The sequence below is a fragment of the Rhinichthys klamathensis genome, unplaced genomic scaffold (assembly GCF_029890125.1).
Source record: "Rhinichthys klamathensis goyatoka isolate OS25496 unplaced genomic scaffold, OSU_Roscu_1.1 h1tg000157l_1, whole genome shotgun sequence".
Classification (NCBI taxonomy): Eukaryota; Metazoa; Chordata; class Actinopteri; order Cypriniformes; family Leuciscidae; genus Rhinichthys; species Rhinichthys klamathensis.
This window is the reverse complement of record NW_026606692.1, coordinates 452,813-596,991: the sequence shown is the minus strand read 5'-3', so window position 1 is coordinate 596,991 and position 144,179 is coordinate 452,813. Positions and strand designations below refer to the sequence as shown.

The window sequence follows — 144,179 nt, the reverse complement described above, 5'->3', positions numbered from 1 at the left end:
CTCATTTACAAATCTTGATTATATGTAAACAATATATTTCAAGTCTATTGCAAAATTTGCATATTTACAAACATTCAAGTATTTTGAGAGCGTAGAGAGATCGACTCGACTACATAATTTGCAGCGCTTCATGGGAGTGGGCGGAGCTAAAGAGGGTTTAGCTATTATCGACTCTGATTGGTGTCATTTTCTGAACAGCATCATGGGTAATGTAGTTTTTCATCAGGAATTCCGCTGTTAAACACGATTATTTTTAAAATAAGTTAAAATGATGCGGGCTGACAGATTCAAATACCATCGATAACAACCTCGTAGCTCACAGTACGTCTATCTTTAAAGGTTTATAAGTTCAAAATCTATTTCCTTAAGGAGAAAATGTATGACGTTATTACTTCTGGACCCCAACTGTTGCACTTTCTATCTTCCAGCAAGAGACATACTAATCTTAATCCATGTTTGCTCTTTTCCAAAGAACTCCACTTCCTATCAAATACAGCTGAACCAGTTCACCAATGTCTTTGAGTTCACTTAAAAATCATAGACAGGTGTGTTTGAGCAGAACTGGAGGAGGATTGCAAGAGCTCTCATCCAAGAGCTTCCCGACAGTGTGACTCTCAGCATGGAGAGCCTTTGAAAGCCTTGACTTCACAGCTTTCTTCATCTCACACACACCATCAGCTTCAGACGGCTTTCCCAAATTATGATCCTAGATCAGCTCTCCCCAAATACTAAATCTCAACGTGTGTACTTCATGAGGATTTGCTGTGTATATATACTCTTTCACAGCTTTGAAGACATGATTGAATTATCAGTTTGACATATTGAACTTTGCCTCGGATATTTCTCATTAAATTCCTCATAATGAGGTATTTCCCTCAGGAGAAACATGATCTGAGATGCAGGGAGCGTCTCCATTTGCTGTCATAGGTGCCATTTCTGATCTTTATTTTTATTTGTATGGCCCTGCAATGTGATAGTGAGTTTTGCCTTGCACAAACCATTCGCATTGTCTTCAGAAACGGTTCAAATCTGGGTAGTTGTTTACTTGCAGTTGCACATAAAAAGTAACACCTCGTTTGTGATGTTTGCATGAACAATGTTCTTTTCATAGTAGCAAGTTACAGGGCTTTAAAATACACCGATGGAAACTTTAAACTCCTCCAGCGTGTTTTGGAGGTAATGGCCATAATTAGCTTGACAACGTCCCAATAACTCTCAGCCTCTAATGAAGCATTATAAAGTGATTCATATCTTGCCTCCGCTATAGCAGAACCAGCGGGATATTTTGGCCCTCGTCACTGCAAATAATGTCTTTTAAAGAGAATTCACTAGGGCTGAAATGATGAATCATGGGAAGGTGTTTCCAGATGTGACTGCTTGTTTCTGAAAAACCACATCATTCTGAATCTAAAGCCACTTGTTTTGGAAACTTCTGAAGAGCTTTTTAGATCACTTGCGTTCAGCTAATAAAACATCTGTCAAGTTCTTCTAACTGTAGTTGTTGCTGTCATGTTTTTGAAAAACATATAGGCCTACCAAAATGTCAAGTGGTTTAACCATCAAGTAAAAAGTAATATAGCCTAATATATAATTTAAAAATCATTTGTATCTTGGAACATAAACTCTATTTGTCATATTTGTCATATTCATTCACTCAAGACAATGTTATTATGATTTTTTTTGTGTTTTTAAATAAGTATAAAACTAACCCTAAACCAAATAAGACATTATGAAATTCATATAAACTGCAAGCCTCAGAATACCACAGTCAGATACAGTAACAGAGTTATCTGACAAATAAAGTAATGCATTAGGCCTCCTTTTAAATTTACAACAAAATATCTGAGTTACTTTAAATAAGTAACGCATTCTACTTTGTTTTCCCATTTATTTACCTCTACTCTATACAGCCGTGAATTTGCATTTCATTTAGCCCGAGGCTTATTCATTTCACTTTTGGGGCCCTATCTTGCACCCGGCGCAAATGACTTTGTACACCGACGCATTTATCATTCGTATTTTGCACCCGTGCAAAGCGGGCTTTTCCCTCCACAGACGCACGTCGGCAAACTAGGGAATGAACGTGCGCTCCCTGGGCGGTTCAGCGCAAAAAAGCAGGCATGTTCCGGCGCAAACAATCCCTAGTGCTATTTTGCAGCTCCAGAAAACAATTGCGCCACTGACCAGAAAAACCCTAGTCTAAAGTCAGTGGCGCGCTGCGCGTACATTCAGATGCTATTTTAAGCGCGCATGCTTGGCCATAAGACAGAGTGTGAACAACGCGCATACACTGTAGACGATTCTCTCATCTACACAGATGCATTTTACTTTTTGCAAATGATACATTATTATAAGGACAAATATTAAAACACGAGGGAAATCATTGTTGTGTCCATGACGATGGGAAAAATAGGCATAAAGCTTACACATTTACCCAAATTATTATATGCATGTTTAACCGAAGCTAATTTGGGTGGGTTTGTCCCATCCCCAATGTCACTTCTCTTTCTTTTACGGCCCTGACGAGAACATCGATCTCCTCGGCTGTGACCCGATTCGTAAATGCGTTGTTATAATAGTATTGCGCCATGGAACAAGCGCACCTCGTTCATCATGCTCTTAAAGGGAATGTGATATGACGCTCTTATTGGTTTGTTTCCCGTTACGCCCAAACCACACCTATGAATAATGAAGCTACTTCAGACCAACCCCTTTTAGATTTGCGTCGAGCGCAAGAGTCATTTATCCCGCCGGGAAAATAGCAACAGCGCCGAGATCCGCCCACAAAGTTACTTGTGCTTCGCGCTTGACACTTGCGTTTTAGATCGTTAAAATAGGGCCCAATGTGTGAAATGGCCTTTACATTGAGTAGAAATATACAAGCCCAGCCCAGGTGAGAAAAAGTAACGCGAAAGTAAAGTAACACATTACTTTAATCATAAAAAGTAACTAATATAATGCAACAACAGCAAGCACGGCAGAGGCGCCGAATAGAGGGTATGCGCATGACGTCACCGTCGGCCGGAGTGAATGCGGTCACGCCCACAAGTGGCAAAAAGACTGAGCGGCAGCATTTGTTTTCAGCGTGAACGCCGTGAAAATCACACAAAACACATCTTAAACGGGAAAGAGCTTTGCAATTGACTGTACAACTAGATTTGACCAGAAATCTGAGGTACTGTATATTTTTACAGACTGCAAAAAGCTACAGAACAGACTATATTCTGCATAATTGGATGTTTTTAAATAAACACTGACAAAAAACTATACAAGTTTTAGGGCTGGACGATATGATGATATACAGTATAACATTAATGTAAGTGATCACTCGGATTTAGACCTATCTATATTGTATTTATATAAAACGTTTACAGGCAAATTTTCTTCATTTATTTCCCCGGCGTCGAAATCAGGCACATATAAATGTCAGGAAACACGATTCCTGGCTGCATGTCAATATCAATGGATCACTGGATCTTTGATAAGTTGTAAGGAACACTATATCGAGTCCAACTTTTAGTTTAAACTGATAATAGTTTGTTTTACTCGCGTTAACGCAGTTTCCCCTATTAACTCCAGTCACGCAGCAGCTCTTCTGCCACTCAGTCCCGCTGAGGGGGGCGTGTTCCGGCGGGGAAGTGACGTTAATGCATTCCCTCTATTCACTCACTCGTTTTCATTCACTCCTTCAAGTGAACTATATTAGTGGAGTAATAATAGCGAATGAGGGTATAGAGACCTTATGTAGCCCCGCCCCTTTCAGCGCTGCCCTCGTTGTCTTTAGTCTTCCGGTCTGTATTTTCACAGCGATCTTACCTATTTATGAATGAACAGCTCGTTTTAAAATCTTCCCGGTCTACTGACATTTGTTAAGACATCTCGTTTAAACATTACAATCCTCATGATAACTTTCGTTAACTTTACATTAAGTAAATCCACTTCAAAAGCTAATTACTCCAGAGATATACAGAGCGACCGCAAAAACGGAAGTTCAAAGACAATTTTCTAAAGATGGCGGCGCCCTTGTTTCTCTGGTGCATAAGGGGGCGATTTCAAACACAGATATGCATTTTCAAGTATGAATTCCTTTTAATTCAACTTGATTTGTATCGCATTTGTTAGTGCAGACAATTGAAAGTTGTTGCGGTGCAAAGTTCCTCATCAGTCTTTTATGAAAATAAGGCTGCGAGGGATGGGTCTCTATTTACATGATTTTTCACAACACGGAGCTTTACTCCGCGTTCATATTGCGGTCTCTGACTTGCATCGTTGTCAAGTGTGAGCAGTTTGATTATTCTGAAACTCATGAGACTCCATTTAATGTCATTGCTGTGTGTGTGTGGGAGAAAACACTGAGACATTAAAGAGGGCTTGAGAGAATGTAAAGCCTCTGCACACCACATACACAAAACCCACTTGAACATAAACGGAGATACCGTCGTGATGTTGTTATCGTCCTGTTGCCATGACACCCAGCACTGTGGCCTGAGGCGAATCCTGTCCTCCATAGACCTGTTCCTCACACACACTGATCCATCTCTCCATCACTGCAGGATCTCAGAGGAGGATGAAAGCTGTACAGTGGGTGGTGTGTGAAATCTCCTGTCAAACGTCTCACTCATTCCACCAGATAACAGCGCATTCACTCCAAACGCTGCGAATGCAACATTAAAGTCAAGAAATTCATCATTTTAACTATAATATGAGTGAAAAAAATATGTGAAGTATATGTATTTATAACACACAGAATTGCAATTGTTAATTAAAACATATCATTTTGGTCATTACAATATAAAATAATAATAATAGGCTACAATATAAAATAATTATTAAATATATATTACATAAAAGCATAAATTATATATTATTAAAAAATATATATAATAATTATTTTATATTATTATATTGTGATATATATATATATATATATATATAGCCTATATATCGTGGCTTGTATGTAATTTTTAATGTAATATATATAAAATATATATGACCTAATTATATTAATTATATTTTATTAAAAATGTATACATATAATTATTTTATATTGTATATTATATATATAATAAAATATAAAATAATAAGCTTATTATTATATGTATTAATTATATATATATATAATTTGTATTCGTTTGTCTATATAGACAATATAAAATATTATTTAAAAACATTATTGTATATACATATTTATATATCGTATATACATTTTTAATTATATATTATATAAACGAATTAATTAATTTATTAAACATGTTAATTTGGCAACTAACTGAAATAAAATAAGCTATAGTTGAAGAACTAAAATGACTAAAACTGACATAAAAATAAACTGAAGCTTAATAGAAATATTTAAAAAAGCACATAAAATAACTAAAACCCAAAACAAAATTTAAATGAAAACTGAAAATATTAAAATAAAAGTACTACAATAAAATAACAAAAATATTTGATTCTTAATTCTGATTGGTTGACAGACTCTTCAATGCGATTCATTAAAGAGTTAGTTCACCCAAAATGAATATTCTGTCAGTCATTACTCTCCCTCATGTTGTTTAACCCCGTAAGACTTTCGTTCATCTTCAGAACACAAATTAAGATATTTTTGATTAAATCTGAGAGCTGGATCACTCCTCCATAGGCTTCTTAAGGGATTGAAACTGGCCGGCCCAGAAAAGTTATTAAAGACATCGTTAAAATAGTCCAAGTGACTATTTTTGTTTGTTTTTTTGTGCACAAAAAGTATTCTCGTCGCTTGATAAACTTAAGGTTGACCCACTGTAGTCACTCGGACTATTTTAACAATGTCTTTCATAACTTTTCTGGGCCGGCCAGTTTCGATCCCTTAAGAAGCCTATGGATGAGTGAGACAGCTCTCAGATTTAATCAAAAATATCTTAATTTGTGTTCTGAAGATGAACGAAAGTCTTACGGGGTTGAACAACATGAGGGAGAGTAATGACCGATAGAGTTTTCATTTTGGGGTGAACTAACCCTTTAACTGTTAGATTGGGTTACTGAAGGTTCACTGACCACGTTCAAAGTCGTTCAGCTCCATCTTCTGGGAAAATCTCAGAGACATGCGATGTTTCTGAGATTTTCCCATTCAAGTAGATGGAGCTGAACGACTTTGAACGTGGTCAGTGAACTCAGGAATAACAATATATACTCATATATCGTGCATCTTTAGCTCAAATCACAGGCTTTCTCAGATAATGATGGCTCCAGACAAACTCAAACCTGCGTCCACTTCTGTGAATAAGATGTTTTTATTGTTGTGTTGAATGAAACCGTATTCACAATCCATTTACCATGTGGGAGAGGGTAAATGTTCACTTAAAAAAATATAAGATCAATGATGAAAGTTAAAAAGGCAAACCCTTAGTTCACATGGCAAGGCAGAGTCACCCATAACTGATCGTCCAGGGCCGTTGAGTGTGTGTGTGTGTGTGTGTGCATCTATTCCGCTTGTTTAGTCTCATCTGCTGTAATATTCACAAATAATGATGTTTTAGCCATGCATATGACCGCTAAATCAACCGCTAAGTTTGGCATCTTTTTTATAAACTACACACAACCATCTTGAATTGGTTTCAATCAATTTTTTTCTTTTCTTTTTTTTTTTTACACATTTTTACATTTCTGGATGATCTTACGGATCACAGACGTGATGGTCTGAATAAGAATTGCTCTGTAATACCAAAAAAAGACCAAACAACAATATAGATTAAGAAAACATTATCATCTTATACTATAATGATTAAATAAACAGAAATAAAATGAAAAAAAAAAACATATCCTCATAAATTTTAATAACAGATTTGGTAGCCTGTAACTCTCCTGAGAAAGGTATGATAAAATGATTTTTCTATTATTATTGTTATTATTCCTGTCATATTTGCTCAAAGCAGATGAATCGAGGAACTGATAATGAAGTTAGCCACTATAATTGTTTTCCTCCTTGTGTTTCTGTACAACATTCATGAGGTTGACTGCATTATGATTATTCCTTTTCCACAATATCATTAAATTAACAATCACATCTAGTACAGGGTTCCAGATTAATGGCTACTTTCCACAAATAGGGTTAAAAACAGACCTTGAAATCGTGTTCGTCCACCTCAGGAGGTCAAATATTACATATTTAATAACTAGAATACATTTAATTAAATGTAAAATACATTTTAAATGTAGAAAAAGTGACCTATTTTTAAATAATATCCCCCCGCATTTAACCGAATATCATTATCAATATGATTATTTTTAACTGCTGACTATGAAGGCCAAAATCACCATTTTAAAACGAGTCACTTGATTTGTAAGTTACATAACTGTTTATCTAACATATCAACTAGTTGTTTGTCTTTATTGCTTAAAAAAAGTACCAGGACCCTTTTCATGGAAAGTGCCGATTGCGTTTCACGAAATACTGTTCCTGCCTGATTCAAAGCTTTACAGTCTAATCTAAAGCAAGTCCCATGATTGTTTTACTACATTATTACAAAATACATAATTCAGAATTTGCAACATTCTATATCGAGGTGCTAATTGAAAAACCACAACATAATCAGCTGAATATTCCCAGCAGTTTCGTAAATCAAAATAGACACGAAGGTACAAAAGAAAAGTGCTTCTCAGGATCCTATTTGGCTTCCTCAAAGAAAATGTCCCTCAAACACTCAAACTGCAACGGGACACACGTCGACATCTCAATATCTCAAACCCAGACGTCTGATAGTCCCTCGGAGGAAACGTCCCCTTCGCCGACGACTGTGGGCCGTTTGGAAGAACACAACTAGCTCTTTCTGGCTCTTTATTAAAGTAATGGCAGTTTAAGACATCGGGTTCTCTATGTGCAAACGAAATGAGTCTCTTACGAACAGCGTCAAATTTTGAATGAACGTGTTGAAAACATGCGGAGAAAAGAAAGACTCAAGTTTGGTGCATTTGTAGTTTCTTGTCAATGAATTGATCGTAATTAAGGCGTTTACACACTGAAGAAAGCTGCGTTTGCAGGAAACATGGGTTCATACGCGGGAAAACTGCACAACTGAACCAACACAGTCTCATGAAATGCGTATCTATACCACGGAATTTATTTCTCGTGCCATTTATACGCCAAAAATGTATTTTTTTTTTTTTTTTTTTTTTTGCGTGCATATGCTACGCACTGAAAACCCCTTGGGTAGGATTATGAATAGTTTCAAAAACTAGTTTTGCCGTTTAAATGGCACGAGAAATAACACTTACACGAGATCGGGCTCACTGAACCCGCCTCACTTGAGATCCCGACGGATGCGGAAAAATGTGTTTTCTCAACTTTTATTTGCAGAATTGTCGCAAACAAGGTTTGCATTTTTCATCTAGGTCTTTGCAAAGAAGCATTACAATCAACGGATCTGATGAAGCATTGCCTAAAAGATACATTTCTCAATATTTGTTTGCGTTTTTCATCTACGTCATTGCAAAGCATCATTCCAATTCAAATCAATGGATTTGCAGCTAAAATTCTCGACATTTCTTTGCAAACCCTTGCGTGTTTTTTTTTTTTTTTTTTTTTTTTTTTTGTGCAATGCACCATTCCCATTGAAATCAATATAGGCTATCTGAGGCTTTGTCTAATAGTCCAATTTCTCAAAGTTTGTTTGCACAGCTTTCGCAAACCCTCATGTATTTCATCTACGCCTTCGCGAAGCATCATTCCAATTCAAATCAATGGATTTGCAGCATTTCCCAAAAGTTACAATTCTCGACTTTTGTTTGCACAGCTTTCGCAAACTCTTGGGTATTTGTTTTTTGTTTTTTTGCAATGCACCATTCCCATTGAAATCAAAAATCTGAATCTTTGCCTAAAAGTTAAATTTATCTAAACTTTAGTTCGAACACCCCAACAATAGCCTACTTTACGTTTTTTCATCTACGTCAATGCAATGCACCATTCCTGTTGAAATCGATGTATTTACAGCATTGCTTAAAGTTGCGTTTCTCAACTTTTGTTTGCACGCTGCAACATCACTTTAGCAAACTCTTGCGTCTTTGCATCGCACCGTTCCCATGTAAATCAACAGATCGGCAGCGTTCTCGAGTGTGTAGACGGCCTTGACGTGTGCATGAGAACGGATGCACCAGTTTTCGATGATCTCCATGTGGATCCTGATTGCGAGGGTTATTGTATATTGCAGGAGGAACAGCACGGGTCTTCTTTATCCGGCTGCGAGGCGTAGTCCATCTGCCTCACGATCTCCGAGAACAGTTCGTCCACCATGGTTTTGCTCTTGGCTGATGTCTCCATGAACGGACAGCCCCATTCCTCCGCCAGAGCCTGACCCTCGCTCGACGAAACCTCGCGCTCGTTGTCCAGGTCCACCTTGTTTCCCACGAGAATCACGGGCACTCGCTCATACCTGTGAATGCACATGACACGATAATGAGAGAACGATTCAACACCACATGGTGTGGCATTTCAGCACTAAGTGCAATAACAGTTTTCAAACAGGTTTCCCTGATAGCCCTACTGCACCTTTTGCTCTCGTCTGCCATTGGTCAGGCAAACGGATAGTCCCGCCCCCAAACTCATGTCATTGGTTGGAACAGTGTTGGAACTCATTCATTCTAATGACTGACTTATTGTAAACATTAAACTGGAATATGAATTTTTTCCCCACTATTTTTCCATCGATCAATGTTTACTTTAACTTTAACCAAACTTCTCCAAAATGGGGTCAAATAATCTTCAGACCAAGTGCGACAACTACTGGTCAAAAGTTATAGTTATAACATTGAATTACTCATAATAATTGAACTAGAAATACAATGACCAAACAAATCTTCCCAACCTGTGCATGCAATTAATGTAGGCCTACTTGTAAACATAATTAATGCTTGCAGCTAAATATATTTTTTTAAATAAATATTTACTCAGGGACTATGGTTGCTCTTAAACTGAGCTTTAAGCTAAAGCAGTTACAGTATATATATTGTGAATCGTCCCTAAACACATACATAACACTTTCCAACAATGTTTTTATAAAAAAAAAAAAAAAAAAAATTCAACCACAATAATCATCATTGGTAAAATGCACCAATATCGAATGAATAATTTGCTCCAGGTGAACCTGTTCAATGTGTTTTCTTTCCCAAGATTGATGTGAGTTAATACGAGAGCGCTTCACTCCAGTTATTGAGCCATCCGATACCTGAGGTCAAAATCATTAAAGATGATGCTAATGTATTTATCTTCTTTGCAATGGCACACTAGCCGTGTGTGAGTGTGTGTGTGTGTGTGTGTGTGTCGCTGATCCTGGACTGACGCTGTGAATCATCCCCTCCACAGACTCTGAGTCAGAGCTATTGATCTGTCAGACCCTGCAGCTGAAAAACGAGTGTCTTTAGAGAAGTGTGTGTCCAGGGGTGTGTTGGGCTCCTCAGACCAGCTGAGTCATGAAACACATTCCCAGTGTTTAACACAGAGAGCGGAGGAGTGTGTGCTTCAGATCAGCTCCAGATAAAGGAAGAGTGATGATGAGTGAAGATCTCAGAACATCACTGCTCTTTCTCATCGTTTAGGAATCAGGACTCTTACATGGATAGTTTGATCTTCGAACCAAGTATCAAAAAAATAAGTATATTTATCAAGTATTAAGTTTTAAGACAGAAGACGAAATATTGGCCGTACTGCCGCTCAAAAAGTTGGGCTCAGTATTAAAATGATCACATTAAAGACATTTATAATGTTGCAAAAGATTCTATTTCAAATAAACTTTCTATTCATCAAAGAATCCTGAAAAAAGTAAATGTATCACAGTTTCTATTAAAACATGAAGCAGCACAACTGTTTTCAACATTATAATAATCAGAAATGCAGCAAATCAGCATATTAGAATGATTTCTGAAGGATCATGATGCTGAAAATTCAGCTTTTATACAGGAATTAAAAAAATCAAATAGAAAGCAGTTAATCGAAATTGTAAAAATATTTCTAAATTTTTACTGTATTTCTTTTATCAAATAAACGCAGCCTTGGTGAGCAGAAGAGATTTCTTTCAAAAACATTTTAAAAACTACTGACCCCAAACTTTGAATGGTAGTGTATATATACAGTATATATGATTTGCTGTGCATTGATTGCACTATGTAAATACTCTGATTGCACTATGTTAATACTCTGATTGCACTATATGTTAATACTCTGATTGCACTATATGTTAATACTCTGATTGCACTATATGTTAATACTCTGATTGCACTATGTTAATACTCTGATTGCACTATGTTAATACTCTGATTGCATTGTTAATACTCTGATTGCACTATGTTAATACTTTGATTGCACTATGTTAATACTCTGATTGCACTATGTTAATACTCTGATTGCACTATGTTAATACTCTGATTGCACTATGTTAATACTTTGATTGCACTATGTTAATACTCTGATTGCACTATGTTAATACTTTGATTGCACTATGTTAATACTCTGATTGCACTATGTTAATACTTTGATTGCACTATGTTAATACTCTGATTGCACTATGTTAATACTCTGATTGCACTATGTTAATACTCTGATTGCACTATGTTAATACTCTGATTGCACTATGTAAATACTCTGATTGCACTATGTTAATACTCTGATTGCACTATGTTAATACTCTGATTGCACTATGTTAATACTCTGATTGCACTATGTTAATACTCTGATTGCACTGTTAATACTCTGATTGCATTGTTAATACTCTGATTGCACTATGTTAATACTTTGATTGCACTATGTTAATACTCTGATTGCACTATGTTAATACTCTGATTGCACTATGTTAATACTCTGATTGCACTATGTTAATACTCTGATTGCACTATGTTAATACTCTGATTGCACTATGTTAATACTCTGATTGCACTATGTTAACACTCTGATTGCACTATGTAAATACTCTGATTGCACTATGTTAATACTCTGATTGCACTATGTTAATACTCTGATTGCACTATGTTAATACTCTGATTGCACTATGTTAATACTCTGATTGCACTGTTAATACTCTGATTGCATTGTTAATACTCTGATTGCACTATGTTAATACTCTGATTGCACTATGTTAATACTCTGATTGCACTGTTAATACTCTGATTGCATTGTTAATACTCTGATTGCACTATGTTAATACTCTGATTGCACTATGTTAATACTCTGATTGCACTATGTTAATACTCTGATTGCACTATGTAAATACTCTGATTGCACTATGTTAATACTCTGATTGCACTATGTTAATACTCTGATTGCACTATGTTAATACTCTGATTGCACTATGTTAATACTCTGATTGCACTGTTAATACTCTGATTGCATTGTTAATACTCTGATTGCACTATGTTAATACTTTGATTGCACTATGTTAATACTCTGATTGCACTATGTTAATACTCTGATTGCACTATGTTAATACTCTGATTGCACTATGTTAATACTCTGATTGCACTATGTTAATACTCTGATTGCACTATGTTAATACTTTGATTTCACTATGTTAATACTCTGATTGCACTATGTTAATACTCTGATTGCACTATGTTAATACTCTGATTGCACTATGTTAATACTCTGATTGCACTATGTTAATACTCTGATTGCACTATGTTAATACTCTGATTGCACTATGTTAATACTTTGATTGCACTATGTTAATACTCTGATTGCACTATGTTAATACTTTGATTGCACTATGTTAATACTCTGATTGCACTACGTAAATACTTTGATTGCACTATGTAAATACTCTGATTGCACTATGTTAATACTCTGATTGCACTATGTTAATACTCTGATTGCACTATGTTAATACTTTGATTGCACTATGTAAATACTCTGATTGCACTATGTTAATACTTTGATTGCACTATGTAAATACTCTGATTGTAATCAAAGTATTAACTTTGACTATGTAAATACTCTGTTAATACTATGTTAATACTCTGATTGCACTATATGTTAATACTCTGATTGCACTATGTTAATACTCTGATTGCACTATATGTTAATACTCTGATTGCACTATGTAAATACTCTGATTGCACTATGTTAATACTCTGATTGCACTATGTTAATACTCTGATTGCACTATGTTAATACTTTGATTGCACTATGTTAATACTCTGATAGCACTATGTTTATACTTTGATTGCACTATGGTAATACTTTGATTGCACTATGGTAATACTTTGATTGCACTATGTTAATACTTTGATTGCACTATGTTAATACTTTGATTGCACTATGTTAATACTCTGATTGCACTATGTTAATACTCTGATTGCACTATGTTAATACTTTGATTGCACTATGTTAATACTCTGATTGCACTATGTTAATACTCTGATTGCACTATGTTAATACTCTGATTGCACTATGTTAATACTCTGATTGCACTATGTAAATACTCTGATTGCACTATGTTAATACTCTGATTGCACTATGTTAATACTTTGATTGCACTATGTTAATACTCTGATTGCACTATGTTAATACTTTGATTGCATTTGCACTATGTTAATACTTTGATTGCACTATGTTAATACTCTGATTGCACTATGTTAATATTTTGATTGCACTATGTTAATACTCTGATTGCACTATGTAAATACTCTGATTGCACTATGTTAAAACTCTGATTGCACTCTGATTGCACTATGTTAATACTCTGATTGCACTATGTTAATACTCTGATTGCACTATGTTAATACTTTGATTGCACTATGTTAATACTCTTTGATTGCACTATGTTAACACTGATTGCACTATGTTAATACTCTGATTGCACTATGTTAATACTCTGATTGCACTATGTTAATACTCTGATTGCACTATGTTAATACTTTGATTGCACTATGTTAATACTCTGATTGCACTATGTTAATACTCTGTTTGCACTATGTTAATACTTTGATTGCACTATGTTAATACTCTGATTGCACTATGTTAATACTCTGATTGCACTATGTTAATACTCTGATTGCACTATGTTAATACTCTGATTGCACTATGTAAATACTCTGATTGCACTATGTTAATACTCTGATTGCACTATGTTAATACTTTGATTGCACTATGTTAATACTCTGATTGCACTATGTTAATACTTTGATTGCATTTGCACTATGTTAATACTTTGATTGCACTATGTTAATACTCTGATTGCACTATGTTAATATTTTGATTGCACTATGTTAATACTCTGATTGCACTATGTAAATACTCTGATTGCACTATGTTAAAACTCTGATTGCACTCTGATTGCACTATGTTAATACTCTGATTGCACTATGTTAATACTCTGATTGCACTATGTTAATACTTTGATTGCACTATGTTAATACTCTTTGATTGCACTATGTTAACACTCTGATTGCACTATGTTAATACTCTGATTGCACTATGTTAATACTCTGATTGCACTATGTTAATACTCTGATTGCACTATGTTAATACTCTGATTGCACTATGTTAATACTCTGATTGCACTATGTTAATACTCTGATTGCACTATGTTAATACTCTGATTGCACTATGTTAATACTTTGATTGCACTATGTTAATACTCTGATTGCACTATGTTAATACTTTGATTGCACTATGTTAATACTTTGATTGCACTATGTTAATACTTTGATTGCACTATGTTAATACTTTGATTGCACTATGTTAATACTCTGATTGCACTATGTTAATACTTTGATTGCATTTGCACTATGTTAATACTTTGATTGCACTATGTTAATACTCTGATTGCACTATGTTAATATTTTGATTGCACTATGTTAATACTTTGATTGCACTATGTTAATACTCTGATTGCATTATGTTAAAACTCTGATTGCACTCTGATTGCACTATGTTAATACTCTGATTGCACTATGTTAATATTTTGATTGCACTATGTTAATACTTTGATTGCACTATGTTAATACTCTGATTGCATTATGTTAAAACTCTGATTGCACTCTGATTGCACTATGTTAATACTCTGATTGCACTATGTTAATACTCTGATTGCACTATGTTAATACTTTGATTGCACTATGTTAATACTCTGATTGCACTATGTTAATATTTTGATTGCACTATGTTAATACTCTGATTGCACTATGTAAATACTCTGATTGCATTATGTTAAAACTCTGATTGCACTCTGATTGCACTATGTTAATACTCTGATTGCACTATGTTAATACTCTGATTGCACTATGTTAATACTTTGATTGCACTATGTTAATACTCTTTGATTGCACTATGTTAATACTCTGATTGCACTATGTTAAAACTCTGATTGCACTCTGATTGCACTGTTAATACTCTGATTGCACTATGTTAATACTCTGATTGCACTATGTTAATACTTTGATTGCACTATGTTAATACTCTGATTGCACTATGTTAATATTTTGATTGCACTATGTTAATACTCTGATTGCACTATGTAAATACTCTGATTGCATTATGTTAAAACTCTGATTGCACTCTGATTGCACTATGTTAATACTCTGATTGCACTATGTTAATACTCTGATTGCACTATGTTAATACTCTGATTGCATTATGTTAAAACTCTGATTGCACTCTGATTGCACTATGTTAATACTCTGATTGCACTATGTTAATACTCTGATTGCACTATGTTAATACTTTGATTGCACTATGTTAATACTCTTTGATTGCACTATGTTAATACTCTGATTGCACTATGTTAATACTCTGATTGCACTATGTTAATACTCTGATTGCACTATGTTAATACTCTGATTGCACTATGTTAATACTCTGATTGCACTATGTTAATACTCTGATTGCACTATGTAAATACTCTGATTGCACTATGTTAATACTCTGATTGCACTATGTTAATACTCTGATTGCACTATGTTAATACTCTGATTGCACTATATGTTAATACTTTGATTGCACAATGTTAATACTTTGATTGCACTATGTAAATACTGCGATCCTGTTGATAGTAAATGTCTGCAGTGATGTTTAACCGGAGCAGGATGACACCGGGGCTTCAGGAGCTCGCTGGTGTTTGATTGACACCGCTCAGCATTATTTATGAAGCACCAGACAATCACGTCTCGTTCTGCACTGGCATTGAGCATCATTCACATCATGTTATTCCATCTAACGTTTCCCTAGCCTCAGCTAATGTTCCTCGACACACTATAGCGGGACTGTGCAGCGAGTGTGAATGCTGAGTGGGAGGTAAGAGGCGCAGATGAAATGTCATCTATTGGTGGCGAGCAGAAAAACACTATATATAGCCTGACTGACACGAGGGACGTCTGAAGTCTGAAGTCTGAGTTAGACGCATGTTTGAGCCGGTCTGGGAGAGTTTGTGTCATATTCATGAACATATGCTGCTTCAGCTCGTGTGTGTGATGAGCTCGCATGATGAGCACGATGTGGGAAACCCAGACTTTTAAGTTGAAAGCTTGTCAATGAACCAATTATGATGGAAATTAATTATGTTGAATGCTGTACATTCAGTTTGTACACATTTTAGGCACTGCTGATGAAGAATAGCAATGAAGCTGGCTGAGAAAAATACTGCAGATTCAGCCAGTTTATGAAGAGACATGTTTTAATTAAACAAATTTCCCATCAGTCTCAGCGGCAGCACGACTCACTAAAGGACAACATACAAATATAGAATTGATCACATAAGCGGTCTAGGAAAGATTCCTGCATTATTTTAATTATAATTATTACAGCTATTAAAAAACAAATCCAAAATAAAAGTTTTTTTTACATAATATATGTGGGTGCACTGTGTATAATTATTTTATATATATAAATACACACACATGCTTGTATATATTTAAGAAATATTTTGATGTATATACTGTATATAGATTTATATATAATTTATATTATATATAAATATAAATATTTTATATATAAATAATATTTTTTTCTTAAATATACATGCATGTGTGTGTATTTATATATATATACAAAATTATTATACACAGTGCACCCACATATATTATGTAAAAAAGCTTTTATTTTGGATGGGATTAATCGTGATTAATCATTTGACAGCCCTAATATATAAGAATTATTATTACAATTATTATACATACATAATATAATACATACATAATATTATAATTTTAATTATTTATTTGAAATGATTTTCAAATATATAATATTCCATTAAAAATACAAATTAAATTGTAATTATACAAATTAAATTTTTAACATGTATTTAAAATATTTAATTAAATTATTTAAGAATATTATATAAATAAGTTTGAAAATTATTTTATGATATATATATTAGTGCTGTCAAATCGATTAATCGCGATTAATCACATCTAACAAAAGTTTGTGTATATATACACTCACCTAAAGGATTATTAAGAAAACCATACTACTAAAGCCCCGTTCACACTACACGTGACTTTGTCGCTGCAAGTCGCCAGGCGCTGGCGATGAGGTCGCTAGTGGGCGTTCCCACTACTGGTTGACTAGTATGACATCTAAAAGACAGCGAATCAGCTTTCTTGTCATCCATCACTGCAGGCCCAGGGGCTGAGGAGAAGGATCACGTGCGCTCCACTCCTATTGGTTGTCGCTCGCGAAAATCGCTCTTCACTTGCATAAAGTTAAAAATTTCTCAACTTTGTCGCGTTGCTAGACACGCCCCATCTAGTCGCCAACGGTCGCTGTCGCGCGTGTCGGCGGAAGTCGCCCGCTCACCATTGAAATGAATGGTATCGTGTCGCTTGGTCGCGTGTAGTGTGAACGGGGCTTAATACTGTTTGACCCCCTTTCGCCTTCAGAACTGCCTTAATTATAGGTGGCATTGATTCAACAAGGTGCTGAAAGCATTCTTTAGAAATGTTGGCCCATATTGATAGGATAGCATCTTGCAGTTGATGGAGATTTGTGGGATGCACATCCAGGGCACGAAGCTCCCGTTCCACCACATCCCAAAGATGCTCTATTGGGTTGAGATCTGGTGACTGTGGGGGCCATTTTAGTACAGTGAACTCATTGTCATGTTCAAGAAACCAATTTGAAATGATTCGAGCTTTGTGACATGGTGCATTGTCCTGCTGGAAGTAGCCATCAGAGAATGGGTACATGGTGGCCATAAAGGGATGGACATGGTCAGAAACAATGCTCAGGTAGGCCGTGGCATTTAAACGATGCCCAATTGGCACTAAGAGGCCTAAAGTGTGCCAAGAAAACATCTCCCACACCATTACACCACCACCACCAGCCTGCACAGTGGTAACAAGGCATGATGGATCCATGTTCTCATTCTGTTTACGCCAAATTCTGACTCTACCATCTGAATGTCTCAACAGAAATCGAGACTCATCAGACCAGGCAACATTTTTCCAGTCTTCAACTGTCCAATTTTGGTGAGCTCTTGCAAATTGTAGCCTCTTTTTCCTATTTGTAGTGGAGATGAGTGGTACCCGGTGGGGTCTTCTGCTGTTGTAGCCCATCCGCCTCAAGGTTGTGCGTGTTGTTGCTTCACAAATGCTTTGCTGCATACCTCGGTTGTAACGAGTGGTTATTTCAGTCAAAGTTGCTCTTCTATCAGCTTGAATCAGTCGCCCATTCTCCTCTGACCTCTGGCATCAACAAGGCATTTTCGCCCACAGGACTGCCGCATACTGGATGTTTTTCCCTTTTCACACCATTCTTTGTAAACCCTAGAAATGGTTGTGCGTGAAAATCCCAGTAACTGAGCAGATTGTGAAATACTCAGACCGGCCCGTCTGGCACCAACAACCATGCCACGCTCAAAATTGCTTAAATCACCTTTCTTTCCCATTCTGACATTCAGTTTGGAGTTCAGGAGATTGTCTTGACCAGGACCACACCCCTAAATGCATTGAAGCAACTGCCACGTGATTGGTTGATTAGATAATTGCATTAATGAGAAATTGAACAGGTGTTCCTAATAATCCTTTAGGTGAGTGTATGTGTGTGTGTGACTATGTGTGTCTGTAAATACACACACACACACACACACACATTATATATATATACACACACACACACACACACATATATATAAACACAAACTTTTATGTTAGATGCGACTAATCGCAATTAATCGATTTGACAGGCCTAATAAATATAATATTTTAATTTTATGATTTATAAGTAAATAAATATATATTAGCACAAGCAAACTGTTGTTGTTGTTGTGATTTACCACAAACTAGTTCTCCTTCAGTTTCCTAATGCTGCTCGGCGACATTTTCCACAATGTCATGCCATGCATTATCATCTTAATGTCTAAGCGATTAAAATAATTTAATACAGTGACAAGATAACGAACACAGCAGCACTAGTTAAGTGAATGTAATTACCCTGAAGTTTAACGAAGCACGAGCCTTTCATGACCCAAACATCTATTAGAGGATCATTGAAGCATGAGCATCAACTCTTAAAGACTGACCGCAGAGATGATGATGAATCCATGAGCTGCGCATGCAGATGACAAGGTGCATTTACCAGTATAGTATCTGACAGCAGCTCAATAGCTAATTATGCTTTCATGCTACTGCGCGCATGCATTGCTTATTGCCTGAAACCACGCGTCACAGCACACGCATTAGCCTGAACCACACAGGAGTAATTTACAATCAAATAATGCAATGCATCAAATACATTTAATCATGCACTTTAATGATGGAAACGGTTAAAGTTTATTGGTGTTGTTTTAACATGATTCGCTACAGGAATTAAGCAAGTCAAGTAAAAAAAAATAAAAGTGCTCAATGCAATTTCTAGAGAGGAACTGTTTCGAGTGTGAAATGATTGTGATGAAGCACTGAGGGATTTAAAACACATGATTTCAGTGTCCGTCTGTCAGAAAGTGACGGCTGCATTGCTCCATCCAACGCATTGAAGTCCTCGCCGGCGCAGTTGCCCAGTAACGGTTCGACCCCCGGCGCTTAGAAACACAAAAACAGATGTGATGTCTCCAGAGACCCTGCTGGAAGCAATGCATGCTGGGATGCTTTTGGCCAGAAATGCTGGTCAGGCCACACGCTGATTCAGAGCGAAACAAAGGAACCTAGTTGTTAATGAAAACAAAAAGGGGAACGTTTTTTTTTCCCCCAAAGATCCAAAAATAAAAATGTCTGTCAGAAATTAAAGGCTGAATAAAGTCCAAACTGACTGAACGAGACACAATGTTCAGAAACTAAACTGCTAGAAGAGCATAGAACATAAAAAAGGATAATACAACATCAAATATTAAGAATAAAGTTATGAAAATCATTGTGTTCTGTTTCTGGTGTTTCACGTGTGTTTAGTTCCGTTTCCTGTGTTTCACGTGTTTAGTTCCGTTTCCTGTGTTTCACGTGTGTTTAGTTCCGTTTCCTGTTTCACGTGTGTTTAGTTCCGTTTCCTGTGTTTCACGTGTGTTTAGTTCCGTTTCCTGTGTTTCACGTGTGTTTAGTTCCGTTTCCTGTGTTTCACGTGTGTTTAGTTCCGTTTCCTGTGTTTCAAGTGTGTTTAGTTCCGTTTCCTGTGTTTCACGTGTGTTTAGTTCCGTTTCCTGTGTTTCACGTGCGTTTAGTTCCGTTTCCTGTGTTTCACGTGCGTTTAGTTCCGTTTCCTGTGTTTCCCGTGTGTTTAGTTCCGTTTCCTGTTTCACGTGTGTTTAGTTCCGTTTCCTGTGTTTCACGTGTGTTTAGTTCCGTTTCCTGTGTTTCACGTGTGTTTAGTTCCGTTTCCTGTGTTTCACGTGTGTTTAGTTCCGTTTCCTGTGTCACGTGTGTTTAGTTCCGTTTCCTGTTTCACGTGTGTTTAGTTCCGTTTCCTGTGTCACGTGTGTTTAGTTCCGTTTCCTGTGTTTCACGTGTGTTTAGTTCCGTTTCCTGTGTTTCACGTGTGTTTAGTTCTGTTTTACTGTGTTTCACGTGTGTTTAGTTCCGTTTCCTGTGTTTCACGTGTGTTTAGTTCCGTTTCCTGTGTTTCACGTGTGTTTAGTTCCGTTTCCTGTTTCACGTGTGTTTAGTTCCGTTTCCTGTGTCACGTGTGTTTAGTTCCGTTTCCTGTGTTTCACGTGTGTTTAGTTCCGTTTCCTGTTTCACGTGTGTTTAGTTCCGTTTCCTGTGTGTCACGTGCGTTTAGTTCTGTTTTACTGTGTTTCACGTGTGTTTAGTTCCGTTTCCTGTGTTTCACGTGTGTTTAGTTCCGTTTCCTGTGTGTCACGTGCGTTTAGTTCTGTTTTACTGTGTTTCACGTGTGTTTAGTTCCGTTTCCTGTGTTTCACGTGTGTTTAGTTCCGTTTCCTGTGTTTCACGTGCGTTTAGTTCCGTTTCCTGTGTTTCACGTGTGTTTAGTTCCGTTTCCTGTGTGTCACGTGCGTTTAGTTCCGTTTCCTGTGTTTCACGTGTGTTTAGTTCCGTTTCCTGTGTTTCACGTGTGTTTAGTTCCGTTTCCTGTTTCACGTGTGTTTAGTTCCGTTTCCTGTGTCACGTGTGTTTAGTTCCGTTTCCTGTGTTTCACGTGTGTTTAGTTCCGTTTCCTGTTTCACGTGTGTTTAGTTCCGTTTCCTGTGTGTCACGTGCGTTTAGTTCTGTTTTACTGTGTTTCACGTGTGTTTAGTTCCGTTTCCTGTGTTTCACGTGTGTTTAGTTCCGTTTCCTGTGTTTCACGTGCGTTTAGTTCCGTTTCCTGTGTTTCACGTGTGTTTAGTTCCGTTTCCTGTGTTTCACGTGTGTTTAGTTCCGTTTCCTGTGTTTCACGTGTGTTTAGTTCCGTTTCCTGTTTCACGTGTGTTTAGTTCCGTTTCCTGTGTTTCACGTGCGTTTAGTTCCGTTTCCTGTGTTTCACGTGCGTTTAGTTCCGTTTCCTGTGTTTCACGTGTGTTTAGTTCCGTTTCCTGTGTTTCACGTGCGTTTAGTTCCGTTTCCTGTGTTTCACGTGTGTTTAGTTCCGTTTCCTGTTTCACGTGTGTTTAGTTCCGTTTCCTGTGTTTCACGTGTGTTTAGTTCCGTTTCCTGTGTTTCACGTGTGTTTAGTTCCGTTTCCTGTGTTTCACGTGTGTTTAGTTCTGTTTTACTGTGTTTCACGTGTGTTTAGTTCCGTTTCCTGTGTTTCACGTGTGTTTAGTTCCGTTTCCTGTGTTTCACGTGTGTTTAGTTCCGTTTCCTGTGTTTCACGTGTGTTTAGTTCTGTTTTACTGTGTTTCACGTGTGTTTAGTTCCGTTTCCTGTGTTTCACGTGCGTTTAGTTCCGTTTCCTGTGTTTCAGTTAGATAGCTGTGGATTGTTTCTTTGATTGGTTTGTTTGGTCTATTTAAGCCTGTTCTTTGTCAGCTCAGTTCTGAGGGTTTTGAGTTTTGGTTAATAAAGATTTATACTGCTGCAAAAAGATCCGCTTCTTGTTTGAGCATGAAAAAGCTCTAGAGTTATACTCTAATCAGTGTCACTGTTTCTGAACTCCCTGAAACGCCTCTATTGTAGTCTTGAGTTTTATCCGAGAATGAACATGTCACAATATTCCTTATTTAAATAATAAATGCGCAGAATAAAGTTGCGGGGCCTGGTTGAGTTAGTTAGTAGTGTGTTGAAACTGGTGGTTATGGAAAGGGGCGGGACATTTCCCAAACATGCTCGAAGCACTTGACCAATCACAACACACTGCTCCAGCCGACCAATCAGAGCACAGTCTGCTTTTCAGAAGGAGGGGCTTCATAGAGACAGGAAGTAAACAGAGCGTTACTGACAGACTGGGAAGAGAGGAGCCGCAACAATGGAGAATATGAGGAAAATAATCAACATTCAAGCAGGAAAACCTGTTCTAGTGGAGCCTGAAAACACATCAAGACTTTGATAAAGGGTATAATAGGTCGTATTTAAATACTATAAAGTGCCTGAACTGATGTGAAAATACAAGCGCTACATCAAGTAAAAGGTCACAGTGCAAGTAAAAGGTAGAAAACAGCCAAACCAATTTTAAAGTCGTACAACATACATAATCACCCTCGGTGTAGAGAAATAGAGGAAATCTTCTCTTCAGAGTGAAACACAAATGAAGACAGATGAGTTCATGTTAATACGCCGCAGCTTTGCTCGCGGTCACAGCGGTGCAGTGGAGCGAACAGTGAATTGGAGCAGGTTAAAAAGCAATCATGGTCTTCAGCGGCCTTCCCGTTCCCTACACACTCTCTCCAGGACACGCTTTTCCATGTGTTTCAGAGCTAGGAGAATAGCAAAAACACTTCCACAAAACTGATTTCAGATGAGTGTGAAATGTCAATATCTATGGGCTCAAACAGCAGGTTTCCCTCGGGAACACAATCTCATCTTCCAAGAAGGAAGGTCTCGTGGGACAGTTACACCATCATCCAATCCAGGAACGCAACATTTACTTTACAAAGCTGGCATTAGACACGCTGTATATGTGTTGCATTAAAAAAGCCAGATATAAACAGAAGTTGTAATGACTACAGGAAATCATAAACCAATCCACAGGTAAAGTAAAGAACAGTAAATACATGCATAATGTTACAAAAGATTCAATTTCAAATAAATGCGGTTCATTTGAACTTTCTATTCATCAAATAATCTTGAATAATAAAATAAATATATCACAGTTTCCCCAAAATTATGAAGTTTTCAACATTGATAATAATCAGTAATGTTTCTTGATCATCAAATCATCATATTAGAATGATTTCTGAAGGATCATGTGACACTGAAGACTGCTGAAAATTCAGCTTTGATCACAGGATATAAATTACATTTTACTATATATTCACATAGAAAACAGTTATTTTAAATTGTAATAATATTTCACTATTTTTACTGTATTTTTTATTTTAAAAATGCAGTCTTGGTGAGCAGAATACGTCTTTAAAAGCACACATAATTAATATAATAAATGTTATTTAAGTTCTGTCTGCAGGGAGTCTGAATGTCATTAACACATTTCCTTCAAATTAATTCAATAATGCTTTTAGATACCCATTAGCACAACACGTTTTACAACATGTAAATGCTTTCACAGAATTGCGCACATTTAGTATGGCAGATTGTGTGAAACAGCGCACAGAGTGTGTGTGGGCCGTGTGTTTAAACACCTGCTGTAGCTAAATTGAATACATGGATGTGTTTTTTAATCTAAATTCATTGAAGAGTGTTTCACATTAGATAGAAAGCAGATGACCGACGGGTCCGCCCACATTTCCTCTTCCCAGGGTCTCGCTGCCAAAAGTGCAGCAAGTCTTTGGGTTTCTGCGCGCTAATGCAGTCGTGATGTTTCTTTGGCTTCCACCAGCACACAATCTCATTTATATAGTGGTGAGTGTGCAAATCTCACCAGCGTTACTGTAGTTATCATCAGCCGTCTCAGCATGTGTCTGCAGATTAACAACCTGTGCCAGAGCTTCAGATATCTTTCTGCAGGTTCTGGCATAAAACGGTGCCAATTCAATTCATAATGCGAGAGATAAAGCTGCAAAAAAATATAATGTGCTTAATGGCGGGAATCTCAACCCTCCTTCAGACCCGATTTATGTATTTATTTAATGCATTTTCACTTAAAGTGATTTCACACTTTTTGAGTTGCGCAAGTGTCATATCTCATATATCGCTCAGCACTAAAATCAGAATTTGTTCATTTATTTAACAATGCATTTCTATGTTTATTCAGCAAGTAAGATGCATAAATGCACAGTTGCTATAATTGCTAAATCCCAACATGCACAAAAAGAACTAAATATGGGCTATACTTCATCCTTTATAAACTATTCAGCACCAAATCAGTCCAAGCACAAGTTACAAAAGACTTTCAGGATGTTCTGCATCAAAGATGTCAAGTTGCTGCATGCAAATATGGCAAAATCGTGCATGCATGCATGCAAAAAAAAAACTCTTTATATATGATATTTTCAGGGAATTGTGCATTGATGTCATGACTTGATTACTGTGGTAAAGTGTCCGATTACTGACCGCTACTAAACCTCTCTCTATTGTTCATAATGACACCATAAGGCAATATTTAAAGGAGCTTTTAATATTCAAATGCAAGTTACTGTATGTGTCACGATCAACCACACACATCTGAATACACAGAAAATGCCAGAAGACAATATGGGAAAAGTGCATAAATAAGAGCTTTTTAAAAGCTTTTCTCCTTCAAGGTTCTGACAGGATAATTCAGGCCTTTCAGGTTTTGCAGCTTCAGTGATTAATCTTTTGTCTCTTTGTGCTTTACCTCACGCTCGGTTTATAATTGTTTATGTAGGTCCTGTTTATGAAAGCAGTGTGTTCAAACCTCAATGTGGAAAAAACCACAAACAATACAGCATCTGTTTCTAGGCCTTAGGTTAAACTACGGAAAGATTATAACAGACGCTGACTCCCATTGGACTTATTATTAACGGCACTGTCATATTATTCCACACACACACACACACACACACACACACACACACACACACAGTTTCCATCTTCTTAACTGAGAAAACCTTGGAAAGTTCACCTCGCTCAGAGAAGACAAACTACCAGCTTTTAGGGCTTTACAGACTTACAGGGTTTTTTAATACAGTGTGTAACATGATACAGATATTCACATTCATTGATTGAGATTTGATTGCCACATTCAAATAACACTTACAAACAAAGTACTGTGACAGTACCCTGGTAAAATGATAGTATAAGATGCTAATGCCATGGTACTTTTAATATTTACCACAGTACATGTCCAAAAACATGGTAATACCATCTTTGTTGTTTTTACCTTGCATTTACAAGAACTGTGGCAGTACCGTGGTAAAATAACAGTATCACATGCTAATAATATGCATGGTGCATGTCGAAAAACATGGTAATACCATTGTCTTCTTTAAGTTTACCTATTACTGCTTTCACATCACTGAAGTACACAGTAAAATGATGGCAATGCCATGTTTTTTTTAATATAGTCTGTATTTGATGGTATTGAATGATTATCATATTAATATTAGACATAAAAATGTGCTTATAAAAAAGTACTGTGGTAATACCATGGTAAAACGAAGGTATCACAAGCTACTTCAATATCTGCATTAATGCCATTATTTTCTATGTTTATTGCTATTCACCTTGAATTTCTAAAAAAAAAACTATTGTGGCAATGTCATGGTAAAATGATAGTATTACAAGCTAATACCATGGTACTTTAATGTGTACCATGGCAAAACATGGTACTACCAACTTAAATGTCTGTAACACTGACAAAAACACGGTGGAAGTACAGTAATTTTGCTGTCATGAGGTTCTCGTGTTTCAAAGAAATATGATATGCACATCATGGACTTCAACTAGTGTTAAAATCATATTAGGTGGTAATATCAAAGAATACCATGGTATTTCCATCATTGATTATTGCAATACAATGCAAAGAGGTTCTTTAATACAGTGTGTATACAATGGTAGGCTATTGAATGATTATCATATTAATATAAGTCATAAAAATGTGTATATAAAAAGTACTGTGGCAGTACCATGGTAAAATTAAACTACTTTAAGATCTGCATGGTGGATGCCATTATTTTCTGTAGGTTTATTTCTATTCACCTTGAATTTACAACAAAATGAAAAATATTGTGGCAGTGTCATGGTAAAATGATGTTATAATTATGGTACTAGATGGTCTATATCAATGATTATTGCAATACAATGCAGTGATTTTGTCTAAAGAAGGACATCTCTTACCTCTAAAATGACAAGCTAATACCATAATGTGTGAAACATGGCAAGAACAACTTACATGTCTGTAACAAATGGTCCCTCGAATAATACCATGCATGTCCATGATTGATTGCAATACAGTGCAGTGATGTAGTCTCTTACCTCTTGACCCGGATGATCTGGTCTCTCATGGGCTTGATGTCCTGGAAGCTCTGCTGGTTGACGAGGCTGTAGACCAGGATGAAGCCCTGGCCGTTCTTGATGTACAGGTCCCGCATGGACGCGAACTGCTCGGTACCGGCCGTGTCCAGGATCTCCAGCACCGACGGCGACGAGTCCACCTCGATCTCCTTACGGTAGAAGTCTTCGATGGTCGGGTCGTACTTCTCGATGAAGGTCCCGGTCACGAACTGGACCGTGAGCGCAGATTTGCCGACCCCTCCACTGCCGAGCACCACCACCTTATACTCGCGCATTGCGCACAGAACCGAACCGAGTGACGCGCGTAAACGAACCAGCTAACAGTGTCCGAGCCGATCAGAAGCGATGGGAAACTTGCATTGAATATTGCAGAAGTCGAGCAGACCAGGAGCCATGGCTGGCGGTGTTACACTCACCATAGAGACAAATAACAGAAGCGCGCAAAGAGCCACCGCGCGGGCTTCATGGCATCCGTAACCATGTAGAAGAGCCAGAACCCGACAGTTGCGTGAAGAACCAATAACCTCTGTGCGTGCATACAAACGCTGAACACATCACGCGTCCCCTCCCTGATGCATCCCAGAATAGAAGGCGCACACTATTCTGCATCTTACAGCATCTTCAACCGCCATATACTCTCGGGTGGAGACCTTCTGGAGCCAGAACACAGTCTCGGGGCGAGGATACGAGTTTTATAGCGGGATTGATGCTGTGAGCGTTCAATGGGCGCGGAGGAGTTCGATAAGCCACGCCCACTGTTCTTAATAAGGCAATGGTTGAGTGAGGTGGGCGGGACTTCCGCTTTTAACTTCGGCGCGGTTGGTTCTAGGATCAGTTGAGCGACCAATGAGAGGCGGCGCAGGGGGAGTGTCAATAAATGATGCTGTTCCTATGGCAACAGCGCGTCGCCTGCATCAGCACCTGAAATAGAAGCAACAGGGATGCGGCCATTGTGTGTGTGTGTGTGTGTGTGTGCACTGATGGAGGCCGCGAGTCTGTCTTGAGTCTATCTCAATACTTCATTCATTACATCTGCAGGATTACTGTAGCTCATCAACATGTTCCGCTAACGACAAATGTTCATTTTAAACACCATCTATTGTTTTGGCATTTCAAACTGACCAAATGTTTTGCTTGAATAGCATGCTATCTTTATTTTAAGATAGCCTATAAATATAATACAATGGCATTCATACATATTTCAGGAAGTCTTTATGTAATACAGGCCCGTACTACAGAGGAATATGGGTTGTGCAGTTCTTACCTCTTCATAAATGATGTCAGGAATACAGCTTTCATTAGACAGGCTTGAGTTACATCAGTATAAAGCATGGATATACATCCAAACAAGTTTTGTGCAAGTAATACATTTTCCAAATAAATCACATGAAATGAAACCGCTAAAGGCACACCTTCAGAAAAATGTGCTTTTCACTTCTCCAATAGTATGATTGCAGAAAAAAATGTTAATTGAACATTGATTTTGTATGAAAATGAATCATTAAAGTGGTATATTTGGTTTAAAAATCGTATAAATGTATGAGGTGGCGACAGAGACAGTGTAAAACCAGCACAGGGAAAATACATATTTATAACAATAATAATTTTTTTTAAAATAAAGTCTAAGTTAATTCTTGTTCAAAACAATCACTTTAGCAAAGTTTGTGCTATTTTCGGTTTATTTTGAAAAATAAAAAAATTCATTATTCTTCAATAAATATACTGTCATTAAAATATTTGATAAATTGAAACAAAATTATTTTAAAAAGTAAAGATTTTGAAAGCATTGAATGAGATCCCATAACCATTACAGTAGTAACTATTAAATAATAAAACATTTATTATTATATGATATGATTAATATATTTTTTAAATATGGTTTCATTATAAATATGATTATCTCTAAGGTGGACACACAACTTAATATATGATATTTACCATCAAACCATCTCATGTCAACAAATTATTATCATGTTAAATGTCTTTCGCCTTACATATTCTTCTGTTATTGAAAAACCGTTGCTTTAATTACCTTGAACAAAACTGAAAATCATTAACAATACCTTTGTCTCAAAATATATTCAATAATTTTAGCGATTCTCATTGTCTACTTAAATCTACAACATTTTTAAAAACATAAAAAATTTGATCAAATTAGCACAGAACTAACTTTTGCTTTCTGCGATGGAGCATAAACATCCTATGAATATGCAAATGAGCCCCGCCTCCACTCACTCACTCAGCTCAGAGATCCACTGGTTGATGATCACACGTTGATCTGATTGGTCACAAGGTCGTTTGTGACGTCAGAAACACCAGATTTCAAACCGTGTTTTTGAGACTGTCTTTGGTTCACTGCAGTTTTAAGCAGAAAATACTCCGCAATGCTGTCGACTTATGAATTTACACATGGTTTGTCTTAAAGCGTATTAAAAACACCACATAGACACATAAACAACATTAAAAGCTGGATTTTCACCACAGAAAATCCTTTTTAATAAAAGTGCTGAGCTGAGTTTCTGTGCCATCTAGTGGTTTAAAAGAGAATAAAGTCAAATGCGCCTTTAGCCCAGTCGTACTGTAATATTTACTCACCTAATGACTTTCCAATCCTGTGACTTTTATTCTTCAGTGCAACAGAGTTATTTTCCAAGCAATTCAAATCAATGTACTTCAAAAAGGACCATCAGAAAAGTCATACACATTACAAAACTACTAATCTTTCCAACAACTATTCGTTCCAAGAGTAACACAATTAATACAAGATCACTCAGTTTTAAATATCATATTTTAATTCCCTACCATGTTAAAGGGTGGTATCAGATGATAATACTATTATGATTACAATATTCATTTCCGTTACACACAATTTTATCAGTAAAAAGACAATTGGATGGAAACATTTATTTGGGAGATGGAAAATTTCAATTAGTTTGATGCATTTTCCCTTCGTTTTAAAACAAAACTGTGCAAAAAGACGATGGAAACTGAGTTAGCCATTTAAAAAAACCATGGCACTTGTTCAGGGTTTCTGCAGGTTTTATGAAGGTACTTTATAAAGACTTCTTTAAGACCAAGTAAAGAAAATGTAAGGGATAAATTGAAGAGAACACAATATGTTAATATGTTCTTTAAGGGAGAAACACTGAGTACAAGCAACACTTCAGAGTTTGAAAATATAACTTACAACAGATATCCATTATTTTTTCATTCATTTTACAAAAAAAAAAAAGAAAAAAAAAAGTAGCTTGAATCGCTTTGCTTCCAAACACTACATCTTTTACTGAACCTTCTGATCATAATGCAAAAAATAAATAAAAAAAATCATGATTTTCCTCGATTTTTGACTTGTTTTCCAGTGCAACTGCATAAAGAGTCTTACATCAAGATGCGGCAAAAGCACAAAATATATGAAGTTTTGTTTTCTGTGAAATTGATCAAAATGTTTATGTTTAAAATGAAAACAAATATCTGAAAAACTTAATTCAATGGGAAGTTTTTATAACTAACTGACAGATATTTGTTCTCGTTTTCTTCACAATGAGTTATTTTACACTTGCATCTCAAGTAAATGTATCTTGATTTAAACACGTTCACATTAGAAAAGAAAAAAAATGCAGAGAAATATATATATAAAAAAAATAAAAAATGAACGCCACATCTTTCTGCTGATGTAAGAGCCGCAGAAACCCTGTCAGCGCAGATTATCATGCAAATACAATAAAGCACACGTCCATCCATCCTTTTTCTCTTTCTTTATTCATTTTGTCTCAATAGATTTTACACTATTTTTCTGGAACCAAAAACATTTGACTATATGACATAAAATAGCACATAATATATATATGCACAAATAAAACATTTAAAATGGTTACATGAAAACTAATATCATCCAAAGAGGGCTTGGTTTACAATTTTCTTCTGGTATTATTATTATCTCTGTGAATGTGTCGATGGGCTACTGCATCATCACTGATGGAAGTCAAGCAGCACAGCGTAAAAATACCCACAATCCCACTGAAAGCAGGAGCGGGGCGTTGCAAAGCATCAACACCGTCAAAGCCATCGGCCTCTCGGTGACAACACTCCCAAATAATAATAATCATAATGATAAACTCTTACATGTCTTAGTTATAGGTATAGTATATTCATATATAGATGGAGGTGAGAAGTAAATTCAGTAGACCTGTTGACACCCTAGTACATATTAATAGCTCTGAAACACAAAAGCTTAAAATCAATGGACTAAAGGTAAGGCAAAGTGTTTGGATACGCTGTGTCTGCTCAGTATATCAACTGATCCCAAAGTGCTTCTTTTACCCATCAGTCAACAACTCATTTGGGGAGCGAGAAATCCCAAATCAACAACATCCGTTACTTTCATCACATGTGCAGATTTTTTTTTTCTCTATAGTGTAGATAGAAACATTCAATATATTTCATTTTTTTTTATCTTCTCAGATTAAATTGAAAATAACTTCTTAATTTGACATAAAATACCATGCAAGATGCTTACTGAATATTTTAGTTCTCCGGTTCAACTAAAAGCCATAAAACAACCATCATTGATTTGCGTCGCCATTCCATATTCATTGTGCATCGGTTTGAAATGAACATCCTAAAGTTACAGGAAATCAAAGTGCAATCGTCGGGTTGTAGAACAAACCAGGACAACTTTCATAAATAATATTTTTTTTTAAAACGATCTTTACAAGTACTTGAGATCCTTTTGTCAATTAAAAAAGGGGGTAAACGCTTCTTAAGTTACGTCACACTATTGTAACTGGTGAGTATTTACTACTATCTTAAACGTTACACTGTTAAATGCTACGGAGAAATCTCCCGGTAATATAATCTCGACATAAACAAGGAAATGTTCCGATATCTAACCTTTTGCAGTGCTCTAAAAGAAAGAAAAAAAAATGAAAGGAAAGAATCAACTTAACAATTACATCATTTACAAAAATACCAAAATTTAGTATCGCAACTTTAGGTTGCCACAGCAACAACTTAATATTATTATGAAATAACTATCATACTACTGAGAATGTTTTTTTTTTTACTTTTTTTTTTCTTCTTCTATTTTAGCTTTTTTTCTTTTTTTTTTGGTAAAACATTACCTATACAATAAACATTTTTTTTGTTGGTTTTTTTACATAACACAAGCAGTTCTACAGCCCGGCCTGCGCTTGCGCCGCGCGCCGCCCCCGAACGCGAGATCTAGAAGCGGCTCCTGATTGGCCGAGGCCGCCGTCGCTTTGAGGACGACCGCGCGAAGCCAAGCCTGGCTTAATAAATTACATTCATTTTTAAAATAGGTTACACCATTGTTTCGTGTTCTAGCATTTAACAAAACAGAATGACGATAAAATATATTTAAATCACTTTCCACTTCAAAAATTACATTAAAACTGTAACTTTTGGACAACAAAAAAAAGCCCTAATAGAAAAAAAAAAAAAGAAAGGGAAAAATGCTAAGACCAGTGCCATATTCCTGCGAAACCAAACGTCTCTGTGGATTGTCTGCTTTAACTGAGCACCATGAAAAGACATGATGTTTCTGATTGGATGGGTAACGCAGGCATGCACACGCTCACATCGATGCACACACGCTTCGCCCATCAGAAATCAGGCTGTGTGCACTTATCCCAGGGGAAAAAAAAACATGAAACGATGCTGTTTAGTAAGAAAACGACAGAACGGACAGTCCAAAACTGGTTAAGAACACAATCGTCCACCAAACTCGAACGTCACAGACATTTAGCTCGTCCTTTACATTTCCGACGTCAACAGAATCAACATTCTAGCTATTCAGTCTCGCACCATGTTGTGTACGGTAAATGAAACAGACCATGTGTATGAAATGCATTGACGTCTACGTGTTTCTCGTCTCTTTTGTCCAAATTGGTCATCTCGGGAGCTTTCGCTTGAGTGTTTTATAACCCCCGACCCCACATAAAGTCATCTTCTCAAGATGCTTGCTGTGTAAAATAGATTTCTTAGGCACTTCTAAACTGTTTATCAAATAAAACAGGATTATCGGCGAGAGACGTCGCGTCAGGGATGGTCTACTTCGACGCTTCAGACCCCCTCCTCCTCCTCCTCCTCCTCCTCCTCACGGTTCGCTGGGCACCGTGTGATCGGGACGACGAACAGGCAAACTGGAGAAGTCCGTCTCGTGTGTGAGTTTGTTTTACAGCAGCTCTCCAGTTTAATGTAAGCCCTTGGCACGGGATAGAAGCCGGAGTCGACTCCCTGATGGCCAGTGTTCCCACGGACACATCCAAATCATTCACCGTCCACTTAAAAACAAATAATAAAGGAAGGAGTAAAACACAGTCGTTTCGCAGAGACAGAAAGGTGGTTGCATGGCACCGTGGTTTGCCACATTCGCACTTCTCACACAGTAACCCTTTCTTTGGCCGGCGGGGATGGAAAAAAAAAACGAATCATTTCCGCTTGCGAAGACGGATCAGCTCAAGTCCAAGAAGGAGAAACCGGAGGGAGGCGCATTTTTTGACCAGTAGACAATCTTCTTTTTGTCCACCATGTGACATTCGGTGTATTAAAACAAGAAAAAAATCCAAAAAATAAATCAAGCAACCCCCCTTTCCCCTATCCGGAGGGTCATGGGGATGTTAAGACAAACTCTGCAGGAGACGTCCTCCCGTTCAAGACAATCAAGCACTTATTATTAAGCACTATTTCTGACAGTGCAAACCGAGTGTGTGTGTGTGTGTGTGTTTGCGCTTGTCGTCCGCTCAGGGTGAACATTGTGCATTTGTTTTTCATTTAAAACAACCGACCATGGGAGAAAAATACACATTATCTGACTGGTGACGATCATTCGGATGAATCTCACTTATGCCTCTATGAAACGTGCTGTACATTGACATATATATATATATATTTTCTTGTTTCGTTTTTTATATTTTTTGTTTTTGAAGTTAGTTAGAAACCGGTTGAGTCGCTTTTCTGAGCATAACAGGTATACGGTGTGTGTGTGTGTGTGTGTTGTGGCTTGCTAATGTGTTTACGCTTTATCATGCAGGTTGCTGTAGTTCTATCGGGGAGGGCAGGTCGTATTTACACGGGGATCTTTTTGGGTTTCTCAAAGCAGCTTCCTGACACCCCGTTCCTCTCCGGTGGTTTACTTCAAGATGATCTGTGGGAAAACAAACACAAAACAGCATCTGAGTATTAGTAAAGGCCCATTAAACATCATAATCCATCTTAAAGACTCAGACTCATAGGCTACATGACTGTTCAAAAGGAGCCCGTGTGGAGAGAGATGATGCCGATACGACATGAGCGAGGGATGTGCATGCTATTTATTGAGCGTATGCGTGTTAATGTAGTGTTTGTACTCAAAGATCCTCCCTAAAAAAGATTGTTTAGTCTTTTCAGGTGCAAAAGGCAGCAAATGCAAAGGACTTGGTCTTATTTGCATGCTTCTGTTGATACATATTTGTTAAATAATAATGTACACTTCCAATAAATGTTTTAATATTTTTGAAAGAAGTCTCTTCTGCTCAGTAAGGCTGCATTTATTTGATCAAAAATACAGTAAAAATTGTCACATATTATTCCAATTTAAAACAGCTGTTTTCTATGTGAATATATAATAAAGTGTAATTTATATCCTGTGATCAAAGCTGAATATTTCAGCATCATTACTCCAGTCTTCAGTGTCACATGACCCTTCAGACATCCCTCTAATATGATGATCTGATGCTTAAGCTTTTTGTAACATTATAAATGCCTTTTACTGTGGCTTTTGATCAATTTGATGCATCCTCGCTGAATAAAAGAATTAATTTCTTTCAAAAAACTTTTGCATCCATGTTATTTTTATGCAATTTCGTGTTAAAATGTCAACTTTGGCAGGCTAATCAATGCATACAAAAAATGATGTGTCGCATACTGCATAAATAGCAGAGTCGTATGCTAGTATGCGAGTCAGAACACAGCCGGGTCTCCATCTCAAACTGTGGATACGGTCTCAGTCATTTCATCCGGTTATATAACAGCGTTTATTAGAGGTGGGAATCGGCAAGGCCTCGGGTCACAGTACAATATTTTGATGTCTTTTTGTGTGTTTTTCTGCAGGTTTTTAATTCTTCTGCATGCATGCATGCACGTGGGAGTAAAGTAAACCAATAGAAATGCCTCAAACAACATCATATATAATCAAAAATATTTAATGACATAGCTGGTCAATTCACCCACAGGCACTTGGCAAAGTGTGTGGGTCGTATAGCTAATCTTTTGCCTGGATTCAAAACAACTTGAGATGTTTTATTAAAGTAGCCCAAGCCAACAGTAGAAGCGCAGTATGATCAAGCGTTCAGTCACCAAACGTGTAAAGTCCCCATGAAACACAGTCAGCGTTGTGAGGTAAAGGCAGTGTGACACCGCGGCATGATGGGAAAGCAAGGCCAGAGAGGGTTCACATGCAAGCTATGACACAATGACAATGTAGAGAACAGCGACTCTATGTCGGATCATGATATTGTATGTGATGTAAACCAGGTTTAGCTGCTATTAAAAAATAAATGTAATTTATTTCAGACTAAAGCATTTAAAGACCCCCTGAGCAATTTGACAAGCAGTTTTCTGTCCTAGTTTGTCATAAATTAAGTACCAATGTTAGACACACTGAAAAAAACATTATATGCTACTTGCTATTAATAAACAGAGGGAGCTAGGATATACATATATAAATATATATATAATTGTTATTGTAACTGTTTACAGTTATTGTAATATATAGACTTATTTATATGTAATTTATCAACAGTATATACTATTACATAATATTAATAATTATTATAAATAGATTACATAGTGTAAATATATGCAATTATATTTTATTTAGATATAATTATTTTTTTAGCTTGTAATTTTTTAGCAACAGTAAATATCACTATAGTAATGTAAATATACACTATAAAATAAAAACAAATACATTACATAATATAAATATAGAATTCTAGAGCTTTAAAGTGTAAATGTGCAAATCTGATTTTCAGTTATATCTGATTTTTACATTTAATTTTTTTTTAATACTTAAAAAACACCATTACATTAATAATGTAAATATACTTCATTGAAATAATACATACATTATAGAATGTAAACAAGCATATCTAAAGTTTTTTAAAATATATTTTTAATACCTATGTTTAAAACATAATTATATTAATAATGCAAATATACATTAAATACATTACATAAATAATATTAATATAGAAATCTAGAGCTTTAAATTTTAAACGTGCATATCCATTTAAAACAACAATATTTTAAATACTTAATAAAAATACTATAAAAAAATTACTTAATTTCTTTAAATTTGTAAATGTGTATATGTGAAGTTTTTTTTAAATATATGTTTAATAACTGTTTAAAATATAATTATATTAATAATGCAAATATACATTAAATACATTACATAAATAATATTAATATAGAAATGTCAATTTTAAACGTGCATATCCATTTAAAAAATACCAATATATACCAATTATATTAATAATGTAAATATACTTTATTAAAATAGTACATACACTATAGAAGGTAAATACTTGATTCTTTAAATTTGTAAATGTGTATATGTGAAGTTTTTTTTTACATATATTATGTATGTAAATATACATTATTAAAATAATACATACATTATATAATGTAAATGTTTGATTCTATAGACTTTTAAATGTGCATATCTGTTAAAATATGTGTTATATATTATTCTATATTGCTGTAAAATATATATTCTACAGCCAAGAATTAAAAACTCATGAAGCCTTTTTGATTTTTTTTAAGCTACATGGTAACAAACATTATTTTAATATCAAGTAATTGCTAAATGCACGCAAGGTTTCATAAACGTTGATATTAGATTAAAGCTTTACATTTAAATAAGCTTAAATCTCAGTGGCTCGTCTCTCTGTCCAGGAGGGGGCGCCGCCGCCCTACACACACAGCTCTCAGCGCCCCGTGAACTCTTCACAGCGCTCTTGGCACATCACAGGGACGTCCCATCAGTTCACATACCAAAAGTCCCACTCAACACAGAGTCTCCGGCTGTGTTCGAAATGGCATACTATCACACTTATATATTTTCTGTATGCATGAATACCCAGATGACCTATAGCATATTTGAACTCAAGAACACTGAAATCAGTATGGAAGCTGTGTTCGGATTGGCATACCGCCATACAAGTCCTACTATGTTGCAGTATGCAGTGTGTATACTGTGAATAGTATGCATGAAATTCCCGCATTACCTACTACATCTGCTGAAACCTGATGTACGCATCTGAGGACACTGCTTGGGATACTGACTCCCACAATGCAACGCGCTCCATGTGACGTTTCATCTGCGTGTAGAATTCAGCGTGAGTGAACTAGAGGCGGGGAATAATTATTAATGTAACACTTTTATAAGTACACATATACATGTTAGGGTAAAGTACAGTCTAGCTGTGTTTCCGAAAACACTTGTTAGTAGCACAGAAATCTCTACGGCATGTTTCCGATCAAGTCATTTTTATTTATACAGCGCTTTAAACAAGACAGATTTCAAAGCAGCTTTATAAGCAGGAATATAATGATTCAGTGATGCAAACAGAGATCAATGCTTCAACAGAGCTTGGAAAAGAAAATAGTGTCATTATAATGATAAATTCCCTCAACGATTACATTCTCGTAATGTCGACCAATCTAGAAACGTATCGGCTTTATCTAAAACTTCAAATTATAATGAATAATTATATATGAAATGGCCTATTCTCTTGACAAATAAAACCATATATTATTTCAAAATAGCTTTTAAATACCATCTGACTTCTACACTCACGTCATCTCTATTTTCCTCTCTTGTGTAGAACCGTAATTTAATCATTTTTAATAATCTGCAACTATAATAATACACGGCATACACATGTGGGACGCCTTGTATATTTTGCATACTTGGTAAAGCTTGTTAAATTGAGAATCTTTTTTGTCGTTTCAAACAGAGATCACGATTCTGAACAGACAACTAAACAAATGAACACGTAATTTACAAGAGGTTTAGACAAAAGTCTATTTCATCTGAATCAATTATTTTAAAAAATCAGGTTGAGTGAATGATTCAACGACTCACTCAGAAACACTTGTTTCACGACCGGATGAATCAGTGTTTTCTGAACGAATCTATTGAATGAATGATTCAATGACAAGCGATACAGTTGTTATTTGAAGTGTCATGTGACTTTCTAAATGTGATTTGCTCTATTTTGATCGCTTGATCTGAACTATAAACTATTATCCCAGAATAATATGATAATATGAGTATGTGTGGCACAGAAATACTGATCCTGTTTGGACGAAAAGAGTATTTGTGAAGCGGTTTTATATATGACAGATTTAATTGTTGCGGTGTGATTTTGTCAAAGGTTTAATACATGTTGTCATTTAGGAATAAGATCGCGTGTGTGTTTGAATCGAGATCTCAAACCTTTAACTATAAATCATGTAATACTAATATTCGGTAAATAAAGTTGATTCAGATTCAGATCTATTAACATATCATTTTTGCTGACAAAATATATATTTGTGTAATATGTAGGGCATAACCATAAATCTTTGATGTGTGACGTTTTGGAAAAGCTATAATGAGTTATTTTACTGTATGTCTAATTGAAGCATTCCTGTTACAGAAACCCTTAAAATTAGCAAACCTAATTTAGTCAATTTGATTCAAACATGATGATGTAGGTTACCACAGAAAGCTTTTTTTTTTTCAGTGTAGAGCAAATATAAAATCTAATCAACTGATTTTAAGTGAAAAACGTGATTTAATTTGACTTTACCACAACAAACAGAATTTTTATAGGTTTAATTCAAGACTGTAGGTGAGGATCGAAATGTAGGACATTTTCACATAAAAAAAAAAGAAGCATGTTCATTTATTTGTAAGGTAACAACCTTAATTAATGTTCAATGTTTGTCATGTGACAACTACTCTGAATGCATATTGCATACTATTTCACACACTCCTCAACAACGAGTAGGCGGTGTGCACTGTGTACTGGGCAGTAAGCAGTGAGTTAGTGTGCCATTCCCAACACAGCCTCAGTTCAGTAGATTATAACGTGACCCGCGTTCATCTGCCTCCAGCTAAAGTCGTCACCTCAAAGCTGCGTCTGTGCAGCAGTCAAGCGTTTGTTTATGCCTCTCTCGCTGCATAATTAAACTCATGTGTGAGATTAGCGCTCGCGGCGATGACTCAGCGGACGCTGCTGGTTCTGTCTGTCTGGCTCGGAGACTGACGCAAACAAACACCAGAGAAAAGGCCTCTGTGTTCCTCCTTCAGCTCTGAAAACCTGTATTAAAGCACGACTGAGAGCAAACATCACGAGTCATTGATAGAAGCATCTGCTAAAAGTATAACGTGAATATATTAATGTGGCGTTTTTGCACATTTCAAGCCAACGTAGAATTTAAGTTGACTATTTATTTTCTTAATTTATATGTCTGGCCTTATAGTGAACAAATCAGTGGTTTCACCATCAAATCAATTTCTTCTCACATTTTTGAAATTTCCAAGTAAGTCAAGATAATTAAATAATCTGAATCTGAAATATTTTGAAATAAAATTAATAATAGATCAAATAACAACATATAATAAAATGACTAATATAAAAATGTATACAATACAAATACATAATTACCAAATCATTAATGAAATTATTATTATTATTGTTTTTGTTATTAATATCTCTGTTTTCAATTTTCACATTTGTTTCTCAGTGGTTTTGACATTTAAAATAGTATTTAATGAATTAATAATATTATTAATAATAACAATTTGAAATAAATTAAAAATTAACATTGTTTTAAATTGATAACTATTACTACAAAGATATAAATATTTAATTGTTTTATAATACATTGTTTATAAATTTCCAATTCCAACCACAAACATTTACATATTTATTGTAATAATATTAAAGTTTAATAGTATTTATTACCACTATTATTTTTATTTTATAAATATCATCGTTATTATTCTTATATAAATGTAAAATTTTGAAAAATATTTTTTATTGTTATTATTAGGGCTGTCAAATGATTAATCGTGATTAATCACATCCAAAATAAAAGTTTTTTTAACATAATATATGTGGGTGCACTGTGTATAATTATTTTATATATATATAAATACACACACATGCTTGTATATATTTAAGAAATATTTTCATGTATATACTGTATATAGATTTATATATAATTTATATTATATATAAATATAAATATGTTATATATAAATAATATTTTTTTCTTAAATATACATGCACGTGTGTGTATTTATATATATACAAAATAATTATACACAGTGCACCCACATATATTATGTTAAAAAAACTTTTATTTTGGATGTGATTAATCGTGATTAATCATTTGACAGCCCTAGTTATTATTAATAATGAATTTAACAATAGTGCAAATTTCCAAACCACAGAAAAATGTGAAAATTTCACACAAACAGGGCACTCTTGCATTATCCAAATAAAAATGTTCAGTGTCAAGATGTGTTGCTTTACGCTGAATCCCAATCGGTTGTGAAAGATATTGTACAATTAAAACATTGTGTGAACTTCATCTTTTAAGCTCAATTAACCGTGATTGGAGACCGGCGAGACGTGAGCTGCAGTACTTCATTCTCCTGCCAGGTGGCGCTGAAGAGCCTCGAACCGTCTGGCAAGAGACCCTCAGGAAACAGGTTCAATTTCACGTGATGAGACTACAAACGTCCCAGTTCCTGAGAATATTCAAGCCCCGCGAAACAACAGGAAAAGCCACTCGGTGACAGGAAGGCTTCACTTAAGAACGACCGGAAGTGGGAAAGCCCTCAAAGTCTCCTTATGTGACCCCGAGTGAACAATACCAAAGAATGGGAGCGGTCCGGGGAACGCATGATGGGATCTGATAAGAGATCTCGAACGTTTATAACATTGTGGGTGCAGTCTGACCTCTGGGTTTGCCACAGAAAGCCCATTAAACGGTGTCGACGTGTGCGCAACAGGAGTTCATGAGGGCTATTGTCATTCGGACGCTGTAATTGCCGGTTCGTGAACGTCACACACATTCCCTCCTCCTACAGAACCATTTTTAGCGCCTCGTCGCAACGTCCGCCCTGGTTCTGCAAACCTCACCTTCTCCCTGCTTTCCCAAATCAACCCAGAGCGGGAGAATAAGTGGAAACATGACTGTGTGTGTGTGTTTAGCTCGACACCAGACGTGTTGTTTGTCATCAAGATGTGTGGATGAGGAAGGATATCTCGACATCAAAATAAAGCAAGGACATGCAGAACAAAACAAGAAAATAATGCAACACAACACAACTACTATTTGCCAATGTGCGAGCTCTGAATAAGCACCGATCCGTCCGAATAAATGCTTTTGATTTTGCCAATGGATTCGAGTGCAAAGTGCTTATTCAGAGCTCAGGGATTTATGAAAGAAAGCTTTTAAAAGGAGCAAACCTGATTGGCTGGTGCTGTTGTTGCGTAGGGGACACTTGTGGCAGGAGTTGTTGCTGCAGAGACAGTAGCAGGCGTAGCACTGTACATCATGGGTACTTTTTCAGGAAGGGAACCATGGAAGCAATGAACAGGTAGGTGGAGCATTATGGAAACCAATGCAACAGGTGTTTGGTTGGTTGGTAGGATTGTTTGTTTTTTTTGGTTTAGCAATGGTGTATATTACAGAGCAGCGAGCCATCGTTAGGTTAAACCAGCAGATGGCATGCAATCACGATGCAAAGCGAGAGAAGCATGGGAAAAAATAAAACAAAAACAAGAGGAAAAAGGCTGATTACAATCACCTCAAGGAAATGTATCACCATAATCAGTTGTACCCAGAGAAGTCTGGCATGGGTGGTTAGTTCGGCATGCGCTGTTAACCAGTCTCGCGCACATCGGGCGAGACTTTTGAGAAGTATCGATCCTACGAACTACAGGGAATGGCCGTTTGTATGGTCAATTATGATCAAGTGGGCTATTTCTCTAGGAAACTGATCAAATTTCCCAATCAATAGCACACAACACAAGACAATGCCTGTTATTAAGAGCCTGTTCGCTTGGATCTGGCTGTTTAAACGACTTTAACATGACAGTTTAAAACAATGATAATAATAATACAAATAATAGCCACTGTGTGAAATTAATTATAATTGTGAATATATAACATGTAAAATAATGCTACGAATTTAAAATAATAATAATTATTAGTAAAATTATAAAATCCACTGTATAATAATAATATATGCATATTTAAAATACATACAAATATAAAGAATGCAACAATAAAAATAATAATGTGACTGTAAAAAAAGTTTTTAAATAAATGTATAATATTCATAAATTTGATAAAAAATAAATCATTATAACAAATTTCTAATCCTAATAATGTCCCTGTAAAAAACGTAATTTTAAAAAAGACACAAGAAACTGAATAATATGAAATATATAGAATTCAGATAATAATAATAATAGCCACTGTGAAAAAAAGTGGAATTTGAAATAATTTCAAGTATATTGAATAAAACAGAAACAATTACTGTATTAAATAAAAATAAAATGATAATTAAAAAATACTGTAAATTGAAAAACCCCAAAGAGAGAAATGCGAATATTTCAAACACACACACACACACACACACAGAGCGCTCTTGCAGGTGAACAGAAGCAGAGTAACACAGATCCACTGTGATGTGGTAGCTTGTGTGACGTTACAGTCACGGGTCAATCGAGCTTCAAATCACCTGTAAGAGCGACTAGATCTCTACGTGAGGTGGGAAACAGACAGACAGACAGACAGACAGACAGAGAGAGGAGGAACCTACCAATGCTGCTAGCAGGAGCCATGCACAGAACTGACCCTGTGACCATGCAGTGAAGAGTGGAGAGAGGTTAATAGGGAAGAAAAACATATTAGACAGAGCCAGAGATTCAGTATTCAGCATGCCATACAAATCCAATTAAGCTTGTCATTATAGATCGCTCGCTCCACCGTGTCGTCATTCCGGTAAAAACCTCGGTGAATTCCAGGAAGATAAACTGGATCAATATTCGCAAGGGCCGCAATGAGAGGACAGGAGCTTAGCGTTGTGAAATTAGAGCGCAGTGTGGGAGAAGAGGAAGAGGGCAACAGGGCAGAGGAGGAAGATGGCTAAAATCAGCCACACACACACACACACACATCATGCGGTGAGGGAACAGCCACTCCTACGGTTAAAATAGACATACTGCTGTTACAAAAGGCCCAGCGCTGGAGAAGAGGGAGGAACGGGGGCACAGGAGGACAGCTAAAAGAAAACACAACCACCATGTGGGTGTGTGATGACAAAATACACCTACGAGGGATTAGACTGCAGGACTCGCTCCGAGACCCGACGCACAGAGAGTTTTTCCTGTGTTTATGATCATAAAAATACTGCGGTAGATACGCCTACAGGTAAAAAACGACAGTAGGTGGAATATAGTGCTATTGTTTACTGAGATTCATCGAAATATATCAGCCAGGACCATCTTTTCAGTTGATTACACAGAATAATATAATAATAATAATTAGCAGTAGAGCGTTGGTGCTTGCAACGCCACGGTCATGGGTTCGATTCCCAGGCAAAGCAAGAACTGATATGAACGCAAAATGCATGAATGTAAATAATATAGGTCATAAAATATTAATATAGATAATTAAAGTATATAAATTACTGGCATCTGAAATTTTGTTTGCAAATAATTAAAATGTTTGGTAAAATATAATAATTTAAATTGTTTTGTTTTAAAAGAATTATATATAATGTATAAACATTTAAATTAATTGTAATAATAATAAATAAAAAATCCAGACATGCTAATCTTGGATACATTTTGTGTAAAATATAATATTAAATATCAAAATGTTCCTGCAATTTTCACCAGGAGATATATTGGCCAGGCAATATTTAGCCATTTGAAGACTGTCGACACCTTTATTTAATAATTAGGTTTAATTTTATGTATTTTGTACATTTTTACATTTATATAAACGTGTGTGTGTGTGTATATATATAAATATATATATAAATAAATAAAACATTTATAATTTTTGTCATTTCAGCAATTTCACAATGATAACAATGATAGGCAATATATCACCATGTTTATTTAAATAAATTACAAATATCTATTGTTTTTAAATAGCAGTAAATATTGTACCAAAAATAAATATAAAATGTTTTTACAATTTTGTAGAGATAGAGCGATATATCGGCCAGGCAGATTAATATATTAAGCCACTAAAAGGCTATCGGCATCTGCAAATTCTACATTTGCATTAGATGATGCACAATTTTCAAAATATTTCAAAGAGTATTGTATGTTAACTTTGTGCATATCTTAATTGTAATCCAAATTTTTTTTTATGATACACGTATATATATATATATCGGCATTATGTGTTGTCCCATATTGCTGGGAGTCAGATATTTAATCTGACAGCGTACAGATGTGCAGATCAAAGCACTTTTTTCTAATTTAATCTATGGCCGGCAATGCTTTTTTAGATCAAAGAACCCCAAACTTCCATTAACTAGTGAAAATCAAATCAGGAGTGCTCCCGAAATAACGTATCTGGTTAAAAAAAAGAAGTTCCCTCGAAGTTCTGCATTAGTATTTCGTGCACTCGCTGCATGCAAAAGGGACAAACGCATGTTTAAAGGCCTCGGTTATTAAGACGTTACGCCGGAGAGAAAAAGGGTGTAACCTTTAGGGGTGATTAATATGAAGCAGTGTGTGTGTGTGTGTGTGTGTGTGCGTGGGTTTGTATGTGTGCAGGTGTGTTCTTACCTGTGGGAAAGAAAGCGGTGGGCTGCTGAAGCTGTGCGTTGGCCAAAGCCTGTTGGTAGTGCAAGACACTGGGGTTGAAGAGAGTACTGGCCCCGTTACTCTTTTCTAGTGCTGGTCTCTTTGGTAGGGGCTGCAGGACTCCATGGGGAAACGCCTGAGCGTGGCGACAAGACGGGAAAGAGAAGACATGCGTGAGTTAAACGGAGTTTGCACGCATCCACTTACACAAATATCAATGCACACTGTTGACTCGAAGCTGCATCGCTCCGTTTTAGAGGCACTTATGTTTACTAGGCTTCAATAATTAACACACACATTCATTCTTCAAAATTGACTGATGGTAATTTCTAAATACATGTACTTGGTGACTTTTTACTTGTTCTATCAAAACAAAGAAGCCAAATTAAAAAAGTCTGTGAGTTGCTACAGTACATTAAAAAGCTACATGCAAAGCAAAAGGTGAAAGGTCATAGTACCAGATCTACAGATGCCTCGAGGGGTCGCTTCATTGCTTTGGCAGTCGACTGAGTCTTTTAATAGCAGGCAGCGAGCACATGATGGCAGTGGGCCAATGGGATTCAAGCGTATTAACATACAGGTAACAGCAAGCAGAGGTGCATCATGGGGACAGCATTGCATTGTGGATAGGTGAGAAGGAAAAAAACAAAAACAAAAATAATCTGAATGCAGTATACCACATACAAAACAATAGGCATGCACATAAACGAAAAAACTCGTCTCAAAGAAACATATCGCTACGTTCTGAATTAGTACGAAAGCAAAAAGCATCTACAGTACCTGTGTTAAAAGCGTCAGAAATCAAGATTCTCACCATTTACCATTCAAAGTCAAATGGGATTGTAGATATTAGTGCTATGAAAGCTCTCGGAATCATCTTTAGCAGTAAATCAATAGAGAACAAACACTGCATAAAACACACTGACCGTATCCGGCACCCGATATCCGCTATCGAAGGGTTTTCTGTGTGCGTGGCGGATTAAAATCAAATGACGGCAGAATGTCAGCTAGGCATTTCCTTTCAGGGGCGAGCGCTGTCAACATCTCCTCGACGGCTTGGTTTGGTCAGATTAGTCAATACCGAGGCTGCATTAACTTTGCCTGACGGCGTGCCATCTATTGAACGCTTGCGTGATTGCTAATTAAGACTGGAATAGGGTACAAACAGCATCATGTTTCTGCCAATGGAAATCTGCGGTTGTCATCTGGCGATTTTAACATGCGCTATGACATTTACCACCACTTAGCAAAAGGGAAATAAAAGGACACTTGGTAAACAAGGCCAAGTCGTCTAGGAGAAATGCCTTTCTTGACATTCATTTGTGTCACAATATGTTGCAATTCCTAGCCAACTAAGGGATTAAAATGACTCTGTACTTATAAAGCGTAAAAGGTCAAAACAACTGATGCGAGTTGATCACAAAATGTGGAGCTCTGTTTATTCTTATATCCAATTTATGTTCCTTTACATTGCTGGTTATGGGTTATATTTCTTGTGGTGTCAAACGTGGCCCATATTTATATTAATATAAATTAGTATATGCAACTAACCCTAGTTCATAGATGATCTCCAATATTCCTCACTACTAAAATGCCATGCAATAGTACTGGTGAGAAGTAAAGATGTGGCTCAATGGAATGACGGCCAGCAAAATATTTAGTAAAGAAAACAGGATGCTTGAAATGAGATGACGCTGAGGGCCATGCATAAATGCTTCAAATCAGAATATCCACATAAAAGAGGAAAAAAGAATGTGGAAAAGAAAAAAATGCATCTGTTCTTCTTTATAGTATAGTCACAGATTACAGCAAATGCGTTGTACGAGGGAAATATGATGCACTTGAAGAGTCACTTAAAGAGGAACATTTTATTAACAGGAAAAACATCTCTCGAAGCTCTGCTCAAAAACCTAGTGTGCTGCATTGCTGTCTACATAGGCTGCGACCTTCTCAAGCATAAGTGACTCATTTGGAAAACTAAACTACATCTGCAGATAACACTTCTCAAGCAAAGTGCAACTAAAGTCTGACTTTTGCATGTTGCTAAACTAACACTCTAAGCATAAAAATACACAGCAGCAAATTGTCCGTATTTATGACTGAACGATTTTAGTGATACTTTCTGCATTGAAATCTAACTGTACACTGAGCTTGTCGCATGCATGCATTCTGGGATTAAATTCTCCCTGAAGGATACTTGCCGCATGCATTTCTTAGAAAGCAGAATAACAATGCACAAGCCTTAGCTTCATGTTTACGGTAGTCTAGTGCTGTCTAGGTGTTCAGATCAGTAGGTTTAGGAACAGAGCTTATACGTATGCTTTTAATAAACATCAGAATAAGATGCACTTTATTCGTGCATGCTGAAGGCATTCTTGTAACCAAGAGTTTCATGTTTTGCTCCCCTCCGCCAACATAGAGAGAACCATTTAAATAAATATGCCACCCACAGGGATTTATCATACAGAATTACATAACCTTCCACTGGAGAAAAACAAAACAAAGAGAAAATAAAAGACAAGAAAATGAAGAAACTATAACCGTCCGTGTCATCTGTCTCTCACTTCTAAACTCTTTCGCATTTGGGTCGCGGGTGCAGGGATCGATTGCTTCAGCAAGCGGCCTGGTTTAAACCCTAGAAACAAATCTGTGATGTCATCACATCATAATCAGGGAAAGGCCAGTGCACCTGAAGGCTAGCAGCGTTTAAACTGAAGCTAAAGCCGGCGGTTTATCTCAGGTCGCTGTACGCTCGGGAAACCTGGCTCTTCATTTTCACTCTTGTTTTATTGTTATGGCTGGTGAGCTGATACTGTCCTCGCGTCACCTTCTGACCCAGACGCCACGGTGGAAAAAGAAAAAAGGTTCAGGGCAAAAGCAAAAGCGAAAATGGAGCAAACAGCAAAACGAATGAGGCCAAGCATGTGAGTGTCATGACAGCAAACGCAACAAAACAAAACCACACCAGCGTGAGATGTGGAAGCGCGAAAGCTTGCTGCCAAACACTGTGTCTACACTGCAAGCGAGTGACGCGACCAAACTAGATCCTCGGCGTTATAATCAATCATTATAGACCTAGATCGTTCCCATTATAAACGGCAAGCTCACGCAATTGTCTCATTTGTAGCATTGCATTGTGAATTTGTAACGTATACAGTTTTAGTGATTATAACAGGAGCGATCTAGTTTTCTTGCATTGCATTGCATTGTAGAAAAAAGAAGATGCGTTCATTATAAATCATTATAAATACACTGCATGCACACAAGTTTCACATCGCATTGCGTTGCTTGCAGTGTAGACAGCTTAAACAGGAGCACTAGTTTTATTGCTTGTTGCAGTGTAAATAAAACTAGATAAAAAGGTTCAAGACAGACTTTATGTTGGCTTTATGTCGCTAGCTTGCCAATCTCGTGTGGTTGATTATAATGGGAGTGATCTAGTTTTGTTGCAACACATTCCCCTTGCACGCAGTGTAAGCTAAACAAATTAAATCCCATTATAAACAACAAAACTAGTCTACAAGCATGCAATATCGAGTTTTATTGCATCACACCGCTTTCAATGTAGACAGTTTTGCTGATTGTAACAGGAGACATCTAGTTTTGTTTTGCTGACTTGCAATGTAGAAACCTCTCAGTTGCTCCCATAAACAACAAAAAGCCGTCTACACTGCAAATGTGCAATACTGGTTTTGATGCATCACTCAGTTGCAGTGCATGTGTTTTCATTGGTTGTAAAGGGATTAAGGCAGTTTTGCTGCATGGCTTGCTTGCAGTGTCGATTGCTCCCATCAGAAATCAACAAAACTGCCTAGGCTGCAGCAAAGCCATGCAACAAAATTGCATGCATGCAGAGATTGCGATGCAACAAACCTTGATAGCACCTGTTATAATCGAAGCCATATACATTAACGAAACTGAAAGTAATGCAACAGAATAAACTGCATACATGCATAAATTGTGCCATTTACATTGCAAGTGCAAAATGCAATAAAACTCAACATCGCTTGCTTATAATGGTGCACGAAGTTCGCTCGCTTGTAGTGTAGACACGTAGACAAGTGAGAGCAGCCTGGCATGTGACCAAAATACAGTTTCGCTTGGATAGTAGATGAACCTGTGCATTCACGTCAGTTTGGCATGAAGATGCTATCCATCTCCTTAATTTAATCTTGACTGATTTGAGAAGAGTAGGCCTCCCATTGGGCAGTGAAATGGGGAAGTGAGCCGCCCCCGTGACCTTGTGTAGTCAAGGGTGTGAGCAAAAAAGCTTTTAAGCCATCGCGCTTATTATATCAATATCCTATTCCTAATAATGATCGCATCAGTATAGTACAAGATGGATAAGAAGGGGGAGTGATTTTTATCACAAGGCTGTCTTCTCGAGCAGCTCTCTCTCTCTCTCTTTACTCACATTGTTTAGTAGGACTAAAATCCTCCAGGGACGAGATAAGGGAGTCGACACAGATTTGGCACGCAACCCGCCCAGATTCTGGAGATGGGTCATGGCTATATAATAATAAAGCAGTGCTCCACATTTAACGTGCTAACATAATCAGATATGCTAATCGCAACCTCCGCCGGCGCGTCTCTCTCAACATGTGTTGTCAATTGATTTTATCGTACACATAACCGAAAAGGTTTCACAATTCTAAGCACTGCCTTGGTTCCGATTCAATGCAGTAAATTAAATTAAATGCAGCTGGTGGTGTAATTTAAAAACCTCTAACATGACTCTTTAAACGTTGAATTGTATGCATGTTATTTGAACATGAGTTGTGCATGCTGTGATTGGCTCACCATGGCTGCAGCGGCGGCCTGCGCTGCGACGGCGGTCTGGTTAGCCTGATGTTGAGCTGCTTTAATCTTGGCCTGAAGGTGCGCCGGAGGGTGGAAATACTTGCACTTCTCGCGCGAGCAGCGGCTCTTGATGTAGTCCATGCACACGGTGACCGTGTTGTCGCTCGTGTCGATCATGGGGCTGTCGCTAGGATGGGCGAAGCGGCAGTCGGTCTCGCCGCGCGCGCAGTTTCCCCGCTGAAACTCGCGACACACCTGCCGGTCGCGGACGCAAAACAAACACGCAGACAAAACGAACAGGGAACACAACAGAAATATGCAAACAGACGTGAGTCATTGAAGTTTCAAACAAAGCTTTCATGTATGAGCACAGGTATGGCAAATAAACACACACACACACACACACACACACACACACATAGAGCTGAATATTAACAAAAGCAGCGACAGCCTCTCGGTGTGGGAGGGCCGCGGAGGAACGAAGCCTCTTATTATCACAGATATCAGTCAGTTGCTAAGTGATCGCATATTTAGTGACACACACACACACACTTCAACTGTTATTGTTTCAACCACACTGATCATTTTCTTGCAAGGCAGAGCTGAATTGAAATGCCTCACACTTCTTTCTATCCTCCTTCTCACACTTTTCTGCAATTAATTCAGCTCCATCTTTAACACACAGACAAAAGCCTTTGGTCTTCATAAACTTAAACATTAAAGTCTGAAAATCTCCCAGTGACCTCGACTCCCCTCAAACGTTCAGAATTTAGCCGACAGTGATGATGCTAATATTTGCATACTGAATTATGACTGGTCTGCTTTCCTGCATTAATCTGCATACTGACATATGATTGGTCTTTTCTTGAATTATTATTGATCCATTTTTTTTTTTTTACATGTAATTGCATACTGAATGATCGGCCTTTTCTCTCTTACGTCAATTTGCATTCTGATTTATGACGGGTCTTTTCTTTCTTTCATCATTTCTCTATATTGAATTATGGTCCTTTTTTTTTTTTTTTTTTTTTTTACACATATTTGCATATTAAATGGTTGCTAAACATCTTATATTGTATTATGATTGTGATTTATTTGCACACTGTATTGCGATTCCTCAAAATATCAGATAGATTCTCTCTTATGTCTGGCAATATACTGAATTGTGATCTGTCTTTTCTCTCTTACATCTATTTGCACATTTTATTTCACTTTGTTTCTACCCGTCAAACCCAAGGGTTCAAGGTATGACGACTAAGTTTTAAGAGTTTGTCCTTCCAACTACCAAACTGGATCCTTTTGGGGCCAAAAAGCATAGTATTTTAATGTGCATTTTAACAAAACAAACCTTTCTGCAAGCAGTATTTTAAATATTTAAATATTTAAATATTTAATTGTATTACACAGTGATCTCGACTTCACTCAAATGTTCAATATTCAGAATTTAGCCGACAGTGATGATGCTAATATTTACATACTGAATTATGCTTTCTTGCATTCATTTGCATACTGACATATGATTGGTCTTATTTATTATTTTTACATTTAATTGCATACTGAATTATCTCCTACGTTCATTGCTATGTAAATTATTTACATAGTAAAATTAAGTTAAAAGCATGAACTAGACTTACTTTTTTTATTCTTTAGGTTTTATAATACCTTTTGTCTAGATTTCAATAATTGCACTGAGACTCTAACTCTGGCTCAGAGATGATGCGACTCGACTCAAGCTGAATGAAATGACGGCCTCATAAAGTCTCTGTGTGCCGCTTTACCTCGAGCTTGTCGGTGCGCAGTAGTTTCTGTGTGGAGGACGAGCTCGGCACGTTGACCGGTGGGCTGCCCGGGACGATCACTGGGGTGCTGGAGAGCATCTCTGTGGGGACCAGACCCATGCCGTGGCTCATGGGAGTCAGATACGGCGCGTAACTCAGTCCAGGGCTCGAGCCCAGACCTTGGCTGACAGGAAATGTAGGCTGTGAAGACAACAATTATTATGATAGAATTATGATATTGTTATTTTTTTTTTATTATTAGATATAATTTAACTGTACATATTACTATTTTGAAATTCTGTATTTTTCTATTTAGTTTTTAATGTCTGCTAAATTTAAAAATATTTTTTAATTATATCGTTTTACAGAATTTTTTTTATTTAAGTTTTTATTACAGTAATTATAACATTTCCTTACAATTGGATGGTACCTGGAATCTTAGTCAAGGCATTCAACAATTGGGTATATTGGCTAAAAATAAATAAAATAAAATAAAAAAAAAACAGCAAAACATATTTTGTGAAACAGATATTACATCCAAAATTATAAGAGAAATAAAAAAGGGACATAAAAGTCATCAATTGTAGTAACAATAAAGTATGTTGCAAGGCAATGTCAGCCAACCCAATATTACAGCTTTTTTGTAAATTCAGATATAGTTATATATTTATTACTCTGCCTGTAGTTTGGATACCAGATCCGATCCGTTTTCAATTTTTGTTTTATTAACTATATACAAAAGAAAACATTTGAGGATGATGCATTTTAATCCAGAAGTACTCTCATTCCCAATTTGGGTATTTATTTTTATTCCAATCATTACTTCTTTCATTCCATATCCTTCGTATCTCTTATTCAATAATTCTTAAGATTTCCCTTCTTTTCTTAAAATTTTTAAAAATGTCTACACTAGGTCTGGTCTAAGTGGGAGAATGTAGTCTTTCCATTTTCTCCATAGCTTGATAAATTTCTCGGACTGTAGCCGAAGATTCATTGTTAACCTCTCCATTGTGTAAATTTGTAAAGTCTGTTTTTAATGTCAGTTAGATTAAAAATCTTAAAAGGTATTAAAAAAGAAACAAAATGTCAAATTTAATGCGTGTTAAAATACTGCTGTTTAATATTTCTCATGAGTGCTGTTTGCAAAGTCAAGCATCACTATTATTATTGCTCTTTTTCTTTTCATTATAATGCCACTCTGACGACAGTGGTAAAAAGCATTTGACTAAGCAAAACTTTAACCCTTCCAAGTTCCAAAAGGTAACAAAATATGCATTATTTTATACTTTTGTAATAGTTATTAAAATATCAGGAGAGTTTTATACTATTGCGGCAGTTCCATCTGTGTTAGATATAGATCTGGGCTGCTAAAGACCCGAATATGTAATAATGATTGGCAAAACATGCATGCATTTTTTAAAAGCTTAAAATACTATACTTTCTAATTATGAAAACTACAATTATTATGATAGAATTACAACTTCCCCTTCTGGAAGCAGGGTTTCTGCAGGTATCTTCAAATTAAATGTAATGCTTTTCAATGCCATTTAAAAAAAAATTAATGTCATACATGACCCATGACTAACCACGGATATTTTATATATATATAGGGCTGGGCGATATGGCCAAAAAATCATATCTCAGTATGTTTTGGTTAAATGGCGTTATACGATATATATCTCGGCACTTTCTACGTTTATCTATTTGGATAAAGAAAATCTGTATTTTATTTATTTGTTAAAAAATTATTTCACATTCTGCCCAATGATATCCTACAAACAATGTTGATATTGAAGGATATGGAACCAAATATAGTGAATGTAATGTAGGCTATGCAATATATTATGTGCAAAAAATTGACTAAAGGCATGAACTAAAAATGAAAATAAAAATAAAAACAAAAGCACAAACTAATTATATTAGCCTGCATATGATTACCCCATTATAATGGTCACTTTCATAAAAATATACTTGTAGGTTTAAAATTCCACATAAGGCACAGTTATTGTCTCCAACAACAAATATTTTAGCAATACGTTTATTTTAGTCAGAATTATTGCGTCTGTTTGGTGCGCATGCGCGCGGCGGCGCTCGTTCACGGAAGCTTGAATTTTAGCTGAGATTCACTTGCAGAAGCTCGTCCTCGTCTGACAGTGAAATGGACATATTTGTTTGACTTTCTAACATTTGCAGATGGAGAATATGCCTGTGAATTGGAAGTTAAGCACTGAGGAAAGCACCACATCTCAAACGCATTAAACAGCGCAAGTATTTATCAGTAACTGTCAGAGCATCTGACAGGGCTAGTTGCTTTAAACTGGTTAACTACATCTTCCCAGTTATTTTGAAGCCCTTAATATAAGCTTGTGTCATGTTTAGGACAAATTGTACTGTGTACTTTCACTGCAGGAGCTCACACTGCGTCCTCGGCTATTTTTCAGATGTGCTCGTATCAAACTACTGTATCGATATAAACGGTATTGATATCAAAAAATATATCGATATATCGTACAAACTCGATATACAGCCCAGCCCTATATATATATATATATGTACATGTCCCAAATTCTGAATTGCAACCATTCAGTTTGACAATGATGCAATGATGAAACTATACCAAAATTGCAATTACCAAACTGCAGTGTTTCCCCTACCATTGTTTTGGGGGGGCGCCCCCCCAAAACGACCCCCCGCCCCCCCTAAAATGCTGACGAAATCCAAGGAATTTAGTGTATAACACGGAATTTGTAAATTTGAGGAATAAATAGAAAGCAGTTCAGTACACTTGAAATCAAATCGCGATGTAGACTAGTGTGTGTGAATATTAAAACACAAAGACTATTTAAATACGAATCCTGCATGTTCTGTGTGAATGAATGGTGCCGCCGACGCGCAGTTTCATTTACCACACGCACACACACACTGAAGCACGTGTGACGCTTGCGCTGTTTTTTGGCCTATATGAAGACACAAATGCATGAACTTCCTCTCCAGGCTCTAGATCCACTCTGAAAGTCACTTCATAATCATTTCACCGCTTCATTTGAGAAAAACTATCATCATGACATAAACACACAAACTCAAAAGGTCTTCACGGCAACCCGTCAAAATAAAAGTTCGGTTTAACTTGACAGAAATTATATATTACTGTTGTACAGTAGAATTTATATATGTCCCAATGTAATAATACACTATCCAAATAAATTATCATCAAAACTGAAATTAAGGAATAATCCATGTTTTAATTTTAACAGTAGTAGGCTAAAGCTCATTGTGCAGCAAGTTCTTTGACAAAAAGTTTATTTAATTTCATATGATTAAAATTTATGATAAAATTTGTGTTTTATGTCTTCATTTTATTACCAGAAAAAACACAACACAGAATTAGTGTGAATTTTTTTTTTCATATAAAAAAAAAAAAAAAAGTTGTATAAGTTTAATGATTCATAATACATGATTTCAATGAATAAAATTAAAAAAATTACAACATGTATCCGTAACACGCCCGCTCCGCAACACTAGCAGTCCCCCCCCCCCCAGTCCCCCTGAAACAAAATCGTAGGGGAAACACTGAACTGGTTCCGCGTGTTTATCACACTAACGTATTGATGCATATTTTGTGACAGCAAATTAAAATGATTAATTATGAAGGCTATATTGAAACTAATTGATAATATAAAATATTCTTTAAACTATCTACATTTTTACTGCCTGTAGGATTAAAATGTAATGCTTTTTAATGGCATTTAAGGCCTTAATTTTCGCAAAATGCCCCTCGGAAACCCTGTGGAAGGCTCAACAAAAGCAAAGCGTCAGGTGTCCTACCACTGGTTGCATGGTGGTGCCGGGGATCATGAACTGCATCTGCTGGGCCAGCATCGCTGCTGCCGTCTTCTGCTGGATGAGGTTGTTGCGTCCGTTGATTTCCAGCTGCGTCTTCAGATGCGCTGGTGGGTGAAGGTACTTACAGTTCTCTCTCGTACACCGACCCTACGACAGGAGAGATCACAAATCACACAACTCGTGAGAATCAGAAACATTTGCTGAAGTCTCCTGCGAAAAAGACCCCAGTGTACCCTAACAAATGCCAGCCCAAAAATCTGAGATCTCAATATGAATACAATCATTTCTAGGGGTGTCACGATTCGATACATATGACGAAACTGAACTCACGATGATAAGATATTATTGCGATACTCAAGACATGGTAAAAGGTTAACAAAAAAAAAGAAATGTTGATTAAAATGCTAAATTTGTTATTACATTGTGGGTGTTATTACATTGTGGGTGTTATTACATTGTGTTATTACATTGTGACCCACGATATCCAGAATAACAATATTTCTGAAGCTGACAAGAATTATTTAAGACGAATATGCTTGCACTCTTTCACTGACTAGATATATTTAAAATAATGTAGGACACTTTTTACTGGTAACAGACATTTGGCATTTGTCCGGATCCATTAATATTCCCCCATTGCATTATTATACATTATATTCAACATCATATATAGTAGTTTAATGTAAACTTAACGCACAGTAATTTTCATTTTAGGTGAACTATCCACGATATATATATTGTTGCATTTTTGTAGTGTGATATATTGTGACACGATATATTGTTACACCCCAAATCAAACTCTCAAAAAAAAAAAAATTGCTGCTATTCACATTCATATCATAGCTTTACACTCTTATTATTTGACTATTGACTCATTATATATACAGTAAACAGACATCAATAAGTTTACCTCTGCAGAAAAATCAACAACAACATCTATTTGCATATTATTTGAATTTACTTTCTACTCATTTATCCCAAGGGGTGAAGGTTTGTTTTCATTTATTTTCAGGAGTGGAAGATGCCGCTACTACAAAAGCATAGCATGTTATAATGAGTATATTAACACAAAATAAAACAGTTTGCAAGCAATATTTCAATGGTGAATGTTTCGTTATATTAATAGTAAATCAGTTTAGTTGAAAGCATGAACTACACTTTAGTGGAGGGCGATATGACCAAATTTCACAATAATATGAGAAATAACATCAATAAAGTTTGCCTCTGCAAAAAAATAAAATAAAATAAATAGAAAGAAAAGAGCTTAAACCAGTGTAGAAATGACTCTACATGAAATACAAGCAGCATCAATGCAGAGGAGATGTCGGCTCCACACTGCAATATTAATTAAGTAGGCCAAAGTTAGAAGAATATTCTCACAAGGTCAAGCGTGTGTTTGCATTAAAACTCCACTGCAGGATATCCAGTGACACGGGAGGCCGAACCGATACGAGATGGAGGAGGGGTTATAGAAGCGCAGCGGAAGCACATACTGCAGACACACACACACACACACACACACACTCCTGTTCTGCAGATGCTCATCGCCCTGCATGAGTCCTACAGCATCAGCTGCGAGATCTCCACGCTAACCTTGAGCACACACACATCACACGCTCATGATACTTACAAAACTAGGAAGATGAAGGAAACTAAAATATAGATATGATTGAGTAAAATAATCATTAGTACACTAGTACAAAGAAATGTGTATTTTTTATTATACATATGGTTAATAATTATATATAATGTAATTTCGCATATTTCTAAATTCTGTATTTTTTATTTCTGTTTTTAATGTCTGAGTTTAATTTAAAAATGAAAAATACTTTTATATTTCAAAATGTTTTTTTTTCTGTTTTTAATATTTCTGATATTGTTTTTTTGTTTAGAAATATATAATTTAACTGTACATTTTAGTATTTCTAAATTCTGCATTTTTTTATTCTGTTTTTATGTTTTTTTTTTAAACAAATGATAAGCAAAAAAATAAAACTAGTACAATGTGGAAAAGGCTGATGCAGATATGCGTGTATGTACACAAGCTTATCCATTTTGCAATATCTTTAACTTTTCTTCCAACTACACACTAAAAACACAAGCATTATGCTAGCTGTCAGATCATACACTGTGAAACTATCCTGACACTAGCTTATTGCTAACCAGATGCAATGCTTCATATATGCAAAAAAAACAATTGAAACCTGATTGAAATGAAGAACAAAGCAGGACAGACGTCTGTGTATAAACCACATTAATTGAGAATTTTACTATGATCAAATTGCATAATATTTATTCAATCATAATACTTATGCTTCCTTATCAAGGGTATGAAACCGTTTAAAGTAGAGATGTGACCTATATAAGCTATTGTGTGCTCTTCATTGTTGCAGGGAGGTCACAAATCCCTTTAAAACAGCTTGGGAAGCGTTCGCGGGAATGTGTTAGCTCAGCTTATCCGAGGTCTTGCTTGCTTGTGTTGGTTTATGACAACAAGGATAAAAGCGCAAGATGTCCAGGTATCCTTCCTTACTCGGATTACAATGGAGATAGTGTGCTATAAATAACGCGAAACTAGATCTAAAAGGAGCATGGCTGTCATTTCCATAATCTCCAAACAGTTAAACAACGCTGAATCAGCTCACCGCAGCGCCAGGAACCGAAATATCTGACTTTTGTTAACGCGAGACCTTGTGTGATTGATCACACCCAAAATACGTTGCATTTGCGATCATTTAAAAGCTTTGAGTTATTGACACAGCTTTGTGTTTTCGTTCACCGAACCTATTAATGTGCACTTACAGAGCGCAGTTTCAGTAAACTACACACTATCATAATCAGAAATGTTTCTTGAGCAGCAAATGAGCATATTAGAATGATTTCTGAAGGATCATGTGACACTGAAGACTGGAGTAATAAAGCTTTGCATCATTAGATTTTACAATGTATTCAAATACTAACAGTTATTTTAAATAGTAATGATATTTCACATTATTATGGTTTTCTTTGGAAGGTATATGTGATCAAATAAATGCAGCGTTGATGAGCATAAAAGACTTCTTTCAAAAACATTAAAAAATCTTAACTCTTTCCCTGCGGTTGACGGAAATTTCCATCATTTGTGAGACAACTGGTGCGTCCCAATTCGCATACTATCCATCCTAAATAGTATTCGAAAATAGAATTAGAACGTCCCAAACATAGACTGTAAAAAAAGATGGACGACGCCCCTTCGCTCTCTTCCATTGGTCAGAAGTGAAGCCGCCAGTGTCCCGATACGGCGCTGACATCTTGGACCTTGAGTCTGCGCAGAAGCGATCTCGGGACCAGACCCGCGCAGTAGTGAGCCAGAAGTAAAGCCGCGAAATCAAGGCCCCGCCCTCACTCTCGCAGAATCAATCGCAAGAAGACGCTCCTGCACTTTTTTAAAATTAATTATAGAAATTTAGATATTAAATTTAAAGCTCCAATCTCCTCAGTCCTCCGAAGATCCCGAAAAAAAGTCTGTTGGTGCTTCAGTGACTACTTCGCTCAGAGAACCTGTCAATCACAGCTGACGTCACACCACCGCGTCAAATAACTAACTAAAAACAAACTTATTTTAAAAACAAACACTTGAAATTACATCAGCGTGATAAAAACTACAGTAAATGACAGAAACCATATTTGGAAAAACGATATTTGAAGTGTAATTTAATTGTTTAGTTGGTCTCACGTGCCGTTGAATAACATGGGGAGGCGGGGTTTATGAGCTATACTGGGACCGGCCACCGGGAGGCGATCGAGACGCTTTGGCTTCACTAACGGCTGATATTGCCCACAACCCATCGCGCGCTGGACGAGGATTCAATTAGAACTACAAACACGAGTGAAAAGTGTTTAAAAGAAAAACTACAGACATGGAGGACGCGCGAGTCCGGCGGTTATGTAGAGAGGTTTAGATAAAGGGGTTTGGGTGAATAATTATCAGTATCTAACCTGACGAAAATGTCAGTCCTTCCAGAAAAACGCGGAGTTTTTTTGTGATTGTTGCGGGCAAAAATCCTTGATTACGCGGCCCGTTTTCTTTAAAAATGCGATGGAATATGCGGGATATTTATGCAATTTTTTGCGATGAAATTGCGGGAACTTGCAAAAATTGCGGGAACTTGCAAAAACTGAGATTTGATGAAAAAGAGAAAAAAAAGTGATTCCCCCAACACCCTGTTCTCACTAGGCTACTACCTTAATGTAAAGAGTCCTTTCTTATTACTTCCTATGATAAGCAAGCATACTACATCACAGAAAGTGCTGGAAATATTTAATTTCTCATCTTGTTTTATTTCAGACTGTAACGAGTGGAAATAAGGTGTGGCCCCTTTAAGAGCTGCGCGCTCCCAACTGTCTGCAGTATTATATTTGTATGTGCCATGCGCCTCGAACACCCCATGTGTGCGGGTAATTTCTGTTTGATGCTACTTTTATCTTATTTTGTTTATTAAGTAACGATGTGGACGGTAGAACGTGTGACAGACAGTTACGAGTTCGATTTGGGAATAAAGTGCGAGTTGTGAGATGCCAATCGCCTCCGTGAGTCTGTCTGGCCTCTGCAATAACTTCAGCTGTGAGCTATCCCTATTTTTCTTCCCGACACAACGCGTTACAAGACCTTAATAAACACATTAAACTTACAAAACATTGAGTCAAACCAGTTCTGTAGCTTTACTAGAGGAATATGCTACAGCTTCAGTAAAAATGAATAAATGAAATATTTAAAAATAAAGTGTGCTCCTGTTTTACAGCTTTTCAATGATGTTCACGTCGCGTAATTACGTCACTTCATAACGTCCCCATGGCAACAGGGGGAAGTGGCTGCTCTTGTGTGAAGCAAACGCAACATTTTCCAACTTTCTGCTAAGATATATGTGACTTTTTTGCGACGAAAATGCGGGGATTATGAAATCATGCAAGCCCCGCATATTTTGCGCGGAAATCAGCAATTTATGCGGCGAAATTGCGGAGTATTTGAAAAAATGCGACCCCCGCAAAAATATGCGGACTTTGGCTGATTTTGCATTGAATTCAGCGATCGCATAATCGCGTTTTTCTGGAGGGACTGAAATGTATTTACCGTAAAACTTAAAATAGTAGCCCGGGCTTTTATTTTCCCAAATCGTCGAACTGCACCGGCTTGTATTTGAGACAGGCGTCTATATGAGACAGGCCTTTATAATTCAGTGTTGAGATGTTGTTCATTGAGTGTAGGCTGTCTCTAATCTCTAAAAATCTCCAAATGCTCCACGTGAAACTGCGGTCTTCCGACCTTTTACTATCGCGTCAATTGATTTTGATTAATATGCGCGAGGGAGAGAGAGCAAGACAGCGCTCGTGTTGTTTGAAGACGTGAGAGTGCGCGCGCGCGGCCGGGGCGCTCTCTCTCTCTCTGCTCGTTACGCGCCCTGTCAAGCGCAGCAGTCATTCTATTCTACATCACTCATCGATCAAAAAAGGCTTTGGAGGGACAAAAATTTGCTTTGACGGTTTTAGAGGATTAAATGCAACCCGAAACTAAAAAACAGACCCGGCCTCTATTTGAGACCGGCCTTTATTTACCCAAACCTGCAGCCACACCAGGCGTGTAAAAGAAACAGGCGTCTATTTGGGACTCGGCTATTATTTGAAGTTTTACGGTATTCAATGTTGTCTACACTATATTGCATCTGCAGGAGCATTGAGAACTTTTGTAAAGATACGTTTAGCCATTAACATTAATTCAAATTCCAAACACATGAGGAGAGTCTCCGCATGAAAGACCCACGACTGGCAGGTGAACGTGCGACAACAATTCTCTCCGAAACGGTAGGAAATTAAATTAGATTGAATGGAGGATTTTAACTGTGACGAGATGATTGACAGGGCAGTTTACGGTGACAGGATGCACGCGACAGATCTGTCCGTTAAAGATGAGGAAGTAGTATGTCCCAAAGCTTGCCTACTCTTTTGCTACACACTCAAAAGTATGTACATTTTCTTCACAAAAAGAGTACATACTTTTAGGTAGGGATGTGCACGAATATTCGAATTTTCGAATATTCGATCTGTAATTATTATTCGAAAAATAAAATACTATTCGAATTTTATCGAATTTATGAAGCCGTAGCCTAAATGCTTTGCTGGCCCTAAATGCAGTGAATCCCTGATAAATCCCAAGCACTAACTCGCAGTTATAACTAAATCCTCTGGGTGGCGCTGTGGTGCATGTTTAACAAGTTGTTTGTATTTGATCACATAATGTCGTCGTCGTCTGCCTCGCGAAGTTTGGAATTAGACTACTAGTTGAAAATTATGTTACTAAATGATCTTACAGAAGGGAATGACTTTTGATCAAATGAATTAATTAATCTGAGTTATAATATCATCAACACAATGAGAAATCACATGAAATCCAAACAGCAGGCGACTGAGGAAAGACAGCTGTCCATCACTACGACTGCAGGTAAGCGTACTGTAGCTGTAGCGCGCGTGATCCGAGAGATGATAACTTATCTAATAGCAAAATGATTTTTTTAGACATATACTTCCCTTAAGTTTCATTGAGAGAGACACGTTTAAGAACAGAAAACGCAAAGTGCTGTTAGAAACTTATAACACCGTGACCGTTTGTGTCTCTGAATCGTCTGTCAGTGCAGCGCGTTTTCTCACTCGAGCATAGCACTAAATTGCTGGCGGCGTCCCTGCATGTGGACATTACTGTTTTTCTCAACATAAACGTGAAACAATATACACGATAATCATGCTGACTCGAGTGTGTGTGTACGTTCTGTTCGATATCTGGCGCAGTCTGCTACTCTGCTTTATTAGGCGTTTTTTTCCGCTCGCGCTGCTTGAGCTTAAATCCTTTTGTTATTTATATTTTGTTTACACATAGGCCAACTGTTTAATGTTTTCAACTAAAAGAAAACTTTAACATATATCGTAAGCTTGTTGTGCATTGCCTAATCGTAAGCTGGTTAAGAAATGGTGACAAAAACTTTTTGAAAAATGTACTTAAAAAATAACGTCTTTTTCGTTAAATGTCATTTAAATAGGCTAAACGAATATTCGAATATTCGATTTCTATGAGCCCGAATATTCGAATGCATTATTTTTGAAAAAAGCCCATCCCTACTTTTAGGACGTAGTATAAGTAGGCGAATTGGGACGCAGCAAACGCTTCCCCACATGGCCTTTTCCGGCAATCCGTGTTTTCACTATTATACGGTTTTACACATCTTCTGAAAGAGTACTGAATCTCCAGATCAAAACACATGCGAAGAAGAAGCAGAAACAAGCGACGGCATATGTAAGCATATGCATATGTAAAATAACCCGATCAGCAACATTAAACAGCATATATATCAAAACTTCCTAATGTTACAGAATAAAATGTCGACCCAGGACGAGCTTTAGTGTGAAGCATTAGGGGTGTTGATGGACTCGATCTCCTCCATCTGTGTTTCCATCATCGTTCTGAATCTGATCTGGATGTAGTCTTTGATAAAAACGTGATTTTCTCAGATTTTTTGCTCTTTTTTATGAAACTTACCCACATTCAAGTGTTGATAAAAAAAAGAATGCATGAAGCTACAATAAAACAGGTTTTACGTTTAAAAGCAGAGGGTGTGTTTTTTCTTTTTAAAATTGAATGTTCAGATACTTTTGTGAAAATGACTAAAAACTTAAAAAAAAAAAAAAAAACGCTGGCGGGGGAAAAGTTCACTATTCTAAACTTTGGACCACTAGTGTAAATGATGCAAATATCCTTCGTTAGAAACACATAATCAATTATAGGCCAAGTTGGAGACAGGTCTAGACACTTAACACCCTCAAATTCCCAAATATGCAGCGCTGTAATCCATAGGATCAGGGTGCCGATGGCTATCAATATCCCTGCTGGAATAACAGTGTTGCTCAGCCGTTAGGCCAAAAGCTGAAAGGTGTCAAAGCCAATCAGTCCGGGCCAAAAGACGGACTCTCTGAAGTGACGGATGGTGAGGAGAAGTGAAAGACACCTGATAGAAGACTTCCACCATCGGGATTTTCGATGCTGTGCAAAGGACCGTACTGGAATATGTATGAGAGGTTTGATTTGCTGTGTGATTGAGAGGAGACTGCTGATTCAATAATGAAGGAGGGATGGTCTATTTTTACCGTGAAACTCGGCAGGAATGGTGCTGATGGAGGACGAGAAGAAGCTCTGTATCAAATGACCGATCCTCGACGTGCTACACAATACTGCATCACTGCAATTAATGGAGGCACCGGATTTAGAAATCCGAGATGAGATAAACTAAGACATTAAAGGAGATAAAAAGCAGAAGACACTTTAAAGAAGAGGTACAAGGTTCATGACGGCTTGTCATTGCAAGCCGTTCAAAGCATGTTAATGAGCATCACATGGCGTAATTTACTGCACAATTAAGCTTTGTTCACACTGACAGCGACTGAACCGATTCAGTTTGGCAAAATGACGTAGCGTTGATTGACAGTATCACTGAAAATGCCTGATTCACTTCACTTTGCAGCTGCAAACTGTTGTCAGTGTGAATGCTCATTAACATCTATTTGCATATTGTCCTGGCCATTTATGACAATGTAACGCAACACACAATCAATCTAGTTTCATTTAATGCATTCTATGTCTTGAAAGGAAAAGAAAAAGAGTGGTTTACATACACAGCATCACAAATGAATCTGCATTTGCACCGAATTGAGTTTTGGATGTTATCACAATCTTGGCAATTACACAATAAAGGTGTGTACACACGGACAGCAATTAAACTGCTTCAGTTTGGAAAGTTACTGTACTGTTGGTTTCTACTTAACTGGATTGTGTGCCAGTCATCATGTTACCTTCATATATATATGAATTTGAAGTTGAACTGAGTTGAGTTCTGGAATTAGTCCGTGAAGTGAATCTTACTGTTGTGTACTAAGCAATTACATTACATCATCTATTTTCACTAGTTTAACTGTATTTTGAAGATCAAACACGTTTTTATTTGACTCAATTTGTCACTTAGTGCAGCATTTTTAATTTGGTGAAGACAGAAAATTTACTTTTTCCGCCACACATGGTTAGTGCATGTATTTTCAAAGACCTCTTTATTACTGTAAGGCTGCTTTTAAACAATCTGTACTGTATAAAGCTCTATATAAATAAATAAATGTGACTTGAAAAGCTGCAATACAAACCAGATTTTGCCGCTCAGGTGTGTGCGTTACTTCAGTGAAAAATACTATATCTGGAGTAACTTTGACCTCAAAGGCGATACAAAGGCGAAAATGAGTTTGTCTCAAGAGAAGTGACCCGTCAGACCCTACGTGTCAGAAAAAACGAGTTAGACAACCATTAATGCGGCATGAACAAAACACTACTCACGATCTACTGAGCTCAAGGGACTACTAGACTGTGACACATATATAGATTTACTAGAACTTGAAATTGTGATACAATCTCTATGACTGTCATGAAAATCAATCAAATGTTGATGTGAAAGGCAGTGTAGTGTTCTCAGTGACATTGCCGTCGTGTGGTCTGGCCAGCACCGAACGAAAGTACAGTGGGTCACGCCGGGCCCGTCACTCTCCCGCACGGCACTTAAAATAATAGGCTTGATTACTATACGGCACAGGGAGAGAGCGAGATCAGAGAGGCTTAACGGGATGAGCTCCTGGGAGTGCTGACAAAGACAGTCTTCTGACATGAGCGTCCTTGTCATCATGTTGGGACTTTCGTTGGACTGTCTCTCATACTCATACCGGTGTGAGACAGAACTGAATTCAGAAGGCCTTTTCAATTCAAATTCAATTCCTGAATTTGATTTAAGGTAGTGAAAGGGATGCAGAATTATAATATGGAAAGATAGATAGATAGATAGATAGATAGATAGATAGATAGATAGATAGATAGATAGATAGATAGATAGATAGATAGATAGATAGATAGATAGATAGATAGATAGATAGATAGATAGATAGATAGATAGATAGATAGATAGATAGATAGATAGATGGATGGATGGATGGATGGATGGATGGACGGATGGATGGAACGATAGATGGATGGATGGATGGATGGATGGATGGATGGATGGATGGATGGATGGATGGATGGATGGATGATGGGACGATAGATAGATGTATGATAGAGCGATGGATAGAAATATAAATACAATAGAACAATAGATGATAGATAGATAGATAGATAGATAGATAGAAGGAATGAACGAAGGAACAAAAATTGATAGATAGATAGATAGATAGATAGATATAGATAGATAGAAGGAATGAACGAAGGAACAAAAAATGATAGATAGATAGATAGATAGATAGATAGATGGAACGATAGATGGAACGATAGATGGAACGATAGATAGATAGATAGATAGATAGATAGATAGATAGATAGATAGATAGATAGATAGATAGATAGATAGATAGATAGATAGATAGATAGATAGATAGAACGATAGATGGAACGATAGATGGAACGATAGATAGATCGATAGATAGAAGGAATTAACGAAGGAACAAAAAATTATTGATCGATAGATAGATAGATGATAGATAGATAGATAGATGATAGATAGATAGATAGATAGATAGATAGATAGATAGATTGATAAACAGGAAATCACGGTGAGGAAAGGAGCATCAGGATACTGAATGCTTCAGATTTGAACCCGTGTCGCCCACATAAGCACCAAACACGTGCAACGTCACACCACAGCTGTTTAAGTGCATTAGGGAAAGTCTTTCAATCAGTTGTGAGCACCAGGAGGGTATCAGGTAACCAGAAAGCTTTTAGACAAATTAACTCCACTTACTGTGAATGACTTCTTTGAACCCCTAAAAGCTCTCGCCCCTTTCAAAGCACAGAAACGGCCGCACCTGAAACATCTGAAACGCAGCACCGACCCCATAAACTGACAGTAAATGTTCTATACAGTCTCCTCAACTCAATCCCAGTGAGGACTGGGAACACTGTTATCCATTTCACGGAGAGATTAGGATTAAAACCACTTAACCCATTTAATATCCGTGCCCCAGACTCAAGCCAAGTAATTCCCATCTCTCGCCCATTTAAACGTAACGCATTATCAAGGAAATGAGCGTTTAGGGTGAACATGCTAATTAGGGTATAACTGAGGTCAAGTGGAAGTTGGCTGGTGGAATGAGTGTTTTCAGACTCTAATAATAGATTTACACTGAGATTGTCCCTGCAGAATAAAATCCCAGAATCTCCTAGTTTTTACTGTCATCTGTCCAAACGCTAAACGACGGAGAATGTTAAACGCCCTCTACTATTTGAGCGATCGAGCTTGAACTGCCGACCCGCTTCTCTCCTCGACTCCGGTTTCCTTGATTTTCCGGGCTTGCAGTCAAAAGTAATCCGACTGTGCTGGTGGGTGGGACAAACACAGGGGCCATTTTCCGAGGAGAAGGAGAATTGAGCCTCAGTTGTGGCCTCCAACACCCAAACACCCATTTGCATTTGAGTCTCAATGGGCCTTTCTTCCAGCGGCGAGCCGCATTACTTCTGATGAGGGCGGCCCTCCGAACACTGGAGACGTCTTGATGCCTCGGCACGTATTTACTGATAAAAACAAGTTTCTCTCATTGTATACACACACACAAACAGTTGAATGTCATCATGTATATCAGCTGACTGTTGAGTGCAAGCCACTTAAACTCTTATCTAAAGACTCGCTAATAATTACTGGAGTTTAATTCAACATGATACAACATTTGCAAACCATTTTTCTTCTTTACCGTTATCATGTGTTGCAAAGTAAAAACTGAATATTAAATGAATGTATTTCCAAACCAAGACATGGAGGTTGAAGTTCATCCAGTTCATCTCTACGTAACCAAATCGCAATACTTCTTTTTGCAATTCTTGCTATAATCTTTAATAAATTAACATTATCCAGTATCATATTAATTTAGGGATTCCCACACTTAGTTTTATTGTCAGCTGAACCCTGAGATTTTAAGTTAATATTTCAATAATCAGGTAAATAAATAAAATATTTTTTTCATATATTTTTATTATTATTTTTTAATTATTTATTTTAATATATTTATTTATAATATAACAGCATATCAGCAAAGGCTACTCCATTTTCATAACTCAAGAAACTATAAATAATAATAATAATAACATTTCAATGAATAATTAAAAAATATTTTAATTTATTTGTGCATTTTTATAAATTAATGAATTTTTAGCTTTTCACCAACTCACGAACCCCTTGGAGTTTAGAAGTGGAGCAAGTTATTATTGATGACTGATGAAGAAAAGCGTTCTTTAGAACAACATACACTAACGAAGCTTTCAGTAAAACTGGGACCAAATATTAATACAGTAAACACGGTTGATTTCATGTTGTCTTTATGTCTTGCTCAAGACCACAATGCCTGATGGTTTGCACCTTCAGGAACTCGAATCAGGAACTATCCCTGTGCTTTCGCCACTAACCTTAACCACAAAACAAGAGTATACTCATGAGAGTGAACCATCACAAGGAACAGAGATATGGTCATGCCCCAGTTGTCTGTCAGTTAGCGTCGCTGAAGGGCAAGTCTCATGGAGCCGGGCTGATCTCTCATGCCTTCATGCTCACAGACTGAACGTGACACTGAAAAAGTACCTTCAAAACCTGCTCGGAAACGGGTGTATGATGAAGCTGTGAACCCAAGGTGTTCTGGGTGGCTGGTCGCCCACAGCCATCAACGACCACCAATGAGTTTTCTCTAGCGGTCAAAGGAAACATAACTTGCCTGCAACCAGAACCAACAAGGTTAACGTTGCAAAGGTGGATGAGAAAGTAGGAATCGCCTCTTGACTGAGTAAACCCTCTCGGTTCCTCTTCCGGAGTTCTGATCCATTTCACGCACATCATCATATGGAATATGACCTACACAACCGTGAGCGCTGTTCAGCGACATCACTTCCTGCTTTAAAATGAAGGGCTCTGTGGGTAGCGAGCGTATAGAGTGGAACTGCAGAAGGAATTGAAACATTACACTAATTCTTTAGTCTTGCTGCACAGTACCAAGTACTGATCTGTAAGTCTGCAACCTGTGATGCTTAACCCTCTGGGGACGGATTGGGCGGTACCGCCCAAAATGGCATACTTTTACAAATGTGTAATTATCTTAAAAACTATTAGTGATAGAGAGGTGCGGTCTTTTTTACCGTCTTCCTCAGATTCCGCTGAAAACAGTGATACCCGGCTTGTAAATATACACACTTCCTTGTTGCGCAATGCCACTATGTAAAAGGCCAATGAAATCGATGTTGTTTGGCAGATTGCGCGAACAGCAACCAATGGAAAAATTGCCGATGGAGAAATATTTTTCTTACCCAATCAGAGGAAGGTTACCAAGACGTTTCTAGCAAATCAGAGGACTCTGTAGCCTTGCAAGGGGTGGTACTATATAGTTAGGGATATGACGCAAACAGCGGTGAATGGAGAGAAGGAGAGAGAGCGAACGGAGGCTTACAGAGCGGATTATTAGAGAAATATGAGAGAGAGACAGAACAATTATAATATATATATATATATATATATATATATACACATACAATTATAGCATTATTTATTGCTTTAGCACTTTTATGATGGCAAGCAGTAAACGATTTACGGTGGAACAAGCTCTGGAACAATTACTGGAGAGTGACGAGGAGAAAGCATTGATTAGAAAATTCTAAGCATTCCCAAGAAAAACGCCTAGGACTATTTGTAAATAAAGTTAAATTTTTCATTGTTCTTTACACATTTTATTTAACAATTACACATGTCTGTCAAGCAAAGGGTTTGACAAATATATTTTTTGTTCAAAAACTGTTCACTATTGTTGTGTGATGTGTGATTTTCAGAAATAAATGACAAAAATCTAATTTCTGTTTTTGAAATTCTCTAGTTTATAGTACATTTTTCACTCATACTTCCTTTATAAACACATTGCATGCATGATTATGTTAGCTTAGGGTCTTCTGAATCCATAGATACCAAACACATAGTGTTCCATCTCCATTACATATGGTTTATAAGCCCAAATGTAAAAATAGAGAAAACGGACCAAAAAGGGCTTAGTCCCCAGAGGGTTAATTTCCTTAATGTCCAGGTCATATTTGCAATGCAAGAACAATGCTTTTACACTTTTTTTCTAACGTAAACAAATTAAACGGAAAAAGAAATAATGCAAAATGCAGTTTTCTGGTCAGTGCATCCTCATTTTTGGGATGTTTCAGACTCTTTCCTCTGCTGAGATGTTATTTGCAGATGTGAGAAGTGAGAGTTTATTAGACTCGATGCAGGGATCAGCTTCTTCCAGATCACTGCTTCCCCAAAGTGAGTTTCACTGTAGCGGAAAAGGCAATCACAAATAATGAGGTGAGAGAGACTTATGGGGAAATACAGCCTGACGCTGGTTTAGTTAATGTTACTAACGCACACATAAGTACGTCGATCTAATATTTATGTCTGCAGTGCAGTTTGCAATACAAAGTTGTTTAATTTTACACATTTAATGCATGAATAAGCAGCTCTTAATAGAGAAAAACAATACAATCCTGTAACAATTTATTTCAAGAAAAAACTTTGGTGAATAAATATGTGAATATGAATATGTGTGTGTGTGTGTGTGTGCAGTAACCAAAGAAAAACTAATAGAAATACATAAATGTATATTTATTGTCTCTTTTTCTTATCTCAATTTAGACTGGAAACTATATTATTTTGGCTGTGAGTTTTTGTAAAATGCTGCAACATTTGTCTTTGCGTGCACTTGCAGTTTAAAAACATATATATTTATAACTGAGTGTAATAAATGAAGGAGTATAATTGTGACATCATGTGATTGTGAACATGCATTTAAAGCCGTTTCTCCCGCTGGTAATTATGCATGCATTGGACAGCAATAATCCCACAGACGGCTCTGACGTGTCTGAGATTAATGCGCAAGAAAGACTAGATCCCGCTCACCTAAGCCTGAGAAAGACTCTCATTAAAACGCCTATTCTCACATAACCTGTCATCTGCAGGGACATCCCAGCACACACACACACACACACACACACACACACACACACACACACACACACACACACATGTATATCTATCAGTGCCTGAGCACGTCATGAACACAGAATCCGCACCACCGAAAGCTCCTCAGATTTCACATTGATTTCTATACGCAGTCCGAGTTAACCAGGTGCAGTGATTCAACATGGACGTCCTCGTGGTCTGTGTGGGAGTTGCAGTGAAAACGGGAGGCGGCTGGTGCACAAAGAATAAAAGAGTAACACAAGATTCACGTGTTGCATCTTAACTCGCTTCGCACACTCTCTATGTTTGTTTTTAGTAGTGCTGATGCATCAAACCACAAGCTGAAGTCTCAAGGTCTGGAAAACACTGTGATGATGACAGCCAACCTTGTGTTGAGCCAGAGCGAGCGAGCAATATTAGCTCTGGTCAAACTAAAAGTGAGAATTCTGCCATGTCATGCAAAACCTAGATTTTCTTCTTGTTCTTTGAATATAGTGGCCACTCTTTGCAATGTAATTGAAGTCAATGAACTCTAACACAACAAAACAACCTTTTCCAGCCACAATATTGGTTGTTAAAGCGGCATTATATTAATTCTGCCGTAAAAAAGGTGATCTTTGTTTCCAGGCCTCGACCTAAAATGAATCTTACAGTAAATTGAGTGTTGTTTAGTTGTATATTAACAAAAATATTTTAATCAGCAGTACATTTAAATATCCTGAGCATGTTTACATACTGTGAATGAGTGATGCATGAATGCATGAATTAACAATTTAATGAACAAATGCATGACTAAATGAATGATTAAATTAGTTTATAAAATAGTGAAAGCATGAAAAAATGATTAAATGCATAAATACGAACTGCACGATTGACCTAAATGACAACGATTCGGCTGTGTCTATTAAACCTTTGAGAGAGCAGTTGTCATGTATAGGTATTAATCGGCTTTTCAACATCACAGGATCATTATTTCTGTGTTACAATCATTCAAATTATCACAGAAGTGCTGGGATAAAAGTTTATAGCTCAGATATAAACACTGATGTCTACGGTAGTGATCAAAATAGAGCAAATCACCTTTTGAAAGTAACTTGATGCTTCAAATAAAGATTGTATTAATTACATCATTATACCAGTAGGTGGAGACAAGTGACGGTTAAAAATTAATTTGTAATTGAATCATGTTCAAAAACACTGAATCATCCAGCAATGAAACAAGTGAAGTCTTCATGAGTGAGTCATTGAATCAGTCATTCAATAAACATTTTTTTAATTTGTTGTGTATTTTAAATTGACGACAGCAATTACAATTTTCTCAGAACCTCTAAAAATTACGTTATTTTGTTTAGTTGTCTATTCATAATTGTCATAATAATAAATGAAATCAACAAATGAATTAATGCACAACATTTTTTTTTTTTTAATTCAAAAATAAAAATATAGAAAAATTGAATTAATGCATGAATACACAAATGCATTAATAAGCAAGTGGACTTAATCTATGAACAGATCAAAGAACGCAGACATGAATGAGTGAACGAGTGTGTGTTGGTGTCGGGCTCAAAGAAGGCCGTCTGCTAAAGCATGCCTGATCCAGCACTGTAAATCTGATCATCTGTGAAGTCCTGAGATGTGACGCCCACCCCGGGGAGCCGCAATAATACACCACACACATTCTCAATTTAACACACAAATAGACTCTCTAATGCTACGTTCACACCGGACGCGTCAGGCGCGAGTGATTTCAATGTTAAGTCAATGCAAAGACGCGTTACGCGCGTAAAAAATTCCTGCGGCGCGAATGAGGTGTAGAGCGCGGCGCGGTAGACGCGAATACGCCTCGTTCGCGCGAATTAAGCGTCTGGCGCGTTACGCGCGAATGATTTAGTTAGTGCTATTTGTGCATTCACGCGTTTGACGCGAATTCGCGTCTGCCGCCCGAGTTGAAAAGTCTGAACTTCTGCGTCAATTCGCGCCGCGTTAACCAATCAGGAGCCTGCTTGCTGCTGTCATGTGGTGAAGTGACAGTTTATAATGTTATTTTATGTTTGGCCTCAATAAACTATTTTGTAATATGACAAAAATACTTGGTGTGCAAAGCAAATCTTTCACATAAAAACTCGATTTCAATATATGAGAGATAATCATTTTGTATTGAATTCTATTTATTCCATATCTATTCTATGAAACATTATTATTCTAATGTAAAGACAACAAACACAATTTAGTGTATAAAAACTTTTAAAAAAATCACAGGACAGGTTTCACTTTTGGAGGCTCCATATATTATCGAAACAAAAATAAATGACAGATTAGGTGTGTGCAGGCGAGGGTGAACCTCGCGCCGGGCTGTAGAGCGCGGGCTCGACAGGCATAGACCACTCGAGGCCGAGGGCTTAAACGGCCTACGCTGTCCTCGTCAGCGTCCTCACCGTTAGGTCCACCAAACCTAGCTCCTGGCAAATTGTGAAACTCCTGAAACCCTCCGGAGGGTCTGGTGGACCCGAGTACAGCGACGATGTCCCCTAGGCAGCTGTTTCTGCTCTCCAGAGCATATACGAGCGGTGACTCTCTCGAATAATGCTAATGCTAATGCTCGATAAACATCTAAAAAGATGGCCGCCAAAGGGTTTCGAAACTTTCGCCTCTGACGCGCGTAAATTTCGCTTCAAACTTTTGTTTTTACGCGCGTCAATTTCGCAATTGACACGCGAATTAACACAAAGTGGTCAAGCGTCAAACTAGACGCGATAGACACGAATTTGACGCGCTATTCGCGTCCGGTGTGAACGTAGCATAATACACACACACACACAGCAAAAGCACAGTCATTCAGTAGTGATGCACTGACTCAAGGCGACGCGGCTTTTTTTTTTATCACCAGTTGCTCGCAAAACGATGGACAATGATTCACATTTTGTGCGCGTCATTTCCCGTGATAATAAAACTCAGTAAATTATTAAATAAATGAGTAAATAAACAAGTATGTAAATAAACAAGTAACAAGCATACTTAAACCCGTTTGCTTAAAATTTGCTGATGCAGGTATGAGGAAATATCTAAAAATTAGTGCCATCAATCGATTAAAAAAAATTAACTAATTAATTGAGCATTTTTCTCTTATTAATCGCGATCAATCACACCAAACATTGAAGTTTTTAATATATTTTCATATTCTAATAATTTCACAGTTAATCTCCCAAATCATTGTAGAAAAACAACATAAAGACAGTTATTAAAAAAATTATTATTAATGCATTTAAACTGAAAAAAAAAAGTTAATTTTGACAGCCCTTAAAAATATCTTGGAAAAATATCTTTACATCTCTCAATTAAGACATCATTGAGATGACCAGCTTCGATCATGCAGTTCGCTGTGATTAAAGAAGTCATAAACTAACAATGTTTGAAATGTAGTAAAGGGAATATTTACTATTAATAATAATCATTTATTTTATTAATTCATTTAAATACAGAATTGTTTCAGTTAACGTAGCCAAACGCATGGAAAAGAGCAGCATGTGCATTGCATGGTATATCTCCTTTTGTGCTCTACGAGAGAAAGAAAGTCACATGAGTTTGGAACCACATAAAGATGAAAACTAACCCTTTAATGCATTCACGAAACCATCCCACACATTTCTGCTCAATGCTTTAAAGCCTGACAAACAGAGCTCTTGACCAGAACAACAGCAAACGTGTCGGCAGCGTGAATACACCACGTGTGTCCTGACATTTCATGGCCTTCATCGCCATATTCTCCTGTGCTCGTGGATGAGTCCGGGCGTCACGCGGACGAGCGAGGCCGACGGGAGTCTCTCAACGCGACTGAAGTGTCTGTAAATGATAGAAGCGCAACAGGCCATGCGCATCAGCGTGACTCATGCGTTTCAAGAGCACACGTTCCCTTCACTCTCGCTCAGATATCAATACCAGACCACATCTGATTATATAAAAATATATGAGAAACAACAGATAAGACTACACTCTAAACAATGCTGGGTTGTTTTAACCCAAATTTGGGTCAAATATGGACAAACCCAAATGTTGGGTTAAAAATGTAATTAAAAATTTTAACCCAACTTCAACTTTCACTTTCAACTGTAAATTTTTGAATTACATTTTTAACCCAACATTTGGGTTTGTCCATATTTGACCCAAATTTGGGTTGAAACAACCCAGCATTTTTTAGAGTGTAGTAGAAACTAGTATTTGCACAGTTCCTTGATATTGTCGCCTCTGGGGACACATGATATTCAGCAATATTTCTGAGTTGACTGTCGGAGAACTGGACGATGACATCACGGTTTTGATGATTTTTATCATTGAACGAAACTGAATCAACACTGAACTGACTTCAGACACTATTTTCTTTCAAGAGCTGCTTTACAGCAGAATTGAACCCTGTTTACATCCTTGAATTATTATTTTCCTGTTTCAATATTCGATATTCATATGATAAATATTGATATTCAAAATTTACGAAGAAACATGGAGAAATGGGAAAACAGAGCGGGACGCATCGCTAACAAATCAAAATAAGAAAAGGCTTCGTTCTGATGTGCATTGTATATTAATTAATAAGAATATTACTAGCTAGAGGAATTGCTTATTCTGATAATTACGCCAGTTACATTTTCTTAATATATATAATTAGACTAAACAACTCCTCTAGCAAGAAGAATTCACCTGAACATTGATGTTTTATCATATTGCTTTTATCGTTGATTTATAAAAGCAAAAAGCCATAAATGATAGTGATTTTACCATGATGACCATGTTTTAGAACAGCGAAATCACTGTTAATTTCATCAGCTATTTATTTTTAGTCTTAGTCCTGTGTCAAACTTACTTTTAGTTTTATTTAAAATCATATTTAGTCAATCTTATCCTGTTTTGTATATAAACTTATACTGATTTATTATAAGCTATTTATGTGATAAATTAACACACTCTCTACATTATGAAAACTGGTAAAACAAGACACTTCTTAAAATCTAAAACAGTGAAATTCCTAATAGTAATTCTAATAATTCCAAATCATATTAATGTTTTTCTATGAAAACAGCAACAAAGACTTTGTATTGTCAAACAGAGGTTGCATAAGAGCATTCAATCAGCAAACAATGCAGTTTTTTTTTTTTTTTTTACAAAAATATATATTTTTTAACTACATTTTAGTCTCGCAATTTTTCGTCAACAATATTGCATTTTAATATAGCCACAATTATCATCATCTCATCATCGTCACATATTAGTAGTGGAAAAAAAAAAAAAGTCTTTCGTCATAGTTTTTGTTAACGAAATGAACACTACTGTTGATAAATCATTTGTTGGTTAAAACAGCAGGGTAAACAAGGTTGGGAAAATAACAAATTAAAAGGCAAATAATCATATATTTCAATACATTGAGATCTTTACACATTTAAACCCTTAAAATACCTGGTAAAAACATTTATTAGCCACTGTGTCAAATGTGTCAATTTATGTTATACATTCATATACGTGTGATATAATAACATTCGCCATTAAAGTCCCCCTTTGGTGAAAATCCAGCTTTTAATGTTGTTTATATGTCTATGTGGTGTTTTTAATGTGCTTTAAGACGAATCATGTGTAAATTCATAAGTCGACAGCATTGCTGAGTATTTTCTCCTTAAAACTGAACTAAAGACAGTCTCAAAAACACGGTTTGAAATCGCTGGCGTTTCTGACGTCACAAACGACCTTGTAACCAATCAGATCAACGTGTGACCAACGTGACCAAAAATGGCGGATTATGATTGGTCAGATCGCCTGTCAATCAAACTCCCTGCGACGGTTGAATTGACGTTAATTTAAAAGTGAAAGTAAAATGTTTTTTACATTTTATACACCGCCCCCCATCCCCCGCCCCCCGATGCAACCACTATTACCGATTAACCGGTGGGAGAATTTCATCACCGTCACATCTCTAATGTAGAGTTACATTCAAACTATTTTAAGGCATGAAGTTTGTTTTCAAGAAAAGAAAAAAAAGTTTAAATATGTAATTTTGGTGATCAAAGATGAGTTTTAAGGGATAAAATGATTGACTACAGGGGGACTTTAAAACGGCACACGTAATCCCAAAATAAACTAGCTGAGGCGCACCTGCTCCCCCTCTTCTTCACGCTGACAGCTCTGCGTCAGTCCCGACCCCTCAGTAACCGTACACACACTGCCAATTAGCATCCCCCACCTGTCGTGCCAGTTCAGTGGCGTACGCGTCTGCTGGGTGTGAAATTGGCCACAGCCGATCTGACTTTCATCCGTGAACTCTGGCTGCGTCTTAACCTCGGCGGGCCACGACCTCCAGCGGCAGACAGACAGAGGGACGTCCGGGACGCTCTGCTACACACACATATTCCCAATGGATGCTGCCACATCATGTTTCGCCCTGTTTATTGGGCGATGTAACGTGATACGCTGGTTACGGACTGCTTACGTGCAATCAGAAGCGGATAAGAACTTGTTTTAATGCATTGAAAATGTAATTTAAATAACATTACTGTCTGTTTGTTTAAATTGTAACATCTATTTATCTTCGATGGCTCTGGTCCAAAACCTAGTGAGCAAAGTCGCTGTCTACATAGAATGAGAACGACGTGTTTTAATGCATGATGAATGTAATTCAAATAACATTGGTAACGCTTTACAATAAGGTTAATTTGTTAACTTTAGCTAATGTAACTAACAACGAGCAAAACATTTGTTACAGTATTTATTCATCTTTGTTAATCTTAGTTAATAAAAATACATTGTTTGTTCATGTTAGTTCACACACAGTGCATTAACTAATGTTAACAAATACAACCTTTGATTTGAATAACGTATCAGTAAATGTTGAAATTGATATTATTTAAGATTAATAAATGCTAAAGGCGTATTGTTCATTCTTAGTTCATGTTAACTAAGGTAGTTAACTAATGAACCTTATTGTAAAGTGTTACCAACTTTTTAAGAAATTATTTGAAATGCTTTAACATTTATATTTTGGGCTTGGCGATATGACCAAAAATATAATAAATATCTTAATTTACCATTAATAGGGAAGGAAATGCTTTCCACACATTTGTTAGACCTTTAGAATGAATGTAAACTTGTAAACTTGTTTGTTGTTCACAATTAAACTCCACAGCTACTCAACTAGTTAAGCATTACTCCAGTCTTCAGTGTCACATGATCTTTCAGAAATGATTCTAATATGACGATTTGCAGCTCAAGCAACATTTATGATTATTATCAAATTTGAAAACATTTTTGTTTTGCTGCTTCATATTTTTGTGGAAACCATGATATTTTTCTGGATTCTTTAATGAATAGTAAGTTCAAAAGTACAGCATTTATTCATCTTTCTATGCATGCTTTTGATTTGCCACATTTGTCAATTATTTGAACAATCAATCGTATACGAAATATTATAATAATAAACAGTAGCAGCAGCCTTCTTTTCTAGTGTTTCTTGAAAATCTGATTTGTTAAAAGCAAACATCTTCAATATACGTCTAAGACCACTGAGATGACGCTAAGATAAGATCACTGGCAGAAAGCTCGGTGTTATTGGTCTGTGTTACTAATAAATCTTCATGGCTCCAGTAAAGTGAATGAACCGAGCGGCCGTTAAACAACATGCTTGTTTTTAAGCAAAGGCTCATTTCCAGATCTTTTATTCCAAGCAAATCAGTATTTTGCATATTTGCTTTGATTTTGAAGTCTTCCCAGAACACTAATTATAGCACATTTGTTTTTCTGTCAGATGAAAATGATTTAAAAAAGAGAGACAGAACAAGGATCTTAGGGCAGGCTGACAGCCAATAATGTTGTGTGAAATAAACAAATCGATAAATGTCGTACGCCAGGACCGATAGCTGAACGCTCCAACAACGAACCTCACACAGACTTCAAGGCATCTCTCACACGGGCGTTCAGGTGACAGGGTTGTTTTCCCAGCTAGGCTTTGCTTTCCTAGAGACGGAGACATTTCTCAGCCACGAAACATTGCATCCGACAGATATCTGTGGCTGACAAACTAGCCAATCATGAAGCCTTCAGTTATGACATCATAAAACAACCGCCATACAAGCGTGAAACATATTGAACCATCAATCCTGCAATCAAAGCTTGAAATCTGAGCACATTGTGCTAAAGCCAAGAGCTGCGTTAAACTCATAATAGTGATGTTTGCACATGCAAAATAGATAGTTGCTTACTATCTCACAAATTTATTTTCATCTTTGTTTTAAGGATGTTTAGTTACGTTATACGTTTCAAAATTGACAATGAATAGCTGTTATTAAAAACATAAATTTGAGTATTTACACACAAAAAAAACATTAAATGTTACTTTACCTGTGAATATCATTGTTAGGTGCTTTTCTTCAGACACACCAAACGAAGACCTTTATCGGTATATATTAATCAGTCCATTTCTAGTTTCTAGGTGGTTACTTACTGAACTAAGCAAGATTTTTTGGTAACACTTTATTTTACAGTGTCCTTGTTACATATGTTACATGTACTTACAAGGGGTGCACGATTCAGAAAATGTCACGATTCGATTCGATACCGATTTTTTGTCTCAAGATTCGATTCAAAATCGATTTTCGATTCAAAAACGATTCTCGATTCAAAAAACGATTCGCAGTATATAAATGTAGTTTACTTTTTCCTGTGATTGATTGCAGTAGACACAATTTAAAAGAAAAAAACACAGCAAATTAAATGTAGTTTGATATTACTTTATATGACTTCATACAAAAATAAAAACTTCTGCAACTAAAAAGTGCAAAGTGCCAAGGTTTGGCCAGCTTACATTTAATTCAAGTTTAAAATAAAACTTAAACAGAAGCTTTTACATTTAGCTTTAAAGTGCTGTAGTCAGATCAAACAAACAATTATGCTAAATGTGGTTTAAGGACTACTTCAGCTACCAGGCTGACTGTTGAAATGTGAACTCGACTGGGCACATTGAACTTCCTAAAAATATATACTAATGTCGATAGAACCCTTGCGAAATAATTTTAAATAGATTAAAAAAAAGCCACCGCTACTGGTAACATCTATGGTTAGATTGATTTGTTTAGATCCAGTGAAGTCGTTCATAGGCGTAATTTGCGGGTATCTCCAGTTAACTAGCAGAGCATTTATTTAGTTCGCTATTAAGTAAGAGATCTGTTGTTTTTGAAATCAAGCTGAGCGCTCGTGTCCGCTGCTATCAGTGTCATGGATACAGTGTTCTCTGTGGCTCGCGCAGTCTTCACTCGGACGCGCGCTTTAATCTATCGCCGTTGTGGAGACTCCGGTAAAATCACAAAATAAAATGCTCACAAACGTGATGAACATATTCGGTTTTGATGAGAGAGAGAAAACACTATACGAGTGTGGTTTTAGAACCCGTAACCTCGGACACGCTTGGCAACAGATCTACAGAACTCAAACATAAGATCTGCGGATCGATGCATTTATTTACGGGTTGAGCAGAGAGGCTGCACAGTTTGACCAGCGGGCGGCAAGAACTTGCAATGTATAACTATTTATCAGACCGGCCCTCGCAGCCTCGAAACACTACCGGACCACTGGTAAAAGTCCCGACTCACCCGATTGCCACTCCACCCGTGCACGCCATTAAAAAAAAAAAAAATGAATCGATTTTTGGAATTCTATGAATCGATTCTGAATCGGTAAAGATTGAATCGCGATTCAAATGTGAATCGATTTTTTTGCACACCCCTAGTACTTACCATAGTAATAACAGTAGATTATGCATAATTACATGCAACTAACCCTCAACCAAATCCTAATCCTATAGTAAGTACATGTAGTTAATTATTATTACTCATTGTTACAATGTAATTATAAGTACTGACACCTTAAAATAAAGTGTAACCGATTTTTAAACTTAACCAGTTTTATCAAAATTAATGTAAATGAGTTATTAAATCAAGTTTAAAAGTATCAAAAAAGGTCGTCAAACCAATTATCATCCGATTTCTAGTTTCTAGGTGGTTGCTTCCTGAACCAGGTAAGATTTTGTTAACCAGTTTGTTGATCTCTCATGAGATGTAATTCATTTTGAAAAGCCCCAACCCTAAGTGAATAAAAGCAAGCAGCACAGATTACTAATCACTAATGAACTAAATATGCTGACCTCAGAGTCTGAACATCAATGCAACATCGATGGATCTTGCGGATGCATCGTTCCATGGCACATAAGCTGGAAAACTGCCACTCACGTCGGCTAAACGATATTCACAAAGCGGCCCTCCAATTGGGAGTCCAACAGTAACTTAAAGGTTACAGCCTAATTATACGAGGCTTCTGATTTCAAAGCCTCTCGTCTCATTAAAGCATATTGGGATGCTAACACCAGCTGTGGCTTCCCGGTCTATCTCTCCTGGTCTCTGGCGGTGGAAACCTTCTCCAAGGGAACCACGCAATGGGATCGGATCCATCACTGGAGCATTCGGATCTACATGGCCTGTTTTGCTGCTCTACACCTCATTACGGAAAGGGATACAGTGGGAAATCAATGGTGATTGCAGATTTGATTGAATGGGATGCTCAGGAACATTTGGGAAATGTGTGTGGTTTGGACATGCTAGGAAATTGCTGTAATGTTCTGAGATTCGCGCTAGTGTTACAAAAGATGATGGATTTAATCTGCTGTCGGATAGAAACCATAACAAGAGCCTTCAGGAAGATTGCTCTTGGTCATCGTGAATTGAGTTTTAAATGTCAATTGCAAATAGAGGTAATTCAAAAGTCAATTCCTCTTTATGTTTCGAAGTCGTTAAGCTTTGCACATCTATTAGTAGTTTTTACAAACTCTCCAATTGACCGTTCGGAGGCCCCTCCCACAAAACGGCCATTGTCCAATCACACATCGTAGCAACCGTTACTATGTGAGCAGGTCCGTCAAACATTGACTCCAAGCATGAAGCTTACTTGACAACATCAGTTCATATGTCAATATCGTAACGAATAGAAATAACTAATGTAATGTTTGCCTCGATCTGGAGGATATCGCTGAGGTATTGCTCCAAGAAAGGTCACTGACACACACGGGTATACCTCTTCCCGTCATGGCAATCTGTCGCGCTGGTCGTGTTTGACCATTTGTTTGATGGGCGTAGTAACAATAACTAGGGGGCGTGGCTTTTGCGAAGTTAAATTTAACTTCTCAGAGAAATATCTTGTCTTGCATTGTTGGCAAACTGATAACTTGTGACCCCATACTGCACATTTATGCTGCTTTAACTGGTAAATAATGTTTCAACGTCATTGAAGTAATATAAAACATGACGGTTTTAATCTGCCGTTGGATCAAAATCATATCGAAAGCCTTCAAAAATATTTAGCTCCCAAGTTCTTGGTCCTTTTGTATAGAGTTTTTCTTTTTCTTTTACGTCTATAACTAATAAAAGTGATTCAAATTTCAATTTGAAGTCGTTAGGCTTTTGCACATCTAGTTTTTAGCTCTTCAATTACATTTTTTATCCAGTTTAAGTTCTCAAATAAATATATTGTTCTGCATTATTGGCAAACCGAACACTTTTGACCACATACTGCACATTTATGATGCTTTAACTGGTAAATTAATGACTCGACTGGTAAATTATTAATTATTAATTAAGTTCTTTGGTCATTTTGAATTGTGTTTTTTTAATTGTAAATAACAAACAGAAGCGATTCAAGTCAGTTCTGCTTTATGTACATCTCTTAGTTGTTTGTTAGTCTTTCCAATTAAATTTTTTATCCAGTTTAAGTTCTCAAATAATGATCTTGTTGTGCATTATTGGCAAACCGAAAACTTTTGACAACATACTGAACATTTATGATGCTTTAAGTGGTAAATAAATGACTTAACTGGTAAATTACTGGTTTAACTGGTAATAAATAACGGTTTGAGGTTGGACAAGTTATATAAAATCTGATGGTTTTAATCTGCCTTCAGAGTGAGACATAACGACAGCCATCAGGAATATTTTGCTCATAAGTTATTGGTCATTTTGAATAGAGTTTTTTAAAAATATAAATAACAAACAGAAGCGATTCAACATTCAAGTCAATTCTGCTTTACGTACATCTCTTATGTTTACAATATCTCCAATTACATTGTCTTATGCAATTTAACTTCTCAAAGAAATACTGTTTTGCATTATTTGCAAACAGATAGGCTAACTTTTGACCCTAAACTGCACATTTGTCCAGGAAATGTATTAATAGTCTTGTTTGTTGGAATCGAACCATGTAATCGTCTGCTCTTGGAAGAAAAGAAAAAAAAACTCCTTGGATTGTTCAATGGATGAAAGGGATGTTTGTTTTCCAGGAAAACCTTTTGCTCTTTACAGAATGTCCCAGTTTCAATACAAGTTAATCGCTAGCAACAGCATTTATTGCATAATGTTCAGAATTATTTAGACTCGATCCTAAATACTTTGTAATTTAGGCCATCCTTAAAAATATTCTTGTTAGCCGTAACCCGACCGACCCTGTCAAATTAGGACCGACCCAATTATTATTATTTTTTCCCTTTTAGTCCGACCGACTTGTAAACCGGTTGTAAACTTGCATTAAGACCGACCGATTTTTTTTTTACTCTTCAAACAACTAATACAAATGCAATAAAATAATATAAATTTATTATAGTTAGTAAGTATTGTGAATATAAATTGCGTAGGCTACATTCTTTCTTTTAAATAAAAACCCGTGGCGTCATCTATTATGATTATGTTTACACCATTGGTTTACGCATGTCACACTATGGCCTGTGCGTTCGCTTCGCTTCATTCACTGTCAATGGTTCGCGCTCGGTGATGATGGCTGCGGCGCGGCTGCTTGGGAAATACGTCTGTATGAGCCTACATTTAGTCGCTCATTATTCGAAATTCTTAATGGTCAAATAGGGAATAGGAGAATAGGGAATCGATGTTAACGGCCTTTTCTCGGAGCGCGTCCAGCTCGTCACGATATGCCCACCGCGAACGCGCGTCACACAGCAACTGCAGGCTCTGACAAACAAACACACATAAGTGTGGGAAGCCAAACACACCAAAAGGGGGACGAAACGGCGCGGTGTGTTACAGAGTTCGCGCTGCGCTGACTTGTAATCTGCGTGGCTCAATGGACCGAGACGCGCGAGCGCGACAGACTCGACAGCGCAGGGAGAAGTGTTTGCTTGCGCCAGCCAATGGTCAGAGCGGCGGGAATTAATCTCACCAGCGCCGCGCTGACCAATAAAACAGCACATCCCATACCGAAATGTACTAAATAGCACAAAAGAAAATCGACCATTCCATAATATGTCAGGACTACTTAATCGGCCTATAGTTTCCTAATGCGCCTAGCCATTTGACCTCACTGATTTCCGTTAATAATAGCAGATGTTTATGGGTCAAATCTCTCACTCTCTCCCTGCAACTTTTTGTTACCCTCCTTTCCTGCCCCTAGACCAGAAAGGGGGCTTGTAACAGTATGGGTCAAATGTAAACGAATGGTGCCAAACGCGCTGTATTATTGGTTGGCGCGGCGCTGGTGAGATTAGTCATTTTACTTTATTTGTTTCCCTCTAAAAATCCACTTTCATTGAAATCTAGTGGCTTCTTTTTTTTTTTTTTGATTCTGCCTATTTTTTTTTCCAAATGAATGCAGCTGGAATTAATGCAATATATGTTGTTTTTTTTTACAAAGATTTCAAATTGTTTGTGGTCTATAACCTGTATCAGAGGTTCGCAATGGTGCGCCCGAAGGCATGGGGGTTGAAGACCCAGTCAGTGACGTCACGATATGCAAATTTGTTTAAATTCATACCGACGTAATCACCATGACCAAAATTATCCTTTTTTTTTTTACATTGAATCTTGAAAAAAAAAATATAGACCTACCTACCGACCCTTTTTTTTTTTTTTTTTTTTTTGCTGTTACTGCAAACCAAAATATTTTTAAGGGTGGCCTTAGTTTAAAATTCTCATTTGCCGCCTGATATCTCATCTAAAGTATGTTTGACAAATAAAAAAACACTGCTTAAAAAAAAAAAAACAAGTGCATGTGGCAAGCAAACAAGGTAATGTGTTTTTAGAAACCGTCCTGTAACCACTTGAAAGAATGTTGACACAGTAGCCAAGAGCCTCTCCAAGGTCTGTTTCTAATATCCCAATACTCCATTACAGATCCCCGGATAGGTATGTGAAAGAAATACGTTTGTGAAGCAAGTGGAAGAGCGTGATCACACACACACACACTCACGCAGGTGCACTGCAGCATTAACCAGCAGCAGCTGACAGAAAGAGCAACACGCAGCGCTAACGCTAACCAGCTCCAGCTGACATCAACAAGCGAACGGTAGCGCAGGAGAAGCTCAGACCGCTTCATGTTCAGGAGTCACGAGTCCGAGCAGATTCTGCATTGGTGTTGCAGCCGCTCCACCCCCACGGCAGGGTAAAAGTGAAGTCACATGGACCAAATGCAGGCCGACGTGTCGGAGGCCCCGGTCAGGAATGAGAGGCTGCAGAATTCATCAAAGTCACTCCCCAGCAGCGGCCCGACGTTAAGCTCAAGTCAGCATTTCATTGTTTTGTGAATGACCTGGGGGATTGACACCCTGCCGAGCGAACACATTCCCTCGCATGTTTGCTCTGGCGAGGGTGCGGCTCGCTTTGCTAGATTGCACAGACAAAAAACAAATGTGCAGCAAGTTCGTCTCATTCGAGTTGAGAGTGTCTATCAATCCATCTCAAAATGGACTCTAAATAGTTGAAATACAGTGAATCTAAGTAGTTAACAACACTATGAATCATTAAGAAATATGTCAATTTAAGAAGAATACAAATATTTATTTTTGTTATATTACTTATTAGTAGAATACATTTTAATTTACTATTATTTAAAGGCAAGTTGAAATTGCATTAAATATGAAAATATAAACGAATACAAATTTATAAGACTCATATATTATTATTATTACCGGTATATATTGTTACATTTTATATTATAGATGAGTATACTAAATAAATAAAAAGTTAGATTTTATATTTAAAACCTGTAAAAAAAAACAAGCCAAACTTAATTTGATAAAAAATAACATTAAATATAAACATTCATTTATAAAGCTAAATAAATAATTATATATCCGAGCCATAATGATACTGTAAGCTGTATAAATAAAAGTGTATTACAAAAAATGAATATATAAAATGAAAAGCTACACAACAAATTATTAAAAGAAAAGCAGCTAACTACACTGAATTTATAAGATTTTAAATGTTTATTATTATTTATTATAATAATTATAAGATAATTCACTATTATTATAATGTTTTATTATTTAATCCATATCTGTTAAAAAAACAGGATAAATTAATGTAAATAGCATTAAATATGGAAATATAAATGAATAATTTATATAATACACAAGATGTATTATTTAATTTTATTATATTAGAAATTAATATAATACACTAAATAAACAAAATATAGGCATATTGCTAATACAAGCTGTATAGATAAATATGTATTTTAGTATTTAGTAGTTAAATCACATAGTTAAAAATTGAAAAAAAGTAAAGTAAAAGTTCTTCATAACACATTTTTTAAACTCAGAAATTACCATTTATGAGATTTATAACTTGACGCTTTGTTCCACCAGGATAGAACGTGTTGTAAATTGTTGTTTATCTCGATTTAGTCAAAAACGATTTGCTGGAAAATATGATAAAGCGACAAGAGATAAATACAAAATACATTTATAAATCTTTTGAACAAAATCAATAGGCTTGTGTTTATTGTTCATGCAAAAACCGAGAAGACTGTGGACTGTTGTTGAGTGTGTTTGGAGACACGTCGAGTGTGTATCTGACATGCGAGCTGTTATTAGGACACTGTGCCTGGACTGACGGCTGCAACCGGTGCAAGAGACTTGTCAAGCACACACACACACACACACACACACCACTCGAGAAACAACAACAACAACGGGCTATTCAGTGTCAGGCACACCATCACATGACTCTGGCATTTGTGTATTATCTAGGAAGACGGGAACGTCTCTTTTCCATCCCCCACATTTCAGCTCTGCTTCCGGCCTCTCTGTCAATAGTGTCGAACAGCTGCGGTTCAACCGGCTTCTGAGTAACTAGGTTAGACGGGACAAATGCATGGTAGTTGGGTTCAGTATTGGGAAACTAATGGGAATCTCATAAAGATAAGCATCCAAACATCCAGGTATTTTGCACAAAATATAATTCAATATGTTACTTCTACAACATCATTTAATGTCAAATATCTGCCTGCCACAAATGAAACTTTACCAACATCTCACAGCGAAAAAGTCATCAGCATTTCCCAATTTGTTGTAAACATTCAGTTATTGGGGGGGAAAAGTGCAGGGATTTCTGGGAATATGAACAAAACGAATCAGTGAACTGAACAGTATGAATGAACCAATTCACTAAAATGAACTGAATCCTAGCCAATAACACTTGTTGTTGGAAAAGATTAACAATTTTGAAAAAGTCACGTAGCTAAAAATGCCCAAACTTAGAAGCGTAGCAACTTTACATGTTAATTTCCCACTTTGTTCGCAACATTCAGTATTAGAGCAATAGTGGTTTAACTAGTTAGTGTTATTTCAGTATAACATTATTTCTAGGCGTGTAACGATACCCTCATATCACGATTCGATACATATCACGAAACTGAAGACATATGTAAAAGCTTGACAAAAATGTACTGTTGATTAAAATGCTAAATTTGATATTACATTGTGTGTGTAAATGAATAGGTTTGGATTTGGTGCTGGAAACCCAAAGCACAGGACAATAGAGACTCCAGAATAACAATATTCATGACTCTGAAGCTGACAAGAATTATTTAAGATGAATATGCTTGCACTCTTTCACTGACTAGATATATTTAAAATAATGTAGGACACTTTTTACTGGTAACAGACATTTGGCATTTGTCCGGATCCATTAATATTCCCCCATTACATTATATTCAACATTATAGTTTAAAGGCACACTATATGCAAGAATTGTACCTTAATATAACAGCTTCAAAGTCATTTCGGTGGTAAACAAACTCATAGTAGGGCGAATCATCCTGGTAGTAAAGCTTGGGGGGGGGGGGTAAAAGTAAAAGAGAATCTGACCGAGTGAGGAACCAGACAAGAGTCCAGGCTTTTCCATAGATGGGGCTTTTCACGCGAGCTAAAAAGCACTGGATGCAACAGTGATGCTGACCTGGCGAACTTGTTGATGGACTAGTAAGTAAATCTTTCTAAGTTTTTTTTTTATTTTATTTTTTACCTTTATTTATCCAGGTAAACTGTTTGAGAACCACTTCTCACCACTAAGTTTGTGTGCATTTTATTTAGTGATTTCACCGGAATGAATAGAGAGTCTCCACAACGGCGATAGATTGAAGAGCGCGTCCGAGTGAAGACTGCGCGCGCGCTAGGACTGGGCGATATGGCCAAAAAAAATTATCACGATAATTTTTTTATATCAGTCGATATCGATAATTATCATGATAAATGTCAAATCTTTCTTTCTTTCAAGTTTAATGGCAGATTTTTGCTCCTAAGTGAAAGTTGTAGAAACCAGTGCGTTAATTGTGGTTTTAAACTACTCTTTATTGTCAGAACATATCATGACAAACACTTGCCAAACATATATTTCTTAGTTTCTGCATGTGCTAATGGGGGATATTATTTCAAGTCTTGAAACAGGTTTGTGTTGCCTGACTTTGATGGCACGTATCTTCAGCACAGTTTGCAGTGCAGGCTGCAATATTAATATTACGTTTTATCTTGAAACACATTGACAGTGAGGTGACAGTAAATCTGCATCCTAACTCAAGCTAATAGTACTACGTTAAATTTATGTTCATTAACCAAAACAGTAACATCTGTTAAAAAAATGTAACAACCACATTTGTATTTGGTAAAATGTAATATTCTGACTTTTTGAGTTTTATTAAAATTAACCATTGGTTATCCAGTATCATGCATTTAGATCATGATAACCCCAGATAAAACCAGGCATAGCCTATAGCACCTCACTATCATGGCAAAATGTAACTTTATGGTTTCTATGGTGTTTGTATGAAAAACAGTAGCCTAAATACATTATTAAATACTGTAATTATATTCCATTAGTCATTTAATACATTGTCTACATTAATAATATAATACAATTCAATATGTATATCCCACATTTCATGGTGCAGTTAATATTACTAGGCTAACGTTACAGTTAATCCATGGTAAATGGATTCAGTATCAATTCAGATTGACTGTATCGTTGCGCAGTGTTTCTCCTGTTCGTCAGCTCTGTTTCATCTGCCTTTAAACTGGGTTAAATCACAGAGTCATTTGTGTTCTTCGCTGAATTCAAGCGCTTCTCACTGGATCTCGTGAACGAGACGATCAGAGTAAACGCGTCTGCTCTAGTGAGCTCGCGCTGCCGTTTGGACTTTGAGCCGAGCGGATAAACGGTCCGTGTGGCGCGGTTCAAATGAGTTTCGTTCCGCTTTTGGCGCATAAACATTATCGAACATTTATCGAACTCTTGATATCGTTTTATCGAGAAAAATGATATCGCGATAATTATCGTTATCGTTTTATCGCCCAGCCCTAGCGCGCGCCGCCACATAGGGTGACCAGACGTCCCGAAAAATTCGGGACAGTCCCGAAATCTAAGATGTTGTCCTGAATCCGGCCCTAATTGTCCCGAAAATTATACTAAAGCAAAATCTTGAGTAGTTATTGTCTGATAAAATATTAAAAACTGTCCGTGGAGGTTGAGTCGGCCCCGCCGGCGGCTCATTGGCTGCAGCATCTTTTCTGTTTCTTTTTTTGAAGTTCTACAAAGATTTAGGCGTGAATTTAGATATACATTGATAAGCAAATTTGCATTCATTCGTTTCGTTGACATGGCTGGTGTACCGGAACTAAAGACTGATGACAGACTGTTGATCTTTGAAAAAAAAATTTTTTGGTTCAGGTTTGAAATTCATTATCTTTTATTAAAGGCTATGTAGTCTAATATCATAGTAGGCCTACTCTAGCCTGGTTCTACCAGACTCTCGTACATTTCATTTGTACAGAGAGTCTGGCCTCGCTCCATTGAGAAACGTTTACTTCCTTGTAGGCGGGTTCTCTGTTAAAGTTCAAAACTATTGGATCTGCCCAGCGTCACTCAGGATCTGCCATAGCCAATCGCTAACGTGTGGTCGTGACGTATGTCATGCGCCGAAACCGGCTGGAAACAACAAGTCCGAATTCCATATTCATAAATCTAAATATATAAATGCTAAACCTCTCTTTCTTATATTTGTGAAAGAATTGTAAAAATACCTCTTTTCAATTAAGTTGTCTGAGAACAAAAAAAGCCTTAAAAACATTATCTGTTTGTAATTATTTTCCTTTTTTCAGTGTCATGTAATTCTCTTAACTTGTTCATGTTTATTTTATATTATCCCCCTACTGTTTTATTTTTGTTTTGTTTTTATTATTATTTTTTGTTTGTTTTTGTATTATGTTTTCTGTTATTACTTATGTATTGTTTTAAGCAATAAAAAAAAACAAGTCCGAATGATCAGAGGATTATGTTTAGAATAAGATGTCTGTCAACGAGAGCTGCATGTTTTGTTCATCGAATTTAAGAGTTCAATGAACAATTCTAAATTCTAAATGTATATTTGACACTAAGGACAGTGATGTATTCAGTCAACTGTCGAAGCTGGGTGTAATCATTAACAATACGCCGCTGCGGTCGTTTCGGATCTGCCGCAAATGCTGTACAGTGATCATCGTGCACGCCGAGCTGCCCAGCACCAACTCCTAACCTTTCTGCCTCCCTCACTTGGTCCTCCATTAGTGCAACAAGAAGAGACGACAACAACTATAGGCTTTGCATCCTATCGTTCGCCTTAGCTAACTCATTCACCACTAGCGGAGTGAGCTGGAAAATTAAACTTTTCCCGAACCCCGTGGGGAGGAGGGCCACAACATCATGGCCACCAACAACACTTAGCAAACATTGATCTTGCTCCGGCTTTAACTTCTGTATATTCGTCAGTTTTGCAACAACGGACCGAATAGATTTTCTCACGTCTTTCTCCGCTGCCATTACTGAACTCCAACTCAAACTGACGCGCTAGTACATCAACGTCATCGTTCTCAGACACTCCCTCTGTTCGCTGATTGGACCGGTAAAAAAATTATTTCTGGAAACCAAAGTCTACAGCACAATCCCAGACGTAGTACTGAAGGAAAATAAAATTGAGCGGAAGTGCGTAGGAGGGCGGAGCCAGGCTAGGCCTACTCATAAACACCCCCTAGATCTCTTATTTAAAGGCACACTATGCAAGATTTGTACCTTAATATAACAGCTTCAAAGGGGTATCAGGCCGTGAGTGCAGGTTCAATACAAGTACTCCACAGCGACTCTAGGGGTCGCTGTTTGACAAAAACAAAATTCCTGCATAGTGTGCCTTTAATGTAGTACTGACACTAAAACTCTGTACACAGTAATTTTCATTTTGGGTGAACTATACACGATATATTGTGACACGATATATTATCACCCCCCTAATTATTTAATTTCAAAGGTCAATGCCAAAACCAGTACTCGAATTTCCCAATTTTTCAGTTGTGAGCGTAATGCAGTGTGGGGGAAAAACACTGATGTAACTCGTTAATGAAAAAGTCGCAAAGTTACTAGCATAACAAAGCTCCCGGCCTTGAATATGAAGTCATGCTGCGGTCAAGCAGGAAATTTGCTGCGCTGCATTGTCTATAAAAATGGAAAACGTAGTCAGTACCAGAGGACTCTCGGCTGGATCTCTTTGTTCTGGTCCGGACAGGACACACAGCACAATGCAACACACACCTGCACTTTAAAAAGAAAAGCAGCAGAATCTCACAGCACCCGTGAACACGCTGAGGTCGGCAGGAAGGCGTCACAATGAAACAGTGAACGTTACAAATGAGCCCACTGACCAGATTCATTATCTGTTAATGCAGAGCACATGGCTGATTGGAAAACAACTCGGGCTTTTGTGCATCTTCGCAAGGTCAACGCAGTCAGAGGAACTCACGAGTCTCAGCAGCACCTCGAGTCCCGACTCGAGCGAGAGAATCTGATGACCATCGACTCCCAGGGGCCAAAGATGGTGTCTCAATGGGTCCTTGTGTTTTCCAGATTGAATTAAAACAGCAATACGCTGAATATCTCAGTTCTAGAGGTCAGACGCCCCAACCAAACAAGACACAACGAATGAATGGATTCTGGGTCGGGTTTGGGGCAGTTTTTCTTATGCAGAACATCTATAAGTTTTCGATTAATAGGGATGGGCGATTTATCAGAAATTTATATTAAATATATATTGCAATATTTATGCATTTGTTCTAAAACTGTTTAAAGCAAAGAGTAAAAATCTAAAAATAATGTTTTCCATTAAATCAACAGAAGGAAGGAAGATTAATAATTCATTATTTAATTATTTTGATTTATATGCACCAGTATAACAATACACAGTATGTAATAAAAAGTAATAAAAAAACAACAACATTTTAATGAAAATAAAAAAAAATGTGGACCACTCAAATGCTATTTGGGAGATTTGATTCACACAAAAGAATCTGAATCAATTAATTAAAAAATGAATCAGAGACTTGAATCAGTTAAAAAAAAGATTCATTGAAATACTAACTCTTATGCAATTGTGTGCAACTGACATTTGAATCTAAGCCGTTGTTAAAATATACATTAAAATAAATACAAACAAATATATTGTCAAGGACACTCTCATATTATAAACATCCAATGGCATGTTTTGAGAAAATTAATGACCAAGACAAATTCAACATCATTTCTTTTATATCTCCAGTAAAAATATTTTATTAATTATAAAAGATTATTATTAAAAAAGATATATCATTTAAAAAAAGTAAAGGTTATATATTAGACATGTGCCGGTATTCGGTAAATCGCGGGAATGAATATGCACGATATTGTTATCGCGGGGACTTCAAAATACCGTGAAAAATAATAGATCCAAATCCGAATTTACATTTTGAGAACGCGCATTAGCTTATTTTCCATCAACCGCTTAAAAAACACTGCGTATATGCTGCGCAAAACACGTGCGCACTCTGATGTGAACAATACCCACATGTATAAGCAAGCACTGTGTTCATGCGGTGCAGTGCGCACTCTAGTCTAATATAAACACTCATTTACTCTCACTCATTACCTAATAAAAGCCATTTAATGACCAGCACGTTAGTTGACTAGAAAAAATAGCTATAGGCTAGAGAGGAGCATTTTGCTGAATATGTGCACTATATTACATATTTTAATGTTTATTTGTCATTACATAATTGTTATTATAACGAAACCCGCATTATATTTAATTCCTCTCTGTATGTTTACAGCATTATGTGAGAGATATCTTTTCTTAAGAAAAATGAACATGCAGGCTTACCTATAGCCTACCTAATATTGAATCAAGATTGAAATCAAATCCAAGAAGAATTAAATTCGTGAAAATTGTGTTAAGCAATAATACAAACAGTAGCCTACCAGTCATTGTACCATGTAAACATTGTAGCATGTTGTCACTAAACTTAATAAAATTCTGTTTTTAGTTACCAAATGTTTTGACAATCACAATGTGATGCAAGTTGTTTTGTTTTTCCGTTTCTCTTGTGCAATTAAAATATCGTGATAATACCGTATACCGTGATAAAAGCTCAATCAATTAATCGCAGCATGAAAATTTGATACCGGCACATGCCTATTATATATATATATATATTTTTTTTTTTTTTTTGAGAATCTATACGTCTACTTGCTCAGAGAAGAACAAAAAAGGGATTTAGCAATTTAGGGTGGAGGTTTGGTTTAGTCTTAAAACTGTGACATGAATCACATGATGCACCACATTGCACCCACCCAATCCCCCCCCCGAAAGCCCTATGATGTGCAAAACGGTGTGGTCGATTGTGCTAACTGGAGGCAGTTGTTATCACATTAGGTAGCCGTCATCTCTGACAGACCTGAACTGCCATAACAGACCGCAAGTCGATGGTAAATTACAGTAATTCAGCAGATATTTGACACAAGTACACCTCACCTCTGAGCAACAGAGACGAGACAGCTCGAAAGAATAGTTGTGCAGCACTACAGGCTGATTTTGCCTGAATAAATGTAGCTTTGGCCCTGCGAACTGAAAGTCTGAGCATGCATGACCACGGGTTAATGTGATTGCAGAAGCTTTGGCTAATTTAAATGCACATAGAAAAACAATACAAGTTCAGTAAATCCTTTTAAACTGTCACATATCAGCTTTAGACCTGCGATAAAACTCAGTCAATGCAGCTTTCAAAATATCCATCCTTATACAACCTCTATAGCTCACAGGTTCAGTGCATCGAGATCGCCCACATGCCTCGTAACACTATCCTCTCACACTGACCTACATAGTGACCTTGCCTAATTTGCGAGATACACGGCAGAGTGTGTGTAAGCTGTTGACGATTGTTTTTGAAGGGCGGGACTGCAGCGCACATGAAGGTAAGTATCATCTTAAGTCTATTATTCCTGTGAGAGATAGGAGCTGCTCCAGTTTTACTGCGCATTTGTCAATGTCACCGGCGCAGTGTTTCCGCCGCATTAAAACATGTATTGCTGTATCGCTCGGCTCACGGCCATCTGTGTCGTGAAACATTACGTGACCCAGATCAAACAAAAAGATCAGTTTGTGATCAGTACAGTTTACTGGAAAAATATGATAAAAGACAGTGTTTAATAAATAATTCACGTTATTGTTAATAATAGTCGTCACTAGTCTACATTATTTATCATTTAAAAAAAAAAGTTTTGCTAGGGTGGTCATGGCAGGGTTATTAAATTAAACAAAAAACATTTAAAAAAAAAAAACATTTTCACAAATATAAAAGTTTTTTATTCATATTTCAGCTAGCTGCTACATTTCTCATATCAACTTGTACTAAAACAACTAAATGTACTAAAATAGCTAAAACTGTATTGAAAAATATATAGATGTATTGAAAAAATAATGAAAAACACAATAAAATTACAACTTTAACCATATTTAACCGGGCGCGTCATCGCTGTATTCATGTTACAGTAACTCTTCAACCATTTGCACTATCAAAATAATTCAAATTGCTCCTGACAGAAGACAGCTTACGCTTTTCGGCAACATACAGCATATTTTGGTAATTTCATTAGCAGCTTTGGGGAGCTTTTGGGGAGAGCGGGATGGCAGGATTTGAACGAGAGATACGAGCGAGATTTTTAGGAAATTAGCTTTTTTATATTTAAAAAAAAATATTGTAAGCAGTTTTAATTAGCATACTATGCCTTAAACCCCTCTTAAATTCATCTCCATGAACACCCTTAATAAACTATTCTTCCACCTATTCATTAGCCTGACCAGATATGGTGCATTATTATAGAATTGATGTGAATAATCATTAACGGTGAATAAACATTATGAACTGTACATTTGTCTTTCTGAACAATGCATGAGCATGAGGATGCTATATGGTACTGAAGTGTACACTGTAGTGCGTTTCATCGCAATGCCCTGTTCGCTTTGACGTGTACATGTTTAATCTTTGAAGGTCTAAATGCAGAGAATTTTGTCTTGCACTCCTGTATCCGAGGCTGAATGCAAAGCACCAGCATCCAAACACCCTCTGACTCCGCCTACTAATGTAGCCACGCCCCAAACTCTCACTATAGGTTGAGCTGGAAAGTGATTGACAGATCTGAGTGAGCCGCTCTCAATGTTTAGATGGTGCCTGGGAGGCTTAATGATACAGTGTTGGGAGAGATAAACCCATGAATGCCATACAGTAGTCAATAAACAATACACTGGGTAAAGAGAATGTATTTTAACTAGTGCTGTCAAACGATTAAAATATTTAATCGCGATTAATCGCATTAATGTCATGGTTAACTCACGATTAATCGCACATTTTTATCTATTCTAAATGTCTCAAGATTTCTTTTTGTCCCATTCTTTTTTCTAATTTTAATGCTCTTATCAACATGGAAAAGTGGATCGACTTGCTTTGTGCATATGTTTTTTTTATTGAAAACAACATTGTCATATACTGTGTTCAATTTCACACTAACATTCTCACTTGGAGCAAATAATCTCTCACACAATGTAACACTGTCCATCAATAAAAGGGTGAAAGAAATACTGACGAGGTCCTGATATTGACGAGGGGGCGGAGAATTCGCATCAGCTGTGTGTGTGTGTGTGTGTGTGTGTGTGTGTGTGTGCTTGGCCATCATCAAGTGGTGTTTCAGACTGGACGTGCTGCGATGATGATAGCTCAGTTCACAACGACAAAACACAGATCACTTTGGTCTACTTTGCATTCAGAATCTTATTGGCATCCATTTCGGCGTCTCGCGCTCGTCATCCACTCAAAACGTAACGTTAACCTACTATTTGGCCTATTTGTGCCTGTTGTTTTGTTTCCGGTCTAGCTAGATCCGCTTGCGCTTTCAAAACGTCCTCGCGCGGCGCAAGCCATTGAAATGAATGGGTTTCATAGCGCAGCGCCGCGCATGCCGCGTCCTGTTGCAAAAGCCTGTGAAAAAAAACTACAAAGCTTGCTAGGCCAAAAAGACCGTTAATCGCGCGATAAAAAAAATGAACGCCGTTAAAATGGGTTTGCGTTAACACCGTTAATAACGCGTTTGACAGGCCTAATTTGAACAAAAAACTAAAAAGCATGGGCTAAAATCTGACACTTTAATTATTGCTCACTGCATTTGTTTTGCACATGGTCACGGTTCTAAAAACAGCACGGGCATTCACCGAAACCCACTGCCAGGCCGTATATGACGGACATGGCATGGTAACGTTAGATGGAAAGACATAAAACTGGCTGGATAAGAGAGAGCGGCGCTGCCCTTTAGCTCTCTATAGGTCAGCTTTATTTGAAGTGTGCAGTATGCAGTGTGGCAGAGCTGACACATGCACTCTAATTTGAGAGTGCTGCACTAAGACAAGCTATTTGCCAGCAACACAAAAAGTGTCCTCAAAAAATGTGTTGACGTTCACTCGATCAATTACCGGGTGCAGCAAGTTCCCGTGCTTCATTTACATAATAATAATTGCCTAGAAACTAATCACAGTCAAAAATGGTGTTTATGCACACAAAGTGAATTTAGGTTCCAACTTTAAAAATACATGGATATACACACCTGTGAACGCACGGTGAATGCGATAACTAGCTAGAATTGTCATATAGCAATTACCATATTTTCTAGAATTTTAAATCTCCATGTTTTTGTCAGAAGGGAAATGCTTATAAATGCACGCCTGTGACCACAACTCTACAGTATATCAATGCGCCAAGTTGCTTTGTTGAAATTGTGTATTATTATTAATTAACACAATTATTTATCTGGAATCGTTTATCACATTGCTGTTGGTGCTGTTTAATAAAACTAGGGGTGCTCCGATCAGGATTTTTGGGGCCGATCACCGATTACTGGAAGCTGTATCACCCGATACCGATACCGATCACCGATTACAGGGTCTATTTGAAGACTTCTTTTTATCATGTAGCATTACTTATTAAACTATATTTAACAACAATGTAGCCTACATTAAGTATTACATTTAAGAGAAGACAATGCATAATGAATTGACACCTGTGTATTTATTTGCAAGCAACATGTATTAACATAGCAGCTTGGTTATTGGGAGCAGCTTAGGGCTTGACATACAACTTTCCTGTAGAATGTAAAATAAAATAAATAAAAGACAGAACATCTGAGTCTTTAAATTTAGCTTTAGACTACTTTAAACTAAAAACAGCAACAAAAAAGGCTATAGCCAAAATAATGTTTTGAGTCAGTCAGCCATCAGTTTTTCTAATACACTTAAAGGACCACCGGTAGTAAAGTGCACAGCAACAAAAAAAACAAACAAAACAAAAACGAACAACTTCCATATCTGTATCTATAACTTTGCTTTTTTCTGGGATGCTTAGTTAGATTTTGTGGGCATTTAGAGAGGAAGAGAGAGGTAGAGAAACCTTTTTGTGTGTGTGTGTGTGTGTGTGAAGAACCCTTGCAAAATTATTTTAAACATATTAAGAAAGCCACCACTACTGGTCACTATGGTTAGATTGATTTTTTTTTAGATCCAGTGAAGTCTGTCCCACAATGTACCTAATATAAATAAATAAAACATCTTCAGTTAACTAGCAGATCATTCATTTAGTTCGCTATTAAATAAGAAATCTAGCGCTATGTGTTTTTGAACTCAAGCTGCGCGCTCGTTGCCGCGGCGATCAGTGTCATGGATACAGTGCTCTGTGCCTCGCTCTGTGCAGTCTTCACTCGGACGCGCGCTTCAAACTATCGCCGTTGCGGACTCTATTCATTCCGGTGTAATCACAAAACACAAACGTATCCTTGCTTGATATAACTGTAACCGCTGATGAACATATTCAGTTTTGATGAGAGAAAAAAATATGTACGAGTGATTTGACGGACGCACGGGGTGGGGGTTTGGATACATTTTTGTCATTGGTTGTTGCGTTAAATCTTACCCAGATACAATAGTGCTATTTTCTGATTGGCTATTGTGTAGCTCGAAGAACAACACCAGAGGAAACGCACTTGATTCATGCCGGTTCCACAGTGAGAGCGGCGCGGCCAGAGTTTTGGCCGCTGCGGCATATTAAATATATTACAAATAGTTTTTCAGCGTGAGAAATACAATGTGTGGCGGGAAAGCGTGACAAAAGACCGAAATGAGTGACTGTCACGCTCAATGCTTGACACTTGAGAGCCCTGTTGTAGAATTGCCAGACCGGTGAAGCCATTTTTACCAGGCGTAAAAAAATGGTCTCGCGAGTTTTGCGTCATCTGATCGGCTTTTCTGGATCGGCCTTTATAGAGACCGCCGATCACACATCCCAAAGCAATTATCGGCCGATCATGATCGGCGACCGATCAATCGGAGCACCCTTAAATAAAACTAAGAAAAAGGCCATGCAATAGTGAACTTACGTATTATAAAACAAAGTTCCAGCTCTAAAATGTGTCAAAATACACAACTGAATGCGATAACTAGCTAAATAGCAACATAAATAGCCTATAGTTTCACTCATAAAATAATATTTGGTGGATGAATCACAATTACAGTATTTTCTGGAACATAGATCGCCTTGTTTTGTACTCAACTCTGATTGGCCAATGATGTAAAATGCAGATAAATGCACATCTGTGACAGCAATTCTATAGTAATGCGCCAAATTGCTGTTTTGCGAGCCGGCTAAATAGTTGGTTAACGTTACGTTAAAGGCATTTCGCCAAAGGTCATGCCTAAAAACATCCCTTAGCCATGCTTCACGCTCTTTGGATTTATTTATGAAACAAAACAATACTCAAAAATGAGTCTTTCCACCAAAAAATGACATTAGGAATGAGTCCGAGCTAATCAAATGTCTTCTTGTTGAAAGAAAGCTGCAAACAAAAAGATGCATCACGTAAGTGTAAAATCGTACCTTCAGCGAGTCGAAGCAGGCGATCACCCGCCCGTTCTCCACCTGGCAGCTCTTGGGTGGGTGCGCGAATTTGCATTCCTCGTCGCTGCGCGAGCACGTCCCTCTCTGAAACTGCCGGCACACCTCGAGAGTCAGCCATTTCGTGTCTCGTATCGACGCGATGTTTAAAGCCATAGCAAAAGTTGTGTCGAGAACCTGCAGGCTCTATGGCGTCAGTAGATTGTTGACTTGTTTTTTAATAGTCTGCGAATGTGTTTGATTCTTGATGTAGTTTTGAGGTTTGTCTCAGTTTGTTGGCGAGGTCCTTTAAATAGAGATGTCACATTCAGACCCCCGTTGGCTGTCGCATGGGAGATGGCCGCTATCAGTGAAGATGTCAATCTCTGTCAAGTCGCTCATCAGTCATTTAGTCCCAGGTGCACAACACTGGAGCGACAATAAGAACATGCTCCAGGTCTCCAAATGGTCTTGAGGCCGACGGTTGTGGAAAACTCTACCTGAAGGCAATGGCTCTCCTTGGAACAAGATCTAATAATGGTCCGTGAATGGAAAGAGCGTGTTGGTTCCTTGTGCTTTGGCAAGTCTGAGGAATTGAGATCTTTTCGGAGGCCAAGCCAGTGTAGGATGGGCGCGGAGAGCAGCTTCAAGTAGGAACCACGTCAGAAAAGGCACTTTCTTCTGTCCGGGATCTGGAAAAGAAGGCCAAGATTTGATTTGTTTAGGAAACAAGGCCAATAATAGTTTCCCATCATGAATAGGACCATTTATAGAAGGCACAACATTAAATTTTCTTCATTTAACTGTTACTTTACACCTCTAATTTGTTTATGTAGCATTTACTAGGGTCTAGTAAATATTTAACAAAGTAATATAGAGATATTTTATATTTCGAGATAAATAGACAGATAGATACATAGACAGATTCGATAGATAGATAGATAGATAGATAGATAGATAGATAGATAGATAGATAGATAGATAGATAGATAGATAGATAGATAGATAGATAGATAGATAGATAGATAGATAGATAGATAGATAGAATCCACCTACAGTAAAAGGAATAACAGACGGGTGTTATTCTGGAAATTGAAGCATTGGTGTTATCTAATCATAGGCCATTTAAGGATTATATTTACATTTAATCATTTAACCGAGGCTTTTATCCAAAGAGACTAACAAATGAGGAACATCATCACAAGCATGAACTAAAGCTAGAAGCAACTCAGTGTAATATGTGTCGCATCAAAGCACGTATGGAAAAAACAGCTATATCGATTAAGCACAGTGTCACATTCGGTCAAATGCAGAGGTGTTCAAACACTAAAGGAAAACACCCCTTCCTGAACCATTAGAGACGGCCTAACCTGTTGAGTAACGCCAGAGACTTCAGCCAATAGAAAATATGCAGCGGCGCAATATTCCTGGCAGTCATTCAACCGCCTGAAAAGGACTGAAACAGATGCATATTCCAGACGCGATCCCGCCAGCGACGAGCGCCACAACACCCCGACCAGCTCACATTAAACACGGAGCAAGAAAGGATAGTCACCTTTATTTATATAGCGCTTTTTACAATACAGAGTGTTTCAAAGCAGCTTTACAGAGATAACAGGAAAATAATGCAACAAAGTTTGTTTCTAGAAGAAAATATCATCACAGTCCAGCTTAAGTAAGTTCAGTGATGGTTCATTTTTATTGTAAAAAAAGTAATTAATTTAGTTCAAATATATATAGCCGCTCTGGAGAACCCAGTGATGTCATCGTCCAGCTCAGTTCAGTTCTCATATGATGGTGTCAATGCAGGCAGATCAATAATATTGTTGAATATTAAATTAAATGTCCCCAACTAACCAAGGCGATAGAGATAGATAGAGAGATAGAGAGAGATAGAGAGATAGATAGATTGATAGAGAGATAGAGAGAGAGATAGACAGATAGATAGATAGAACAAACAGAACAATAGATAGATAGATAGAACAATAGATAGAAAGAACAATAGATAGATAGGTAGATAGATAGATAGATAGATAGATAGATAGATAGATAGATAGATAGATAGATAGATAGATAGATAGATAGATAGATAGATAGATAGATAGATAGATAGATAGATAGATAGATAGATAGATAGATAGATAGATAGATAGATAGATAGATAGATAGATAGATAGATAGATAGATAGAACAGACAGAATGATAGATAGATAGATAGATAGATAGATAGATAGATAGATAGATAGATAGATAGATAGATAGATAGATAGATAGATAGATAGATAGATAGATAGATAGATAGATAGATAGATAGATAGATAGATAGATAGATAGATAGATAGATAGATAGATAGATAGATAGAACAGACAGATAGATAGATAGATAGATAGATAGATAGATAGATAGATAGATAGACAGATAGAACAGACAGATAGATAGATAGATAGATAGATAGATAGATAGATAGATAGATAGAACACACAGAACAATAGATAGATAGATAGATAGATAGATAGATAGATAGATAGATAGATAGATAGATAGATAGATAGATAGATAGATAGATAGATAGATAGATAGATAGATAGATAGATAGATAGATAGATAGATAGATAGATAGATAGATAGATAGATAGATAGATAGATAGATAGATAGATAGATAGAACAGACAGATAGATAGATAGATAGATAGATAGATAGATAGATAGATAGATAGATAGATAGATAGATAGATAGATAGATAGATAGATAGATAGATAGAACAGACAGAATGATAGATAGATAGATAGATAGATAGATAGATAGATAGATAGAACAGACAGAACAATAGATAGATAGATAGATAGATAGATAGATAGATAGATAGATAGATAGATAGATAGATAGAACAGATGGACAGATAGAACAGACAGAATGATAGATAGATAGATAGATAGATAGATAGATAGATAGATAGATAGATAGATAGATAGAACAGACAGAACAATAGATAGATAGATAGATAGATAGAACAGATAGATAGATAGATAGATAGATAGATAGATAGATAGATAGATAGATAGATAGATAGATAGATAGATAGATAGATAGATAGATAGACAAAACAATAGATAGAAAGACAGACTGATAGACAAATGCCAATCCAGCTGCCAGTAAGATACTCTTCTTTACAGTAGCAGAACTTTTCATGATCACTAACCCTTATATAGGATTATTAACCCTTATAAGAATAAACTATTACCTCTCAGATTTGGAGCCGCTTATAACAACACCAACACCCAATCTTCAAATAAAACGCCGCCTCTGGCATGACTTGTGAAGCTCACACAAACATTGCTGTCGAAATAGAGGACTTTTCTTGGAACATCTGGAAATATTTTCTTGTGCAAACTGCAGGCGAGGCGGGAAGGGTACGGGTCAGGGTGGGGGTGGTGCAGGCAGACCAAACAAGCCCGTAAATATCAGCAGCCGCCGTAGAAGATTCACTTTACTGTGTAATGACGGCCACGTCCCCTCCACTTACAGCAAAGCCAACAGACAAGAGCCAAACGACAACGACTGTGTGTACAGAGCTGAACACTATACTAACCCAAGCCTTTGCATTGTGTATAATACACATTTTTAGCGGTGAGGTATTGTATGCATTAAAAAGACAAGTTTGAACAAGTTCTGAAGGAACCTGAATGCTTGGGTTTGTACTCGTACTCATTTTTTTTGTATGTCAGACAGTATAGGACTACACAAATTAAATGTGTAAATTACATGTGTAAAAAACTGCCGGTGCAACAAAATGTTGTTAGAGGTCGCACTGGTGCCAACACCACATTGCCCAAATGATAAAAGCTGCCATTTCTGTTGCATATGAGAAACAATGAACCGAACAAAACGAATGCAGAACGAAACCGTGCGACTCGTTTGAGCTGCGCGGCGCGGACCGCTTATCAGCTCGGACCAATAATAGACAGCGCAGCGCCAGCTAAATACAGGTTTACTCGCGGGCTAGTCTCAATCACATGACACTGGTGCAACTATCAAGTGAGTTATTAATACATCGCAGCGAGAAGCATTCAGATTCAGTGCAGAATTCTCTGTTATTAACCATATACTGTATATATATATATCAGATCAAACAGCGCTGACGTGGAAACCAAGAGAAACATTGTGCTATGCTTTTCAGTCCACAAAACATTCACCATGGACTTAATGTAGTAACGCTAAATGTAACCATGGTATTGTGGCAGTGTTACGTACACTGTACGTATAAATATTCAAATGTTTTTTACATTGTTCATTTCAGGGTTCGTACAACCTTTTGAGTGAAATTCATGCACTTTTTCCAGCACTTCAAAGTGCTTTACATTATCCAGTTCAAATGTGTTTTTAATGTGATGACTAAAAACATTACTTGTTCATCTATCAAAGATTGTCCCCAAGACATAGGAAAACTAACACGTGGCAAACAAATGCTTTTATTTAAATATAAAAAAATATATGAAACTACCACTATAATCAGTAGCTGGTGGCAGATGAGCACTTATTGGCTTATTAGCCATTTCCACTTTTTTTTTTCACACACATTGTGCTTTTAAGTTTATATTCAGATATTATAAAATATCAAATCATCAAGAAATACATTTTTGTCAAAGTTTCACACTTTTTTGTACTGAAGTATGAAGTGTGGAAAGTCACGAAGTCTCGAGAAAAACTAAAACTTCAATACACAGAAAGTAAGTAAAGAGCGCTCCTTTTATAATCACTGAAGCTGCCGGTCAGTTCAGTTTGATACTATAGAAGAACAATGGTCCATTTAATAACAGTTGAATATCAAACATTATCCCTATAAAACTAATAATTTGTGCATTTTCAAGAAATAAACGCAATATTATTAGTAACTGCACTTATTAATGCGAAACAATAGTAATATTATGATTAAATTGCCTTTATGATTAACAATCCCCAATGCTTCTGCTCTCAAACGTTAGTCTGGAGCCCTACAGTATATGTGTGTAGTATAGGCCAGTGTTGTGTGCAAAGCAAGCACGAAACACCATGATGACCCACAACATTTGCTGAAATGTGAAGTATAACACAAACACGCTGCAGTGAATATCATGTTAACGGCATCTCTTTTTAGACGCATTAATTTGTCAGACTGCCAAATGTTAAAACATTTAAATAAAATCAAATACAAAATGCAAAATAATTGCAATTATTACAAGCAACGTAGTGAAATTAAGACACAATGAGGTATGCAGTAAGCAAAACATTAGTATTCAATTCAGAGCACAGCCACCTTGATCGATTCAGCTTTTTATTAGGACCTGTGGTGATCTGGACCCTCCTTTTGTCTGTCACCAATAACACACAGCAAGCATTTGCGTAATCTAATGAGCTTGAGTGTTTCTTTCATTTTCCACTCTTGTTGCTAAGGGTCTGTTTCTTCTTTCTATTTCCCACAATGCCTAGCAACCACAAGAGTGCACCTACAAAAAAGAAAAATCAAAACTGAGGCATAATAAGAAAAATCGACCCTTTAAGAAGAATGCAACAGGTGTCGTGCAAAAGAAATACTAATCTGCATAACGCAGACAGCACAATCATAAAATAATGACACAGCAACAACAAACACAGTATTTAAAACAAGGATAAAAAAAATATCTTGTTATCTTCGTATATTATTTATTTTTCAATCAAGCAAGCCTCTATTAGTTTCCCTTGTAAAATCTTGAATTAATTTAAGACTGTAGCAATCTTCAAAATAATATAATAAAATGTAAAAACTAATTTATATTGTACTGTGCTTTTGTAATGTGTGAATTTCCGCTTTGGAAAAATAAAATAAATAAATTAAATTAAATTAAATTAAATTAAATTAAATTAAATTAAATAAATTAAATTAAATTAAATTAAATTAAATTAAATTAAATTAAATAAATTAAATAATTAAATTAATTAAATTAATTAAATAAATTAAATCTGCAATGCTTTTCCTGAAGAATAAATAGGGCAACAAGCCACCTGACAACCTACCAACTCGTCCCCAGTTGAAACTGTGTGTTGAAGCCCTGAATCAAGGCATTCAATGCGTCACACGTCAAAATAACTGGCCTAAAGGTCCAAACTGTCAAGCAGTCAATGCAAAAAGATTTCGGGTGCTGCTGTAATTTGAGATTCTTGTGTGCGGCACTATTTGAGCTCTTAAAAAAACACATTAGCAAAGCTTCCTTTCTGGCAGCACTTTCAACGGGACCAAAGGGAGGCCGACTTCCAGAACTGGAAAGCGAAAAAACCTGGTGTTAAAAAGAGTCCTTTGGACGCCTCAATCCATGCTCCACCATCGCACAATCCCAGCACCTGCTGCTTCTTTTCCATTTTACCATTATAAAATTAAATGGCCTGCCATACTCGTCGCACACGTAGTCTCAGCGGCACTATTTAATTTCATAGCTTTACCCCCGAGAGTCAAGCCATAAAAAAATTGGATAGAAACCATGTCAGATGTGACCTCGTGCAATTAATCCTCTTGTATTTTTAGAACTCAAAAAACCGATGGTCTAATTTACGAGGTGAATGACAGTTAAAGGGTGCTTCAGTAATACAATCTGTCAGCTAGGAGAAGTGCTTAAAGCTTGTAAACCGAAATAATGGGCCACCAAATCTTTGGATTCTCAGGCTTGTTGGCTTTTCTTTCCAAGGTGCGATAACACAAGCGTTGAAGCACAGCAAATACAGGGTAATGGTTTATAAAACAGTGCACGTTTAAAGACAAAAAATGGTGGTAATGCACAAATCATCAAAGCTACAAACCAACATTTGCTTTCTCTCTTAAAGAAACTGCAATTCCAGTCAAATCAATGGAAATCTCTCCCTGTCGGCTGTTCGCTCAACTGAGGCCGGCACGGAGCAAAAACAAGGACGGGGTGGGTTTCTCCGGATGACATGGTAATAACATCTGAGGCATGCTTTAAAGGTGAAGTGTGTAATGTTTTCATGTACCTTCTACTATCTCCTAGCTTAATATGCAGAGTCAACTATTTGTAGGTAAATTTCCCTGAAAAGTGCAAACACTGCAGTTCTGCGGTACTACTGGATCTCGACCGGCCCGACACAACAACACTGGCTCAACTAATTGCATGCTATAGTAGGGCAAAACTTACATTACAAAAAGTTGCAAAAATGTCAAGACATTGCCATGTCCTAAACCGGATCCTCAGAGTTTGGGAAAACCAAGCGCTTTAAGCCTAGTTCACACTACATGATTTTAAGCCCGATTTGCAAATCGTTGAGCTCGCCGACAGGTCAGGGTGTTATCGCGTGCAAATCGCGGGGGATTAGCGGGCGATGAACGCTCGCCAATCTGTTAGTATGAAAGAGCCAACAACGCATCAAAGACGCTCGCAGACGCGTCGCTGAGCCCAGAAAAATATCTAGCATGCCAGATATCCAGAGCTGTCGCACGACTCAAGCTCACGTGATGTCATGAGCTACAGCCAATCAGAGCAAGGCATGCTCGCGTGTTGTGTTCTTCTTCGCTGGGTATTGGCGCGCGTGCTGTTTCGCGTCATTTCCGGTTCGTTTTATCACGTGATTTTTCGTGACAAAACGTGGTTTGTAGACAAGATAGAATCGTTGGGTGACAGAGTTGTTGTCAACTCGTGTAGTGCGTTACCTCCTGCCGCGGATCAATCACGTCGTTGTGTCGTGTGGTGTGAACTAGCTCAGCAACTTGAACACTCCTGATTTCACAGAGAGCAAGTCATGTGGTGTGAACCGCACAGTTCAGCCCGACGTTTTAAAATCATGTAGTGTGAACTAGGCTTTAGTAGATAGTTCAACGCTAGCTATAGCTAACACATCAGTGTGGAGTAAAAATAGGGTAACAATCCCCTCATGTCACGATTCGATACATATCACGATCCTGAACTCACGATACGATATCATTGCGATACTCCAAGGCATATGGTAAAAGATTCAAATGCTAAATTTGGTATTACATGGTGTGTGTAAATGTATAGGCTTGGACTTGGTGCTGGAAACCCAACGCACAGGACAATAGAGACACCAGAATAAAAAATATTGATGATTCTGAAGCTGAAAACACAGAATTATTTTTTTAGACGAACATGCTTTCACTCTGACTAGATATATTTAAAATAATGTAGGCCACGTTTTACTGGCAACATCAGACATTTGGCATTTATCAGGACCCACAAATATCCCCCCATTGCATTATTATACATTATATTCAACATTATATAGTAGTTTAATGTAGTGCTGAGAAACTTGAATTTTTTCCTCGCATAGTAATTTTTATTTTGGGTGAACTAAACAAAACATATTGTCACTATCCACGATACATATTGTTGCATTTTTGTATTGTGATATATTGTGACACGATATATTGTTACACCCCTATTAGGTAAGTCTAAATGGCATGATAATATCCGAACAAGGCATCGATTTCAAAATACACTACTATACACTACACTGGCTCAACTAATTGACCTATGGCTAAGCGCGATGAGCCAATCACAGTGCGCATAGCTAACCCAATACACTCATACATTCTCAGCTTCCACGTCCATTGAAATGCATTGCAGTTGGTCAGTTTTCATTCGTTTTTATATGTTTTTTCTTGTCATTTTAAGTTTAAAATGGTCAAACGGTGTGCATGGGGTACATGATGAAACTCCGACACTCGGTGTCCCGAGAGGCAGGGCGACGGTGTGTATTTTTTACCCTTTCCCAAGCCACATCTCAACCGAGATAAGTGTCTGCTCTGGATAAAGTTATGACCACAACACCACGTGGATAAATTAAACAAGAATTAAACAAGGATGTCTACATCTGTTCTAAGTCAACAACGTATTTGAACGTTATCTTTAACATCTCTAACGTAACGTAGGCTAACGTTAGCCTAGAAAACGCTGACGTTAGCTTCTAGCTGCGTTGTACATCATGTCACTTAGCTTCATTAACATATCTTTAAATAACCGAGATAACAAATGTTAGCAATGTTGTGCTGAATGATTCATGTAAATAATGCAGTGCATGAACAATGCTGATCCTCGATCTTGTTGTCCGAGATGGTGATGGCAACGAGATGCGGTTTATCACGTTTACACTGTGACCTGTACATTTTTGCCTGGAGCTGAAGCTTTTCATCGACCTTCTCAACAATAAAATTATTCATATAACCCTCCAATGAATAGTTAAGGCCCTTTTGGTGACTTCGAGATGATATATAATCTTTCTGTCTCCAAAAATCATCAATTGCCTCCTGTGAAATGTCTCTTACTGTGACAGCTGCCATAGCGCCTGTCACCAAATGTTGACTGTTTGTCCGAGTGAGCGGACGGGGTCAATTGCATTTATGATGCTATAGTAGGGCAAATCTAACATTACAAAAAGTTGCAAAAATGTCAAGACATTGCCATGTCCTAAACCAGATCCTCAGAGTTTTGGAAAACCAAGCGCTTTAGTAGCCTAGATAGTTCAAAGCTAGCTATAGCTAACACATCAGTGTGGAGTAAAAACAGTCTAAATGGCATGATAATATCCGAACAAGGCATCGATTTCAAAAAGATTGGCCAATAAACTGCACGATACTGCCAAGTCACCTGCCGTCGCTGTGGGCTCAGAGGCGAGAGCTGTGACGGATGGCTGTAAGCGAGGAGGACGAGGCTGATGAGGGAGGACAGATGGTGTGCAGGTATAGGAAGGTGTGCGGTCTCCTTATTGTGACCTGCAGAGATTAGCACTGTCTGTACGCCCCCACCCTTCCTCACAATGATTAGTGCTTCTGGAGGAGGACGCCTGGCTGAACAGCAAAGCCATGCATTCCACAGATGCAATTATCTATTATCACACACACACACAAAAAAAGGTACAATATCATATCTTACGTCACTGTAGGGAATAGGCTTGCTGTGGCTGTCGGTGTTACATGGTGTTCGGCCGTTCTCGATTACATTACATGCCCACCGCCCCACTGTCATTTTGCTTTTATTATAGAAATAAAAAACATTTAGTACATTTGGACAACAGATGCTACAACTATAAATTGAAAGTGCTCCATATACAGAACAAGCTGAAAATACAGGGTGTCTACAGATAAGTTAAATTTAAGATTTTTTAAGACCTTTTTAATGCCACTTTGAGACCAAACCTATGATGGAAATACACATTAGTATATGTAATATTTAATGTTTAATCTAAGTAATTTAATATTAACTACTTGTTTATTAAACTAAAATCAATGTTACATTTGCAATCGTGAGAATATTCAGCAAAATTGCTCTTGTCATGTTGTTACTTAACTATATGTTATCAATAAAAAACTCAACATTTTGAATTTTTACCTCAGTATGTTTCTTCTGTGAGTTATTTATGTGCTGTTATGTTCGTTTTGTTTTGATTTCTCACTATAAAATCTCTCACAGAGGAAGGTGAGTCTTAACAGCGCTACCAGAAATGCATTATCATTATCAATTGCTGTTTATGTAATAAAATCAGAATCATTCTCGCGATTCGATGCTTCACTGGTTATTTGATGAACATTGGGTCCGCCAGACTGGAGACATTTTAGCGGTAATGTGACCAGAAATATTTAAGACCCATCGAATCTGAATTTAAGACATTTTAATACTTTTTAAGGCCTTTTATTAGGAAAAATTTATTTTATAGGCTTTTTAACCCCTTAGCTGTCACCCCCCTTTTTGAGAATGGGGGTTAAAATGCACTATTCAAACTTCAATGATTGTAATTCAAGAAAGCTTTGGAATACAGACCTAAATTTGGTCTTGTTTTAAAGGAAACACTCAGCAGATTATTGCTGAAGTGAAAACACTTCAAAAAATGAAAGTATGAAAAAGTTATGGAAGTTTAAATTTACAGTAAATCAAATATACTGCACTATATATTTTTTATTTTATATAAAATATATACACTACCGTTCAAAAGTTTGGGGTCGGTACGATTTTAAATACTTTTAAAAGAATTCTCTTCTGCTAACCATGGCTGCGCTTATTTGATTAAAAATACAACAAAAATCAGTTATAGTATTAAATATTATTCCAGTGTAAATCAGCTGTTTTCTGTGTGAATATATAGTAAAGTGTAATTTATTCCTGTGATCAAAGCTGAATTTTCAGCATCACCAGTGTCAGTGTCTTCAGTGTCAAATGATCCTTCACAAATCAGTATAATATGAGGATTTGATGCTCAAGAAACATTTATTATTATTATCAATGTTGAAACAGTTGTTGGTCTGTCAGTTGTACAGTTTTTTTGTTTGTTTTTAGGATTCTTTGATGAATAGGAAGTTCAAAAGAACAGCATTTGTTTGAAATAGAATCTTTTGTAACATTATAAATGTCTTTACTATCCTTGATAAATAAAAGTATTGATTTCTTTCCTCCAAAAAATAAAATTCTCACTGACCCCAAACTTTTGAACGGTAGTGTATTTTACAAAATATTTTTTACTCTAAAATTACTATAAAATCAAAGCCATATATCTAACCAAGTTATGTTCCAAATTTGAAGTTGATATCACAAAAATTGAAGTTCCCATGAGATTTTGTTTAGGCGTAGTACCAAAAATAGCCACCGGGTGACATACATTCCATTGAATTTAGTTGTATACATTCTGCCTTAACAAATTAATAAATTTCTGTCCAAATATCAATTCTGTCACCGACAATATGTGTTTTGTCAAGATTAGAAAAGGTTTTGATTATAAATTAGGAAATATAATGATGCCCAAAAGGGGAGGAGCCTGATAAAATATTTTAGAGTACCGTTTCTATGGTAACGCAACGTTCAATTTCAAAACGGTTTTCACAGGATGAATTCTGAGTTTGTAAGCTTTCAAATGATACCTAATTTATGATAACTACTAAAATATGTGATATAATAAAAAAGGCGATAAAAAAAGATAATATTGTATTTTAGAAGATATACATATTATACTTTTTAGAGGATAATATTATATTATAATTTTTTATTGAAAAATACTAGATTATATGTTTTATTATGAACTTTTAGCATGAAAACCAAAGTTTCAATTATTAAAGGTGTGTGCGTCAACTTTTTGTGACAAAGGTCAGAACTCCTGTTATGATGCAGATTTTTTGAGGTGCACTCTTGTCAAAAAATCATCGGTTACTCTTCCTACATAATTTGTAGCAAAAAACAGCAGTCAAATATCTATTTAGCAGTCTTAGACCTTTCCAACGATATAGTTTGTCATAATTAGATTAGGATCTAATAGTAATATAGCGAAGTAAAGTTAGATATCCCGTATACGGGATGGTAGGCCACCCTGTACAAACAAATGGCAAGTTACACACATTGAATTAAACGTGACATTTTGAAGTAGAAAACAGCATTTTCTTGCAAAACATACTCCAATAATCTTTGTTTTTTAGACAGTGTATTCCAATCAAAACTGATTCCAATCACTACGCATGTGTAGTGCTCAGTTATGCGTTGAGAGCCTGAGAAAGACACCAAGAAGATAATCTCACCGGAGCTATCGAGAGCTTTTTCCTTGATGACATTTCTAAAAATGGAAGCTGGGTCATTCCATGTCAAATCAACCAAATTTTAGAAACTTCCCCAGTTTAAATTTTTGATTTAGTTAATATTTTTTCCTGAAGACAGACAAACATAAATAGTGATGAAAGCCAAAATATTAAATGTCACAGATGAATATTGACGGAGTAATCCACTATTTTGTAGAGGGGGATCAAAAACACAATTTTTACCTGAGATTTGGAGTCAAATTACAGGGGGGTAAAATGACTTTAGAAACTTTAATATTACACAGAGATTGGTGGGTCTGTTAGATAAATATGTTTACTTGGCCACCTTTCTTGCATTATATGCCAACAGTGGCCGTTAAAAAATGTGGAAAAGCACTTCTTGTGTTTTTTGCCCCAAGGTTTTCATGCCTGTAACTCAAGAAGCATTAAAGATATCTTAATATCCTTTTAGATTCTGGTTCTTAGCAACCCTTTCTTTTGGTATCTTCATTTTAAAGGCCTTATATGGTTCAATACAATAGATATGGAGATCTTAATAAGGCTCCATGAGTAAATTGGTCAATCGTACACAATTTGTGATCAGATTATTTTAGGTCTACAGTCATTGATAATTGCATTCGGAAAGAGCTCAAATGGATCGATTGAGGTGCCTTTTCGATTAAGCCATCAATCTGATTTTAAATAAATTATGTGGGTGCATGGCATGTAAATGTAGCTAAAATTGCCCAATCTATGGCTCATTTGGAGGAGATCTTTTTTTTTTAACAAAAATCTTTTTTTGATGGATAAAATAATTTTCGCCACATTTATCGCTTTACAACACTTGTGAACAACAAGCGTTCCCTAACCCTAACCCGGCTAACATAACCTAACTTCTGGGTTACTTGTGAGGTACATAACTAGGTTGCTAATTAATTTGTTATTAAGTAGCTAAACTGGTAATAGAAAGACTGTAGCTTCTTCAATCCCAGAAAGTGCTGAAGCAAGTATCGAACAAGTCTTAGATCCCCTTAAAAAAGAAACTTGACCCCTTGATTAAAGGCATCTGCTATTTAACAAGAAGCCAAACTAGGGATGTTACGGTGTGAAATTTCATATCACGATTATAGTAACCAAAATTATCACGATTATTAATATTATCACGACAAAATTTCAACAAGTTTTATATTTGGAAATCAACAAACAACAAATAAAATCAAATAAAAAGCAGCTCTATGCAATTCTTTTAAGCATACACATTAAATTATATAACCGTCGTCAATAGCAACGCACATCTCTTAAATCAGACTCTCTCGTTTCAGTAAAACCCCATTATAAATGAGGTTAGTGGATCATTCTAGCCTGGGAAAACCCAGACAACTTCCGGCAAATTTAGATTTGCTCTGAAAGTTAGTCTGGCTAAGAGCTCATTCAAGCCCATTTCCAATCCGTTGAAATCGAGGCACCAATCAGAAACGTTGGGGCGGGCTTTACACGATGACGACAGCGCTGGGATTTTGAAGCAGATTTTGTAGCCTACATTACAAAGATGGATGCCGCCGTCGAACATCACTCGTTCCAATCAGCTATCGCGTCTGTTTTAAGCCATTTGAACGTTTCCTTTTAGTTAAAAACCGAGCAAAGAACAACACTTTCTCCGCCGCTCTGCATACGTCATCTCCTTCATGGCTCTGATTGGGTTTAGGTCTATCCGCGACGTCCGTTGGTGACGCCCCTCTGGAAATGATTTGTCTATGACGCTTTGCCAGACCATAACTCAGTTACAACTGAGAATGCTCTGGTTTTAACCAGGCTAGGATAATTCAGCAGCAAATGTTATTTTAGTGAAAATGTCCACATTGCTCTTTGTATTAAAATACATTGATGAAAAACAAATAAATGTATTTACATATACTATAAAATGAAAATACATTTATTTTAAATGTATAGCACATTTAAATTTTTCATGAGGCAACAACATTTGATAGATAGGACAGAACAAGAAAGACCATTAAAATCGTAATCTTTCATTGAGCAAAACTATTATAGGCCTAATGAAAGGCTCGAATACAGAGCGGCAAAGCGCTTATGCTTGCAGCAATATGGAGTCACAGCGTTCCTCGCATTGAAAAGTAAAAATAAAGACAAGGGGAAGAGATGTTGATGCTTAGATCATATCTATGCAACAGTTTATTGAGCCTTTTCTTTTAACAGTTGAATATTTCAGTTACTGTGCGCGTGAAGAACAATACATGCTCTCTACTGACAGTGTGATCTACCAGACACCCGGGAGAAAGACCGATTTAGAAACCGAAATAAACCCCAGCAAGATTTAAGATAAAGTACTTTACTTTTATGAATAATAATGTATACATAATGGATATAATGGAAACATTGATTTTGGAGTGAGTTAAGGGCGTAGCCGAACGTGACACGCTGTTTGAATGCTGAATCCTGAATGACTGAGGAGAGATGAATTTTTCATTCACTTTAGCGACTTAAATATCCATTTGTACTTCACATTAAGCTATCGAATGGCTTCAGAAGTTTTGGAATATAGTGCATGAAAACGCAGGATTTACCACGAGTTTTCAAAATCGAGATAATCGAACACGGTTTTCGCGATAATTACATTTTAAACGATAATACTAACCGTGAGATTTTATCGTGAAACCGGTAATCGTTCCATCCCTAAGCCAAACCAATGCCAATTACAGATCGTCTGTCTAACGCCGCCTTCACACTGGCCGTTGAAATCAGCTCCGTAATACGCAATACGCCCCCAACGGACGTCGTACTACACCGTGAAAAGCGTCGGAGGCGGGTCGAACAAAAATGAAAGGTTGATTCTAGAAAGGTTGATTCTGTCAGTTCTGTATGATCTCTCTGATGAGGGTTATAGAGATATTAATAGGAAGGCTGCTACGTGAGGAAAGTTGCTCAGGACATTGACATGTCAGGTCGGCTAAAAAATGTGATATAGTGGTATAATGTCAATAGTTCGATCATGTGTGCCTACAATTTAATTGTATTAACTGCCCTAATAACGCTAGAAAATCATGAAAATAAAAAAATGACATAACAACTTATCGTTATAAAATCATTATTTATTTTATTAAAAGTTAAGAATTCAGGTTTGTGAATTCTTAACTTCCGCTGGAATTGTCGGATAGGAACCGTCCGTAGCTTTTCGCAAGAGTTACATTTTTTGAACGCATCCGGATGAACAACGGACACGATTTTCTTCGCAACGCACTCGGTCGGACCCGTTTCGGACCCGTTCGCATGCGGTCTGCGAATCTCCATAGGAAATGAATGACTTCCGGTCGTTTCGGAGCCGTATCGGAGCTGATTTCAACTGCCGGTGTGAAGGCGGTGTAAAAGATAATGAATCTTAAGAACAATTCCATTTACAACTTTAGTTGAGCAGCTTAAAATTACAGTATAACCGGTGAACTGGCATTGGGGTAGGCTTTTCCAAACTGGTTCTGCCATTCAAACAGCCTCTTTTGGTACAATAATAGTGGTTCCAAACCCAAGGATGAATGTGGGGTAATCCTCCATGGCATCAGATCAGGATTTGGGTTGCCTAGGCCAGCTGGAATTGCATCATATTGGTCTCCTAATTTGCAGGATCCTGGGTTGTTTCACAATTTTTTTTGACTTCACTGCATCTAATTAGCCTCCGGTTGACCAAAACGTCATGCATGAAGATATGAGGTTTAGAGGTGGTTGTAATTGATGTGATTTTGTTACCCAAACAACCCGATTTCTAAAGATTTCATTGGTCAAAACTGAAAATACTAAACCCTAACGTATAACATTGGTAGCACATCTTGGTAAATACTGTCTGCCGCGATCGGATCCATACATTACTCTTCTGACCTCCTCTGAAACTGAATCAATGAAGTCTGAATCTTTCTTGAGAGATGACTGCGTGACTTGGAGTTTGGGGGGGAAAAACACGCTTTTCTTTCCTGAAGGTTTTTTACAATGACATGATCATCATATCATAGAGCAGGCGAAGGACAAAGTCAAGGCGATCGCTGTTTTGGAAGTAACTCAAGAACAAAACTAGGCCACATTTTCTACAGCTGGAAGAATTTTAGATAACTAAAACCACCCTTTTTAATCATGCCACTTAATGTCTTCATAGTCAAGAGTTAGCCTAAATGTCAAACATCCATTAAAGTCATATGTTCCAGTAATTAGAAAACACGCTGGCTGCAGTCATTCTGTACAGCTGAATGAATATAAGGCGTTTATGGAAGCGTCTTCTGATAAACAATCACAATAATGTAATTAAAAACAAATTCTCATATTTAAAACAATCTACAACTCTGCAATACGATTGAAAAGGGAACAAATACAAGGGAAGACAGACGGTAGTTGCCGTTTGTAAAGCGCTGCAGCCTTGATTCAATGTGGTCAGCAAAAACGGGTGTGTCATATGATAATAGCCTTAATGTAAAACTGAATCCCGGTGACCCAAGTTATTATCTTCATAACACCAAGGCTGCTTTTATCCCCCAGATCATCGTCTCTAGTTATTTATAGCGTTGTGGATGGCAGCCATGCCTGGCTAGTACCGCGGCGCTCATATCCTCGGGCTGTTTGAAACTGATGTGCAATTTAATTAAGAAGATCATTTAGGCACAGATATGATCTACTTAGCGACTGACAGACATTTGCGCTGTGTTTTCAGAAAATATCCTGCAACTTATCTCAGGAAAAAGCTAATTATGACACACTGACTTACCTTTAACGGCTGGTAAAGGAGCCAGAATCTTGAAAACAACATTAACTTGCATTTAAAAACTCCCTCTCTTCTACAGCAAACTTTCGCCTTGACAGGAAGACGTTGGCACAAAGTCTCGCTTCTCTTTAGAAGTGCGCCATACGGCACCCCCACTAAAATAGTCTCGTAATAAAGGGTAATTTGTTCATGAAACACGCCTGGCAGTTGTAAAGCGTTTAAAGGTGCCAGCTAATTACCTTTCCGAGTCCGTCTAAACGTGTTTCTGATCGATTCAGAGGAGAGCTGTTGTACTCTAATAAAGAGTCAGTGGCTGCCTAGACTGTTTTCATGGGTTTTTTAACGGGAAGGGCAGAGTCAGTCTCCCTCTTTAAAAAAAACACGCTCTTCCTCCCAACACGTTTGCCAAATGTTCGACACAAACGCGGCCTTTTCCTGCCACGCCGCAGGTCCGTCCTGCTCTTTTAAAGTCTGGATTGTACGTCTAGTAAGACCGGAGGTCTGATCGGGCCAACATGAACGATGCTGGCGTTCAGTAAATTTGCATAAAGCCCTTGCTAATCAGACTGGACTAAAACCTTTGGATAGGTTTGGAATAATTTCCCTGGAATGATTTCAATTTCAATTTCAGAAAACAAAACATATTCTAAGAAATGCTACACACGCCTTAGGTTCGAGACCAAATTCACAAATTAGTCATTCTAACTACATAAATATAAGCATTGTTTTTTTTAAACTGCAAGAAGAATTCAAAAGGAAAGAAACTGGAAAGATTTGGGATATGGGATAAAAATCCTGCTTATTAGACAGGACAATTAACTACCATAATTTCCTTGCCTTTTCAATTTCATAAAACAAAACTTTATCTTACAAAGCAAATGCTGCACCAATATGCCTTCGGTATGAGACCAAACTCTCATGAATCGGTCATAAAACTACATGAATATAAGCATTACACTCTTAAAACGGAAATTAACTTCCAGATGTTAAAGAATTCAAAGGGAAAGAAACCGGAAAGACTGGGATACACATGGGATAAAGACAGAGTAACTTACTGACACAACTCAAGATTTCCCTCCCTCTCTTTCCACACCCCTGCCCGCATGCAGCATATTGCAGCAAAATTCCTCGTGTTGGGAAAAACAGGAACTTTAAAGGATATAAGGATCCCTACTCCTCCCACCTTGCTGGAATAAACGAAGCCTCCTTTCTCTTCACGTCGCACTCTCGCTCCTGCTCAGTTTGTGTGCATCTGGTACAGCAATCAGACTCCTTTCACTTCCCGCTCTCCCGGTGTAAAACGACCGTTGTCATTCCCTATGCAAAGCTGCGAGCTGGCGGCCCATGCCGAGACGGGGATTTTCTCTCAGCAACAGCGCAGAAAGGACCAGCGCGTCTGCTCGCTGCTCAACTATCTGGCTGAAACATTTCCAGCCATTCCCACACCCCTCCCCTCCTTTCCTCTCCCGCAACCAACCCATTCCTGCCAGACTGCCTCCGGCAAGAGCCCGCCCATCCGCAAACTAGCCAATAGCATCACGCATTCCCTCTCTGAGGCTCTGTTGTTGGCCGAGTTTCCCAAAACTGGCAGGCTGACCTCAGAGCTTCCGATGACAGGCTCCTGAACGCTGATCTTAAAGGTATTCCCCCATTTTTACGCCCTGGCAACAGAGAATTGACATATTTTCCCAAACTTTCCCAAACTATACACTGTGACAGAGATGAATCTCTATTACTGGAAATGTTTTATTTACGGCAAGCTAGCAGAAAAGAGCACAGATTGGGCATGTTGAAGGAATAGTTGGGTTAGTAATTCAACAGTCCACTTTAGACATTCTACTATAAGTATCCTCTCATTAATTTGCCACTACAAGTCAACTAACTCTCATAAGAGTATTAGTAGACTGTTAGGTTAGGGTTAGTAGAATAAGTTAACATATAGTTGCAAAGCTAGTAGAATGTTTGTTGGGGAGCATCAAAATAATGTGTTAGCAGATATTAGCCTAGCATAGAGTCTACTAAAACTCTAATGACTTGTGGTAGATTTGTACTGTAGTTGAAAAGTTACTTATCGTTAGTAGAATGTCTAAACTGGACCATCGAAATGAAGTGTTACCAATAGTTGTTCCAACCACGTGATGGACTTTCTTTTTCCTTGGAACACAAAATGAGACTAGTCTGAATGGACTGGGGGAAAAAAAGGGACAAAAACACAATAAAAAAGCATCATAAAAGTATGTCAAAACTTCCATAATCGATCTCACATTTAAATCCACATGTATTCAATATTCATGAGAGCTACTTTTCGGCAGTATTGATTTTTAAAAGATCGCAATCTGGATTCAAACACCCACGCGATCTTATTCATAAATGACAACGATTCGTTGCCATGTACCAGAATGAAACCGCTTCACAAACAGTCTTTTCATTCACACAGTATCACTATTTCTGTGTTACAAATGAACAGTTTGGTTTCAAAACGCAATAAATCCATTTAGATTAATTTGAGTAAAAATGTGTTTTCTTTACCAAGAAAGATTTTTTTTTTTCAAAATGCAATTAATCCATTTAATCAATATAAACGTTTTTTTTTTCATATTGAAACTGTTGAAAATACACAACAACGTAAGTTTATTAGTATAATATTTTTATTAAGAACTGTAAAGAAGATTTAAAACATTTTTCCTCCTCCCGAGTGCCTCATCTTCTTAATCTCCTCACGTAAATGATTCGATTTCGATGCCTTACGTTTCTTACCCACCGCAGAAACAACCACAGGTTCATCAATGCCGTCAAAAAAAATTATTAATTTTTTGTTTGTTTGTTGATCGAAAAGTACAAAATAGATGCCGTTACTGTTTACATTGCGTGGAATGGTGCGTTGTGATTGGTTGAGAGTGGAATGGTGCGCTGTGATTGGTTGAGAGCGGATATATCGCATTCTGCAGAGAAGGGAGACTGGCGTTTGTCGCGGTTTGGAAAGAAAGGGAGAAAACATGACAGAATAACACGGCGGATATCGCATTTTACTTAAAATTAAACATTGACTTTTCAATACCAACCAGATACAATACTGATTTTTGCAGTAACTAAATAGTTTTTTTTAAATGCCGTTTATTGCGCTTTGGAACCAAACTCTTCAAATATTCCCATTATCACAGAAGTACTGGGATAAAGGTTTATAATTCGGATACTGATGTCTATGGTCTTACTTCTTACTTTGAAAAGTAATTTACTTGACACTTCAAATAACGATAGTATCGATTAAATCGTTACACCAGTCGGTGGCGACAAGTGATTGTTAAAAAAATATATATTTGTCATTGAATCATTAATTGAAAAGATTTGCTCAAAATGCTGATTCATCCAGTAATGAAACCAGAGAAGAATTTTTTTAAACAATTAATTAAAAATGTTTTAAATAGACTGCAGCAATTTGTCAGAACCTCTAGTAAATTACATGCTATTGTGTTTAGTTGTCTGTTCAGAATAGTCGGAGAATTGTGATCTGTATTTGAAACACAACAACAAAAAATTATCCAGAATCGTGCTGCTATAATTTTGGGTGTGGTCGGGGGCGGGGCTACGCATCGCAAACGAGATTCTCATTAAATATCATCATTAATTTCACTCTGTTCCTCATGCAAAGCCATCGTATGATTTTTAAAAGACTTTGATTACAGAGCATGGATTATGTGAACTAACTTTATGGTGCTTTTTTTTGTTGTTGTCATTTTTGTAGTTTGGCGGGTTCGATCACCAACCATGCACCTTGATTGCATGGAAAAGAGCAGCATGAACTTTCTGCCAAGTTTCTTCACAGAAGAGTGAAAATAACACACACAGCGCTATGGGGCCGAGTAAATGTTGACAAAATCTTAATTTACTTGTGAACTATTCCTTCAAGATGGCTTTAAAGTGTACATGCCCTCAAGGCAGTGTTTGTGTAGACTTTGAATTCTCTCGCATGTCTAACACCTCCGTCAAACGCAGCATCTCGGTTTTGTGTATTTAATATTTAACATAGGCTATACATACTTTATATATATATATATAAATACAAGTGCACTGATTAGAAAGGCTTGTGTTGTTCAATAAATGTTTAATTTAAGCAATTTTCGGTTTCACTTCTTATTAACTGTTAGATTTTATGAGATGAAAAAAAAAAAAAAAAAGGAAAATCGGCCAAACATATCAACCTAAATAAATTGGCATTATATATCGGCCATCGGCTGCCTCGATTTCTAAATATCGGCTAGAGAAAAACCCATATCGGTCGAGCTCTACCCTCAAGGCAGTGTTTGTGTAGTCACGCCGAAGAAAGACTTTGAATTCTCTCGCATGTCTAACTAACACCTCCGTCAAACGCAGCATCTCTGCCTGCCTCCAAGGTCTCTGCATCCCCTGGCAACCCATCACTATGACAATGAGCATCGTTACCGTAGGGCGACGAGGACACACACGTCCTCCTCTCTCGGCGTCACGTGAGCGATGATGCAGTCGGGTAAAGTGATGAGTCAGAAGCCGCTTCACACTGTTTCCATCCAAATCAATAGAACAGCTGAAGCCTCCTGCTTTTAGGGGCTCAGGTTCCCGCAGGCGCACTGCAATTATGGGACAGCCAGAGTGCTTTTACAAAAGCAACGGCAAACGATGTTAAAACAAAGCAATGCTTAAACATCAATGAGGCGAGACACACACTCGCACTCAATGCAGCTGCCAACTAACCCTGATGACCCTGACAGTCAACTCTATGTGATTACACTAAACACTCTCACTGGTTTAAAGTGCTTATTGCTGAAATTGCTCGTTTGGCATTTAGAATCGAGGTTGAAAACCAAAGTATTTAGTCAAATGATAATGCACAAACAAATTATACAGGTGTACTGTGTTGTTTTGTCCAAATTTATCCACCTTATTTTCCAATGTGGAAGTAGACTATACACTCTCAGAAAAAAGGTACGAAAGCTGTCACTGGGGCTGTACCTTTTCAAAAGGTAAACTTTTGTCCCTTTTAGGTGCTAATATGTACATTTTAGGTACTAATATGTACATTTTAGGTACTAATATGTACATTTTGATTTTAGGTGCTAATATGTACATTTTAGGTGCTAATATGTACATTTTAGGTACTAATATGTAAATTTTAGTTACTAATACATTTTAGGTGCTAATATGTACATTTTAGGTACTAATATGTACATTTTGATTTTAGGTGCTAATATGTACATTTTAGGTGCTAATATATATATTAAGGTACTAATATGTACATTTTAGGTACTAATATGTACATTTTGATTTTAGGTGCTAATATGTGCATTTTAGGTGCTAATATGTACATTTTAGGTGCTAATATGTACATTTAGGTACTAATATGTACATTTTAGGTACTAATATGTACATTTTAGGTGTTAATATGTACATTTTAGGTACTAATATGTCAATTTTAGTTACTAATACATTTTAGGTGCTAATATGTACATTTTAGGCGCTAATATGTATATTAAGGTACTAATATGTACATTTTAGGTGCTAATATGTAAATTGTAGGTACTAATATGTACATTTTAGGTGCTAATATGTACATTTTAGGTGCTAATATGTACATTGTAGGTATAATATGTACATTTTAGGTGCTAATATGTACATTTTAGGTGCTAATATGTACATTTTAGGTGCTAATATGTAGGCTACATTTTAGGTACTAATATGTACATTTTAGGTGCTAATATGTAGGCTACATTTTAGGTACTAATATGTACATTTTAGGTGCTAATATGTACCATTAAGGTACCAATATGCACCCTTTAGGTACAAAAGTGTACCTTTTGAAAAGGTACAGACCCAGTGACAGCTTTTGTACCTTTTTTTCTAGGCTTTCTTTGCATGTGCAAGACTTCTGATTTTACTAAGCCACAATAACTAGAAGAATAACAAAGTTCAGTAATACTTGCGCTACAAACCAATGTGTTTTTGATCATGATGATAATACGTTAAAATAATATGATACAAATACCAGTTTGGAAAATCAAGCCGCATTAACTCTTTTTGTACATGTAAAACAACTGTCTGGAACTGAATGACACCGGAAGCCTCGCATATTGAAGTTACAAATAGATGTGCCGCTCTTACTTTAAAATAAGAATAAGGCAATACTATTTTATAATTTTTATTCTAAGAGAGTATGAAATTATGGAAGAAAATCAACTGGTATTTCTCAAGCATTTCTGTGCATGCATATTTACAATTTAAGGTTCTGCGTTGTTTAGTGTCACGTAAATAATTCAACCCATAATTTCTGATGTAAAATCACAGGATGTTAAAAGCTTATTATAGATTGAGACATTAAGCCTAAATATTTGATATACAAGTTCTAGCGTTCTCCTCATTTATCTGAGCAGCTCTGACTAATACAGCTATTACGTTGCATATCACGATTTCAAGCTCTCGTGAAGCCTTTTAATGATTACTTTATCAAACGTGTCATGTTGTTAATGTTCTACAGAAATGTAAACCACCTCTGAGCTTCCTGTTTCAGACTATAATCGATTCTTTGCAGCATGCCGATCTGTCATGACGATGCTATTGGACGGATTTCAGAGATGACGAGACACAAATCAAGGTTTTGAGAGTATGAACGGTAACATAAATGTACAATAGTGTGTGTCTAGCGTCCTTGCAATTTACCGCTTGCATTTTTCCTTTGCAATCAATCAGCATTGGAGAAATTCTAATAAAGCACAGCATCGACTAAATTAATAAATGGAAATGCAAAGACATTTCATATCCATAAGCATTAATTTAATGTAAAGGTTTTTGCATAGGACAGGCCTGATGCAAATTCATCAAACCTCCATTACATTTACATAAAGATTTCTAGAACAGGGTTTTCTGAGAGTTGCTTTAAATCTGGCATGTCGTACCAAATTAATGCATCAACAGGCCCATCAATACTAGCTTTGCAATGTAAACATTACATTTTAATTACACTTAATACATTTTATTGTGAGACAATTAATAATTCAGCACAATAAGCTACTAAAAATATAACTTTAAAAAGAACATTTTCTTGAAGACCCCTGTTCTAGTCAGCTCTTTTGTTTGTAAAACATGTCTACAGTAAACTGCACATTATACTGAGATGGCAAACTAAATTCTGGCGTCTAAAACCCAAAGGTAACTAATTACCCCTATTAGACATCCTCACTGAATAAGAAGCATTATCCTACATTGAACAACCGTGTGCAGACTATCATCAGACAGAGGCTTAATTCACGAAAACAATGAGAAAGGTGCGATACTTGCTGTGAGGGCAAATAAAAATGAGATCATGGAATTAGATTCCTATTTGGGTCATACTTGCATTATGCTTATTGAGATTTAGAAAAGCATCTTAGCATATATCCTCTTTTATCTATGTCTCAGCACTTTCTCAGGTAACTCACTCACTGCATGTCTCGACTGAAACTTGAAATACAAAAAAAGATGTTTTTGAACACAGAGCCATAACATTTTAACATATACAGTACCATATATCATCATGATAATGTTTTGGGGATATGAACCATGATATATTTGAACTAGTAGCACGTTACATGAATAAGGTCTTCAAAGTATTCATATCCAATACTGTACCATGAAATACTGCACGGAGACAACGACAGACGCACAAACAAAAAACAATATAGAAAGCGCGTGACGTGTAGAGTTCTAGTAGTTGTGTGTTGGTGATGATGATAATGCACTAGCTGTCGGGCTCTCACGTGCTCTGCGCGCGCACGGGGTGTGGCTCGGGATTTGGGAGCGGTTTCGTGACGGGACTAGTCTTGATGGGTTAACCATATGTCAATCTGTACATATCAAGCCAGCAGAGCCAGAAATGTTCGAGATTCGCGGGTTATTTATAAACTGACGTCATTACATTCTCCTCACGCAGCGATGACGGGGAAAAAGACCAGTAGGCAAGTCTGAAGTAACGAATATCATACGTCATCTCTGTGTGTGCGTTACCACACGCAAAAACTATTCTTTAAGCCGTTATTTCGAAGAGAATATCGAGCCTATTTCTGATCTTGGTCGATTTATAACCTTTATAACGAAATGTATGAAGTCATTGTTTTAGAATATAAAATACTTTTAAGATATACATGTTCATATTGTTTTTTGAAGTTCTCTTATCCAAGTTGTTACATCATTAATAGCGTTTAAACTCGCATGGCGGTTTATATAAACTGTCGTGATGATAAGATTCAAATTAATTCCCATCACGAAGTAGCTAACGGAGCGATGACGCGGAAAAAGAACCGTTGATAACTCAAACGATCCTGAAGAATGACCTGTCAAATTATATTTTTCATCGATTTTAACGTCAAAACTCATTGCCACCAACGGTGATTTTACGACGGGGCAGCACGCGGGCGTTTCATGTAACGTAAACATGGAAACTTCTCGGGCTCAATCGCGCACTTTCATTTTTCCAATCCATTTATTTTTCGCTCGGCAACAAGGAGACCATACATTACTAAACCCATGTCGACATCACTGAGCGACGAAGCCAACGGTAGCTAAACACGCTCTCTCTCTCTCTCTCTCTCTCTCTCTATCTCTGCAATGTGCAATGACAAGCACTGTATTGACATTCAACATTTTCTATCGAAAATAAACAGTCAAATATAGCTTTTCGCTACTGAAAACGCGTGAATTTAGCCTGCTGCTTACCTGGTTAACATGACCTGCCGCTTGACCACAAATCACGCAGACAGCAAAAAGAGCTCGATGGAAACTGCCGTAAATGACTCGTTAAGTCAAAGAAATTAAGGCTTGTTTTCTAACCGAAGCGAACATTCTGGTCGGTCCGCGCGAAACCCGATTTGTCAGGCAACTGGTTTAGATTTTAACGCCGAACTCAAGTTAGTTTACCAAGAAGCTGGTCGTGCAACAAGCTGTTCTGACAGATCGTGGGAGGAGGGACCAAGTCATGTGACTGGAAGGGGGGGAGGGGGCGTTTCTTGTTTTAACGGCAAATATACTTAAAATCTATTTTATATACATATTTATTTCATTATTATATGGTAAGGAATTTTAAAAATCTGTTAACAATGTTAGTTTATGGAATGTAGTCAGAAGACTAGTCATATCAGATGTGGTAATGCCCCCCGATTTACAGTCTGAGGTGGTACAGTCCAAATGAATGTCAGGAGCCCTGGGAAGGGCAAGGGTCTGCTTGTTGCCGTGGAAACAACAGTGAATCTCCAGAGGGTACAATGGATGTGGGCTACAGTACTGTTAAATCAACAAGCTAAAGGCCTGTTGTGCTCTTTAGATGGTGACGATTAGATTCAGATGGCTGAATCCGCAACAGTTTACATGTAAGATAGTGAGTGAGAGCCCTTCGCCCACAGGCCCCTATGGCCATGCATTATTACTTTTAAGATGAAGCCCGCAAGTGCATAATTGAAAAGTAATGACAACAATTGCTGGGAAAAACAGTAAATTATAGACTATATTGGGGCAGGTTTATCTGAGATAGATACACAATAATAAAATAAAATGTAAACCATTGGTAACACTTTATTAGTTACACATTACATACATAGTAATAACAGCAAATTATATGCATAATTACAAGTAATTAACCCAAAATCAAACCTTAACCGTAAGTGCATTAATTAATATTACTCAGTACTTATTTGAATATGTGAAATGTAACTACGCCACCTTAAAATAAAGTGTAACCAAAACATTTAATAAATAATGGTGGCAATCTCTGTGAACGACTACAGAAAAAGAGGAAAATGTGTTTTATAGACAAAACTGTCTGTTTTCCTAATCCTCTGGTTTTTTTATTTATTTATCCTTTATTTATTTTTTTAACTAAATGAAATGATTGTACTATATTTTAGTTTGATAATGTTTTTTATTTAATATTTTGGGGGATTTAATGGTACTAAATTATATTTATGCTGGAGTTATAATCCATTTATTAACTTTTTTTTAGCATAGACCTGAAAAGGAAATTAATCTGTCATAAATCTTGACTTCAGTTTTGTCTCTTTTTAAAAACGATACTTGGCAGATTATTGCTGAAGTGAAAAGTTTAAAAAAGTGAACTTGAAAACAGCACAACAATCCCATTTTCAATTCTTATACGAAATATATACTTTCCAAAACACGTTTTACTGAGAAAATAAAAGCTGGAAAAGTTGTGCTCCAAATTTGAGGTTGATATCTCCAAAAATGAGCTTTCAGTGAGATTTTGTTTACACTCTAAAAAAATGCTGGGTTGTTTTAACCCAAATTTGGGTCAAATATGGACAAACCCAAATGTTGGGTTAAAAATGTCATTTAAAATTTTAACCCAACTTCAACTTTCACTTTCAACTGTACATTTTTTTATTAAATTTTTAACCCAAAATTTGGGTTCGTCCATATTTGACCCAAATTTGGGTTGAAACAACCCAGCATTTTTTAGAGTGTAGTACCGAACCCTTCCGAACTCGTTTCCCATTCATTTCTAATGCACTCTTTCAATGATGAACCTAATAGACTGAAGGATAAAACCTTTACCAAGTTTCGTACTATTCCGATAAAGTAAAAAAAAAAAAATCTTTAAAAAAAACTTACAATTTTTGGGTCAAAAATGACTGAACAGCACTAGAGGGTTAAAAGTACATTTAAACACTTAATGATAAATGGAGCAAGATATTATTGACTCGCGTTGTTTGCATTTTTAGTCGGGTTTATTTACTAATGTTAAATCATTTATTTTATTTGAATAAAACCAGCTCATTTTCATGTTAACACAAATGGCTAAACATTTTAATAGCGTAATCAAACAAGAGCTGCATAAAGTAATATCCCATGAGCATAATAGAGAAAACTAATAACCTTACATGGTGACATTGTGTTTTGTTTGGCATTCCCTGTTGGAAAGTGAAAGACTACAGATAGATTTGTTTTCCAGCTCATCTCTTTCCACTTAAAATACATTTTTTGTGGGTTTCATCTATACGTAAAAATCCCCATATAACTGGCCATGACTAGACGAACACCATGTGACAGCAAGACTAAGGTTTTGTATTTGATAAAGGACAGCATGCATGCATGGGAACTGAGAAAATCAGAAAGAAAAAATCCATAATGATGAATATGTCATTCATTAAGACATCTGAACTAAGAATTGTGATGTATTAGCTCTTGCATGAACCCTTAATTGAGACTTTCTGCATTGAAATAATTGATGTGCCAACATTTCTGTCCCTGAGGAAACTCATTAGGTTGGCAGATCATCAATTAACATTGACGTAAAGGTGACTGAATGGCAGCTTTAAAGAAATAAATGACTAAAAAATATGTATTGATGTGTATTACGAGGATGGACATTCAGCCCATTGTTTATCCAAAGACACTAAATAACCTAATGGACTGAAGGATATTGATTTGATGACGATTAGAGGCTGGTTAGAGCACGTCTTTCTCTACAAGGAGACCTGAATACTCTTCTTGTAAGCATTTGTTGCACAGAGACATTCCTAATGATCCGGAACTCACTGATACTATTATTTTCTACATGCCGAGCGCAAATTAAATTATTAGAAGTCAGAACCCAGTCAGCTAATCACTGGCTGCCGGGTTTGGTGCGCTGTGGAAAAGTACTGTAAATGTTCACTTTAAAAATTTAGATTAAAGAGGACCTATTATGCTGTTTTTAAATTTTTAACAGTGTAATGTTGCTAAAAGAGTCCCTCCAGCAGGAGTTATTCTCTATATGAGTGTCAGTGTTTCTGAACTCCTGAAACGCCTCCATCGTAGTCTTGAGTTTTATCCGGGAACGAACACGCCACAATATTCCTCATTTAAATAATTAATACGCAGAATAAAGCGGCGTGGCCTGGTTGAGTTAGTTAGTAGTGTGTTAAACTGGTGGTTATGGAAAGGGGCGGGACATTTCCCAAACACACTCGAAGCGCTCGACCAATCACAACACACTGCTCCAGCCGACCAATCAGAGCACAGTGTGCTTTTCAGAAGGAGGGGCTTCATAGAGACAAGAAGTAAACAGAGCGTTACTGACAGACTGGGAAGAGAGGAGCCGCAACAATGAGCAAAATAATGAGCATTCAAACCTAGAGCCCAAAAACTTCCTCTTCCCCATTTACTCAATATTTGGTTATATAATACAGAAATTCAGCTCTTCGTTATACAGGTTGGGAAATAATCAGCAATATGTTCTCCACGTGAGAGGATCTTCAATAAACGTCAGTTTTCATGCTTCCAATATTTCACACCCATCCAATTAGCACATTGTGCCACTGCATTTGGCCTTAAATATGTCAATGCTTATTTTAAACTGAAGCAACAACAGCTCTGCGATTGTGCAAAAGATCTCAATCAGCATTCCTCAAACCCATAACTGCTGACTTCCTCCCAAACCCTTCCCGGCGTTCACCAGACATCCGCAAACATAAACATCATCACCGCCATCTCCTCCGGGATTAGCCGAGTTACACAAGCGTACACAAGGCAGTTTGCAATGCAGATCACCCAATGTTGAAAACCATTCGAGAGATTTCTTGGCGAAACATTCCTTCCGACGGCCCGGCGATGGTATGGAGCTGTTGAATGCAGCCATAATGACCTAAGTGTGGCTTCTCGCCCTCATGTGAAATAGCATTGTTCGAGGAGGTGCGGAGAGACAAACTGTGGCTTATTATCTTGAGTAAGAGTCTAAACGGAGGTCTAGAGATGAGTGCTAATTCCAGACTTGTGCATCATCTCATCATTTTATAACATTCTGTTGCTAAATTTAAGGCTTGTTAAATATAAACACGGCAAAACCAGAATAAAAAAACATTAGTGAGAGAATCAAAATGTGATTCAAATGGCCATTTCAGGAGTCAAAGCTTCACTAGCGAGCGGCGGTGAGAGATGTAAAGAAGGTTCGCTGGTTAAGCTTCTCTGTTGAAAGGTCGCCCGTTCATGGCTTTAAGCTTTAAACGGTCACCACAAACCCCTCAACATCGATTCATAAAAATCCTACAACATTATTACGATCCGCGTGTGAATTACATTTCAAACACGTGACCTTTTAATACTCTCCCAAAACCTGACGTAAGGCTGAGGCTCCCAGTCGTTGTCCTTTAAGTGACAGTCACACTCTAAGCTGTTTATACTAATCCTATTTAGTAAATAAAAGTAAGTGTTTTTAAAAAATTAGGCCAAAATATTTTCTAAGCAAATATGTGTATGTGCACACAGTCATATACGCAAGCTCAATTCCTTGCATTGTTATGTTCTGAAATGTAAATAAGCGGCACAAGCATTCATGCATGCACGTGTATATGTTTATGGCCTGCAATAAGCAGTTCTCAAAAATAGGTTTAGATCTGCTTACAACCTTATCTGCTGTCCTTTGTTTTATGCCAAATAAGTACATTTGATTTAAATAGCACTTTTAAAGTTTTAATGCAGCATTTATGAAATAATATTGCTGTGATAATTACTAAAATGTATTTATTACATTTATTTCACATTTATTACTTAAATGTATTTATTCATATTAACCTTGATATTAAAATTATGGGGGGGGGGGGGGGGGGGCTTTTGAACAGGATGAAGATGTCCAAATTTTTCTTATTTTGTTTAAATATATATTTTTTTCATTTAGTACTTCGGTAGCAACAGAAGATACTTAAATGTTTCCCGGAAGACAAATTAAGTACAGTTTATAAATGAAGGTATACCTTGATCTTTTATGTAACATATCTTATTCAGGACAGTAGTAAATAATAAAAACATGCATTTTGTATGATCCCTCCTAATTTGTTAAAATAATGAACATTTTGCAGATTCTGCAAGGTGTAGGCTATATGTAAACTTTTGAGCATGATGTACGAGTTTTGCAGAAATGTAGAGGCATCTTTTTCCAATGAGTTTGTGTTGCAACATATTTGTCTGTAACCAATGTGAGCAAATTAAAGGCGATCGTGGGAAGGAACTAAAAACTCCATATAAAAGCTTGAACATTCTCAACTAAAAACTGAACACTTTTTATGTGTTTTGGCCATTTATTTACATGCAAATGGCATTTTGGGGGCCTTTAGTCGTGTTGCATGAAGACGCATGATGATGCATGAAGATACATGATGATGCATGAAGATACATGATGATGCATGAAGATGCATGAAGATACATGATGATGCATGATGATACATGATGATGCATGATGATGCATGAAGATGCATGAAGATACATGATGATGCATGATGATGCATGAAGATGCATGAAGATACATGATGATGCATGATGATGCATGAAGATGCATGATGATGCATTATGATACATGATGATGCATTATGATACATGGTGATGCATGAGGATGCGTGAAGATGCATGAAGATACATGATGATACATGATGATACATGATGATACATGATGTTGTGGAACATGATGTCACTGCCTTTAATTTCTGCTTGCAGCTCTATTTATTATTTGATCTCATGTAGTTTTCAAAGTTTTTGGCCTCTCACACTGCTAATAATGAAGTCAATATTCTAACTTGTATCCAAAAGTTTCTAATTTCCATCCAAGTTGTATGAATAATACGAAAGACCAGGAGAGAGGCTGCATGCAATCTGCCCTCCATAACCTCTCATGGCACAACGAGACCCTGAGCGCCTCCAGGAGAAAAATGGCAGCGCTTCACTAGAACTGCAATGTCGACATAAACCTCTCCAAGGAACTGATGCAGAAAGCGTGACAGACGGCTGAGAGGTTTCAAGAAGCAGAATGGCATTCATTAAAAACAAAATCTGAAAACCATGCCAATATGCAAGTCCTTGTTTCTCTGCAAATGTATTACTTCTGTTAGCAGTTACACAAAGACAGAAACTCTCCTGGATGAAGTGCAGTATTCAGTGAAGGTTTAATGACCATCATGTGCAGGGCGACTCTCGGGAGACTGACGGATCGATTGAGCCGCAGAAGAGAAGAATGGAGAAAGACTCCAGGAAAGCATTAAAGGAATAGTCCAGCGCGTCATCATTTACTCATCCTTGTGTCGTGCCAAACCCATATACCTAAGGAATTTTCATGCAGTTTTTTGACATATGCAGTACATATAACAAGGTAACTAAAAGAAAAAGCACATTAAAAGCAAAGGTTTTATTTAACCTTATATAAACCCTATTTTAAAAAATAAAGGTTTTACATATTAAAGTGTTGTATAGGATCCATCCGCTCTCATAGTGCAGAAACCTCGACAATTTGATAATGTTGTTTTGATATTATATCAAATGTTTATAAATGTTCATTTTAACAACAAAACAACATGTTCTGTTTTACGCATTAAAATATTGTATGGCATATAGCTGGCCTTAATACTTTTAGCAAATATTGGCTTGTGTTTATTAGTCATTAGCCATCCTAAAGTTGACTGGATTTGAAAAATCCTTTCATTTAATTTTTTTGTTTCAAATATATTTTTGCAGACTTAATATAATATGTCTTCTTAACTAATCCCAAGCATGAATATTGGTTCAACTTAAATATTTTTGCTCTTCCAACATTTTATTAATTGGGTTTTTTACAGTGCATCATTAGATATCTTTTGTCTTTTCACAAATAACAGCATACAGATTTGGAAGGACATGTGATTGATAAATGTTTAAACATCTCGCTATCTATTTCAGTGCAACTTAAGAGGATAACTGTATATGATAATCATTCTCAAGAGTATTAGTTTCCCTTTTAGAAGCCAGCGGTAATATGTTGATTGGGGTTTGTGGACTGAAGCCATGTTAATGATGGCTGTATCTGTATCATATATATTGTTTTTTTACATCTGCATGGGGAAACAGCTTGACCTTTGTGGTCTAGCTGGCAGCGTTTGAGACAAAAACCACTTCTACACGTATAAAACTGAAAGATAGAGCTAACCCACGCACACTGACAGCAAATACGCATCCTTAGGGTCATTTTATCCAAAGAAAGACTACTTTTAATGAGTTGCATCATTTAAATTCACATGCCTCTAACTCTCTTGGTTGTACTTGTGGACCAGGTCGCTGGAGTAAAGATGTTTCCGTTCCTCTGAATATTTTTTCTTTTTTAGAGCTGGAGTGACGTGGGATTGACGTCTTTATATCTGTTCTTGCTGCTTTCCATCTTCCATTCTCAGTCTCACAATTCATCCTCTTGACAAGCAAATGAAACTGAGTTTCTACAGTGACTGGTTGCTTCCGTCCTCTCACAAGTGGAGTCATAACTATATGTAACATAATACCATATGGGGTCATGTGATTTACAGATACTTGATGCAGGAATAGAGATGCTGAGAGATCTACATCTACATCATTTTTTTTTTTACATTGATGTACACTTAAGATTGTCAGATTTTAACAAATTAGTGAAGTATTGAACGTAAATGCATACACAATTTTGCAACGCAAGTTCGATTTCACGTTGTCTTCTGAAATGTGCCATTGCAGCGTGTATTATAGCCTATATTCCCCATTGCGTCTTCTTTTATATTCTATTAATGTCAGAGACAGGTGGAAGTTTATCACCCAACCCTTGAGAATAGAGGGTTTCTTTGTTTGGTTGTTTGGTTTATTTTACCGCCACAGCAACGCAAGAGCGCACATTACAGTTTTTCTCAGTCACTTTGGTACATTTCTCAGATCAGAATCCATGGTGTTTTGCTAAGAATTGTTTTGAGAAATGCACTTACTGTTTTGCAAATGTCGAGGATGATTCGAGAAATGTACCAAAGCGACTGAGAAAAACTGTAAGTACCAGTATGTCACATTGGCCGCTGTCTTAAAGCTACACTGTGTAACTTTTTTAGTTTATTCTTAGCTAAAAACACTTAGTTCTTTCAAAAATATGTGCTCATTAATGTATATTTACTTCGTTCAAGTAATAAAGTATTCTCAGGGTGTATAATATACCATTGAAAATACATACAGGTAAAGGGTTCTAATGTCGGTCGCCATGTTGCCCCTCCATCTTGAAAGTGCATTAGCCAAAGAGGGACATACCCGTTAATTCAAGCTTCGCCTTTCGTGTTTTAACACTCGATGGCACCGTGTCGAATGTCATATAAATAACCTATGTTACCTGACAAATTAAATTACTGCAAATTATAATAGTTTTCTAAAATAACCTCATCACTTGAAGGAACACTCATGGACGAGGTCGAACTGGAAGCCATGTTAATCTTGGACTACATTGGCCACCGTAGGAGTTAAAACGAAATCGGAATTGAGAGGAACAGAAACTAATATTCACTGGATGGTCATATACCTTTTCACCGCTAGATGGGGGTAAAAATCACACAGTGTAGCTTTAAAGGCACAGTATGTAAGTTTCACCGCTAGCGGTCGCTTATTCAAAACAATAACAAAGGCGTAGCTTTAGCTTGATGACACCGTGAATGAGCGGTGACTCGTCTTCACTTCCACAGCCGATGCAAAGCAGTTCATGTTCCATGTTCATGGATCAGCTAATGTATTAAAGTTGAATTAACGTTACTGTGATGAAGCAGGGCGGGCCTAAATGTTATGCTGCTGTTTTTATTATGCTTAGATGCCACAGTCGGCCACTGCCATTCGTTTTGTTTTTTTGTTTATACATACGATTAAAGTTACGTTTAACGTTCACCCCCTTCTACCCTGAATTTGAACTTTGTTATAGTTATGTTTGATAACTTCACATTATTTTATTTCATTCTAATGAAACAACTGCATTCTAATCATAGTCAAATCAGTCAGTTTATTTGACAAATTAAAATTGTGGGGTAACGCAGTGCAGGTTTACTTGGTCAAAACAATACTAAAAATACATTTAAGTGTGTTGAGAGTTATGTTATAACGTGGCTAATATGAGACACCTGTTGCACATTGTAAGCTAGATCGATAATTTAATATCGTACTTATAAAAGATGGGTGACTTGTGTTGCTAAATGGCATGCAGTTCATTTTAAATCATGAGTATGGTGGAAAAAATGCTGTTTTACTGTTACTTTAAATAAAGCTCTTTCTGATTATGGTGTTAAACACTTGACAAACAGGCCTAGCGTTGTCTGATTTACTTTTTGGGTATAAACATGTTGCTCGTGGTAAATTAAGAAAACGAGAGATTCAAACCAGAAGACTAACTGTGTTGAGCTATATATAACAACTATCAGTTTTCTGTCAATAAAGGTATCCAAACAGTTGCTCACCGGTCTAATAAAACACATAATTATTAAAGCATCTCTGGTGTTTCCACGTTACACTGGTTAAAGTAGAAGATTTCTCTGGATTTAAACATTGTTGGAAACATTTTGGATAATATAAGTACACAAGTCAACAAAAACGTTGGTCTAGTGGTTTATGGATATTTTAATCACACATTGTGCCTTTAAGTAAGTAGCCTCTTTCTGCCCTCAATATGAGCAATAGAAATAGTGAATTCCTGACTTTAAAAACTCCACTAATTAAATAACTGTGCCTGAAAAAAATATGACACAAAATCATTTATGTTGTGATTTGAAAGTAATTTCCCTCTAAATAAAAGTAGCAAATGAGCAATAATACAAACGAATAAAAGCATTTAATTGCAAAACCATAAAGAAGTTTATTAAGAGAGTAGCTCATATTCACCATGCAGAAGTAAATTATCTTTGACTGTGCGAGACTAACAATTCATTAGCCATTATAGGTAAATAACTTGACGTTTAACAAAGTGGTGTGCTACGAGCAAGAGCTTTTATGATTATGAAAATACATGAAAATAATGTGATAATAAATATTCATTTGCAATATCAAGCAACATACATACTATTTTTGTAGGTAAAATAAAAATGGAAGTGTATGAGACCATCAAATGAAAATATATTTTTTGAGGTGTGTGATGTTCAAAGAGAGGGGGTTAATGAAATGAAACCCTGGTAATAGAAAATATATATAAAACTAGTGCAGCTGTGTGAATGAAGAAGGGAAACAGAAAGGAAATGAACAATCAGCAGGACAGGTTCTGTCAATAGATCAGTCGATTACATCGATCGAGTCGCTCCACCTGTGCATTTAACCCCCGCTTCTCCTCCCTGGAGTATTACACACTTCCATTTGCTGATGGATGAAGGATTTCCCGCCACTGCCGATGACCTGTCTGACCTGGATTAAGACTTAACAGACAATGCAATATTACAGAATTGTTGAGCATCAGAGGTGGGACTCATTAGAGGAGGTTCTGACGGGTTGCAGACAGCAGGGTTAAACAATGGCAAATGCAAACAAGTACAAGTTTTCAGATATATATATCAAATATAGCATGATTTCTGCATGAATCCATAAAACAAATCAGTTTACACAGAAGCACATCCAAATGCACAGACCACCCTTGACACACTTATGCAACTGAGTTGTGAAAATAACCCATTGGTTAAGAGTAATCAGTGCATTCCTGTCAGTTCAGAAGTCAATCCAAAAAGACTTGCAAAATTCACGAGCTTCAGATATGAATCTGTATAAAAACGTTGTGTTTGTTTGTGCACGCATGCATGCAGATGAAATGTAATTCCTGAGATGAGAACGTGAGTGTGTTTAATGTCTGTCCAGTGCAGGCTCACTACAGTGTGTTAAGGCTCCATCGGTCTGAAATATTAATGCATCTTCTGCAGACCCAATGATCACCATCATGAGAGGAGGAGACGCTGCAGGAGCTCGGACACACGGATCTGCATACACCACAACTGACTGCATGCATGATGGAGAACGGCAAACCCATTCCGCTTCATTCAAGACAGCAAATCGTATCAGCTTTATTCAGTTAAAAACTGAGCTTTTTGTATTATTAGTGTATTAGTGTAAAATTAAGGTTAAAACGTTGGTATCCCCATCAGCTGAGCATCATTTAAACACCACAGCCGGAGTCCATCACTTTATGACCACAGTGAGGAAGGATAAAAGGAGGAGTGACGACAGAACAATAGATAGAAAGAATGAGAGTGATAGATAGCGATAGATAGATAGATAGATAGATAGATAGATAGATAGATAGATAGATAGATAGATAGAAAAAATAAGAGTGATAGATAGCGATAGATAGATAGCGATATATAGATAGATAGATAGATAGATAGATAGATAGAAAGAATGAGATAGATAGAAAGAATGAGAGTGATAGATAGATAGCAATATATATATATAGATAGATAGATAGCGATAGATAGATAGATAGATAGATAGATAGATAGATAGATAGATAGATAGATAGAAAGAATGAGATAGATAGATAGATAGATAGATAGATAGAAAGAATGAGATAGATAGAAAGAATGAGAGTGATAGATAGCAATAGATAGACAGTTAGATAGATAGATAGCGATATATAGATAGATAGATAGATAGATAGCGATAGATAGAAAGAATGAGAGTGATAGATAGCAATAGATAGATAGATAGCGATATATAGATAGCGATAGATAGATAGATAGATAGATAGATAGATAGATAGATAGATAGATAGATAGATAGATAGATAGATAGATAGATAGATAGATAGATAGATAGATAGATAGATAGAAAGAATGAGATAGATATATAGATAGATAGATAGATAGATAGATAGCGATAGATAGATAGATAGATAGAAAGAATGAGATAGATATATAGATAGATAGATAGATAGATAGATAGATAGATAGATAGATAGATAGATAGATAGATAGATAGCGATAGATAGATAGATAGATAGCGATAGATAGATAGATAGATAGAAAGAATGAGATAGATAGATAGATAGATAGATAGATAGATAGAATGAGAGTGATAGATATATAGCAATATATATATATATAGATAGATAGATAGCAATAGATAGATAGATAGATAGATAGATAGATAGATAGATAGATAGATAGATAGATAGATAGATAGATAGATAGATAGAAAGAATGAGAGTGATAGATAGCAATAGATAGACAGTTAGATAGATAGATAGATAGATAGATAGATAGATAGATAGATAGATAGATAGATAGATAGATAGATAGATAGATAGATAGATAGATAGAAAGAATGAGAGTGATAGATAGCAATAGATAGACAGTTAGATAGATAGATAGATAGATAGATAGATAGTGATATATAGATAGATAGATAGATAGATAGATAGCGATAGATAGAAAGAATGAGAGTGATAGATAGCAATAGATAGATAGATAGCGATATATAGATAGATAGATAGCGATAGATAGATAGATAGATAGATAGATAGATAGATAGATAGATAGATAGATAGATAGAAAGAATGAGAGTGATAGATAGCAATAGATAGACAGTTAGATAGATAGATAGATAGATAGTGATATATAGATAGATAGATAGATAGATAGATAGCGATAGATAGAAAGAATGAGAGTGATAGATAGCAATAGATAGATAGATAGCGATATATAGATAGATAGATAGCGATATATAGATAGATAGATAGATAGCGATAGATAGAAAGAATGAGAGTGATAGATAGCAATAGATAGATAGATAGCGATATATAGATAGATAGATAGCGATAGATAGATAGATAGATAGATAGATAGATAGATAGATAGATAGATAGATAGATAGAATGAGATAGATATATAGATAGATAGATAGATAGATAGATAGATAGCGATAGATAGATAGATAGATAGATAGATAGATAGAGAGTGATAGATAGCAATAGATAGACAGATAGATAGCGATATATAGATAGATAGATAGAAAGAATGAGATAGATATATAGATAGATAGATAGATAGATAGATAGATAGATAGATAGATAGATAGAAAGAATGAGATAGATATATAGATAGATAGATAGATAGATAGATAGATAGATAGATAGATAGATAGCGATAGATAGATAGATAGATAGATAGATAGATAGATAGATAGATAGATAGATAGCGATAGATAGATAGATAGATAGATAGATAGAGAGTGATAGATAGCAATAGATAGACAGATAGATAGCGATATATAGATAGATAGATAGAAAGAATGAGATAGATAGATAGATAGATAGATAGATAGATAGATAGATAGATAGATAGATAGAAAGAATGAGATAGATATATAGATAGATAGATAGATAGATAGATAGATAGATAGATAGCGATAGATAGATAGATAGATAGATAGATAGATAGATAGATAGATAGATAGCGATAGATAGATAGATAGATAGATAGCGATAGATAGATAGAGATAGATAGATAGATAGATAGATAGATAGATAGAGAGTGATAGATAGCGATAGATAGATAGAGATAGATAGATAGATAGATAGATAGATAGAGAGTGATAGATAGCAATAGATAGACAGATAGATAGCGATATATAGATAGATAGATAGATAGATAGATAGATAGATAGATAGATAGATAGATAGATAGATAGATAGCGATAGATAGATATATAGATAGATAGATAGATAGATAGCGATAGATAGATAGATAGATAGATAGATAGATAGATAGATAGATAGAGATAGATAGAGATAGAGATAGATAGAGATAGATAGATAGATAGATAGATAGCGATAGATAGATAGATAGCGATAGATAGATAGATAGCGATAGATAGATAGATAGATAGATAGATAGATAGATAGATAGATAGCGATAGATAGATAGATAGATAGATAGATAGATAGATAGATAGATAGATAGATAGATAGATAGATAGATAGATAGCGATAGATAGAAAGAATGAGAGTGATAGATAGCAATAGATAGACAGATAGATAGATAGATAGATAGATAGATAGAAAGAATGAGATAGATATATAGATAGATAGATAGATAGATAGATAGCGATAGATAGATAGATAGATAGATAGATAGATAGATAGATAGATAGATAGATAGATAGATAGATAGCGATAGATAGAATGAGAGTGATAGATAGCAATAGATAGACAGATAGAACGATAGATAGATATAGATAGATAGATAGCGATATATAGATAGATAGAATGAGAGTGATAGATAGCGATAGATAGACAGATAGAACAAAAGAACGATAAAACGAGATAGATAAAATGACAGATAGATGAAATGAAAGATATAAATAAAATAATAGATAGATAGATAGATAGATAGATAGATAGATAGATAGATAGATAGATAGATAGATAGATAGATAGATAGATAGATAGATAGATAGATAGATAGATAGATAGAGCACAGAATGTAAAATACAGTACATACACTGAAATCTAAATAATAATAAAAACGCAGATTTGTAAACTTTTGGAGACTGTTCTGTCATTTCTGTTGCTATGGTAATTGTTTCATATCATTAATATTTAATTAATTTGTTCAAACACATGCACAAATAAACAGAATGAGGCATGTGTATAGGACATTAGTCGTGTTTAACCTCAGAATTCACCAGCAGTCTTCATGAATCACACCAAACGTGGGTGTGAGTAAGTGTGTGTGTGTGTGTGTGTGTGTGTGTGTGTGTGTGTGTGTGTGTGTGTGTGTGAGACCCCGCACTGAACGCATAAAGCTCTCGTGTGTGTAATGTCTGCTGTGTGGCTGATCCCTATGAGACACCGAGAGAGCAATATAGAGGGAGACGTGCAGAATACTCAGTTCTAGGTGAGTAGAGATGGTTAGAACAACAGCAGAAGAGATTTTTCTGTGGTTGGCAACAGCGAAGGCGTGAGAATGAAAAAAAGGAGAGACTTACTGGAATGGGGAGGAAAGCCAATGGCAACCAACCCACGCAACACCTACATCCCCCATCAGGCACACACACGCGCGCACACACACACAGAGACGTGCATTAGTCGTGTGCACTTTATCCTCACACTAATATTACAAGTACGCAGATGTGAATGCATGACAAGCTTTACATTACTGAGGCAGAACAAACCTCCACTTAATATCTGTGCCGTAAACCAGGTGTTGTTCAGGTCAGTGTAGGCACGAAACGGAAGTTGCAGTATTCTTTTCTTCCCCCTTGTGACGTATATCCGAGTGAAACGGCTTCACGAACAACAACAAATGTGGGCGGGGCTTGAATTTGTCTCTGGGGAATTGATTGGATGGTTGTGGTTTGCTATTGGTTGATCTAAAGTGAGTGACAGGTTGCCCCGCCCTCGTCGTCAGAGAAGAGTTGTCACTGCAAGATGGAGGTGAAGTTATTCTGATCCAAGATTATGAGGCACATGATTAAAAAACAATAATGATGTGCACAGATAAATCATTTTGTACTGCATTAGAAAAATGCCAATTTTGACACTATCTATTCTATCGCTCTGCGTTTTAAAGTCCCCATGAAATCTTTTTTCTTTTTTTGGCTTTTTAAGTGTGTATATATATCCATAAATAAGACAAACAGTTCTCTTTGTGAATATTTAGGTTACGCTAATGCACACTATAGCACCCCTTGTGTCAATGTTGAGAATGAAACCTCTATTTGAAAATACAAAACTGCACAATAATCCTCCGTGGACTCGCGCCTTCTGCTGCTCTCGGGCCGATTCTGTGTGCAACATCAATGGAAGTCTGAAGAACGTCTCTCAATCCTGGCGAGATTCGAGACACAATATCCATTGCGATCATTTTCACGTTTTCTCCTGCCTCCTCCGGAATACCAGACATTTTCAATGTCTTTTATATGCCTCCGGTTCATCGACTTTTTCCCACAGTTGTTTGTTTTCAGTGACCACAGCCGCTACTTGAGCACCTAGTTCGTTAGTTTTAGCTACAGCCCTCTCCGTTTTGTCGGCAACTGAGTCAACTTTGGTGGTGAGTTGGGATATCAGGGTCGAATTGGATGTAACAGACCTTTCAATTTCCAGTAGCTTCTCCATGAAATCATCTAGCTTTTTTCCCAACCTCTCAATCGCCTTCAGTATATCATTTAGTATTTCCGTATTTAAAGGGGTCATATAATGGTACATGCACTTTTACAAGTTGATTGTACTGAAATGTGTGTTGGCAGTGCCTGTACACAACCATCATAACATGATAAAAATCCATCCAGTGTTTTTGTTTTAATCTCCTTATATGTTTTCCCCTGCCTCAAATTGAGCCGTTCGACCGTGTGACGTCACACGGTCACACGCCCCTCCCGCGATTGTTGATTGACAGCCGGGTTTCAACACAGACCCGCCCTCGCTCGTGAGTGAGCTGTCAATCATAGTCTGCGCGGACCGGCGCGCTCATTGTTGATATGCTGGAGCTGTCTATGAGCAGAATGGCGTCTAAGCGATTGTGGTGTTCTGTTCTTGGGTGTAATAACGAACAGTCATTTTAATGTTCCTAAATCCGAACCGCTGAAGACGCAGTGGCTGTGTTTGTTTTCGAAGGGAATATTCCCCACGAGCAACGTCAATGCTCTCATGTTTGCGCGAATCATTTCACACACCAGACTGCTTTATAAACGAGGAGGGTCAGTATAAAGCTGGTTTTGCTAAGAAGCTGCTTCTGGACCGGTACCAACTATTCGTGTTCCTGCTGAACCTCCAAAATAACTGAAGTGAGTGTAACGTTTTATTAATCTTTAATATTTATATTAATCTTTGCAAATCGCTAGATGCACGCTTCACAATGAATGCGTCTAAGGTTTACACTCAGGGTACATTACGGCATGTTTTCTATGCACGACGTTCTCAATATAATTCATAATCCCACGTCTATAATGAACAACGCGTTATGGTTATTGTGTTATTGAGTTACGGTGTACGCACAGAACAGAGAGGCGGAGTCAGCAAAGCTCATTATCATTTAAAGTTATATGCACTGAAACCGCGTGCTGAAAACAGAGCTGTTTTTGACCAAGTAAAATAAGTGTTTTCTTACAATACTAATGAGAATTTTTAATTAAAGTATATTACAAAGTTTTAATTTAGACTCTAAAGAATCATATTAGCTTGTACAAAAATGGCATTATATGACCCCTTTAAGGGCTCAGATACCTGCCGTCGTATCTTCGGAAGAGGGCTGTTAATCAGAGTGGCTGAAGATGGTAAACAATCCATACGTAAATCATCTTCGACTTCGGGGGTGAGTTTAGCATAATCATGCACACGCTTCGGCTTCACACTTTCCGCCATTCCTTCCATTTATCTCAGGTTATGTTTCAGCAACGTGATCGAGTTCAGTCAACGCACTCGGCAGGCCGCGACAGACTTTCAATTCTAACAGTCCCAAAAGGCAAATATTCTCAATTCCAGCTTAGAAACGTCGTAGGGTCATTCAAAACATAAAGACAATTGTATAAGTAACGCAAAAATCAAGGAAGGAAAAAATAGACTAAGTTTTGCACAAAAGTTTATGCGAGACAGAAACGGTTCAGCTACGCAGACGCCATCTTGGCGCGAACCCCCGGTTGCTCACGTCATCAAGCTTAGGTTGAGTCGGTTTGAGTCTGCGCGTCAGGAACGGAAGTGCTCAAAAATCGCTAAAAATGGGCTTCAACTGTCTCAACTGAGTCCCAATGAGATGGCTCTGTCCACTTCTTATACTGTCTATGTTCACGAACAACAACAAATGTGGGCGGGGCTTGAATTTGTCTCTGGGGAATTGATTGGATGGTTGTGGTTTGCTATTGGTTGATCTAAAGTGAGTGACAGGTTGCCCCGCCCTCGTCGTCAGAGAAGAGTTGTCACTGCAAGATGGAGGTGAAGTTATTCTGATCCAAGATTATGAGGCACATGATTAAAAAACAATAATGATGTGCACAGATAAATCATTTTGTACTGCATTAGAAAAATGCCAATTTTGATACTATTCTATCGCTCTACGCTTTAAAGTCCCCATGAAATCTTTTTTTTTTTTTTTTGGCTTTTAGTGTGTATATATATCCATAAATAACATAAACAGTTCTCTTTGTGAATATTTAGGTTACGCTAATGCACACTATAGCACCCCTTGTGTCAATGTTGAGAATGAAACCTCTACTGATATATTTTGAAACTAAACAATATGCGAAAAAGTGTGCTTGCATATTTGATTTTGAACGCATTTGCATTGCATTGCAAGTCACTTTCAAATATCTGTCATTAAAACAGATGTATGCCTATTATCATTCAGGTATATCTAGATATAAAGATGCCGTTTGTTTTTAATGAACTGGCCATAAATATACAGTTTCCACTAATGGCCACTATAGCAAAAACAACACATGCTTGCATTGCATTACGAGTTGCCTTCTGACACATAGCATGATGTCTCAGCATTTGCGTTCACATAGATTATGTTTCAGGCCTGATAAACACCAGCTCATTTATACGTTCAGACTGTAACAAACATATTTTTGTCGATGCTACTAACAATCTGAATGAATAACAAGGTCTCATCCCCCAATGCAGTTTATGGTTTTATAGTTGTTTGTGCGATGCAGGGCACTAAAAGGCCAGTTTGACAGCAGGTCGCCACACATTATTTGTGGGCGGAATGGCACAGCAAGACGATAATATGTTGCCATGCCAAGATAAGTGCTGTTTACTGCAAGCTTCATCACTTATGGTGTCTCCACCTTCTGTCCAAGTGTTAAAATCTAAAAATCAATGCAGTGGCCCCTCCTGAGCGACTAAACTGACCCAGCGGCGAGTTTGGCGATACCGATCAGAGAGTTGATTCTGATCTGAGATCAGGACAGTCAGAGTCTGGATCCACATATAGATCCACCGCCTTCCTCTGATGTAGAAACATGGCCTGTCCTTCAGTCTGGCCTGCTTTTCAACGTGCTCTCATTTTCTAGTCACCTAAAATAGGCCATCGGATCCTATTTTAGTTGAACCACAGTCTATCATGCTCCGAGTATTTCACTTGGCTAAATCACCACAGCGATTGCTTGAGTTTTCAGCGTGACACTGGAAGGTTTTATGCTGTCTGTGTTTAATAAAATAAATAAACGGGCAGATTTGAATTTTATAGTATTAAAAAAAAAAGGTTTTAATACGACTGCTCTGTTTTCTTTCTGTCTGTTGTATTTGAAGTTGCA

General features: G+C 36.9%; 2 protein-coding genes and 1 long non-coding RNA gene across 23 annotated transcripts; 1 reads left to right on the top strand and 2 right to left on the bottom strand.

Annotated features, from left to right (window-relative positions):
- Nucleotides 1–9,118: 9,118 nt before the first annotated feature.
- On the bottom strand, nt 9,119–27,636 carry rap2ab (RAP2A, member of RAS oncogene family b). Its single transcript, XM_056258659.1, has 2 exons — nt 26,869–27,636; nt 9,119–9,401 (listed from the first exon to the last, which is right to left on the bottom strand). Exons 1-2 carry the CDS (start codon nt 27,180–27,182, stop codon nt 9,164–9,166), a joined length of 552 nt encoding a protein of 183 aa, XP_056114634.1. The 5' UTR covers nt 27,183–27,636; the 3' UTR covers nt 9,119–9,163.
- A 5,749-nt stretch (nt 27,637–33,385) lies between these two features.
- Nucleotides 33,386–125,148, bottom strand: mbnl2 (muscleblind-like splicing regulator 2). 21 transcript variants are annotated; one of them, XM_056258638.1, is made up of 11 exons: nt 124,905–125,148; nt 98,906–99,594; nt 55,211–55,375; nt 51,386–51,586; nt 49,608–49,862; nt 45,266–45,319; nt 44,790–44,943; nt 42,803–42,838; nt 41,442–41,536; nt 37,197–37,316; nt 33,941–34,072 (listed from the first exon to the last, which is right to left on the bottom strand). In XM_056258638.1, exons 2-10 carry the CDS (start codon nt 99,077–99,079, stop codon nt 37,200–37,202), a joined length of 1,251 nt encoding a protein of 416 aa, XP_056114613.1. In that variant the 5' UTR covers nt 99,080–99,594; nt 124,905–125,148; the 3' UTR covers nt 33,941–34,072; nt 37,197–37,199. The 21 variants fall into 21 exon arrangements, with proteins under 21 accessions (XP_056114631.1, XP_056114626.1, XP_056114611.1 ...); XM_056258639.1 differs by having other exon boundaries at nt 37,197–37,289; XM_056258643.1 differs by having other exon boundaries at nt 41,442–41,494.
- On the top strand, nt 121,484–122,053 carry LOC130090991 (uncharacterized). Its single transcript, XR_008807756.1, has 3 exons — nt 121,484–121,615; nt 121,820–121,861; nt 121,935–122,053. It is a non-coding gene; the product is annotated as an uncharacterized LOC130090991 (long non-coding RNA).
- Nucleotides 125,149–144,179: the final 19,031 nt, after the last annotated feature.

What these genes read in the sequence shown, in the direction of transcription:
- rap2ab (XM_056258659.1), bottom strand. Translation starts at nt 27,182, where the DNA reads ATGCGCGAGTATAAGGTGGTGGTGCTCGGCAGTGGAGGGGTCGGCAAA. An exon ending in CAGATCATCCGGGTCAAGAG is followed by an intron (nt 9,402 to 26,868) that starts GTAAGAGACTAC and finishes GTGCATTCACAG; the next exon opens with GTATGAGCGAGTGCCCGTGA.
- mbnl2 (XM_056258636.1), bottom strand. Translation starts at nt 99,079, where the DNA reads ATGGCTTTAAACATCGCGTCGATACGAGACACGAAATGGCTGACTCTC. An exon ending in CACCGCTTTCTTTCCCACAG is followed by an intron (nt 42,839 to 44,789) that starts GTAAGAACACAC and finishes GCATGGTCACAG; the next exon opens with GGTCAGTTCTGTGCATGGCT. An exon ending in GGTTTCAGCAGATGTAGTAG is followed by an intron (nt 34,073 to 37,196) that starts GTAATGCGGGAA and finishes GTTTTCCCACAG; the next exon opens with ATCATCTTGAAGTAAACCAC.